This window comes from Dipodomys spectabilis, unplaced genomic scaffold, assembly GCF_019054845.1.
Source record: "Dipodomys spectabilis isolate Male_0828 unplaced genomic scaffold, ASM1905484v1 ptg000051l, whole genome shotgun sequence".
Taxonomy (NCBI): domain Eukaryota; kingdom Metazoa; phylum Chordata; class Mammalia; order Rodentia; family Heteromyidae; genus Dipodomys; species Dipodomys spectabilis.
Genome location: NW_024870728.1, coordinates 10,838,309 through 10,982,487, shown reverse-complemented (window position 1 = coordinate 10,982,487; position 144,179 = coordinate 10,838,309).

The window sequence follows — 144,179 nt, the reverse complement described above, 5'->3', positions numbered from 1 at the left end:
CAAAGTATTAATGGAGGTTCAGGGCAGCTGCACTACAGCAATTTGCTTGGCTTCTGAAAAATCTCCTCTAGATAATCCAGAAAAGACTGCCACTATGGGGACCCCAATTTGTCTGATTACCTTTCTCCAACAGATGCTCGGGTCACATCTTTACACTTTTATATTTGGTGCTCTTGTTTGGTTAATTCTATTAGTGGCTTACTCTAGACATGAAAAGTCATTTGCTATTAAAATCAACTCTTGTGATCTCAAAAGGGAAAACTCCCAAGGCCTCCTTTCCTTCTGAACTTCAAACCAACCAGAATCTGGATATGCGAATCAAAAGCTCTGCTTTGCATTAATTGTCTTCTGTTGACCTGTGTTTCTTTAGGAAGGATCTGGAAAATAATGCCTTTTCATGAAGAAGGAAATGAGGTCGCGGTTAACTGGGAGGTGGAATGAATTTGAAACTGTCTCTTGAGCTGATGGCATGACCAAGTCTAACACCAACCCTGACAATATGCTGGGTGGTTTGTCAGTGACTTCCAGATACCTCAGATGAACTTATCACCTCATCCTCTTCCAGTGCTAGTTTTTGGGGCCTCCAATATGTTTATCTGCAAAGCTACATTTCTAAGCTTCTCTGCAGCTAGGTGGCCAAGTTCCTGTCAGTGACATGCAATTGGAAATTATATTAGCATTCCTAGGACATTTTTTTTCTTTCACTGTATAGGCATCTTTTTTCTCTTTCTGACCCCATTCTACATCTTCCTGCCTGGAGTGACTATGAAATGTCTAGACTAGGAGCAGTTATCTTGTGTCCGTGTAGGGAAAGGCCAGGAGACCTTGTTCTATTGTTCTTAGCTACCAAACTACCATCCAGAACCTTTAACCGCAATGCTTCTTCCATGAGGAAGTACAGTGCTCATTCTGTGTGCACCGCAGTGAAACGAGATTTCTGTTCTGTGGGCTAAACTCAATTCCTGAGTGATAACAGAGGGCTTCCCAAGAGTCCAGTGCACTCTTAATGTCTTGTATCTGGAGCTGGGAGGATGTGAGCCAGGACAGGGACAGGAAGCTCAGAAGAGCAGAGCAGAGCAGAGCCCTGGTGTCCCTTGTGAGTGTCACAATGGGCCTCTTCTCATAGACCTAGGTCCCCCGGTAGCTTAAGGTTTATTGGTGCTCTGGATAACCTGCCAGATGTGTTTCCCGAGGCTTTCTGCTTTGGGGCAGGGGTGGGGGGGATGATCGTACTCTGTTTTGTTCATTTGACATTAGTTTTCCATTGCTTAAGAGAACAAGGAAGCTCTGAGACAACCATGCCCTAGGGCCCTTTAGGAAAGAATTGTTTACTCCTAAGCAAATCAGGGCGAGGAGGACGCACTTTGGGGAACAGAAAAATGTCATTTCGTGTCTAAGAAGTTATCCTGATTAGACACTAACCTATAGAAACCTGACCCAAGGCTGGGGCAGATTTTTTTTTTTTTTTTGGGTCCGGTCGTGGGGCCTGAACTCTGGGCCTGGGCACTGTCCCTCAGCTCTTCAGCTCAAGGCTAGCACTCTACCACTTGAGCCACAGCGCCACTTCCGGCTTTTTTCTTTTTGCTTATGTGGTGCTGAGGAATCGAACCCAGGGCCTCATGCATGCAAGGCAAGCGCTCTACCACTGAGCCACCTTCCCAGCCCAGATTATTTCTTTTCCCTACATAGTTAAAAAAATCATTCCAGAAACATCAATCAATTATTTACCACCACAATCTGAAGATAGTTAAGCTGAGGTTTCGCCAAATAGTTCCGCTGGAGTCAGTCAGAGGTTTGTCATACTATTATATGGAGGGGAGTGCTATGTTTGCTCCTGGATTTGAGGAGTAATTTCTAACCCCTCTCCTGGCCTTTTACTGACACTTAAGAAAGCCGATGCAGACCACACTGGGCAGGGGCAAACTTCTTTACAGAGAGAGCAGGAATTCATCTCCAGACTCACCCTCAGCCTCTCTCTCTGGCCTGGCCCAGAGTCTGATGTTCACAATTGCTTCAGCTGCATGCATATATACATGTAATGGTTCTCTATGATGCTCCTGCTACGTATATTACAACACACTCCCATCCCCAGCTAGGTAGATGGGCCCTGGAGAACAATGCATGCCAACAGGCTGCACACTGTTCAAGGCTTTGTTGGCTTGATGAACCAGAGCTGCATTGCTTTGTCACCAATATGTAGTAGACTTCCCTTTGACCTCAAATGGGCTCATGGAATCTACTGAAAACTTCAGGTCATTGTGATGCTCAGCTACTTCCGTATAACTAGTCACTCATGCTACTCTCATTTGACCCTCATGAGCATCTTGTGATGTAGACTCAGAAAAGGTTGCCACTGCCATTTTAAAGAGAAAGGAATGATTTGGATTGACTCCTAGCTGAATCCAATCTTTGACCTTCTAGTCTAGAGCTTGGATGGAAAAATATTATTTTTCATGACAAGGGTATTAGTTAATGTTTATATGAATCAACTATCAATATTTAAATCTTCAATGTCCATCCATCGATCTGCCACTAACCCATTTACTCATTTAAGAAAGCAGACGTTTGTGGAGCTCCCATGTGATGCTCTGTTAGTTTGTGATGGCGAATACCTTATATGTGTCCTAGAAATTGTGGCACACCTGGGCTTGGGCAGAGGCATGATGTTGGTATGAGTGCCGGTCAGAGAGGCTGAGTATGCTTGTTGCTGTGTGCAGTCTTCTCCCATATCTCCTTAGACCACCCACCAGATTCAACAATACAACTCCGTTAGTCTAATAATTACCCAGTGGTGATGTGACAGTGAACTCCTATGCCAAGAGTCAGGGAGCCTGAGCCACTGAGCTGGCCCCGTGGCTAAGTGGGAGCAGCTTGATGAACTGGCTGCCAGTGCTCCCTGCCCATTTGCCTCTCTCTGAGAGGAAACTTGTGTATATTGGTTTGATTTCCTAGTTCCTTATTTTCTAGCCTTAGCTAAAAATCTTGAAACAATTAAAATTAAGAGGCAGATAGAGACATTCCCTGTTTTACAGATGAAGACATGGGCTGTGACAGTTAAGTGACTTGTGGTTTCTAGTTTTGCCACAATCGCAGCTAGCCTTACAGCTCTATTCTAGACTTTAGATGCTGTGGTATTTAATTCCATGTACCATCTCTAGCTTCCCAGTACTCCATGGAAGGTAATGTGAAGAGGTCTGAAGGAGGAGGAAAAAGTGAGGAATGCTAGAATTTTCCCTTTTCTGTCCCAAGGAATCTCAATCCTCTATAACTCATAAGGCTCCCACTATACTCCCATAGCCCTGGATTTTGCTGGGGAAAGTAGACCATGGGAGACATTGTGTCTTGGGTTGAAGTGGCGTGGCTGCTCTGTTGAGGTGGGGTGGGAGAGGGGCTAGGTGTTTACATATCCACCCATTTTGGTCCCTAGGACTTTGGGCCCCTTGGTTCTTCACTTGCTCTGGACCTACCTCTCTTACTTGGTTCATCATTCTGCCTCTTAACCTTTGTTGAAGATCTTGACATCAGCACTTCAGAGCGATCTGAACTGTGTGGAGAATCCTTGCCCTCTCACGCCAGTACCCCACTGATAGCTTAGCATGATCTCGATTCTCATTTTCCTTTGATAGAAGTGATGTTCCTTTCATATGAACACAAGATTGAGAAACTGAGGAAGGCTATTAATGTTTCTCAGGATTTCATAGCTGGTCAACAAAGCTAACCATTTGTATCAGTATCAGTCTATCTCATGAGGAATAATTGCTGACCCCAGTGAGGGACTTCTTATATTCATCTTCAATCTTCCTAGCACTCTGCAGTTGAATATCCTTCATATATGGGCAACAGAACTGAGGTTCAGAGAAGATAAGTAACTAGCTCTACATAGGTCACATAGCTATTGAGTTATAGTTAAAATGTTCAAGTCTAGGGCTGTCAGCCTCTCAAACTTCTTTTGTTCTCTCTGGTAACACTTGGACTTCCTCCCCAATGATCTCACCAAGTCCTTCTCAAATATCATGTATGGTAAAAGTCTGGCGAAAAGGAAAATACCATCAAGAACGGAGGCAAGAAGAAAAAAAAAATCTCATTTTCAAGGCAGCCTGCGTGTGTATAGTGCATCAAGGGAGATGGTAGGGAATATCACTTTATCCTCAGTCTTGGTGGTTCCTGGGTTGATTGTAAGAATGTGTGTCCCTCACATTTCCCTTTTTGGATCTCCTGTTGGCACTATCTTTTTTTCTAGTCTTTGGATCCCTGAGTTTCTAGTTCATAGCTATTCCTTCCAGCCTGGACTTTCCTGGCTGAGTCCTTCTGACCTGCGTGCAATACCTCCAGGATTTCAGGTGTGTGTTTTAGTGTGGGAAGCCACCAGATGCTAGAGTCACCAGACACTGGAGTAGACCAGTATCTTTTCTGGACTCCAGTCCAGTCCTAGGATATTCAGCCAAACGGTCATCACTGCAAAAGGGTATTAGCTCATGACAACCTTTAGCATCATTTACTGTGGTTTTCTCTTTGCTTTGGAAAAGCATTGCCTATTATTATTTTTTTTTCTGACAACATCTCAAATCTCTCAGATGCTCAGGACTAAAATCTATGAGGGCATAACACATCCAGCTTACCCCAGGCTGAGAGAACTGCTAGACTTTGTGCATCTTCTAATCTGATGATATTTTCAGTCCAAAACACCTTCATTTCTCACCTCTTAATTGATTTCTTGGCTTCCACCCCGACAATTTATCCTTTTCTCAGTAGCTACCCTGATCAGTCTAAATGGTGAGTCTGATCATGTCAGTCTTCTGCTCAATGTCCCCTAGTGGCTTCTCATTGCTCTTCAGAGAAAAGGAAAAGTCTTTTGAGTGGTTTCTGATGATGGAGGACAGGGGCCAGTTCGCTCTTCCTGTAAAAAGCCAGATGCTATTTCTGGCTTTGGGGGATGTCAGCGCCTCTTGTAGCAGGAGAGCAGTTGCAGATGATAAGTACAGGCATGGGCATAGGCTGTGTCTTAGCAAGACATTGACAAAAGCAGGTGGTAGGTTGGATTTGGCCTATGAATAGCAACGTATTGGCCCTTGTAGGAGACTTGGCTTCTGGTACCTTTGGCCCATTTGCCTTCTGTTATTTCTCTTGGCTTCAGCCTCTGTGATCCCTACAAACATACCAGAACTTGGTTTAGACCCTGGCATTGACTGTTTAATCTAGCATATTCTCCCCTATATCATCCACTCATTCTTGTTTTTTGTTTTTTTGCCAGTCCTGGGGCTTGAACTCAGGGACTGGGCACTGTCCTTGAGCTTCTTTTGCTCAAGACTAGCACTCTACCACTTGAGCCACAGTGCCACTTCCAGCTTTTTTGTGTATGTGGCACTGAGGAATTGAACTTAGGGCTTCATGAATGCCAAACACTCTACCACTAAACTACATTACCAGCCCTTTGACTCATTCTTACATTTCCTCCTGAGTCCACCTGACCATCTTGTTAGAAATAGCCATGCCCCTCATTTTCACAGACCTGTGCCTCTTTACTATGTATGTTGGTTCTTGCTTGGTGGCCCTTACTACCTCCTGACAAAGCTATGCATTGAATGAATAAATGATTGCTTTGGTAAATATTTCCAAACACATCCTTCAAGGGAGTACAATTTGTGTAGAGAACAGAACCAAGGACCTGTTACCATTAACTGAAAAGCAAAAGGGGAAACTCGGGTCACAAGAGGAGCTTAAGTAAACAGAAACATGGTAAGTAGAGATAAAGACTACAGGGAAAATTAGACTGAGTAATGCTCACTTCCACATTCATTTCCCATTGTCTGCCGTCTAGCTTCGTTGGCTAAGGTTTCCTGACTTAACTGCAACCTTTGGTTTAGCTGCTGCTGCAGAGCTGGAGTTTAGAACAGACATCCCAGCACCAATAGGGGGCGCCACAGACTGAGGAGAAGGGACTGTGTAAAGAGGTGTGATGGAGACAAGGGCAGCCAGCCTTCTGAGCGGGGTCAGAAGGGAGGCGAAGGCTGCAGCAAGTGATCCTGGGAAGCTGGGTAAGTTGTGGGATGTAACAGGAGCTGAAGGCAACTGCCGGACCGCAAGTGTTTTCTGTGGAGCATTGCCTAAACTACAAGGAACACAGCACAATCCACTTCTAAGTTAGATGCTTAATGAATCAGCCAGGCACACATTATTATGCTGCAGCCGAGCCCTTGTTGTGTCTTAATGCTCAATTATCCAGCGCAGAATCTGGGTTGGGCTTTCTATCATTTTGGACATGTAGCAGGAAGGGACCCAGATCTAATTGCTCTACACAGGAGCAGATTCATTTGTGTCTTGGCACAGTGATGTGCTCCGATTAATATTTGGATTGAAGGGGCCCTACTTAGTATTTCAGGTTCAGAGAACTAGACCTTGAAACAGACTTTAGACCTAATCCTATTCCAAGCTAAACCGAAGCTCACAGAGAGGAAGTCACTTGCCTGAGACCACAAGTGGCACTTGCAGCTAGGAATCAGGCATTTGCCATTATAAGCAGATTCATGGGACACGGCATCAGATTTGGGGCAGTGACAGCCTCTTTCTGTCTGATTGTCGTGAAGCTAATGACCATCCAAGAAACTGGTGTCTTATTTATTTGAACACAAATAGACAACCAGTAATGACACCGACTTTGTATTTTATGGACCTCCCCCCTTCCCCGCACCCCAGGGACTCCCTGACTTCCTTCTCCCAGATTAAAGGGAAGAGGAACAACACCCCAAACTTGCCAAACTCTTGCCAAACTCTGCTGCCTTCTGGCATCCCAGCACCCCAGCATTCTCTGGAATGGAGACAGCCCTGGATGACAGCTGGAGAGCATTAGTGCTTGAAGGTTTTCATTCTGCCTTTTATATTTGATTTACATAGATCTGCATACTGTATGCTCTGGGCATTGTTTTCAGTTTTATTCCATCTTTATAGCTGCCCTTCTCCCAAGGCACTTGGGATTTTGGTTTCCTCAGCTCTGCTGGGCGAGACTAGGGCTTGGCAGGAGTTTGATCTGGAGAAACATCTGGAAGTCCTACTCCAGGGATGGAGGCTTTGGGGAAGAGTGGCTGAAGAGGCCAGCTATGCTTGTCAGAGTTCTAGAGTTCAAGGGCTGCATGGTATAAGTTTGTTAGGATCTTATTTGTTTATTTATTTATGGTAAAGGTGATGAACAAGGAGGTTGCCATTACAGAAGTAAGATAATGAGCACATTTTTAAAAAACCCTGCTACCCACTCCCTCATTTTCTCCCACTTCCCACTCCCTGCTCCCCAACCCACCAAAGTTGTAAAGTTCATTTCCAACATAGTGTCTAGTGAGTATCAGTGTTACATTAGTTCATCCTTTGTCCTGCTGTTTCTGTGATTCTCTTTCCCTTCCATGGATCAGATAAGCTTATATACAAGACAAAGGGTACATAAAACAAAAACAGAAAGAAAAACAATAGAAATAACTGTACACGGGACATAAAAATAAAACACCTCTTGTCTCTCATGTCCAAGGCTGAGCGTATTTGGAAATGTGGAAGGAGTGGCTCACGTGATCAGAATGTGTGTTAAGGGTAAAGTGGCAGTGTCAATATGTCATGGAAGGGATGCTCAACTTTTAGCCACCTCACCTAGTCCCAGATGAGAAATAGTCCTAGATGAACAATGCAAATGGAAACCATAATGAGATTCTACTGCTACTTATTGAGATGGCCAAAAGGATAAAAGACCAAGATAATAAGAGTTGATAAGGACCGGGGTTCATGTACAACTCTCACATACTGGTGGGAGTACAAATTGGCTTGATCACTTTAGAGTGTCCTAGACTGGACCATTCTAAAGGGAAACCTATTCCTCCCCTATGTTCCAGACATTCTACTCTGATATCTTTCACCACAGGGAGGGAGAACATGTCCACTAAAACCCCTGTACAGGATTGTAAGACATCCAAGGGGTTAAGAAGATTGGTTGCAATTTTGTAGTGGACTAGTGTACCATAAAACAAAGATGAGCAAATTTTTACATGGAGCAAGCTTCTCCAGTTATTTGAATGACATGTCCTAAGATGTGGCTTCATTTTTGCTTTATGGACTCTGCTCATCAGTGTCTCTCGATATCACTCCTACTACTTGCTTAATGGCTTTTTTTTTTTTGACATGTCCTAAGCCTGTTATCATTTTGTGATTGGTCCAACTTCAGATTGAACTGATGCTGTCTGAGTTTGCCTGCACCAAAATAGCTCTTCTGGCATCTCCCTTTCCTATACTCCAGCCCCAGTAACCCAGTGCTTCATACTCAGGATAAGATGGGCACCAGAACTCTTCATACCAACTCTTCCATCAGCTGCTCCCTTCTCCACCCCTGCACAAGGTAACCCTTAGAGTCAATGTACACTGTTACTGACTGCATAATAATCCTTGGAGAGTCTCATGAGATAAATTGCCTAGAGCCATCTGTACTCCTTTGAGTTAAGCTAGAGGCTGACTTAAGGCCTAGAAGAAAAAACAAGCCTTCTTGTATCCTTTTCTTAGGCTCATGATGGCAACATTCCACATGGTTTAACCTCCTCCCGTGGTTCCTTCCTATCCTATGGTGACAATAATTGATGATAGCACTTCTTTAATAAACTTGAATGGAAAAGTACTCTACAAAGACACAGACACAAAGTATGTGCTTAAGCTCTTGAAAGAGACCTACCTTGTCCTCTTCACATCTTGTTTAGGCAACATCTTTTCCCAAAGGGCACTGGGAAGTCTGTTGTGTGCCAGCTGCAAAGGGCATGAGAGAGACATGAGTTCCAGATCTGGTTCTCTAAAGGTCGACCTGAAAAGGAAAATTTGTCTGCACCAGATTTACTGTGGAAGTACATCCTGGCCATGGAGAGGATTTGGGAGGACTACATGTACATTTTTGGATAAAAGGCTTCCAGGGATGACTTTACTCTGACAGCTAGGGGTGCAGTGGAATGTAAGTTGCTCTAGGAACCCCAGAGATATGCAAGCATATCTCTGCCTCTGTCCACCACTAGTCGCGGCCATCCTAGGAGAGACAAATTCCCAGGCACTCCTTGCTGACTGTGTGTGGGCACAGTGTTCCAGTGGCTCCAGGGCCTTATAAAGATGAGTCTTGAATATGGGTGTGGGAGACAAAGACACCCCCAGCCCAGGGACACCCAGAAATAGTGAACCAACTGCACTCTGTTATTAAAGGCAATGAAAAAAGGCAAAGACCCAACAGAGTGGTCCTTAATCCTTCTCCTGCTCTAGAGAGAAGGGATAGAGAAGAGTGTATTTGACCTTCTTATGATCAAATGCTAGCCTGATTTCTCACTGTCATCATCCTTAAGAGATGGACAAGGGGGGAGGACTTACTGCCCATAGAAGTCACTATTAAACCAACCAAAGGGGGGAGGGCTTACTGCCCATAGAAGTCACTATTAAACCAACCACAGGGACTTTCTGGGAAAGAGCTGCTTATCCTGAAGTGCTCAGATGATCTACCAGTATTGCCTTCACTTTAGTTTCTACATCCCAGAGCCCTTTTGTGGGCACAACTATATCCTTACACTCTTGGGAGGTTAGCGAGGACTTTGAGTTTCATCCGTCATGTAGCACAGAGGGCCGATGGCTTTTTCTGGTTTCTCTCTTTGTTCTCCAATTAGTTGATGTATTTGTCCAGAACTGACCTTGATTATACATATCCTCAGCTGAGCAAGTAAAGAGATTGTGCTAGTTTCCCATTTTTAAATAGTTCTTTCTTTAAGTAATAGAATGATTTTCCCCCTTCTGTTCAAAAAGATGTAGAGTCTGGACACTGGGGCCACGTGCCCATTCAGCCACCTGCTAACTGTTAAAATTCTTTAACCTTTCTGGGCATTCAGTTTTCTCATTTGTAGAATAAAGAGGTAGGCCTAGATTACAACTCCAGTCCTTGCTTAGAAATTTTGTGCACATGTGCCTTTGGGTTATAGGAATTGTGTTTCTTTGTTCATCAGGAACAAAGAGAAGCACACATTTTGTGCTTCAATGCCTTGGTTTTTAGGTAACATTTTTCTTTAAGAGGAGGGAGCTGACGGGTGGAAGGAGACCTGCATATTTTTTTTCTTTTTTCTTTTCTTTCTTCCTTTTTAAAATATTAAAGCCCCTGTCTTCAGGGAAGAAGAGGTTGTTGGATGTGTTTTGAATGTTTCAAATCAAAGCCTGCCAAGGGATGGAGAGCTACAGGTTTCAATAAGCACCTTCTTTCAGTAATTTTAAGAATTTCACTTATGAGGATAATGAAATCTTCAGAAACCCTAGGAGACATACCAGAAAAAAACTACAGTTCATCAGTGGAATTTTGCTAAATGCAGTCCCCCTACCTCTGCCCCTTTGCCCACCAAGAGCGTCTTCTGTGTACGTTCAGAAGATACTTGCAGTCTGATTGGATCTTTTGGGAGCTTGAGAATCTCAGGAGCTTGGTTCTTCACCCTCCAGCCCCATCTACCAGCGCCCAGGTTCACTTCTGCCCATCCTCCACCCTGACTCTGCAGGCCTAAGCTGCCAGCAAGCACTGGTATAACAATGACGGTGGCAAATGCTTCCACCGGGTATACAGGCATCAATGGCCAATGCTGCTTCCCTTACTTCATTTACACAGAGTGGCTTTAACCTAAATGGAGGAACAATTGCACCCTTCTGGGAGGGGACATGTGTAGACTTCTTTAAGTATAGAATCTGAAGCCTGAGGTTTATATTCCTCAGCTGGCTATTCACTTCCCCAAAGTCTTGTCTGTCAGCCTGACATGCAGAATATGCCCTGCTTCTACTTGGGAGGGAGGTGGCCTGAGCTGACTGCTTCCTTTGAGATGTCTCCAACATGCATTCCGAGCTATTTAAAGATTAAGAAACACATTTTTTTTGGAGAACTTGATTTGATGTAATTTCAGGAAAAGACAAAAACATTGAAAAAAAAAAAGACAATGTAAAAATCCTAAAAGACCCAGTTGAAAGAATGGGTTGATGTTTAATTAAAAGCAGTGGGCATGAACGGATTCAGTACATTTTCCAGGATCAAGTTACCTGGAAAGAAAGGAAAATTGTGGGATGGGTATAATATAAACAAAAAAGGGGAGTTCAAATGAGGACTTTAAGAAATTAAAATCAAAAGAGACTCTTCAAAAAGAGTGTCCATCTTGGGTATTAACCTCCAGCATTGAAATGAAAACAATGTTGAAAAGCTTTTTTCTTTCTTTCTTTCTTTTTTTTTTAAAAAGCAACCCATATTTGGGCAAGCTTCAGAACTCTTGGCCTCCAGGTTTCTGTGGGAAGCTACAGTTTCCTGTCGCTTGCTTGCTGTGTCTAGCATTGATTCTCTGCAAAGTACATTTAGGATTCTTACCAGCTATGCAAAGCCATGTGGACTTGGAAGTCTGGGATATTTTGTACCTCTTCTATGTGAAGCTCCCATGGTTTTGTACACTAAAGCAGTATCTAAGAGACGTATGTTCTTGAACGCTCATGTATCTGCTTTTTTGCTCATAGTGTGATGTGGGGAAAAGGACTATTTCTTGGAGATTCAATTCTCTCATTATAAAACAAGACCCTTCTCAGAGCTGTCCAAGGGGACTCTCTACAGTGATGGAAAATGTTCTGTATCTCTGCCTTTTGGTACGTCTAATGTGACCGGGCCATATATTTTCAAGTTTGTTACATTTCATGTATATATGTCCATATATGGCTAATGGACATACATATTGGACAAAAGCAGTTTTAAATGATGATGGACTCTGTTTTGTGCAGTTATAACAGAATACCTGAGGCTGAATACGTGATGAGTAAAAGAGGTTTATTTGGCTCATATATCTGATGCTTGTAAAGTCCCAGTAGCATGATCCTAGCAGCAGAAGCAGACTCCCCGCCTGCATTCTGTTATAGCAGACATGTGTGCAAAGGGAACATGAGAGTAGAAGAGAATGAGCCAAGGAAAATGAACTGGTTTTGGAACAATACAACTTTATTTAGCCAGTTCAATCTACTAAGCAAGCCCTAACCCATTTCCTTGACATGGACATCCATCTCTTCCAAGGATGTGGCTTTTAATGACTTAATCATCTCCCAATTAAGTCCCACCTCTTAAATTCTATTGCATGGCTCCAGCACATGAATCTTTGGAGGACAAACCACATCCACTCCATAGTAGATAGAATTCTGAAATTCTATGATTCCATTCTCTGTTGCTTAGGCTGACACTGCTAACACTTCAATATACAGCACTCACCACACCCCATCACAGACACAGATGAGTGAGGCAGAGTCCTTGTTTCTCGAGAGCTTACAGCCTGGTGGGGAAGCATCATCATAAACTTACTGTTGCAAGCCATTCAGATTGGGATTCCTGAGGAAATAACAAGTAGAGCTAGCCTTTATCCATTGTCATCACCACCAGGCTCTTCTGTTCACTGCCCAGGGATGCACAGCTAGGCAATTTCTTCCACATAGGTCTGGCCCACTTTTCTTCCTTAACCTCGGATGCTAAAAGTAACCTGGATATTTGCCAGTTGCTGAGTCAAAAATCAGTTATTTTTAGCTTTGGGAGCCTTGAAACCTAGTTAAGATAAATGGCCACATGGAATAGGACCGAGGGACTCAAGAGTCTCTTTGGTGGCGATGTTCTCTGTGCGCTTGAGTGGCAGGCACTGGGTCAAGCTTTGGGGAATGGCCGCACCTGCAGCAGACAGCCTCTGCTGTGGCATTCAAGGGGGAGAGTTGAACAGCACTAAGTACGTGGCGATCATTTCACAAAGCAGTGAGGGAAGGAGATGGCGGTCAGGGATACAAATAAGAATAATTTAAGAAAATAGGATCACCCTACCACATCCACTGGTCTCTGGCTTGTGGTCTGTGAGCAGCTGTTGGTATGGGGATGGTGCACTTGGGGTAAATAAAAAATGAGTCCCAGGCCTGGCTGTGCTGTGAACGTGGAGGAGCACAAGCTTTACTGAGAGTGGTATAGAATTACCTGCGGGAAAGGGCTTCGCTTTCAGTTGAGTACTTGACATTCGTCAGGTTCTGTTATTATTGCCTAGGCTCCAAAAGTCTCCTTTGGGTTTAGGGAACCTTTTCTTTTTTTGGCAAGGGGAGTGGGGTGAAAGGCCATTTGTTGTGTGGTATTAAGTGATATTGATGCTTATGTTGTTATGCAAAGAAAACCACCTTGATTTGTTGAATTTTGAGTTCCTCCTTAATTTATGTTGGCACAATGAGACAAAAGATTTTTCAGGCCTTACATGACCTGAAGTCCAGACATTTCTCACCTCTGATAAATGTAGCTAGTGATTGGCGAGTCAAGAGTTCTGGCTCAGCACCCAGAAAGGAAGGGAGACCTGGAGAGGAACTAAGAACACCTGGAGAAAGATCTTAAGAATGGTGTGGCTCAAGGCCTTTCAAATGTGTTCTCAGGAGCCCCAGACTTCTCTGGAGAGGCTTTTGCTGCTGTAGGCTGCCAGTCCAGCCCCATGGGTCTGGTGTTCATTTAGCCAGAACAACCTGATCTTAACTATTCTCCATATTGGAGTGTATGTGAAGTATTAGTATAATCATATATAGGGATAGGGTTGTGGTACTTTGGTGAGGTCCAGTCCCCACTTTGGTACTTTGTTTCCTCTTAGTACATGTGGGTATGAGCTCTGAGAGTGGTACCAACCCAGGGGGATAGTGAAAGGCTATGTCAGTCATCTGAGCGACTACAGTTCCTACCATGTCGTCTCAGTCCACCAATTTATCTTGGGTCCAAGAACAAAAAAAATTGGGACCAAGCCAGGTGGTGACTCATGCCTTAAATTCTAACTACTCAGGAGGCTGAGATCTGAGGAGTGCTCTTCAAAACCAGCCCAGGCAGGAAAGTCTATGAAGCTCTAATCTCCAAAATATTGAAAGTGGAGTTGTGGTTCCAGTGCTAGGGCACCAGCCTTGAGCAAAAATGTTAAGGGGCAGCACCAAGCCCTGAGTCCAAGTACTAATAGCAGTGCGTGCGAGCGCATGCACACACATACAATGGGACCAACTTGCTATAAATTACTCTTTGCTCTGGATAAAAAATTAGTTGGAGTCATGGAACATTCGTTTGGAAAAGTCCTAAACACATCTCACCCCTATGCCCTAGTTTAACAGTTGAGGAAACCAAAGGCCAGATGGAGAAAAGACTTGCTCAAGGCCCCAGAGTTGGTGGTAGGTCCCTGATGATCAGATTCTCTATCCTTCTGGAGAGGAAGAAGATTCAGAGCCAGGTACTGTTCAGCTCAGTGGCCCTTTATTAGCCTATACTTTCCACTCTGTAGGATATCTCACTTGAGCAGCACCAACAACTGGTAACATCTGAGACAGTGCTAATGCACACTGAACGTATGCTCTAGGCATCATGCTAAGAATACCACAGCACTGCAGTATTGGTGTACAGATCTCTAGTTTGCCCCCACAAAGCCATTGTCTTCTCTGTTCTACCTGCTTAGTGCCCCATGTGTGGAATATATGAAGGGACTCCTTTTTCTTCTGGGTTCTTTTGGTTTTCAACCAATGAGAAAGAAGTATGGAGATCTGAAGGGAGGGGCAAGGTGAAGTCATTGGCTTTGTGCATGGGCTCCATTGCTTTTGGGATGCTACCATTAGGCTGCCTTCCTGAATGTCAAGTCATAGCTCCTTGGTAGAGTCCCAACCATTTTTTTTTCTGGAGGTGGAGACCCACATTTGTCCCGGTGCCTCTTCAGAAATAGGCATGATAGTGGCACCTACTGTTTCCAGCCATGGGGCAATGCACTCTGCCTTGTGGGTTTGCTACAGCCTCTGCATTCTTTGGTAATTAGTCTCTTTGTTAAACCCTCCTGGAGTACCTGAATTCGAGCATGGTGGTTTCTTTCTTCCTGATGATTGTGTGGCCCAGCAACCCATAATGTAAACGTCTTTTTCGCCCCATCTTTCAGATAAGGAAATTGAGACCCAGAATGGTGCTAGTAGCTCATGCTTATAATCCTAGGAGTCTGAGAGCTGAGGATTGTGGTTTGAGGCCAGCCTGGGCAGAAAAGTCCGTGAAACTCTTATCTCTGATTAGTCACCAAAGAATCAGAAGTGGAAGCATGGCTCAAGTAGTAGAGCACTATCTTTGAGCATAAAAAAAAAAAAGCCGAATGGGAGTATGTGACGTTGAGTTCAAGACCCACTTCTAGCCAGAAATAAAAAAGAGTCTAGGTTGTGCTGGAAGTCACATAGTGGGTGAGCCTCGGGGCTTCCAGAAGCTTTGTCCTTGAGCAATCCATTATAATCCTTGTGAAAGCAAGCAAGTTAGACAGATAGACCAGGTCTTGACTTCTGCCACAGAGTTTCTGGCCCCTTGTACAAAGCCTAGTAGAGATCTGGGCATCATTATTGTCCCATCTTGTCTACCAGCCCAATCAAGGCCATTAAGTATCTGACAAGCAGCCTGTAAGAAGAGATGATAGTGTAGTAAGGCCCAGAGAAAATGGACAATAAAATTTGTTTCTGTGGCTAAAAGAGGGGGAAAAAGAGACAAACCCAAGACAAATCCTAATTAATGAAAAGTAGCAGAAAATAGCCTTCTGGATGTGAGGGGCTGCTGGCTTTCCTTGGATGATTTCATTTAGTGGTGATGATTTGTCAATACGATGTGTTACCCAGAACCACACACAGTCTCTCACTCTCTTCTCCTGTCTGGCAATCTCTCCCTCCCTTCACCCCTCCCCCCCAAATTGCACAAGCTCAGGCTGCGAGTGACAGAAGCCAGCCTATAGCTTTGCTGACCTACTTCCGGGCGGGCTCTTCAGCCAGCAGCCCACGCGTCATCCATTTTAACCAGCTTTTCAAGGTCAGGACTTTTCCATGCAGAGGCTGGCTTTTGCTTGACACAAAGCCAGGGACCATCAATTGTCCTGTTTACTAAAACCCCAGTGTTCTCTTTCTTTAGCTGGGGAAAAAAGTATAGGTTGAGCTCCTGTTTAGGACAGATAACAAATGCAGTTACTTTGAGCTTAAATTGGCCACTTGGTCTGTACTTCAGGTGCTTAAAAAGCAGGTTTCCTACTCTTACAAAGTACCTGGGTAAGACCGTGTGTAAACAGAGAAAAATTTAGGTCTTCTAGTGGATGGTCACAATCTCCCCGCTTCTCCCTCCCAAACCCCTTTTTGTGATGCAGGAAATACAATGTCTTATTTTTTTTTCTTTTCTGAAAAGGATCACATGAAGCTAGCTCTTCACAGATAAAAAGCAACTGCTTTGTGTATCTATTACTGTAGCTTTCATCTCCACAGGCTTTGTGAGAAACTTCCAGCCGGAGCCACATTCTTCTCTGGTTTGATAAAGAGAAATTGTATTCAGTGTGAGAGAAAGAGGAAGAAAAATTTTTCTTGATTATTCTCTAAATAAAAAGTCAAAGGAAATGTGATTATTTGTTCCCCCAGTACTCAAAGAAGTTAGTTCTCCTTTCAAAACAAGCCTGAATTTTCTGTGGTGCATAGCACACCCAGGCTGTTTGATCATAAGAGAGGCTTGTTGTGTGTCAGGTTCATTAGAGAATAAAAACACCACAGAGTTTTCTGTCACAGCATCTGCTAATGATTGGCAATCAGGTGCAGTGAAGTAGGGTGACATTTTACAGCCCTGGAGTGGGCCTCAGCTTTTTTTCTTGCTAATTGCATAAATGTTGACAAGTTGCTTACATTGCCCATGCCTCAGTTTCCCAACATGGAGCATGAAGATAATCAGAGTTTCCATTTAAGACGTGGGAGAGCTCAGTAGAAGGCATGTCAGACAGTCATCTCTTATATTAGTCTGTTCAGGTTGCTATAACAAAAACACCATAGCTGGGTCCTTTATAAACAACAGAAATGTGTTACGAGCAGTGCCAGAGGCTGGGAACCCACAGACAATGTGCAGGTAGATTTGATGTCTGATGAGGACCTTCATAGACGGGTGCCCTGTGGTGAATGGAAGGAGTGAATGAGCTCCCTCCTCAGGACACTATTTTCTGACTCCATTACATCTGACCTAATCAAGGCCATACGTGTGTGTGTGTGTGTGTGTGTGTGTGTGTGTGTGTGTACGTGTGTGTGCGTGTGTGCACGTGTGCATGCCAATACTCAGGACCTGAGCACTGTCCCTTAGCTTTTCACTAAAAATTGGTGCTCTAGAACTTGAGTTCAGGATTTTTGGTGGTTAATTGGAGATAAGAGTCTTAGGCACCTCCCTCCCCAGGCTAGAACCTTGAACCTCGGTTCTCAACCTCCTGAATATCTAGGATGATATGAACCACAGGTGCCTGGGAAGGACCTACTTCTTATTTCTATTGCATTGAAGATAACATTCCACATATGAATTCTTCAGGAGATGGGGCACAGACATTCAGTTGGCATCAATGTTTAAACAACAACAATTATTTATCATCAATAAAGTTAGGAAAAGATCCATCTGTAGGTATGTTACGTGGATGAACGCATGTATACACAAATGCATATGTATATGCATGAATGTGTTTTGTGTGTGTGTAAATATATGTGTGTGCCCAAGTATAGAATGGAGTTGCTGTTTTCTAGCAGAGGGAAGCCTAGGGAAATAGAGCAGAGAAAGAGATATGGTGAGTATTACAAAAAGGGCTAAGTTACAAATATCATGAGAAATGATATGTTGATATCAACACAAGAAAGATGAAGAAAACTAGTACCTCTTGGCTGCTCTTGTTGACTGAGCATAGCTATCTGGTATTTTGGTTTTGGTTGGGCTCCTGTTTAGAGGCTCACAGCCTCCTGATATCTGCTGTATAAGGCATCTTTTGATCAGGCTTCAGTGGCCTTCTCTTCTACCATGCCAAGGTCAGTTGTAGCTGGGGAGAGAGTGGGGTTCAGGGATGCACCATGTAGGCTGCCAGTACCTGCTGCCTCATTATTTGAGTCCAGAATACTTTATCACTTTACTCTAAGTGCATTGTGAATATAAGAATTTCTGTGGCATTTTGCCCCTCTTAACTATATTTTTGGAAAATACTCATTTTTTAAACAATCCCAATAATTCACTTAAATTTTCTGATGAATATTGTGACTAGCATAGTAAATACGATTTCATTTTTCCATTATTAATGAAATTATTTTCATTTAATAAGAACCAGAGATAAAGTTGGAAAAGGAAAAAGAGAAACAGAGACAAAAAGTGGAAGGCAGAGAGAGAAGCTGCAGAGCAACATAAAGAAGGATGTACACAAACGCACGGATACAGACAGGAAGGCAGACCAGCGCAGACTCAGAAAGTGAAGGATTTGCTGTGGCACTCACAGAAAGAACAGAGTGAACAGAAACACAGGAGAAGGAACATCACACAGAAGCCACAGATGTGGAGGTAGAGAGAAAGAGAAACAGAGACAGAGAGAAACAGAGAGAGACACAGAGAGAGATAGTGACAGAGACGGAAAATGTTTATACACAGACACATAGACACAGACACAGACACAGACACATAACAAGTTGACCACAGTTGTTCTGGTAGACTAACTGCAAATTTCCTGATATAGCATTCAAATGCTACGGCCCCTGGGGGCTGGGGGAGGGGGTGTGGTCATATAATGTGATTGAACTACAGGATCATACAATGTGATTTGTTCTATAGGATCAAAATGGGAGGATTGAGGTCAAATACATAAAGTCCCTCACACTGTGCTTGATAAATGGAAGCTATTAATTTTAATAGAACCTTCTTTTAGCCCTGACACTGGCAGAAGGAACACCTTTCCTGGCTGAAGGACCATTTTCATCAGATTTCATAGATTTTTGTCTATACTGGAAGGGGCGCCTCCTGATTAAAATCCTTTTGATGAAGAACATATTCCTACTCTTTCCTTTTTTTTTTGTTCCTGAGCCTCATGATAGGCTATAAGATGTAGCTACTGGTCCCTCTGCACTAGGAGGCTGGCAAAAATCTGCAAGGATCAGAAAGATGGGGCTGGTAGGCCAAGAAATTTGGTACAACAGACAGAAACAAAATGTGTAAGACTAGACCAGTATGTACTATGAGACTCATACAAAACAGATATATATATATATATATATATATATATATATATATATATATATATATATATCTGTTTCAAAGATCTCAAAATCCTTATGGTTTCTTAAGTCCCAAGGAAATGGGCTAGAAGACACAGAGAATGTAAACTAGATCTTTGAAATTCCCTTTGGTTATTCTCTAGAAACTTATTTCTGCAGAAGTGCCTTCTGATTGACAAAAGCTCACTTTTATATTCACAATCTCACCCTGTCAAGGTCTAGTTTAAAATCACCCTCAGAGAATATTGTGCTGTAACTTTTAAAAAGCCTAAATCCTCTCGATTTATGCATTTAATTTATTGTTTTTCTCTGTCAGAGCTTTCCTTTGTACCTAACCAAATCCCAATTTTGAGTGCCTATTGCGTACTGCTAAGTTGGAAGGCATTTTTTAATTTAGAGCTTGAAATTCCCACAGTTTACTTTCAAGTCCCTTGTCCTTTAGGAAATTTATATAAAATTCTCCCCCCCCCCTCCCCAACCTCCTGCTTTCTGCTCCCTTTGGAAGCAGTTAATTAATTTCATTTCTCAAAGATGCTTTGTTTCCTTAAGTAGTTCAGTCTGGCTTGTCTTCCTCTGGGCATTACTTTTCACCGGTACTTTATGTAGACTTGTTCAGAAATAGCTCATTGTGGGCCAGTTGTCTCTGTTTGGTAGGACAATTGCTTATGAGGTCAAGGTTTCTCTGTATCACTCATGTGTGCCTGATTTGGGCCATACACTCAGAACAAAAAAGGTCAACCATGTCAAATCCCCACTCTCAGACCGAAGGCCATGGGAGATGTGAAGTGAAGCTGGCAGAGTCCTCACAGGCATTTGGGAGACTTTACACAGAAGGTAAACATGAAATCTTGGTGAGCAAGGGTGAACCACTGCTTTTGGATTAGGGCATTGGGAGACCAGGAGAATGTACTGTCGAGAGAATGTACCTGTCAAGCCAACAGGACTATAAATGGGGGATACAACCAAGAGTCAGTTGCCAGAGAAATAGTAGATTAGGAGGGGATTAGGGTGAGTTGGTTTTAGGATGTGTGCTGTGCACTCTGTTAGGATGTTGACAGCTCAGATTTATGGTCTGGCAGGTATGCAGCATGTGGGACACAACAGGTATACAGTGGCTGGTTTCCATGTGTAGGATCTGGAAGGGTCGATCCACTAACCCTTATCCTTTAGGCCCTCCAAGCAATATGGGGTAGAATAGGATAGCCCCATTTTCCCCAGAGAAGGAGCAGAGACATATTCTGGAGCATATGCTCTCAAGGCCTGATTAGTTTTCTGTCTTCTGCATCATCTTTTCTGTGGGAATGGACCTTGGAAAAGTGTCTGTGATGATCCACTGTTTCTTTTATTGCCATAGGCAATTAAAGGCAGGATGTGGAGGTTATGGGGAGAATGCAGGTGCAGAGAGATGAGAATAGTCAGGATGGGAGTCGTGAAGCGTCGATAGCATAGCAGGGAAAGTCTAAGACGTATATGCCTGAGAGCTCTGGGCTGGGGTAGAAGGTCAAACTGAGACTGGAAGATGGCTGCATCCATAGAAGCAAACCAAAGTTCAATGTAGGGGGAACTTCATCATTTTGGGGTGAGATTTTACTCTCCCATTTTATTATCAGAATTACAACTGTGGTCTTATAAGGGTGGTAGCTCCATTATAAAATGCAAAATAACAGGGGTTATACTGTGGGGGAGGGACATACAAAGCAACAAAGAAATCACCGTATAAATATGTTAGAAACAATCGTAAGAAAGAAAAAAAAACATTTGAATCCTTATCTTGGGGTTCATTCCCCTAACATCAACTTAATCTGACTGTTTCTGCTTGTCTCAGACATATACTAGTTATTGCAAATAAGGGAAACCATGGAACCTGTTTCTTTGGGCTTGGCTTACTTCACTTAATATAATTTTTTCCAAGTCTTTCCATTTCCTAACAAATGGGGCAGTGAGTATCACTGCCGAATTTGTTCATCCTTTGTAAGAATGGGAAATCTTTAGATTTTATTTTATGTTCAGACATTTAGAGTGTTAGCCAAATACAAAAGCCTTCAATACAGGTTTCATGAACATGTTGACTTCTTTGCATAAACCAGGGATCATTATTACATCGAAGAGGTTTGCCCCGTTTTGAAGGGTTCACAGTACAGCTCTTGTAAGAAAAGGGCGCCATGTCTCCTTTTCCCCACACCATCACATTGAGTTTAATCAATGTGCCCTAAAAGAACTCTGGAGAATCAGCAGACTGTATGCCATGATTGTACATGACTACCTCACAACTTGAATTGTTTTTTTCCTAGTGGCAAAAGTAATAAACACACACACAAAATCATCAAAAAAGCAAAATAATAATCTTCAGGGAGTTTAGATCTGAGAGTAAGGGAGTCCTCTAGGCTATCCCCAAGTGTGGTATTTTGGTGAGTGTGGTACTGGATTCAATATGGTTTAGGGGCTCTAGAGACCTTCCCATCTCTGCTCACCCCCTGTGCCCCTTGCTACTTCTGGGCCTTTTTGTGTCAAGCTTCCTTGTGGTACATGGAACAGGAAGTTGGGTAGAGCTGGATTTTTTTATGTCCACATGTCTCAAGCCATATCAATGTGGTGGGGGATAGGTGTGCCCTTCCTTTTGCACAAAGTTAATTTTTATCTATGGCTGGATGGAGATAGGCTTTTTCTGAGCAGAGAAGTCTTCGGAATTCCCTGTTTCATGGTTACCTTGAGGACAAGAAGTGTTACAATTGCATATAAGACATAAAAAACACCTAATTTGATAGTTTTGTAGTAAGAGGGTCATTCTGACACAGGCAGCAGGGGGCATCGATGACAAGGTTCATAGGTGGCAGATTAGGATAGTGAATTTTGCCAGTAGAAAACGGTAGAGGTGACAGTTCTGGGTCTCAGCTGTAGAGGGGTCAGGTGAAGAGAGGTGTGACAGTTGGGGCTTAGCTGCTCTAGTGTTCAGCTGGATCCAGCTCTCATCAACCGTGATGACATGGAGGATAGATGAGCCCATGAAGCTGCATGTGCCTGAAGACACAGAAACATCACGTGGAGCAGAGTTACCAACCTCTGCACCCACTAGTATACAGAAGCACAAAAGAAAATAACATCATTGTTTTAAGACAGTAAATTTATGATGGTATGTTATAGAACAATAAATAACCATGAGAGACATACCCTTCATGGTTGAATTTATTACAGGGGTTTCAAAGTATGTCTCAGGGACAGATGCTTTCATAAATAAAGGTTTATTGAACATAGTTTTGTCTATTTGTCTAAGTGTTACCTAGGGCTGTATTTGCATGGTGAAGCAATTGCAACAGAGACTCTACAGCTTGCAAAATATTTACTGTCTGGTTCTTTGTAGGCAATGTTTGCTGATGCCCAATCCATTATACTAATCTACAAAAAGGTAAAAAATCAAGCTGATCTTAAAATACTGTGTAAAACCAGTGTATAAAACCCACTGGGTATATAAGAAATATTTTGTCTCAGTATGGAAATAGCATTAACAGATCTCTGAGCTGTAACAATGGTGGGCTTCTCCCACAGTGCGTTTTTCCTCTTATCATAGCATATTATACAGTGATTCTGTGGCAGGTTATGTTACATTTAGCAAGAGCCCATTCTCTCTTCTGTGACTTCGCAGGAAAAGTATCCTTTCCCATACTCCTGATGTAGTTGGTTATTAAGTTTGTTTGGGTTTGTGGAAAGTGAGACAGTGTGGCATGAGCCAAAGTTTCAAATGCATTTGTAAGGTTAGTTTTAATTTCTAGAACTCCTGTTGTCTGCATGAGAAAGTCACACTCCAGGTACCTGCAGCTGATGTAGCCTGGTCTCAGAGTGAGTGACCACGCAACAGAACCAAACCTAACTTGTTATCTCCCTGGCAAGCTGCTTCAGATCCAGCAGAGTCCAGTGGAGTACAACAGACCTGCAGGTCCATGAACAATAAATAATTGTCTCTCATTCTCTCTTAGTGACCAACAGTAGCAACCCTGTTGTTAGTAGTCACTGAAATATCTTGGAGTTGTTTTTTTACATAGCACTTTTGTAGCCATAGCTAACAAATACATAGCCCTAGATGATGATATTTTCTACCTACAGGTACTATAGGTCCACACAGATTGCTTGTGAAAATTAGCAAGCCTTGCTCTCTGTCAAGATGTTTTATTTCTCCTCTGTCAGAAAATTACCATATGATTATATTAAGACAAGATACTGGATGGCTAGCATCAACCATAATTCTCAAAAAGATAAAGTTCAAAATTCATGATGCAAATGCCATCCGATCAGAGGTGTCACCCATGTGTTTTGAGGGATGACTCGGTACTATGAAAGAATTCAGAAAGATGAATTCTCCTTTGACTGTGGTAAACCAAAAGGAAGATGAGTATCACTGAAAACATCAGTTAGCTGAGAGATTGGTTTTTTATTTTGAATGGCAGAAAGCATAAACAATTTTATACCCATCTTCACATTTCTTCCCAGACATCTTTGAATCCTTTTTCTTACAGGTGAGAATCTGGTTGCAAAGGTGGACTGGGGCCAAAGTAGTGTTCTCAGGAAGGCAGAAAAAAAGAAAAGGTCACTTAAAATGTTAGATTATTATCTGATTCATTACTGGTGATAGTGAAAAGACTTGCTGCATCTTTTATTGGGGCAGATGCATGAATAAAGCTCCTCTGCTTTGCTCTCAGGTTTTCCTTTCCTTTTTTCCCTTCTGGGATGAGGAAGGGTAAGAGAATCGCACTTAATGAGAGTCCTAACTGAACGGGGTGTGATTAGATTAGTTTTCCCTAGTGATTTATTTAAATTAGTTCAGGCTGAGATATGTAACTTTCCAAATTGCATCTGTTACCTACTTCACATCTGTAACTTTAAAGCTCTGTTGGGCACACATCATGTATGGAAATGAAGACGCTGGGCCATAGAATGAAAAGTGAAATAAAATAAATGCCATTTGGATTCTGAACCCTCAATTTATTGATGACTTGCATTTTAGTCTTAATTTATAAAATTAGAATCCTAGTTATGTTTCAGAGGGTTTTATTAATAAGGATTAAATGAGATCGTGTACCCGAATAATCTAGAAGAATGTGGAACCTAGTAGGCATTTGTGATTGGTATATTTCTACTTCTCTTCACACCAATGGAAAATCTGAAGCAGTGAAATCTTGATTGTCTTTTCATGTTTTTTTTCTCTCATTTGTGATATTGTTTCATCCACATTTTCCTATTGCCAATCTTCCCTATTTCTACCCTCTTGTGTGGTTTATATTTTTGTTCATGTAAAGTTAGAAAAGTAAGTACAGTCATGATATGTGTGTTGATTGCTTACGCGCAGCCAAGCACCTGGCATGACTCTATCTCCAACCAGGCTGAACATCAGCTCCTGGAAAATAAGCACCTGTGAGTTTTATTCATCCAGTGTGTCCAGGACTCAGCCAGTGCCAAGCACATGAGCAAGTTGTAGTACCTACTGGATTCAGATTATATCACCCAGTAGTGAATAAAAGTGTACCCATAACACTGCACTAACTTTTATCTATCCATTTAATAAATATTGATTGCTTGCCTATCCTGTGTGTCTGAATTAAAGTTATGAACAAAATGGTGATATTATTGAGATTTTTAACAGAAAGCAAATGCTTCCTAGTCCTTCTTTAAGCTTTTGAGTAAAGCGAAGTACAAATTGCTCATCAGAGCTGGTGTGGAGCTGCATTAAGCCCCCAAAACTTACTTAAAAATGTTACTGAAAACAACCATTCAAAAAAATAGAAAGGTGTGGGTTTCTGATAAGTAAATGCTGTACTAATTTGGATTTATAAATATAGTGTTAACAATATATAGCTATTTTATGGTTTTTCCAGTACTGGAGTTTGAACTCAGGTCCTTGTACTTGTTAGAAAGACACTCTACCACTTGAACTACATCTCCATTTCTTTTGTTCTGGTTATTTTTGAGATGATCTTGTTTTTGGTCTGCCTAGCCTCGTCTTCCATCCTCTTGTTTATGCTTACTGCACAGCTGTAATGTCAGCTGTAATGTAATGACTATGCTCAGCTTCTTTTCTGTTAAGATAAGGGCTTGCAAACTTTTGCTCATGCTAGTCTTGAACCATGATGCTCCATATCTCAGCTTCCCCAATAGCTAGAATTTTAGAATATTTAGCTTTCTATCTATTTGTATATTGAGGGCCTTGATAAGATTTAAACTGAGGAAACAGGTGTCATATACTTTAGATCGAACCTAAGTTATAAGAAGTTATCACTTTTGGCCTCATCAAAGCTTCCCCTCTCGTGTGATTATTGGAGATACGGCTCACTTGTTCCTTATCTGATTGCTCCAAATAACACATCCCACAGTCGCTGACTATAAGAAAACCTCACAGTCAACTCTAGAGCAATGTAAACAAATTTCCCCTCTTCTAGTATGTTTTCTTTAAACTAACCAGGTAAGCCCAATTAGGATAATAGCCAAAGACCTTAATAAAGATATAGTCCCCTGGGTCTTCTTTTTCTCTCTTGGTCTAAATTTAACCTCTTTACTCCTGTCCAGTTGTGGCTCCTGCACTAGGTGGCTGTCTTGGTTGATAATCTCTCAAGAGCAAATAACCTTAAGACCAAATTAAAAACAAACAAACACAACCAAACAGTAAAAATCACAACAAAAACACAACTGCTGAGAAAAAAAAACCACATTACAAACTTTTCCTAGATTGTAAGTACTTTTGGCTTCTCAAGCACATGGTCTCTACTGTAGTTACTCGGGCTATGGCAGCAGGAACACAGCCATTTATACGAAGTGAAAGGGTGGCGGTGGCTTTGTTCCAATAAGACTTTATTTATAAAAGCAGGTAGTATGTCAGGTTTGGCCTAGGGACTGCAGTTGCTGATCTCTAGTCTGTAGGAGAGGGAAGGCAGTGTATCCTCCAGATCTCCCCAGCATTATCCTTTCTCATCTTGACAGGTCCTCATCTGTAGGAAGGTTAATGAACTATACCCAGACGTGTGTTGGGAAGGTTAAATCAGACAGCACAGAAAGCTCCTAGCCTTCCCATAGTTTTCTTTCTTTGATAGACACTGTCTATTTCAGTTATCTTTCCCCCAACCTTTTTTTTAGATCAGAACAGTTGCATTATGTACACTAGGGCAGTTAGTACTTGCTAGTACTTAACACTTTTTTCATAAAAGAGATACAGCTAACTAGATGAAGTAAATGAATTAGTCCTCCAAGTGGCAAAGCATAAATCAGGCCACAGCATCAGTATTATCAATCATCCTCTCCAGGTGAGGGATTTTGTACCAAAAGGCCCAGCAAAGGACAGTTTTGTTGTTTAGTAGGGAAAGGGCTTGAAATTGGCATACCTGGGCTTTTAGTAACAGACAGATTTGGAGTTTAATTCTGACTCTTGTCCTAATAAGTGATGTGGTGTGGGAAAAATAATTAACTTCTTCAAGTTTTGTTTCCTCATAGAATAAAATGGTGATCACAATACACTCACAGTAACATTTAATACATCCCTGTTTTATTGACATTTGCTACATCACTGTTTAATATATCACCGTGGAATACATGTAATTACAAGCTGGTTGCATGAGGACTCTGTATTTCTTGTCATTGCCCTTTCTTAAAAGCCAAAATTCTATCTTGGGCATCAGTAATGTCAAATCATTACCACCATTATTTTATTACATAGAAACTGAGATATTCATTATAAGTACCATTTGTGTTACTGCCTTAAATCTCTCCTCATGTTATTACCATCACTAGAATCAAGTCATGCAGAATTTTTAAAAATGCATTGCTATTTTGACTTCTAACAATAAACTTGATGTTTTTCAGACTAACTGATGCTGGGGAACTTGTGAGTAGGTTAGCTGTGAGTTTAAACAGCTCTTTAGTTTCTAGGCTGGTGATGTGTGAGATGGGGTTAATAAAAGTTATTTTACAGGAAAAGTGGGAGGATTTAGTACCTCGTCTTGCCTTAATAAATGCTAATAATATTGGTAACCAGATCTCTTTCATTCCCTTCTAGGCAAAATATAGAAACTAGGTTAAATCTGTGTTTGGTGTCTTGAGAAAATCCCTTGTCTTCCAAACCATATTTCTTTGGGGTCATCAGATTGTAGTCCCCAGGTTCATCCATGCTAGGGCAATTTGATGTGTGGTCACTCTAAGTGGCAAAGTAGAGTAGGTAGGGGTTGGTGGTCATTATAACATGTATTTAGGTCAATATTGTGAACTCAAGTGGTTTGTTAGTACAATTCGAATCAGTATAATGTAATACCTGAGACAAGCCAACTTTAAAAGAAAAGAGACTTGTTTATCTCATGGTTGTGGAGGCTGAGAGAACCAGCAGTATGATATAATCTTTTGGCTGCATTATCTCTTGGTGATGGCAATGCGGAAATGTGTCAAGAAGGAAGAGATTACATCTGGAAGCCGGAAACCAGAGAGTGATTCAGGGCTTGGGCTCATTCTCACCAAAACTCAGGGATCACAGGAGAGCTCTCCTAATTCTTTCCAAAGGCAGCTTACCCCAATGATCTAAAGACCTTTCCTTAGGCTCCACTCTCTAAAGGTGTCACCAACTCCCATGTTGCCATACTGAGGACTAATTGTTCAACACGTGAACCTTTGAAGGACATACTCACTGTTGTCCAAACTGTAAGTAGTAGTTATGAAAAACCTGAGTTAATACAGGCAGGATTCTGTGGGACTTCTATATGTCACACTCTGAAAATATCTTTTATTTTCTTGCTTCTGACCAGAAATGGAGTTTCATGAGGAAACATGTCTCTAAATGGCATGTGTCAGCTGTGGAATGTAGGTGTACTGTGAGGGGTGGCTGAGACCTTTTCAAAAAGCCCATAAAGTCCAAACTGTTTTTTACATTAATATCAGAATGTTTGATGGTACAAAAGCTAGTGTGTGTGTTAGGGAGGGGGAGTGGCATGAAACAGTTGGCTTTCCAACACAAATTGAGGTAAATGGTTCTAGTAGTTATGAAATGTTTCAGTCTTATACCCACTTTTAGAAAATATACCATTTTCATTTTTAAAAATTACCCTGGATAGGTACCTGTCCTTAAAAACATTCTGTAGGATCAAGTTCTAAGTAGAGTACATAGAAAGCACACTGAAATATGCTGGTTTTCTCCAGGAAAACACATGTGGAATTGCTTGAGTTGCAATTTTTGGTCCCCTCATCCTTTCTCCCCTCAGACCCAGAACACTTGTACCTGCAAGAATAGTGACAGTCAAACTATGCTTATTCAAACTTGAGCATCTGGTAGATTTTTTTTTTTGATGAATGCAGTTAGTTTGTCATTTCCAAGAAAACAATGGTCATGATTTTTTGCCAATGATGGAATTGAAGCTTTCGAACAATATAGAGATGTAGGAAAACTTGTATCGACTACTGGGAGCTGGATAGCATTCTAATACTTGAAAGTCTTTTCTGATGAAATCACAGTGAAAACACTGGTGACTTTTTGATGTTAAACGATGCAATGTGTCATCAGTTGGAAAAACTGTAACTCAGCAAACCAATATTTTCCAATGGCAAAGGCACTGATCTTGACAATTTTCTTAGGTAGAAAAATCACATTCTAAAGTGTAAGACAGAACAGTAAAGGTAATTTTATAATAAATTCCTCCATACAGTTTTAGATTCCACATTGCAACGAACCTTTAGGAATTTACCACTCATTAAATTTTGGTGTAGTATCAGAGTCAGTCTTCATAATTACTTGAAGACTATTAGAACACTTCTCCATTTGTCTTATACTTTATACAACTGTGTGAGGCTTTCTCATGCTTTAATCCAAACAGTATTTCACAGCAGGATAAAGGCAGAAACAGGTGAGAAGTTAGCTGATTAGATTTAAGAGATCTTTAAAAATATAAAATGGCTGGTCCTAGCTACTCAAGAAGCTTGAGGATCAAGATTCCAGCAAGTCCAGGCAGACAAAACTGCATATGGATGAAACTCTTATCTCCAGTTAACCAGCAAAAGTCAGAAAGTGGAGGTGTGGCTCACTGGTAAGAGTGCCTGTGTAGCAAATGAGAAGCCCTGAGTTCAAACCAAGTAAAATAAGACAAAAAGAGTTCAAGGTTAATCTGGGAGCTTGGCAAGAAGGAAAAGAAGCAAAAGAAAGAAAGAAAGAAGAGAGAGAAAGGAAGAAAGAAAGAGGAGAGAGAAAGGAAGGAAGGAAAGAAAGAGCAAAAGGAAAGTAAAGAAAAAGAGAGGGGGAGAGTTGAGAATATAACTTGATGACATAGTAGTTGTCTAGTATACCTGAGGCCTTGGGTTTTATGTCCAGCACTGTAGGAAAATCTAAAACTTAAGTCCAAAAGCTCAAGACTGTTGGTAAGTTAGAGTGAATTGCTTGGTTCTTCTGGCAAGAAGTGGTGAGGCTGTGGGTAGTCTGTGGAATGCAGGCTTCTATTCATTGTTGTTATGGGAAAAGGCAGGCTTACAATGCCAGATGTTCTAGTTTTTAAAGAAAAACCAAAAGTTCAGGTCTTCATGTGAAATTTCTCAAATTTTCATATTGGGCATACATTCAAAAACTTTTTATCACTCTGTGTGGGCCAAAAGAAACCAACTGGGTTAGGGTGCTACCACAAGATGCCACCTCTGGTCCAGGCTTGTAGGTTGATAAGTACAGAGCATTCTCTGTATTTAGAGGATCAATACGTGTCTAAGATGAAAATATTTGTTATTAAGGGTTTAAGGAATTAGTAAGGATTTCCAAATTCTGTGTAGGTGATAGAAATTCTTTTAAAAAAATCACAAAATAAAACACAAATGGTTGGAAGCATAGCAAGACTATTGTATTCTCATGGTAGATACTGTGTTGAATCCATTGAGAGCCTGGAGGGAAAAGTAAGAGCTTTTCCTTTCTTCTTCTTAATTCCTTTTCCTTTCAGGGACTGTTGTTTTTTTTGTCCCTGCCTCTCACTGTAAGGAAACTGGTTCCAGACAGCATAATAGCTCTTTGTTTTATTCCAGCATAGTTGTATTCTTCTGTTCTCAAAGGTTCCCTCTTTATAAGTTGAACCTCCCCCCCACAATGAAACAATGTGGGATTCCTTAAAAGTTTAGCCGCGTATAGGTCCATTTTATTCCAGAATGGAAAAAAACAACACCTCAAAAGTAGCACAATTGGAAAAAAAATCAAGATTGTTGGAATGAAAATGTTTTTTTGATGTAATGTAACACACTAATTTCAGGAACAAACCAACCCATAGAAAATGGGCTTTTATGTTTCTAAACCAATTGACTTGAGATTTGTAGAGTATGAAAAATCACATACACTTACATGTTTTAGCTTCATTTTTTTTGATTTTCTATTAATTCAAAACAAGCCTCTTCATGATCCAACTTTCAAGTATTACTTTCTTCAGAGCAATTTATGTCATTTTTTTTGTTCTTACATAATCCATCTTTTTATTTGCAGGACGTGAGAGTAAAGTAAAATTTGGGGGTTTGTGGTGCAACAGAAACAGGTAAGGAGGAGCCAGAGCTTCATGATTTGAGTTTTCCTCTCTCATTATACCTGATGGGATAAGAGACTGAGTAAACATTTTTGAGACAAGGTCTTGCTGTGTAGCCTGGTCTGATTCTTCTGCCCCAGACTCCAGAGTAGATATGGAGTAAAATTTGAAGCTTCATAAAATTAACCTTTTTTTTTTGGGGAGGGGGTAACATTAGAATGATTAGGCTGCTTGTGAGAACTAAATGGGATGCTAGCCCAGCAGGTGAGAATGGTAACTACAAGATAAGAAGAGCTAACCTTTATTGAGAGGCTATTATTATGTACAAGGCATTATAGATGTAAATACATTCTATGAGTGAATTCATTAAATACAATGATGTCTCCAGAGAGGTGCTATAATCATCCCCAGAGATTAAGTAATTCACACAAGATTACATAGTTAGAAAACTGAGCAGCCAGGATTTGAACCTTCACAGCAGAGTTTAGTAATTCCTCCCCTCCTCCTTTTCTTTCCCCTCTCTGCTTTAGATACTACCTCCATGAGGCTACTGTGATGCCTACGGGCAATCCCAGAAGGTTGGAAGGTAGAAATACCTATGATTTTACCTGCCAACATTGGCTGGAACAGACAACTACATTCCTACTTGAGCCTTCTTATAATTATCACATCTTACAATTATCACAAAGCTTGTAATAGTCAATTTTTAGGGGACTACGTTAAGACAAAAAAATTACAAATACAAAATTTGTTCAAAGATGAATAGTTATTTAAAATGATAAAGAAAAACATATTTTCAGATTGGATACTGATGTCTCACATCTTTAATCCTAGCTACTCAGGAGGCTGAGATGGGAGGATCATAATTCCAGGCCAGCCTAGCTTTTTCCTTCACCTCCCAATGTGTGAGACCCTATCTCAACAGAAAAACCTGGGCCTGATGGTATGTGCCAGCTGCAACAGAAAGTATAAAACAGGAGGCTCTGGGACTGGGAAGATGGCTCAGTGGTAGAGTGCTTGCCTTGCATGCATGAGGCTCTGGGTTTGATTCCTTCAGCACCACATAAGCAGAAAAAACTAGAAGTGGTGCTGTGACTCAAGTGGTAGAGCGCTAGCCTTGAGCTGAAGAGCTGAGGGACAGCGCCCAGGCCCAGAGTTCAGGCCTCACCACTGACCAAAAAAAAAAAAAAAAGAAGAAGAAAGAAAAAAGAAAAAGAAAACAGGAGGCTCTGCTTCAGGCCAGCTTGGGCCAGAAATGAGAAATTATCTTAAAAAAAAAAAGATATAGAGCAAAAAGGGCTATACACAGGGTTGAAGCGGTAGAGTTCCTGCTTAGCAAGTTAAAGCCCTAAGTTCCACCTTCAGTATTTATGAACAAACAAACAAACAAAGCTAATAAAGGCTAATGCCTTTAATCTAAATTACTTGAGGGGCAGAGATGGGAAGATCATAGTTGTAGGTCAACCCGGAGAAAAATTACTAAGAACATATCTCAAAAGAACAAGTCAAGTGTGGAGATGTGTACAATCTCAGCTATATGGGAAGCAGAAGTAGTAGGATTCCAGTCTAAGAACCATCCTGGAACAAAACCAAGAGACTCCCTGATAAATAACAAAATTAAAAAGAGAAGGGGGGCATGACCCAAGCAGTAAAGTCCTTGCTTAGCAAGCATGAGGCCCTGAGTTAAACTCCAGTGTCACCCCCACAAGAGCTGATAAAAAACACAAACATGCTACAAATTCCAGAGAATATGTCTTCATATGACAATAATTTTCCTAATATCATTTTCCACAGTGAGAATGTAAGACAATTCAGTTGGTTGGAACTTTAAAAAGATAGTTTGGAAACATTCCTTTTGAACTTTATAACTTGTTCTTGGTAATGCCAGTTACGTTCAGGTTCGCTGTCAGATTCGAGAAAACCGCTGGCGGGTTGCATTTGTAATTGAGCTGTTCCAGCTGATGTAGTCTGTTTGTGGTACTGCTGAGGGCTTCCCCCAGAAGATCCAGGAATTCTGATAAATTTATTTCACATGTTTCTCATCTGAAAGGGAAAAAATCAATGGTGCATTTATAATTGTATATGCTACATTATTGCGTATATTTCCGCAATGAGAGAGAAACTTCTGTTCTCTTATTAGGCATTAATAAGAACCAAATCTTCTACTTACAATGTTCATTTTCTGATGATTGGAAGAATTTTCCACAGACTGCCTTCTGGTTCCATACATTTCAAATTATGTTTCTTCTCCAGTACCCACATACTTCCATGCTGGGTACCACAAGATCCATGGGGATTTTCAATGTGACCTCTGGCTTTATCCTAGGCAGGATAGTTGGCAGAGTGAGTGGAAGGGGTGTTGCTAAACCAGCACCATTTATAGCAAGTTCACTGCGCACAGAAAATACTGTCAGCCACCAAAATGGTCCTCTAATTTTACCCTTCTGTGCCCCAGCTCAACCTCTGTCTAGCTCGATCTCTAAGCTGCCCATCTATGGCCAATCCAACAACACCTGCCACCAGGGAGCAGCTCAATAGAGTTAGAGCAGAAGCCTTACTGGTCTTAGCACATTCCATTTAACATGTTGACGTTTTGCACATCTTATACTTATGAAAGCAATTGACCGTATGAACACTGTTAAGAATCCTCAACTGAACTTTGTGACAAACTCAGTGAGTAATTTCAGAGAGATCATGTCACTGATTGGCAGAAAGTAGTTAGAGAAAGATGTATTATCGTGAGATGATTTAGCCTAATGCTAACTAATCACTTAACAGCAGGCCCCCAAACAGGCAGAAGTCAACACAATTCGGTCATGAATCCTGAATTTATGGACTCAGTGTTAGAAGCATTGAATGTCACTATAATCAGCCTTTCAAAGACTGGTTAAATAAAGCCTTTGAAAATCTTGTCCTGTAGCTATGAGACTGGGCACTTGTGGTATGGAATAAAATTTCAAAGCAAATTTTAATATTTCCTTCAGAAAACTGTAACACACATGTACATGCACACATACACACATAGTTCTCTGAATTATTTATGCATGTTTTAACACAATTGCTTCATAAAATTTGTGAATAAAACAAAATTTGTTTTTTGATAGTATTGATGTTGTATTTGTAGTCTTGATGAGCTATTTGCATAATTAAATTAATAGATTAAGTGCTATAACTGCTCTGATGGTTTCGTTTATATGCTTGTATATACATGTATCCATAAACTCTCAATGGTATAACAAACAGGCACATATTTATCACTGCTGTGTGTTCGGGCTGCCTGAACTCAAGCTGAGCTAACCTGGGCCCTAGGCTGTGGCTCTATACGAGCTAATGCTAGGCGTTGTCATTCTCCTGAGTCCAACAAGCATCTTGGGTTATGTTTTTCCTGGAGAGTGGCAGAATCTTGGGAGATCAAGTTCAACTGTGCAGGTGCATTGCAAGCTTCCACTGGCATCATATCTTCCAATATGCCACATAAGTCATGTTGATGAAGCCAAACTGAAGGGCAGAGATGCCATTTCTATTTCCCTGGAGATGATAGGACAGCTTGTGGCCAACCTCTGTGGCAGCATAGCGGGACATGCTCCCTTTCCATTGATAGGAGGAGGAACAGCTAATTGAGTAATACTTAAATCAGTATTAGATTCTGTCATCTGATGTAACTAATTAACACAAGCTTGGTGGCTTAAAACCATAGAAACTTTTCTACCTATGATTCTGGAGGCCAGGAGTCTGAAATCTGTAGCACTGGATTGACGTTGAGATATTTTAGAGCTGTCTTTGCTCCAGAGACTCCAACATTCCATGGCTTATGGCCATCATTCTAATCTTTGCAGCTAGCGTCTGCAGATCACTCTCCATTTCATCTCTGTGTAACCTCTCTGTGTGTCAGTTCTCCCCCTGCCTCCTTCTTGTAAGACACTTCTGATGGATAATCCATCCCAGCCCATAGTACAGTCATCTCTGTAAGGTCTTTGCCATATAACGCAGCAGTTACTGTTTTCAGGGATTAGATCTGATATTCTTAGTGGCCACTATTGAGAATTAAAACAAAATCTTTTCGCTATAAATAGTGGATTGCTTCAATACTGCCTTTGGTCTGGCAGTATTCTTGGTGATGTAGGTTTGAAGGTTGTGGAAATTAGGCCACACACTTACATTCAGGTCTAAAATCTATCCCTTCTAACAGCTCACTTACACAGATTCCCTATCCCATGCTCCAGCTGCCTTCAAGGTCTTGCTCTTCTGAACTTTGACATTGCCTTGCCTTCCTGGTAAGATAAAAGAAAATGGTCGATGGAGATTTATTTATTATAGTCACTTGGGAGCTGAGAGGTATAGAGCAAGAGACAATAAAATCTGTACTTTATTTGTGTTCAGATCAGAATCCTGCTAGGGCATCCTTCCTGTCTGATGGAGATGCTATTTCTTCCCCTTACCCATGGCTTTCTAAGATGAGAACCTAGACCTATAAGGTCTAGGTAAGAAGGCACGGGAATTCCCCCAACGTGATAGGCCTTTATGACTGATTCCATCATGACTTTGTAGGCTTGCTTAGGAAGACAGGAAGCAGTAGCTTAGGGTTTTCCAAGTGCATGACAGCTTAAGGGAGTGTCTCTTACAAGAATGAACTTCTGTTTTTGATTAAATGTAGAAACTTAAGATGGAAAGAATCAGGTCAATGTAATCCAGTAGCTTAATTTTTATAAATGAAGTAACTGAAGTTGTGATTGATTAAGCTTTACCAAAGTCATAGAATTAGCAACAGAGAGGGGGCCAAATGCAGTTTTGTGGGGCTCAGTGGTTTCTTACTGCAGTGGCTGAGTAGACATTATAGTCGTGCATCATTAAGTGTATTTTGCAAGGTGCATTGCTGTTTCATATTTGCACAACACCAATGGCACGCACGTGAATCAGGATGGTTGAGGTCAATCACTTCATGTGGCTTCTTGATGTAATCAAGAGATATATGAGGCTGTTGCTGGTGTAATGTGCTATACTGTTTTACAGTTAGTGTTCTTTATATAATTAGGAGTACACTCTAAAACAATGAGAAAGGTATAGTACAGCAAATATAAAAACAAGTAACATAGTCTATTATCCTTATCAAGTATTATGTGCTGGTCATAATTCTGCATGCTATCTTTTGTATGACAGTAGACTTGCCACAAACACTGTTTCACAAACACCAATGCACTGAGCTATGTTATTATGATGACTCACACATCTTCCCATGATAGGAATCTTTTAACTCCATTGTAGTTCTATTGGGATATTTATTTATTTATGCTTGCAGTGGGGCTTGAACTCAGGGCCTGGATGCTGTTGCTTTGTTCTTTTTTTTTAAATTGTGAAAGTACCATATAGAGGGGTTGCAATTACATGGGCAAGGTAATGAGTACATTTCTTATCAAGCATTGTTGCCTCCTCCTTTGTTTCCCCTTCCTGTCTTCCCCACCCTCCCACCTTCTCCCCTGCCACCGGCCAAAGTTGTAAAGTTTGTTTTTCGACATAACGACTTGTACATCTCATTGTTGCAATGGGTCCACCTGTATCCCTAATATTTAAATGATTTGTTTTTTCCCTTCCCCTCCACAAATTATACCAACATCAAATACAGTGAAAGCAGGGGTTATACCATGGGTCGCTTTGCTCTTTTGCTCAAGGCTGGTGCTCTACCTCTTGAGCCGCAGATCCACCTCTAGCTTTTTGGTGGCTAACTGGCCAGAAGAGTTCCACAGACCTTCCCATCTGGGTTGGCTTAAAATGGCAATCCTTAGATCCCAGCCTCCCAAGTATCTAGGATTATGGGTGTGAGCCATCAGCACCCAGCTCTGGACCCCTGTTTAACATGTGGTCTACTGATGACTGAAATGCCATTATGTTGTGGATACCTGTATTTGCGATACCAGACTTTATGAAGATATTTTTTTTCTCTGCAATCATCTTGTGATCCATGGAGATGATCTTTCTAGTTCATAGTTGTATGCTATGGTCTTGTCTCTCCCATGAGGGAGTTTCCCTTTCATGAATCTGAAATCCGGAGTCTGAAATGGTGAAACATGGAGAATGACAGAGGAGGTACTTGTAAATGTGTGATCATACTTTGTAAAGAAGGCAGCATGCAATGGTAGCTTGGAAGCTTTGTTCTGCTCATTGCTCTGTAACTTTGGGCATGTTATGTACCTACTCTCCCCTTTTGAAGTTCCTTGTCTTAAACATGGTGGAGATAGTGGTATTGCTCTCCTATGCTGTTTTAACGAGTCAATGAGAAGACACCTTGAAACTGTGCAGAAAATCCAATCACACAGCAAAGACCAGGCACGTGGATCTCCCTCTTGCCATTGGCCAGAGGATACCTCTGGGTTCTGGGTTCTGCTTTTTCATCTTCCTTTTGATTCTGAGTAATAACCCTGGTTTCTTGCAATCCATATCCTTTTTGCCCCCCTTTGACTAAAGCAAGCAACACTCAGCTTCAGTTTTTTGAGACAAAGAATAACTTTGAAAAGTTTTAAAATGCCTAAAAGCTCCTACATTTTAGGGAAAGTTTTATGTAATATCATGACTCCCACCCAAAATGTGTATGTAGGTGTATTCTGGTAGCACAAAATGAGAGCACACATTCTGTTTGACAAAAAAATTAAAAATCAATATTTGAGGCAATAAGTACGAAAATGTAATGTGTGCTGATGGCACTTTACATCTGTGAATGGAAGTCGAGCCAGTTAGATCTATATAAAGAAGGAATAGACAAATTGATCCAGATAATGATGTGTAGGGAAATGGATCATCATTAATATATTCAAGAGCTGGTTATCAACGCTTAAATTACCAAAATATTGACTCAAGAAACTTTATCTGCTAATGCTTGTAGAGAAAATTGCTACATCCCACCATATTTATCAGCTCACACAGATCTAAATGTATGTAATATGCAACTATAAATAAAAATCAGCCGTTACATTTAGAGGTGAAAGATCATTTTGATAGTCTATATTCCATTGCATTAGGAGGAAGGAAACCTAATATTATGCACCAAATACACTTTTGTTTAGCAACTTGCTGTCTTTGTGCTTTACATAAATTAGATATATAGCAGCAGGTTCAATTAACTCTACAGAATAAAAATAGCAGTTTCTGAAAGCAACTTCAGAACATTTCTGTGTAACTCTACAAGATGCCTTCATGCCATTCAATGAATGTAATAAATATGCTGGTAAAAATAGCTTTTGCATTGAATTTGGAATAGAAAATAGAATCTGTGGGGATATTAATAAATACTAAATCTCCAAATGAAGCTCCAAGTCCATTAAGAGTTTTAATGCTGCATTTGAAGCTCATAACTCCAGGCAATTCTCTGTCTAACATAGCTTTGGTAAATGTTTATTTTAAGAAATGCTCAGTCATCTGTTTTACAAGCTGATTCTCTTTCCACCTGGAACTTCTCACAAGAAAGTTGTTGGTATCAAAATCAATTCCATTTAAAAAAAAAATTTGCGCTCCTTGTCCACCATAGGGTTGGGGACATGACAAGAATGTTGACCATTTGAAATGGGAGGAATCACAGAGACATCACAGCTTATAGTTTGCTTACAGGTTGTAAGTTGAAGCCTGGAATAATGAAGTGCCAGAATTGACATAGCAATCTGACAGATCCAAGTTCATGGCCAATCATGGTCCAAGGCTCTTTTTACCACTGTCTCTCATCTTATATATAGAGGAATCAGCCCTGGAGAAATTAAGTGACTTACTGAAAAGGTGAAATAGCTACTTACTAGCTGATGCCCAGCAAACCTTATTTTGGTTGTAAGTATATAAGGATTTGATCTGATCTGTGCAAAATGTCCTGTGATATAAGGATCACTTCTCTTCCCAATGAGAAACACATTACTTCCACTTATAACTAATTACACATTAGCTTGAGCATGGAAAAACTACTGGGAAAAGTATGGGTTCAAATGTGTGCAGTGTGTAGATTTTTGCCTATACCAGCTTATAGCTACTAACAAGATCCCAGTAATAGGAAACATGTCTTTCTGTATTAGATCTCAACTGGAATAGATGAAATAGACGAGGCCTACTAACTTAGGCTCTTCTGGACTATCAGGTCATACAAGGGTATAAATGACAAATAGGAACAGGAGGCAGAGGGACCATAATCAAACATTGCCTGTCAAAAATACCACTTTCCCTTTAGACAGTTCTGCATATTCACAATGGAGTTTTGATACCCTGTTACTCATTACTATCTATTACTAAAGTTTCTTTATATCTCAAATTTGCCTTTCCTCTTCTCTCCCCATTCATTCGTTCCACAAATGTTTATTGTACTTTCACTTACTATATTTCAGGAAGTGAGGATACCAAAATGATACTGATACTTGTATGAATGGAATTTATGATTTGGAGGAAAACAGGCAATTAATAAGTAAACGTGTCAAAGATATACAGATGTAAGTTCTAGGTAGGAAAGATGGTATCTATGGATAGTTGGTTCTGTGGGGGCTCTTTCAAGATCCCCACCTCAGCCCTGGCCAAATGACCATTCACAGACATCCCTATTACTAGGAACTGCTCTCCTCCCGCACATAAAGAGAGCTACTCAAGGTTGTAATCTTCCCCCTTCTTCCAATAGCAGTCCAAAGACTGAATGATGCAGAGGTATAAGATACAGGGTCTTTGACTCAATGGTGAACCATTCCAGCTTTCTGTAGGATCAATTGCAAATGAGTTTTTGCTCTCTTAGGAACTTCCTGTATCCTCTACCCCCTCCTCCACCTTCTCCTGCATAAGTAGGGTTACGTTTAATCATAACTATGGTGAAAAAATATCTGGACTTACTAAGGAAGGAGAGGGACTGTGCATCAAAGGAGCTACAATACCTAACAATATCTGTCACCTATCCCAACATATAGGTGGAACATTCAGATGGGGGAGCACTTCTCAATATGAAAAAGTGTGGTACACACTCTAAACACGAGCAAGGAGTCCAGGATACAGTGCTAATATGGTTGTAGAATTGATCATGGGAGCTCCTGAGGCGCGGAGGAGGTAAGGTCCACGTACATGAAATAAAATACATCCCATATAAGGGATAATAATTATCGGTGGTCCATTTTTAAAGCTGAGATAAAAATGACTAGAAGCTTGCTTGAACAGAAGCAACTATAAAGTTTATGGGCCTGGAAGGCTCCCAGGCAAACAGGATGTCAGGAGGTGCCAACTAACAAGGGTGAACAAAGAGAATACCTTTGTCAACAAATAAAAACTTCATCTGGGAAGGGAGATAGAAGGGTACCTCCCAAGACAACAATGATACTTAGGCAACATCTGGGAAGATTGTACATCTCCATAGTACTCAGCCAATGAGCAGGATGTACTTGTGTATCAGGAGGTTAAAAGGCCTTCTATTACTGCCCTGGATATGCCTGACCACCAGATGCCTAATCTTGCAAGACTGCCATTAAAGTCTCCAAGTCCATTCTTTGGGTTTGGGTTGGTGAGTGGGTTGGTAAGGATCAAAAGGCTGAGAAAAGCAGGCATGTTAGAGTTAGATATATTCTCTAAGTTGAAAACCTACCACTTGACTAAATTCCAATGGACAGTCCACAAGGACATTAGATAAGAATGCCACTAGACATTGGCTCCTGTATGCCAAGAAACAAAAATGCAAGGAGCTTTTAAAGAATGGGGCTCCTGGACAGCAAAGATGATGCTTACTCACTCATGGATGAGTGAGTTAAATGATCAGTTAAAGCTTAAAGAACAGCCAACAGGACTGGCCTATAGAAGAAGGGGGTCTGTCTTGTCAACAGATTATAGAAAGAGGTTGAAGTGGAGCCAACAAAGAGAGTGCTTAATTTACACACAACAAAGAAGATTGAGAATGAGCAAGTAAAAGGGTCATGGTCACCACCTCAATAAAAAGGTGTGATCTTGCCAGGTTTCTAGATCTGAAAGAGCTCTCAGACATAGATTATGATAGAATTAGAAGCAGGGCCCCACAAAGGACTCTACTACATAGCAGCAGCTATGCATTGAAGAGAGGAAAATTATAAGCTCTTTTGTGGCTATTTAGACACAGCCTGAATTGATAGTAATATCAGGGACCTGAAGTGCCAGCACAGCCCTGCTTTTAAAGTGAGGAAGAATGAGCCTTTAGCAGGCAGCTTTCCATCTCAGGAGCTGTTTCTCAGGATCTCAACTTACCATACCATAGAAGTGGAAATGTAAACTCAAACCAGTTCTTTGGGACTTCTACATGGAGCTGAGGCCTAGAACTTTGATTGGATGGAATGTTTCTGTCCTCTTGGGAAAAGGGTATAAAATTGTTTTAACCATGTTGCTCAGAGCCATTTGCATCTGCAGCCCAGGCCTCTGTTGGGGGTTTCAGTTCGTGAGCACTCATTATTATATGCCTAAAGGGAAATGCCTTGGTTTTGGGAACATGAGAGGCAAAGGAGGGGGCTGCAGAGAGCACTTGAACATTGCCTTCGTGTAAAGGGAAGTAGTTTGTAATATGGGGCAGTGTGAGAAATCAGAGTGACAGGAAGGGAGACAGAAGAAGGGGGAGGATGCTATCAAAGGTAATATAGGCTGTCTTTATTTTTAGGTTTTTCTTTTACATTCACATTGCTGAACATTTGTTGGAAAAATTGTATCTGGAGGCAAGAGAAGACTTCCCATGTCTTAGAAAGCACACACTCTTTTCCTTTTGAGCTCTAAACTGTGGTTTCTCTGCCTTCTGCTAGCTCTGATGGGAGAGCCACTCTGATTAACTCACCAGACTTTCTTGATTGTGGTTGGGTTGGATAAACAAAGCTACTGGGGTTGGTGAACATGGAGCAGTTCAGGGCAACCTTGTGTAGCTCACTGGTGAGCTCTTGGTAGGGAAAGGTGGCTCGTGTGTGAAGAGCCCATAGTGTTGGCTTCATTTCTTGGTGGGCCATGGGTGGCCAGGTGCCTGTGGCTAAGGGCTGGAACTGCAGCTGGATACTTTCATGTGATTCATTCTATACCTCTTGGGTGGTATGCTGCCCCTAAGGCCAGGAGAACCGATCTGACTTGTGCCAGAAAAATGGGTTCCCTGCTCAGGTCTGTAGATGGCTTGCCAGGCTAAAAATGTGTTCTGCAGCAGGTCCTGCCAGCTGCAGTTTGTGGGTTAGGGGTGGGGTGGAGGAGGTCTGCTGGATAGGCAGGGGGTTGTCATTTTTAGACCATGACTAATAAGAAATCTGGATTTTCTCAATTGTAAAAGCTCTTCCCACTCTTTCCTTTCCCTCTCCACAAGGTAATTGCTGAAGTCTAGAGTTCTGGAGTTATTTTATGTTCCTTTTTGATGGCCTAAAGTGAATTAGAAGCTGGAAAACATTGTACATGGGAAACACTATATGTGTATTGTGTATTACATCTTAAGCTGAATGTTATATGAGAACAAATGGTTTCAGGGAATTTGGGCACACAAAAGAGGTTGACAATCATCTTGCGCTCAACATTTGGCCCAAATTAGCAATTTTCAAATATTCATGTTTGTATTTGAATACAAAGATTTCTTATTTCAAACCAATTGCTGCTGATCAGTAGCATAACTTCAAATTTGTTACAGCCTACAGGAATGAAGAGATGGGGAGAGCCAGAGTGAAGTGGAAACTTTGAACTTAAGAGCTGGATGACCTATGATTTTTTTTTCAATTCTTTCATTTGCTAGTGGACAACTTTTAATTTCTCTTCCCTTCAGTTTATTCATTGATGCAATGAAAGTAATGATTTTTTATCTCACCAGGATATAGAGAGGAAAATAATAAATTTCTATACAAATGTTCATAAGTGGAAGTGTGTGTGTGTGTGTGTGTGTGTGTGTAGGATGGTGGGGTTGTCACAACTTAAGAAGATTGAAATAATATCCTAGTACAAGTCAAGCCCCACTCCTGATTTTAAGATAAACTTGTAAGAAAAATTTGGGACCAAAAAAGGGTCACATACGAGTCACAGGCAGGATTATATATAGCTATAGGAAACAGTTATTATTGAATCCAGTTCTCTATTGGATACTATTCAGGAGCCCTACATCCCAACAAATTAACATTCTTTCCTCTATATTTTATAATTTTTACGTAGTTGTTCACCATTAGCCTTCCAGCATTTAATAAGAAATACTTCTGTTACATTGTCTGCTCCCCTTGGAAATCACTGTACTTTCTAGCTTTATCTTGTAGGACCTTTTCAGACTGTGGAAATTTAAACTATGTCAAGTCTGCTTAAAAAAAAAGACTCTTAACCAGTTCTACAACAGACCAGTGACCCCAAATAGTCCACCAAAGGCATGCATCAAATCTGCAGTATAATTGCAATGTTAGGACTTTGATTCAAAGTAAGCAGTTAATCTGCACATGATCCCATAACATAATGACAAGAGCTTGAAAGTCAATGGTGTAAAAAGGATGAGGAAAGGAGAGAATCATGTAACTGCCTTAAAACTGTTTTCTACAACCTTTGCCAAACTTTTCTACTTGCTGAGGGAACTTATATCTGTTGGGATATTTTTGGCTGTCATAGAACATTCCCTTTGCAATCTAGGCTTAATAAGATTTGTTACCTCACCTAAGAAAAGCCTAGATAGAGCTCAGGCAGGATCCAAGTTCAGTTCACCAGGGACTAATCTTCATGTCTCATTTTTAGTTCTACTGTCTGATTTCGTCCCCGTGTTGCTAGTGAGCAGACTTCAGGGTCTCTATGTACCAGAACAGGAAGTAGAAGTTCTCCCGAAGAAGAAGAGGGCCCGCCTCTTCTAGCATCTTCTTAGAAGTAACAAAACTTTGAACACTTGAATAAATTTTCTTTTAAGTCTCACTGGCTACAGTTGGGTCACTTTCCCTCTTCAATACTTGGTAAAGGAGAATAGATTACCATGGACAGATTAGGATGCCTTAGTGTTTACCCTTGGAGCTTTGGTAGGTTACCTTTTTCTGAGTTATGTAGATACATTTTCTTTCTTCCCTTCCTTCCTTCCTTCCTTCCTTCCTTCCTTCCTTCCTTCCTTCCTTCCTTCCTTCCTTCCTTCCTTCCTTCCTTCCTTCCTTCCTTCCTTCCTTCCTTCCTTCCTTCCTTCTCCTTTTTTGTTTGAGACTGGGACTTAATCTCAGTATCTATGCCTTTGTTCATTGACTGGCACTCTACCACCTGAGCCATGCCTCCAACCCCCATATTTGGACTTGATAGGGTAGAAATTGGTTGTGAGGGTATCACAATGTGTCCCATGCATCCATGTCTTACTGTGCAACTCAAAAAAGTTGAAAATGGAAAATACTATTGAGAAAAATACTGTCCTATACCAGATGCTTTAAATAAGAGCTCAGATGGAGAAGACAACAAAATGGGTGAGGATGGATTAGAAATGAAAGCAAGATGAGGTTGGAAATGTGTTCTTCCCACTCTTTTTTTCCTGCTAGTACTTGGATTTGAACTCAGAACCTTGAGCTTGCAGGCTTGGCTGGTACTCTCATTTGAGCCACTCATTCACCCGGACTTTTTGCTGGTTATTTTGGAGATGGCACACCACAAGGACTTTTTCTGCCCAGGTTGGCTTCAAACCATGATCCTCTGGATCTCAGCCTCTTAAGTAAGACATGAGCTACTAGTACCTGGCTCCATTCCTTTTGAAGAGAAACACTGAAAAATATCCTTCATATAGAAAAATCCCCACAAAGGTTTGAAGACTTCTGACATAACATTCTTTTTTCCTTTCACTTAAATTATTCAGAAGGAGAGCTCTTGAGGGAACATTTCTGAAAGTTATGAGAAATAATTTCAGAATATAGCTGTAAAAGAGGAAAATCACGATTTCCTAGACTGAAGCAAGCACAGCTGGCAGTTGGGAAAAGCAATATAGGTTTTTTATTCTAAGATGACTTAAAATCCAGCTTAATCCCAAGGAGGCTTTGATTCTGAAGTAATTATAATTCTGTGTGATTTGGAAAGAATTCTAAACAAATCCTAAGAATAAAGCTAAGTTAGGTAACACAAGCTGCCACTGATGATAGATATTATTTATTCTTTTTATACGTACTTAAATATGCTTTATACAAAAGCATGCTCTGTAAAAAAAATCATTGACTTTATCGATTGCTCTTGTTCAAGTTAAGAATCCATGTTATGCTCCTATAGTGTTTGGTAGAAGAATTTCAGATGTAATGACAGACAGGAGGCGGAGTACCCATCGGTGTGATGCTTCCATTGCAGAAATATGAACAGGAAGTGAAGCAGGCATCAAAGATTGGGGTGACACAGAATGTCTTCCCCATCCTTATAAGTATTCCCAGCCCTTGATTTGGGCCTAGAATAACTCTGTAACACAGGTGGTTACTTCTCTCCTTTCCTGGATCCTACCTTGGTGACTCAGATATAACTGTGGGTTGACAAACTTTTCAGATGGCAGATTCTAGGGTCCCTAAATGACTTTGTGTCCAAATCATTTCAGGTGAGTCTCAGATTTTAATTCAGAGGGATTAGCTGCAGATAAACTCTAGCAGTCCCATAGCTAAGTCTCAGTGAAAATTTCAGAGGTCTGTGCTTAGGTACTAAGGTAATAAATGTGTTTATGTACTAAGGAAATTATGCTCTATGTGAATGCTATAGACTGTGGAGTGAGGAGTGCACAGAGTTTAGAACCTAGGGCACCAGCCTGGGGTCGTTGGCTGAGCTCAGTGCTGCCAGACGTTAATAAGGGAGTGAAAGAAGTTTGAATATGGCAACCTAATGGGAGCCTGGATGAACTTAAGTCCTACTTTTGACGACTTTCAGTACCATGCTGTGGGTGTTTGCCTCAGTAGCTCTTCTGATGGCCATGCCAATGGAAGCTGTATATATATTCACTGTCTTGTAGATTAGTTCATTTCCTGGTTCTGGAAAGGTGAGCAAAGAACTCAATTTAATGTGAGATTTTTGTAAGGTGAAGAAATCTCACAACCTGGCTCCGAAATAAAATCATTACCCCCACTAAATGAGGATGCTTTTGCTTTCAACAACAACAATAACAGCAATCACATTATTTACTAATTTTCTTCTATTTTGTAAAGGTTTTCTACATGCTTTCTTAGATCTTTTCACTAGCCTTGGGCTTGAACTCAGGGCCTGGGCTTGAGGCCAGTGCTCTGCCACTTGAGCCACAGCTCTGCCACCAGCTTTTTTTGGTGATTAATTGGAGATAAAAGTCTCTATAGACTTTCTACTCAGACTGTCTTTGAACCACGATCCTCAGATCTCAGCTTCATGAGTAGTTAGAATTACAGACATGAGCCATAGGTGCCTAGCATCTTTGATCTTTTGTAATTGTCACAAAAAATCCTAGAATGAATTATGATTCTCATAATGAAGTTGAGGCTCAGAGAAATGACTATGAAGAAGCGAACAGAGATCTTGATTCTCTAAAGCCCCAATCTATACAGAGTACCACACCATCCCTTGTGAGCCATGATGTTAAGCAATCATTTCATTCATTGCAGCCTTCCTCCAAGGTGATTTAAAGATGAGTGGATTATGGTTATGCAAATTGGTCTTACATAATTTAAGGATTCCCACATAACTCCACAAATAGCTCATAATTTGATTTCTTTTCATGGAATACAGTAATGATTCTACCATTGTAAGACATCAGCATTTTTGTATAAGAAATAATTTTTTTGTCTTTGAACCTATTGGCTGAGAGTTAGTCAATTCAACATACCCTAAATTCTATTTTAAAAGTAGTGATTAGAGTCGACCCTGCATAGAACAAAAGGAAGTAAATTTAAAGCTAAGATTGATGGGTACCATATGGCCTAGAAAAAGGGGGAAAAGTAGCTTTCAGCAGGAAAAGACTAAGCTGAGTATCATCCAAAGTTGTTACAAACCAAACTTCAGACTTGACCACTGCTCTAAGGCATATTCCTCTCCTCCTCTCATCCAGTAATTAATTAGAGTCTGGGCTAAGAGAATGAATGAGGGGGAAATATCAATGGTATAGAACAGATGAAAGTTGAGTGGAGCCCGCATTGAGGTTTAAGTGAAAATTTGGCTCCAAGTTTCTTCACTTTATTTGTGTTTTGTTTCAGACTTCACCATACTGGAGTTAAAAAATATGTATGTGTGTGGTGTTAATGTGTTCCACAGCATGATTGATTTAACAGATTCTCAGTGAGGCAGACCGGAGGACTGGTCTCACAATGACAGGACATCAAGCTTGGAGAATGTGTTTTACTTTGAGTAACCAGTGAGTAAGTCAACAACTTCCATGGGCTTGTTTCCACCCTTCCTTGGATTCGCTGATGAGCTGTGTGTGATGCCTGGCGGTGGCACCATTACGAGCGAGGGTGGCTGGGGAAACGGCAGCACCATTACCCATAGTATTCCAACTTGAAGTATTGGAAATATAAATAAAAGATTGTCATGGCTTTCTTGGTTTTGGAAGAAAAAAGCTTTTCAACAGCAATGTTATTCCGTTCAGCTCCTGCTTTCTTTGCCAGCAGTTCACTGAGGAGAATGAGACTTGAAAGGGGGTGGGATGGAAAGGAAAAGCTAGTGGAGCCAGGCCTCATTAGTCAGTAACTGGATTCATGTGGGGTCAATATAGCGCTGTCCTCCACATCATGTCTCCACTGGATGAGGAGTCTCTGAGCCACCCCGCCCCCAACCCACTGACCCTCATGCATACCCAGAAGACTGATGTGAAAAGCCAAATTTCAGTGCACAGAAAAAGACTTTTCTCTCTTTTGGGGGCAAAGATCAGAGGGTCATCCCCTTTCACTCAGAGGGATGGACTGTTTGAGTCTCCACTCAGGAGTGAGGCAGTCAACACCCTGAAGCTAAATCTCTTGAACTCCCTGATACATTTCATTTTAAAATTGTTAATATAAAGGTGCTATACAGAGGAATTACAGTTACATAAGTCAGGTCATGAGTACATTTCTTTTGGGACAATGTCACCCCTTCCCTCGCTCTCTCCCAGATTTTGCCTCATGTCTTCACCCCAAAGTTGTATGTCGTGTCTAGTGAGTACCACTGCTGCATTTGTTCACCCTCTGTCCCTCCATTTCTGTGCCCCCTCTTTGTCTCCCAAAGACAGATAAACAAACCAGACAAAAAGAAAAAAAAGACAAAAACAGCAATGAAGAAAAAAAGCCTGTTGTTTCTCCATTTCCTGGAGTTCATTTTGATCAAGATTGTTTTATATGATCAGATGCACTTAGGTGTTGTGCTCTCATACAGGCAGAAGAAGTTAGAAGGATCACTTCCCAAATCTTCCCAGCTTCCCTTGGCTTCTGCTCACAGCTGGTCTAGCAAGTCCTGGCCAGGGCATTGGGAGATGGACTATGCCGGTATCTAGAGTGAGATTGGATGCTGCAGAAGGGTTGAGAGCCCTGGGTATTACTAGCTGGCAGGAACCTGAGCTCATGGTTTTTGCTGTTGGCAGAACTGTGCTCACTAGTAAATCTTGGCATGGGAAAGCTGGAAAGGACATGAGTTTTAAATAATCCTTTCCATTTTTATTGCTGAGAAAGAAAGCTCTGAAAGGATGAGTGACCCATCTAAGATCACAGAGTCACTAGGTGCAGAATCAGAGTGTAAGTAATCTCTGGTTTCCTGGCCTCAGTTTCTCAGCTCCATCCATCATACCACTCATTCTGGGACTCCCTTGGGGTTCTTCCTGGAGAGCTTGCTGAGATAAGTCTCTTGACTAGTTTGGCAAATCCTAGTCATGCTGCAGTAGGGACTTGGTTGTAGGGCCTTCGAAAGCCCTTAGGAACAGCTGCTTTAGAAGGACCCCTGCTTTGAGCAAGACAAGCTTGTTTAGCACCTTGCGGGAAGCAAAAGAGAATGGAGCCAATTACGTGTCCGGAATACAGGAACCTCCTTTTCTACACTGTATTCTCTGCTCTCCCATGGTGTATGAGTTGCTTGTTAAATTAATGTTTGCCTGTCTGCGGTGCCAGAGGGATAGACATTATAGGCCAATTAGAGATAAAAATCAAACCAACCAGAGTTGTCCTTTTAAAAATTAAAAGTCCTTTTTATGTGCTGCAGAGGTGTCAGCATTATCATAAAGACTAATTAGGACATTTTACAACATCCTGGTAACGGGAGGAAACAATATTGTTGGTAACTTTAAAGATTGTTAAGCATCTTTGGCACTCGGGGTCAGATATTTAAGACTCTTTCTGTTCTCACCTGCTGTTGCTGCAGGAAGTGTTTTATTGTCTCATAAGAAGAAGTGAGCATTTTGAAGGCATAAATGCCCAGCTGTAATGGACGGGTCCTTCATTTTGCAAAGCCCTAAAATGGGGTCTCCAGGAAGAGTTGACTGAGCCTCTCCATGAAATGTGTAACGTGATGTCTATCAGATTGCACTCCTGGCTAATAGGAGAAAAGACAGCTCCTTTAAGGCAGGCATTCCTAGGAGGGTTCATCCTAGAACTGGCAGCAGGATAGGACAATGGGCAGTGCATATGCCTTTTAAATAATGCTGCCCTTCAAGCTTGGAAGGGCGACACACACTTGAAATCTCAGCCCTTGAGCAACAAAGGGAGGAGGATTGTGAGTTCAAGGCTAGCCTAGTCTACAAAGTGAGACCTTGTCTCAGAGACAATTCTGCTGTTCTCTTGCATTCTAGAAGACACTTTGGAAAGTACCTCAGGAAGGAAGGATGGGGTGGGAGCGTCCGTGGAATGTTGTTGTTGTTTCAATTTTTCCTAGAAATTGCTGTGAACTGGAGTAGGTCTTTGAAATTTGACAGATGACAAAAGGCTGATGTGGCTTGGTTGCTTGGATTGCATGTCACTGTCATTTCAAGTATTGTCTTGGAATTCAGGTGTCCTTTAACAAACAGGGAAATCAAGATTAGACAAAGAAGGGTAAATGTGTCGCAGGGGTATCTGGAACTCTGAAGGTCTATGCTGGGAGATTTCCAGAGAGCTAAGGAAATCTTGAGCAGTTCCCAATCCAAGGCTGTGCATTTAAAGTGTTATTTATTTGTGAGACTGTTAGAAAGCCTTTCACATTTTCAGCAATTTTAATTGAGACTAAAACTACATAATTAGGCTTCACTTAGTTATCAGTGAGAACAGTAGCTATTTACTTTATGGTCTTAATGATAGAACAAGTGTAAAGAAAACACAAGGCAGAGGTAATACTTAATTCTCAGCTTCGTGCTCTGGGATTTTGCTATGTGAACTATTGGCTTTAATAAAAATTTTTAATAGCAAACTTTCAAAATATGGCCCTGAAACATTACCATGTCCTGTCTACTTATCAGCCCCACTCCAATTTTCAAAATATGATATCTCATTCTGCAAGGTTGTTTTAAAACATTGTGCATATAGTGTGCAGTTTCATTAAACAGAATCAGAAACAAAAGAATCAAGATTTACCATGAGTAAATTGTTTTGTGTATTTTTTTAACTTTTCCCCTTTAACAAATACATTTAAGTTTTATATAATCGTAACTATAGTATTCATGCAATTTTACATCCTGCCCTTTTAACCTAATATACTATAATGTTTATCCATATTATTTTATGGTATTTGTAAATACAACATTCAGTTGCTTCATGACTAAGTGACTATGTTATACTTTCTGTTATTCCAGGTGACAAATATGCAGTCTGTGAAAAAACGTGCTTCACTTCTTGCTGGCCTCTGTGTGTGTGTGTGTGTGTGTGTGTGTGTGTGTGTGTGTCTTCTCACAAATGAAAACCTTTCTCTAATGGATAGATCACAAGAAGTACTGGAGACTAACTTTCATTCCTTTGATTGCTACTCAGATTCTTTGTTTCTCATGACAACTAGTTGTAATTCCTCCGTTATGCAAATATATTCCTCAATTTACCTCCTCCTTTCAGTTACTTTATCTCGTTAGCTACAGGTTTACAGTTTTAATGCTGTTAAATCCTTGTAGCTTTTCTTTTTGGCTTTTTCTAAGCTTCTAAGCTTAGAAATTTCTCTTCACTCCAGAGGTTTGATAAACATTCCATTCAATTTCCTTTTAGTGTCTTCCTATGACTTAATTCTTTTGTAGTTTACTCCTCAGTGTATCTGGCATAAAATCCTATAGGAATGTCTGTTCTTTAGGTATGGTTTAAGGATGTACCACAAAGGTTCATGTGTTAGAAGCTAATAGTAAGTGTAACAATGATTAATAAGTAGGACCTTTAAAAAGTGGGACCTGTGGGGATAGAGGTACACATCTGAAATCTCAGTTACTTCTATCCTCCTGTTTATAGGTAGAGGAACACATTTGAGGCCAGACCAGGGAAATATGAGAGACCTCATCTGAAAATAACTAAAAACAAAAACAGCTGGACTTGTGGCTCAAATAGCAAGAGCAAGGTTCTGAGTTCAAACTTTTATTCCCCACCTCAAAAGAAAAAAAGAGGTGGTGCCTAATGGGAGGTTGTTAGATTATTGTGAAAACTGCTTTTGGAAGTGATTAAGCTAATTTTCATGGGACCCCAGTTAGCTTTCAAAAGGGAGCTGTTCTAGAAGAGCAGGATTGACCTCCTCCTTGGTTTTCATGACTCCCTGTTTCTCCGTGTGGTCTCTCATGCATGAATGCACTTCTACATGGTGCTGTCCCCCACGGTGTGATGCAACAAGGCATGCTCTCACCAGCACTAGCACCAGCACCAGCATCATGCTGCTATGATGCTTCTAGAGTTGGGAGCTAAGCAAACCTCTTTTGTTTATAAAGTATCTAGCCTCAGGTATAGACTAATGTAGAATTACCTATAGAACACACACACACACATTCTCTCTCTCTCTCTCTTTTTCTCTCTCTCTCCTCTCTCAATGTTGGGCTTTTATCACTAGTCTACTTTTTTGTTGGTCGTGGAGCCTGAACTCTGGGCCTGGGCATTGTCCCTCAGCTCTTCAGCTCAAGGCTAGTGCTCTACCACTTGAGCCATAGCACCACTTCCAGCTTTTTTCTGCTTATGTGGTGCTGAGGAATCGAACCCAGGGTTTCATGCATGCAAGGCAAGCACTCTACCACGAAGCCACCTTTCCAGCCCCTCACTAGTCATTTTTACATCATAGATGTATAGCTAAAATTGCAGCCTTAATTCAAAAAAGTTTCACAGTTGTAGCAGATGTGCACCCCTAGTTGAGAAGCGCCTTAAGCAGGGTCTACCAACTACAGAACACATGGGAAACATGATCCTGCTGCCTATTTGGGTATAGCTTTTGAGCTTAGTGTGTGAGAAACACACTTACTTGTCCAAGCTCCAAGGATGGACTTGCAGAGAAGAAGTGCAGCAAAAGTGAGGCTTGGAGGGTGATCTTGCAAGAATGGGTGTCTGATGGGCAGGCATACAGTGGGCAACTGCAACAAATAATTTATCCATAGTGTACAAGATCCCCTCTGAGTTCTTCATTGGCTGAGTACTGTGAGATTTAAATCCTCTCCTGGATGTCTAGCTTATATTATTGTCTATTGGGTAATTCAACTACATTCGCCTCCTAAGACCGGTTGAATTTCAGGACCAGGCTTTTGTCTGACTCTATTTCCCTTTGTTCTTTTGTGGTTGGGAAGACTTTTCTGGGTATGTTGGAAAGACTTTTCTAGCACATACATAATTTCTACCCATTTTAGTGTGGCCCATCCTTTCTCTTACTGATCAGCCTCTTTCCAATCAGACCTATCTGTCTTTGTTTCCAATGCATGAATTTGTCCTAGCTGCATGTCACTATGCAAACAAGCTACTGATAATGTTCCATTTAAATTTAAATGTGTTATCTTGAAAATAGGTGCCACTGACTGTATTTCTAACAGAATGTATTTATTTATTTATTTATTTATTTATTTATGACATTCCTGGTGTTTGAACTGAGGGCCTTGGGACTGTCTCTGAGATTTATTTTTTTTAACTCAAGGCTAGTGTTCTACCACGTGAGCTATATCTCCACTTGGGCCTTTTGGTGGCTAATTGGAGATAAGACTCTCATGAACTTTCTTGCCTGATCTGGCTTTAAACTGTCATCCTCAGAACTCAGTCTACTGAGTAGCTAGGATTATAGATGTGAGCCACCAGTGACTGTAGCTTCATTTATTTTTTTAATTTATGACTTAATTAATTAATTGTGGTATTGGGAATTGAACTTAGGGCCTCACACAAAATGCTCTACCATTTTAGCTACATCCCTGGTCTGCTTTTCTTATGTTTTTCACTGGTTGACAATTATATAAAATTCAAATTTCAGTGTAAAATAATAAAGTTTTATGGGAAAACACACCTGGGCTTATGTGTTTAAGCTGTAGCTACGGCTGTGTTTGCACTGAAGTGGCAGAGTTGAACAATTGCAACAGATTGTATAGGCTACAGAGTCGAAACAATTTAGTATCTGGAACTTTAAGGAAAAGTTTGTGACCCTTGTCTAAAGTACTGAATTGGGAATCTGAATCATCGGTGCAGTGGGCTTGCAGAAGAGCAGCCCAGAATATTTTGTGGCTTTCACTTCTGCAGGTTTTTGGGACAAGAATCAGTGCTGAAGATATTATAAATTGTAGGTCTTACGTTTTTGCAGTAATGTGAACTTGACAGACTGAAATCCTGCAGCAAAACAGCCAGAAAACACACCATAAAGTAGAAATAAACCACTGTTTAATGCACGGCTGAACTGGAAAGAAAGGAAAAACCATTTTCAGAGGTGTCAGACAAAATGGAAGGATGCACCCACAGCCAAGAGTGCACTGCAGCTGGCCTAAGGGGATCCAATCTCAGGGAACATTTGGGGGAACCAGAGACAAAGCCCATGGGGCCAAGGCAGATTTGATTGTAATCCCTCTTCACCCCAACAACCCCACATAACATCAAGACCTCTGGAGAACACCATCCCTACTGAAAGTATGACTGACTTAGGAAATACACAAAGGGAAAGTACAAGGGAATTTAGTATCTTAATCTTGGCTTCCAAATAAGGAAAACAAAATCTTCCCTCAGAATACCCATAACATGATTGTACCTCCTACAGATTTGGTGCCTGGATTCATGCAAGGTGAAAGATGTGAAGACCACAGGAAATTAAAGTAGTTCCGAGTTGCAACTGGAAGGAGCAAATATCTACCCTTTCGAGAGGAATAAACCACCCAACAGGTGTCATATACAACTTGATCACAGGAAGTTCCTATGAATGTGAGCTCTCTCTCTCTCTCTCTCTCTCTCTCACACACACACACACACACACACACACACACACACACACACACACACACACACACACACACACTGTGTGTGCAGAGACAGACATATGAGGAACCACAAGTAAGCATCAGAGCAAACAACCAATAGCAGAAGCACTTCTACAAGGCTCCACAGGAAGAATCTATTAGTGCAGAACCCCAAAGAGCCATCATCTATAAGTTTAAAGAAACAAAAGAGCATATCAAAAGTATGAGGGAAAAAACAAGAGACCATGCCAGATGATGAACAGATTTTGAAAAGAATGAAATGAGTCTACTAGAAAAAAAGTATATCATATGTAAAAATAGTACAAAGTTTAATGTATTCTTTGACATTTTGGGGGGAAAAATACTTGATTACCCTCTATGGGTGGTATATCTGGAGAAAAAATACTTTTGGAATGATCTAGAGTGCTCTGAAAGATATTTGGAGGAGTTTGAAACTTTTTCTGGATGCCCGAGGAAATACTGACCTCTTTTGAGAAGTGGTGAAGGTGGACACAGCAGTATTTGGGGTCTACTACCATTCCTTGGAGCACAGTATGTGTCTTCTTAAGAGGGTCAGGAACTCTGTAAATGCAGCTAAGTTTCAGGACTTAAAGTAGGGCAGGGTACTACAATTGACCACTTCAATTCTATTATCAGTGGGACGGAACAGCATATTAAAATATTATTATGCTGGAATAGCTACCAAGAGGCAGGAGAATGAAGATCAGAAGCCCCAAAGAGAAATATAATGGACTTAGAAAAAAATTACAGGCAAGTAGGGATTGTGACAGTGTTAGTAGCCTGGCAAATGAATAGATAGAAATGAAGGTGGGGAGAAAGAGTTAAGAGTGAGTACAGAAAAGGCTAAGTAGTTGCTGATTTGAGCTTCAGGACACATAATCCAAATTTTATTCTATCTGAAAACTGGTGTCTTCCCAAGATTTTTCTGTTGAAACTTAATGCCCAATGTGACAATATTTATATCAGGACCTTTAGAAAGTGATCAACCCTCAGGAATAGGATTAGTGCTCTTATATGAGAGATGTTGGAGGAGGTTTGTTGCTGCTACTAGATAAGGAGAGGGCAAGAAGACACCATCTTTGAAGAAGGCAGCAAAATTGCTGCTATCTTGAGTTGGATTTGCCAACTTCCTGAACTGTAATAAAATTCTATTGTTTATCAATTACCTAGTTTAAGGCATTTTGTGATAGCACTGAGTGGATTAAGACATTGTTCCAGGGAGTTCTCAGCAGACTAATATTATCTGAGTCCGAGGATATATAAAGGTAAGAGAAAGAGACAGAGAATTTTCTTTCAGACTCAAGTCTGAGATTTGATTTTAAGATCATTCCTAAAATCCTTTCTTAGCATTATTTCCCCAATATCTTATTTGTCTAATTCACACATTTGCCTTTTAAAAAATAATTTACTGCTCTAATTAATGTTGCTACTCCTCTGACATTTCAGCTCCTCTGCTCCCAAACATTATACCCCCATCTTCTGAAGCCTAATTTTATAGGAAAATTTGCCCAGAAAGCTCCAAGGAGATGTTCTGATTCCACTTAGAACCTATATTTTCTGTCTGATCTTTATAGGTTAATCTCGTTGTAAGACAGCATGCAATTAATGAGACTTATTATGTTAATGAACATGCAAGTTATTATTTAATAATTGTTAGTGATAAAAACAGTTATGGGTTAATAGTTACACTTTCTATTAAAGTAACAAGCTGAAGGATGAATTTATGTCTACAGTTTAATTAAAAATAAATTTAAACAGAATTGTGAGCAAATGAGTAATATACAGGAATCGAAGAACATGGCTGATGCACAGGAAAGGTAACAGCTGTCAATCTCTTACTACATATGTGATGCAAGAGAGATTCTGGTATGCAGAAGCTGGGCAGAGTAGTCCCAGATATGTTCTGAGCAAAGCAAAGCTACTAGAAAGACATCCCAATTTGAAAAGACACTGATTTATGAAATATTGGGACTGTCTGATGGAATTTAGTGCTAAGATTAAGAAAGGGTGAACACAGAACACAAGACATAGGTCATATGATCTGTGAAAATCACTACTTATATTCTGCAACGCATTCACCAAATAACGTAATTTCTTTTCTATCAAAAAAGCTTTAAAGCCGGGCACCAGTGGCTCACACCTGTAATCCTAGCTACTCAGAAGGCTGAGATCTGAGGATCATGGTTCAAAGCCAGCCCAGGCAGAAAAGTTCATTAGACGCTGATCTCCAATAAACTACTAGAAAACTAGAAGTGGTGCTGTGGCTCAAGAGGTAGAGCGCTCGACTTGAGCTGAAAAGCGCAGGGACTGCACCCAGGCCCAAAGTTCCAGCCCCATGACTGACAAAAAAAAAAAAAAGAGCTTTAAATAAAGATATGAATATACCAATACTATTTATCTTACTGTTATGAGAATTGAACTTCATGGGCCTTTGTGTTTCTATATGTATGTATGTTCCTGTGAGTCCATACTTGCTTATATACAGATGCATATAGAGGGAAACTGCCTATAATCAGCACATTGACAGTTAGGATCCTTTGTGAATTACTTGTCTTGAAAGTTTCTGAAAACAACGCATTGAAGAACTATTTGTTGTTAATGGCAAAGCAGGCTATGAGGGCACATGTGGGTTTGGGGAAGGAGTGTCATGATCAATAAACCATGTCTGGCTTTTGCATTTATTATTATTATTTTAAAATCTATTTTTTAAACTAATCTGTTTTGCATTGATTAATGTCTGTTTCTTTTTTTCACTTGGACTCAGTGGCTATTGAATTGAGAGGGAACTTAGAGCTGCTGCTGTCTTAGCTGCTCATTTTATAGGTGTAGAAACTGAGGTCCAGAAAGGGAGCATTATTACCAAAACTAATAGAGTAGATAGGTAGTGGATATAGAAATCTAGCCTGGCACTTTTTCTATCCTGTCCTTTCTGAGAGTAATCTCATGCTGTGTCATAAACAATAATATCATTTTATACTTGTAAAAGTTTTACAAATGAGACAGAGTCAAGTATTTTGTGTGTATTATAAAAGATGGGAATACCAAGATTCTCTTTGCCTAGTCATGTGCTAAGTGAATGTTGGAAATGCTCCCAGAAACCAGTTTGGTCAGCCCCGGCTTACAGTTTTTGCATTACATAGGAAAATATGGGTTGAGGCAGAGGTGACTTATTTCAAGAACTCCAAAGCTATTTTATGTATACCTTGTAAATACTTTTTTGTTTTTCAAATGCCATCCCATTTGAAGAATTTCCTCTCAGTGTATTTGGCTCTGACCCTACACAGTCTATGAGGAAGTGAGCAGAACCAAGCATTTAGGATGTGAACCACTCAACTGTTTTAAAATCATTTTGAACACCAACCAGAGGGCACAAATCTCAGCCCAGTAATTCAAGCAGTGCTACTTAGGAAAGCAAAAGCTCTACAGCTCATATAGATAGTATAGAAATAATGCAAAAAAAAAAAAAAGAGTGTAAGGATTAAGAAGAATGAGAATGGTGAATGATCTAGGAGACAGAAGTAAAAGGACCCAAAGGTGGAGATGAGTGTTATGTTCCCTCCCCCGCCATTTTCTTCAGATTTCATGAAGTGTGGGGGGTGACCAATATCAGAGGCTCAATGTGGACCTGGCGAGGTTTGCTTTTTCCACTTCTTTATTGATTTATGCCTTTGCTCCATTTGGTCTGGCCCAGAATCCTAGTGAGTCTTCCATTCAAGTCCTTACAGATCCTAGTAGACATGAGAAAGACCAATAAAAACAGCTAACAGTTATCAAGATGAGCTTATCATGACAGAGCAAATATTTATTGGGTCTGCTGAATGCCAGGAAGTGCTAGGAATCTTCTAGGTGTATGAACTCATTGATTTCTGACAACACTCTGAAGGAATTTCCTTGGATAGATGAGAAGAAAGAAATGAAATGTCTTCCTCAATGCCACACCCTCAGTGCCACCCCATGAGTAAGTAGCAGAGTTAGGGTTCAAACCAGAGTTCTGGGGATTGATCAGTGATTGGTCACTGAATAAATATTAAATGAGACCAGCCAGGATTAATTCATAGGCCTCTGTGCCATCTTATTTTCTGGGTATGCTGCTCGGTTCTCTGCTTAAGGTCTAGACAGTGCGCTCACAGGGGTAGGAAGTACCAGCTCAACCACAGAGAGCTGACTGTGAGGAGAGGCATTCAACACCGAGTGTGTCAGTTTCCTGTGAGGTTAAGAAAATCACTGGCTGGAAACCAGCTACACCACAGCTCATCAATGAGTGGTTCCTCCATATGAATTAGGACTTGCCAGTCTAGGGGAAATGTGCTTGGGAGGGTGAGTGCAGCCTTTCCAAGCCCTTCTTTACCTCTCGGTTCTGGGGATGTAAGGCAGAGACTCAAGGTGGTGAGATAGAATACTTCTTAACAGGTATTGAGAATCAGGCCAATGTTTAGTGCAGAAGGAAAAAGCAATTGGGACCAAGAGAACTTCTCTAACTTCATAGACTTGTAACAGAAATGTAAGCATTCCAGCAACTCTAATCCTTTTCAACAACTTTCTCCTGGTGGGGAGAAAAGATTTGCCCAATGAAGTGAGCTCCAAGGAGAGCTTGGAGTTGTCATAATCAGGATATGGTTCTGCCATGGGATCAGATATTCTCATCTGATCAGTAGTTATGGAAGGATCACAGCCACCTACAGATCTACAGGCAAGCTTTTTGTGGCAAGAAAAGAAGCACAGCCCTCCAAATGTTGTAGCTTTTGATCAGAGAGGCAGCGGATAGTCTGTTCAGCCTTCCAGGATTGTCTCCTGAGTCCCTGGCTTGAGTAAGGTTCAGTAGAATGAAAGATGCTTCTGTGTAGCTGCTGTGAGGATGTCTAGAAACCATGCGTTCAATTAGAACAGAAAAGTAGTATTTTAAACTAGAAGAAGCCATCCATCTTTAGAATTGGAACCATCAACCTTTGCTTTGTTCTTTCAGGATGATTTGGCATTGTATAGATTATAGTCTGTGATGATGTTAGCTTATTATTTCTCTCTACCTAATTGCTTATCACTCTTAGGAGACAACCCAGGAGGAAATACCCTTTTTCTCAGTGAAAACCCAACCACCAACAAACAAACATCCTAAACATTTAAAGAATCTAAACATATCTCTTAGGAAAAAAAAGAAAAGAATCACAAGTTGTGGGAATATTTAAGAACACATTCCCGCCCCCCCCCCAAATTTATAGGCAGAAGCTGTAAATTTAGGTTAATTTAGGGCATTGCTATTAGCTGATCAAATTAAAAACATTTAATAAGTTCACATTTCCCTTTGAGAAAAGCTGTACATAAGATCTCCATCAACTACCCCAACAGACTTCCCTCTAGGGTCCTGTTTATGAGCAATTGCCTGCAAATGAGGAGCTGTTTGTTGTCAATGCCTTGTGGGCTACCAGAATGACTCTTGCCTATAATCCTAGCTCCCTGAGAGACTGAGACCTGGAGGATAGAGGTTCAAAGCCAACCTGGGCAGAAAAGTTCTCCAAACAAGCAAAAAGAGCTGAACAAGAGATGTGGCTGAAGTGCTAGCATGTCATCCATGAGCAAGAAAATCTTAGTGAGAGCCTTAGTCCCTGAGTTCAAGGCCTGGTACTAACATTAAAAAAAAAGGAACATAGACCATGTGTATGAGGACCAGTAGTCATTACTAACCTCTGGGACCCTAAACCTAAATGTGGGTGTCTGTTTTAATGAAGTTGTCTCCTCTCCAATGAAGGTTCACACCATCATTAAGGAGGGCCAGAAGTGACAGATCCAGAATCCACAGTAAAAGAGTGATGGAATCTAATGGAATGCTTCAGGTTCTTCTTTGGAGAGTGTCAGCACAGCTTTGTCTTTGCTGACAAGGGTAAAGCCTTGATGGAGGCTGAACTTGGTTTTAGAGCGCAGAGGACCTGAAGTCCCCAGGACTTCTCCAAACAGAAGTTTACAGGGTGTTGGTGTCATGGTGACACAAACCTGAGTAACATGGGCAAACATGGGCAGGAATTCTGGCTGTCTCTTGACTCTTGCAAAGGGGAAAGCGGAAGCAGAATGTCTGCCCTTGGTCCTGGCCCAAGAATTCTCTGTGTAACCTCTTCTCTATTGTTGGCTAGAGTATAGAAACCTCAGATTGTGTGTATATCTGACCTCACCATTAAAAACATTTTTTGAGGCAGGGTCTCACTATGTTATATGACTCTTGAACTTGTACAAACTCCTATCTCAGTCTCCCACATGCTGAGATTACAGGTGTGAACTACCACACCTGGCTTTCACCTTTGTAATGGTCCAAATAATTTCTCCATTTTTATTATTTATTGCAAGTACTGGTAAAAAGGCGAGGGCTTCAACCGAATGTAGAAACTTAGACTACAAAATTTTCTGAACTGTGTTGGCTGCCAGTGGCTGATGCCTGGGATCCTAGCTTTTCAGGAGGCTGAGATTTGAGGATCCTGGTTTAAAGCCAGCCTGAGTAGGAAATTCTATGAGACTCTTATCTCCAATTAACTAACAAAAACCAGAAGTGGAGCTGTGGCTGAATTGGTAGAGTGCTAGCCTTTAGTAAAAAAAATCTCAGGGACAGTGCCCAGACCCTAAGTTCAAGGCCCAGGACCAGCAAATGCATGCGTGCATGCATGCACATACACAAACATACACACACATACATACACACACATACACACCCCTAACATTTGAGTTCAACTAAGGTTATATAATGACTACACTGTAAATGAACCACATTTGAAAGACTCTAATAAGTTAATTTGAGTCAGAAATAAGGTAGTCCTTTTTAACTTTTTATTTTGACATACGTTCAGACTTAACATTCAAAGGTGCAAGAATAGCACAAAAATCTTTTTCTGTACCCTCTGTCTAATTCTCTAAATGCTAACATTTTACCAGTTTTGTTCTGTGTGTCTTTGTCTCTGTCTCTCTCTTTCTACTTGACTGTTTAAGACAAAAGTTGCAGACATTGAGCTGGGAAGGTGGCTCAGTGGTAGAGCACTTGCCTTGCATGCATGAGGCCCTGGGTTTGATTCCTCAGCACCACATAAGCAGAAAAAGCCAGAAGTGGCGCTGTGGCTCAAGTGGTAGAGCGCTAGCCTTGAGCTGAAGAGCTGAGGGACAGCGCCCAGGCCCAGAGTTCAGGCCCCACAACTGGACCCCCCCAAAAAAAAAAAAAAAGTTGCAGACATAATGGTTTTTGACTTGTACATTCTTCAGGGAATATTTTCTAAGATATAAGGACCTTTTATTATACAATCCTAGTATAAAGATCAAAATCAGAAAATTAATATTAATACAATGTAATTATTTGACCTATAAATCACATTCAGATTGTGTTGCTTGTCCAAACAAGAAAATAAAATCCTGGGTCATATGTGGCCTCTGAGTGTTTATCCCACTTTATACCAACTCTGCTTCCTAATCTTTATTCAATGCAGTTATTGGTTTAAAAGCATAGAATAGGTTAAAGGAGAAGATGAAAATATTATCTCGACTACCTGTTTTCCTTTCATCTTTGCAATTAGGATTTCATTGGGAATCCAAGTTGTGTACCTGGTCACTCACTTAAGGGTTCCATTTCCCAGATTCCCTTTAGCTGTGACCATTTGGCTTAAATCTCGGGCAATGTGGTGAGAGTGGGTGCAGTTTCAGAAAATATCTGTACATTTTTCCTTGTGATTTTAGTGTTTTACATGAGAAAAAAATCTGTCTTGAATGAGTCACTATCTCCTTCTGTCTTTTTTTTTGGTGGGGGGAGGGATGTTGTTAGGAGGGAGGAGTCCTGGAACTTGAACTCAGGACCTGGGTGCTGTCCCTGAGATTTTTTTTGTTCTAGGCTAACACTCTACCACTTGAGCCACAGCTCTACCTCTGCCATGTTTTGGTAGTCAATTGGAAATAAGAGTCTCGTGGACTTTCTTGCCTGGGCTGGCTTTGAACTAAAATCCTCATGCCAGTGATGTGTGCCATCGGCACCCACCCAGCTTAGGTCTCTGTCTTATAGTGGCCTGTCCTAGTAACCTGACTAACATAATCATTGAGCTCATGGTTGGAGAATTTTCTTAAATATCTGGAAATATGTCTGCCAAAGCAGGAAAAAGAGCACAGCATTTTACACTGTAGCAGAGTAACAATGAGGTGTACTGCATGAAATTTTATATTGGAAATTTTATTAAGACTAGATTTGTGCCCTCTGTGCTTGTTTTTAAAAAAAATCAATACATTTTCTCATTTGCATTAGTGTCAAAGGATATTCTTTGTGAAAGTATGAAGCCGTCTTTGTTATGCAAATCTAGTCTTGGAGGAATTTTTGACTTAAAAGACCTGCCCTGCAATTTCTGTATGTTGACCTCAGGTGGCAGTAGAGCTTTTTTATGATTGGAGAGGGCCTTGCCTGACATATTATTTCTGGTGACCTTAGCATAAATCCCTAAGGGAAAGGTTGGCCAAAAAGATGGTCTATTTACTTTAAAGACTACGATGCAAAATGAAGAAAGTAAAATTTCACAGAAAGTACACACAGAACTCTCATGTGTCCTGCATGTATCTCGTAGACTGTGACCTTGGTATTAAACTTTAATAAAGGTAAACTTTTTTAATAAAAGACTTGATTATCTTCTCCTTTTTTTCCTTCCCTCCCTCCCTCTCCTTTGCTTTCCCTCTTTCTCCTCCTTCTCTCCCCCTTTCTCTCTCTCTTTCTCTCTGTCTCCTATTTTTCTCTGTCCCTACTCCTTCACCCCTTTGGCTCTCTTTTACTGCTTAAATTTTTATTATTCCTAAAAACTCAGGTTGAGAGAAAAATGATATGATGCGGTGATAGCTTTTTAAGCTCATTAAAATTTCTGTTCATCATTGGTTCATGTACTTGTGGTATTTTGTCACTAAAACTTCTTTCCCAATTTCCTCTTCCTGTAAATTAACACCATTTGAACATACTACTAGCCTTGATCCGCACACAGTACTATGTCATTTAGCACTCATCTTTTAAAGGAGACAGAAAATGGAAATGAAGTGAGCAAGATCTACATCGGCGTTTCTTACTTGAATGTAGATAAAGTTATCCCATGTGATTTGTTCTTTGCCGTTCAAGAGATAATAAGAAGGGAATTTTCTACATTGCCAAGGAAGAAGGAAAGCAGCAGGGACTCTCTTGGTTATAAAACAGATGGTAAGCCTGGTGTAATAATGTATGGCTTCTTTCCTGTGGCTATGTCACTGGATGTGGGAAATAGATTAGAAGATGAATCTATAGCTCTTTGATCCACCCAGGGGCAACTATCTGCCTAGAAAGCTGCTTCTTATTACTGCTAGAACAAGTATAAAAGATTCTTGTCCAGCTCTGTCCACACCTCCGTGTGGTCTTTTGTGAACTTTTCCTTCTTGCTATATGGAATTCTATAAAACTATATGTGCACACATTATACATGTATCAATGTAATCTATAGCTTTATTCACAGTGTCAAGAAAAGATGGAAAAGATACAACCCCAAATAGAACAACTTACTTATTTGTGAAATGGTTCTTGAACCCTTACTACATGTCTGATGTTGGATGAAGTATCAAAAATTCTTCTAGAAGAATTCCCATCTCTGTAGTACATATTTTGCGGTCAGAGAGTAGTCTAATGACTGAGTTGAAATATGAAGCTGCCAATTTTCCTTTACGTCTCATTTTTTTAAAGATATGAATCACTGAACGTGGTAACAAATGCTTCATTTTTATTAGAGTTTCTCTTTAATAATTGTGAAAATGAAGGGAGTATTTTTAAAGTATGAAACCGAGACTCAACTATGTTGTGACTCAGATCAAGGCTGGGGATGTAGCTCAGTGGTAGAAAGTCTCTAGTATGTGCTAGGCCCCAGGTTTGATCTCTTGCACCAAAGGAAGAAAATTAAACAGGCAGCCTATGACCTTATTTGGCTGTGCGGGGAACTCAGTAGTAGTAAGGTGCTACTTGTAGCATGTGCAAGGCCCTGGGTTCAATTCCCAGAAATTCAGGGAAGGGAGGTGGGGTGAAACCAATATAGCTCAGATTACAAAATGGCTAACATTCTAAAAATAGCAAATCTACTTATAACAGGAAACAGCTTTTCAGTGCCATGTTTTACCTTAGGGTAGGTCAAATTTCCTCACTTTTTTTAGTGTTTTTTTTTTCGCCCATAAAGTAATATATTATACCTGACAACAATGTTAGGAAGTATTGCTTCTATCTTCATTTTATGCATGAGAAAACTTGGGCAGAGTAGATTTACAGCTGATCCTAAAGTCATAGGTTGGTGAGCGCCAACCAAGACCTAATCATACACAGCTGGGCTCTAGGATCTGTCCTTCCTGCTTCTCTGTCCACGGAAGGTCTTAACTGGGAGGGGATATGGAGGTAGCAGTGGCAAACACACAGCCCTCCATTTTGAAATTTCACTTCAGTTCAACTAACATGAATTGAGAAGTCAACGCAACCAGCAGCAAGTTGGGTACCGGGCACTCAGCATCTTCACAGTTAAACACGGAGTAGGGGAGGGATGTATCTAAAAAGCTATCATGAAAAACAGGAAGCAGCCAGTGCTGTGAGAAACTGAGACCATTTTCCATCAGCACAAAAGAGGAAGAGAAAAGGAATTTGACATGATTTTAGTGACTGGAAAAAAATCTCACCAGGACATAATTGTTAGTGTTTTCTTTTTCTTTTTGGCTCTGAACTTTTATTGTCTATCCATTTGAGATATGCACTTCTTAATTTTATTCTTGTTGGATAAACCATTTTTTCCCACTCTTCCATTATTTTGGAGTAAGGCACGGGTTGTTATTTCTGTTCCCAAACTAATAGGCAGCTTTATGCAATTGTTGTCATTCGGCTCAGAGTTTCAGGGCACTGAACTTAGTGTTGGTTAAGTTCAAACTGGTTTATCCCATTTACCCATTATACTCGAGATCTTTGAGAATGTGCATTTCAGCTGTCCCTAATCTTAGCCGAGGGCTAGGAACTCACATAACAGGTACTGTATTAGCCCGTTACTATTTTCATTTGCTATAGAAAAGTGCCTGATACTTGGTAATAGATAAAGAAAAAAGGTTTTATTTAGCTGACAAGTCTGGAAGTCTAGGAACCAGGCTCCTGCATCTTCATGACTGGCCAGAGCCTCATAACATGACAACAAGGTAAAAGACATCATGACAGAGATGCGTGGGGCAGGGCGATATTATGGAGGAGATGATAAGAATCTACAGAGATGCAGGTGCCAGACTTGCTCTTTTTATAACTACATTCATCATTCCTCAGGGCAATATCCCCTCCAGGTAATAATTACCTTCCACGAGGCTCCACTTTTAAAGGTTCCACTACCTGTCAATATCACCACACTGATGACTAGGCTTCTAGCACATGAATCTTTGAGAATGTATTTAAGCTATATCTAAACTGCAGCTAGTAAGCACTAATAGATAAATGTTTACAGAATTAATGAATGAAATGTGAACAACTATGTCCATGAATGATGATTTCCCCTTCCCCCACACCTATTTATCGTACTTCCTAGTCTAATAAACTTTGTGTTTGTGTGTGTGTGTGTGTGTGTGTGTGTGTGTGTGTGTGTGTGTATGTGTGTATATTCGTGTGTGCTGGGCACTGTCATCTTAAGAGACCTTTTTGTTCAAGGCTGGTGCTTTACTACTTGCACCACAGCTCCACTTCTGTTTTCTTTGCTAGTTAATTAGAGATAATAGTCTTGCAATTTATCTGCCCAGGCTGGCTTCAAACCTTGATCCCTATATCTCACCTCCTGAGTAGTTATTATTATAGGCATGAACCACCATGGCCTGGTCGGTCTAATACACTGTTGACATTCTTTTGATGAGGACACAGAAGCTGTTCATTAAGTAAATTAACCATTATCTTGGGACCACGAGTGTCAATATAGACACAGGCTGTTAATTTGTCAGTCACTGATGCATTGATGAGCCAAAGGACCAGGGATCCTGCCTGGATTTAAACAGCAGGAGATTGAAACATGGCTGCAAGGAACTGGGCCAGCTTGGAGCTCCCACAATTCACCGGAAGTGCCTCAAATGGGACTTCCTTCCTCTATTAAAAAAATGGCTACTCTTGGCATCAAACATTGAAAATATCTGAAGTGACAAGACCTATGGGTTCCCTTTTGACTGTTTTATTTCCATGTTAAAATAAATTGTACTCTCTCTTTTATGTGTAATTTGGCCTAATGTTGTCTTAGAAATAAAGAGAGTGATAAAGGAAGAGAGAGAAAATCTTTGAGCATTTGTCATACTGTGGGGGAAAAAAATCTGACAGTGGTTTCAATTAATAGATGAGACCCCAGACAATTTCTCAGCCAGACCTTGCCCCAGTGCTCTGTCTAATTGAGTAGAGGAAGGCAGTCTTAGCAGGGACCTTGGACGGCTGCCCAATGAAGCCACTGCAGTTTCAGTGGAGCCAAAAGCTAAAAAATCTCTGCCACACTCTGGGATTTTTTTTTTTTTCTTTTCCCGTGTTACGTTTGCAGACTACTGAAGCACAGCAGCCCAAGGATGATGGCATTAGTGAGATGTGGTGAATAAAAGCACTGGGATGGAACCTGGCGCCAGAAGCTTTAGCAGGCCCTGCTGCAGAGCTGCCTCCATGGCTTGGAGGGGCTTCTTCCCGGCTTTGGGTTTCTTCCTGGCTTTGGGCCTCTATATCTGCGCATGTGCAAGCCAGAGGCCTAGTCTCTCAGTTCTCACATTTCCCAAATCTATTTGGTCACAGATAAAAAGAGAAGGCAAGCCCGGCGCTGGTGTCTCAAGTTGGTAATCTTAGCTACTCAGGAAGCTGACCTCTGAGGATTGCAGTTTGAAGCCAACTCGGGCAGAAGGGACCATGTGACTCATATCTCCAATAAATTATTCAAAAAAAGCCAGAAGTGGTGCTGTGGCTCAAGTGGTAGAGCACTAGCCTTGAGCACAAAGAAGCTCAGGGACAGAGCACAGGCATTGAGATCAAGCCCCAGGACTGGCAAACAACAACAACAAGAACAACAAACCAAAAACAAAAACCTTCAAGAGGATAGATCTGGAAAAATCCTTACTTATTTGGCAGGGGCAAACATAACTGATATCCTTGAAATGTATTTTTTTTCCGGTGGTAGGGCTTGAACTCAGGGAGCTGGCCCTGAGTTCTTTTGCACACCCCAGCACTCCACCACTTTAAACCACAGTGGCACTTACGTTTTTGAGTGGTTAATTGGAAATAAGAGTCTCAGGGGGACCCTTTCTACCCAGGTTGGCTGTGAACTGCGATCCTCAGATCTCAACCTCTTGCATAGCTAGGATTACAGGTTCCCTGCTTCAAAATTGATTTTTTAAAAATATTTTGTTTTCTTATTATCCTTAGTTGTCCAAAGGGGTATCGATTCAAAATATCCTTTTATGAGTATGTTACATCTTGATCAGTGTCAGGAATGGACTTTATACAATTATCTTTGGTAAATATAAAAGCAAGGGAAGCTGGTGAGGAGGATGAAAACAAAGATGTCTTTGGAAATGCATTTGTGAAACCTTCCTCCTTCTCCCAGCCCTCCATGGCCCACATGACTGCTAAAGGTATCCACTCCAAGTACAAGCCCATCAGTATAATTATTCTCTTGAGTGGAATGACACAGGTCTTTTTCTCAGATGCATCTCTAGCATGGTGCCAGCATCAGGACTTGCTCCCTTAGGAGTGAGTGGATGCCCACTGAACTTTGCAATGATACATTTAACCTATGCTTTTTTTATTTCTATTTTTGGTGCCAGTATTGAGGCCAGTATTAGGCCGTGGGCAATGTCCCTTAGTTTTTTTCACTCAAGGCTGTTGTTCTACCACTTGAGCATTACGTTTGACTTTCTGAAGATTAATTGGAGATAGGAGTCTCATAGACTTTTCTGCCCTGGGCTATTTCAAACTGTGATCCTCAGATCTCAGCCTCCTGAATAGCTGAATGGCACAAACCACTGGTGCCAAGCCTTAATACTTTTATATACCAATGTGTTCTTTTCCCCAAATTAAACTTACGTTCATTTCTCCCTAGCCTGTCATGTCTTTTGGTTTTGTTTCTAGTTAACTATTTTCAGCAAATGAGCTTTGTGTGAATATTCAACAATTCATGAATTCATGGGCTGTAGAAGAAAGTGATGAGTACTATGAACATGGGAGTAGCTCAATAGAGTGGTTCTGGTTCAAAGTGTCTCATGAGCCATTAAGATGTTGGCTAGGCCTTGGTTGAAGATTCCTCCAAGTACTGGCAGCCTTAGTTCTTTTCAGGCCCCTGACTCTTGGTTGGAGACCTATCAGCTTCTCGCTCTATAGGCCTCTCCACGGGGCAACTTATAACAAGAAAACTCATCATTCACACATCAGTACTTCTGTCATATGCACACAGATCAAGCCCTGGGGCTATGTGGGAGGGACAGCACCAAGGAATGAATGCCAGGAGGTGGAGGCCATTGTGAGTGTTTTCATAGAGAAGTAGAAAGAAGTGATGCTTCTGTCTCAAGTGGAGAATGGCACTTAAAATAATTTCCCAACTTGATGGTATCTAATATGGATGTGATGTACTAGAATTATTTTCTCTATGCATTTTGTTGTGGGGATCTGGTATTGGGTTTTAACTCAGAGCTTTACTCTTGCTAGGCAGGTGCTCTATTAGTTGAACTATGTCGAGAGCCCTTCTTGCTGTGATTCGTTCTGAGAGAGGGATTTGCTTTTTGCCCAGACTGGCCTAGACTACAATCCTCCATGCTTCCTGCTGTAGTTGAGAGGATAGATATACATAACCTTGCCCAGTTATTGTTTGCATTGGAATCTCAAAAATTTTGTACCCACGCTGGCTTTGAACTCTGCTTCCCAAGAAGCTAGCATTATAGGTGTGAATCGCTGATACCTGGCTCTCTCTATGTTTTGTCATGGCCTTAAGTTTCATGTCCTCCTCAAATTCCTATATTGAAGCCCAGTCCCTAGCTGTGATAGTTTAATGAGATGGGGTCTTTATGAATTGGGTCATGATTAAATCACAAAGACAGAGCCTATGGGAAAGAGATTAGTGCCTTTATAAAAGAGCCCGAGGCTCTTGCTCACCTTGTTGGCTGTGTGAGAATACAAGGAGATGCCAGCTGTGAGGAACAAGTTCTCTCCAGATAGCACATCTGCCAGTGCCCACCTCTGGGCTTCCCAGCCTCTAGGAGTGTAAGAGATAAACAACTTACGTTGTTTACTCAACCTAAGATATTTTGTTAGAAAAGCCCTAATGGACTAAGACAAAGATTTCTTCATTGATGCTTTTTAAAATTTTAACTTAAACATTTGTTTTTACAACTTTACATACATCATTTTTATCTAGTGTGGCTTCTGGCTATTTGGAAGAATGATAAGTACCCAATACAATTAGGAGTTTAAAATGAGATCTTGGCCTGAAGCCATCACATTTTCTAGACTCCAAGTGGCAAATGAGAATCAAAGTTTTTAATTTTTTGCTTTATAAGCATGGCATTATTTTCAGCACACGGAAGGTGGGTGCCAGGAGGGTAGAGAAGTGCCAGAGGCATGCTGACAATGATGGGTCTTTTTTTTTTTTTTTAGTTACCTGTTCTATGGTAACTTCCACTGCTTATAAATTCTACTGACTTGTCGTTCACAGACATGATTTTCTAATTAGTTAGAAGTCATCAAGGAATGACTGTCAAGGCTATTGCTCTTCAGACTTAGATAAACTGAAATGAGAAATATTTCCAAGAGGTTACATTTTGGGGTCAAGGGTGAGGATAGGTTTGCCTTGAAGTGCATCAGTACACTAACACGTGTGTTCTCCCAATCAATCGTTCAACAGCTGGGTAGTGGCTTTCTAGGTAAAGTTTGTAGAGTCTGAGGAGCCAACATGTGGTCAAGAAGGGTGGTGGTGGTGAAGGTTGTTCCTGAGCCAGTAAGACTTCAGCGCATCTTGTCTGCCCTTTCTGTAAGCAGAACACTCTATCATTTCTTGGTGACAGTTGTTCATCCTGAGCTCTGCATAACTGCAATTTCATTTTGAGAAAGTATTTCGTCGCTTCAAAAAGAAGAATAAGTTTGGGAGACAGTGCAATTGGAACATCTCAGGGGAATATCCCCAAGACAGAACTTTTTTCTTTTCTTTTCTTTTTTGGCAATCAATAGACCACGCAGAGAAACCAAATTAATGGTTCCATCTCAGTTTTCCTTTGGAGAAACCATTTTTGTTTTCCTAATGATGTTGTTTTTGTTCACAATGCTGCTAACAGACGAAATTGCTATCAAAAGCCTCAGGATATTCTCCCTTTCAACAGAGAATTAGCCATCCTGAAATCACCATGGAACTTACTTGGTTATAGAGTTGGATTATTTTTGTTTGTGTTGTGGGGGGTGAACTGCCTTGGGCATTCTAAGATGCTCAGCCCCCATGCATTTAATCATAGAAAGTACCTTGTTTGCCTACCTGACACTTCATATAAGCTCACATTTCCCCTTCCACCTGACTCTAGGGCTACACAACAACAAAACATCAGCAGTAGTAAAAGGAAGGTTTCATTTGAAAAGACTATCCCTAATCTATGGCAGCTGTGACAGGGCTTTGACTGTTCCCAAATGAAGAGGCCACGTGCTGACCTTCTGAGCAGTCACTTTAGGGGCATGGAGGGTCCAGGGGCATCTGTTTGTCATTTCCTGTCACAGCAGTGCCATTTGCAGAAGTGGCCAGGAAGCATACAAGGGTGGTATAGGCGTCCTTTCTCAGATAACTCCTTTGATAGTTTCTTCTGGAGAAGTATTAGTGGTGCTGTGCAGGGGCACTAAGAATGCAGTCATAAAGTTTAATGCATAGTCTACTAAATTAAGAAAATTAAGGGAAGGGAGGTTGGGATCGATGGGAGAGAATGATGAGAGGGATGACATTGGTCAAGATGCACTGGATTCATATACTACTTTTCACAAGTACTTTAAGGATAAAAAGAAAAAAAAGAAAAAGAAGGAAGACTCCACTGAATATGGTGATTCATCTTTTAATCCCAGTACCCCAGAGGCTGAGGCAGGAGGGCTGCAAGTTCAAAGCCAGTCTAGACTTATCTTGTCTCAAAAGAAAGGAATAAAGAGCATGCGATTCTATTGGCCAGGCTGTCCTTTGAGGAGAAGTCTGTGTGTTTTCTCAATGAAGACAAAAGGCAAGAGCATACATTTTAGTAGAAAAATGTGGTTTAGGAGGCCTACTGCCAGATGTAGCATTTCAGACCTGTAATTGCAGCTACTCAAGAGGCAGAAATGAAGAAAATGGAGGTCTGAGGCCAGCTCAGCCCAAAAGTTAGTGAGACCACCTCAACAACAAAAGAAAAGCGGTACATGAGGCAAGTGCCAGGCATCCTAGCTATGTGGGAGGTGTAAGAGAAGACTGTGATCTACATTGATCAGGGAAAAACCATGAGACCCTATCTGGAAAATAACTGAAGCAAAAACAACAAGCAAAGAACAAAAACCTAAACATGTGGCATAAGTGATAGAGTGCCTACTTAGCAGACATGAGGCCCCGAGTTCAAGCAGAGATAGAGGAGAAAGAGAGAGGGAGAGAAGGAAAAGACAGAGAAGAGGGAGGAAAGTGAGAGAGGAGAGAGAGAGACCGACAGACAGACAGAGACAAAACAACTTATTGGAGATACCCCCCCCCACACACTTGTTATAATATGAGAAATAAATGGGCTAAGAACAGAATTTATGTGAGATAGTTCTGATTGGCAGTTTATAAACATTTAGAGGAGTTAGCTGGTTTTATTTTAAACTACTTTTTCATACCATCTAGAAGTCTTAAAGGGATGAGGTTGATAATAAGACTTGTCTGATAGGAAACAGACTGAGATAACTGAAGCCAATAACCAGATCTCAGCACAAATAGATGGTGGATAATGTTAGAAAAGTAACACGCATTATTTTAATTAATAGCAGGCACATCCCTTGTGTAGCCAAAGAAAAGGAGAAAACTAGGGTAAACAAGGAGCTAATGGCATCCTGGGTTAATTGACTAGATAATTCTTTCTGTTCTCCCATTGGTTCCCTGTGGGTGTTATCATAAATGAGATGGATTACACACCAGAAGTTGATTTTCTCCTGGATCTGGACACCCAAAGTCAAAATGTGGGTGAGGCTGAGCTTTGGCCTAAGCTGTCTGCACATTGTATCTTGTCTTAGTGGTCTGTGTCTACAGCACACTGGAATTGTGTGGGGAGATGGTGGATACTAGGGCTAGGGTGATGAACTGAAGCATCTGTCCTCCCAGCAGCATCGCCTTCTCCTTGTTTAGACTAAACTCTCCAAATAATACACACAGCCACCTTTCCCTTGTGGGAGGGAAGGTGTGAATGGAGAGGCTTGAGTGGGGATGAAGGGCTTAGTCACAGACTGCATACACGTGAAGGGATTGATGATGATGGATTTCTTGTTTCAGAGAGTGGCAGAGTTACTGACAGATGTGCGGAAGTCAGGAAGGTGACCCATGCTGGCAGGGCAGCTGGTGAATTTGTTTGGAAAGCATGGCTCTTGACCGGGTGGAAGTGTGGAAAGCGCCTCCTTCACCCATACACTCTAGCTTCCTAGTTTTACATCTTGGCATTTCTGTCACATCACGTGTGTAGGGGAAGGGAGGGAGAGAGGGAGGGAGAGGTGGGTGGTGGGTCAGTTTCATATGTCTAGATGTCAGTAGTTGAAAAATTAATGCCCCGTGGAGCCTCTGTTTTTGATATGTCTACAAAGCAACTTCTATCAACTATTTGTAAATGATGTGTGTAGCTTCGAATGATTTATTATTTTCAAAGTTAGCAAAATATACAGCGCCTTATGCTTATTCAATAATTAGCGTCTAATAAACTCCACCAAAGAACTTCTGTAATTATTCAAGGACCAAATGTTTGACTTCTCAAATATCTGTTTTTCTCAGTCATTGACTGCTGTTCAACCATTTAACTGGTTAATATGGACACCGAGATAAATAAATGGAGACCTTTTAACCTGTAGTCTTTGACTGACAGTCCGGACTAAACCATCGGTCTCCTACCAAAGGAAAACACAAAGGCAGTCCTTAACAAAGTTAGACAAAGACATGTTTTGAAGGTCAGGTAATTTATTTATTTTTTGAGGGAGAGAACAAGTAAGACATTACATTTTATTACTTACATACTTATTTTCAATCTCAGGAAGAAATATCCATTTAGATTTGGAATACTGAAAAACTTTTTTAGAATGACAAAGTATCCGAAATTACAGAAGAGGCCTAGATGGTACAAGGCTTTTCTAAATGAAAATTGTTTTGTTCTACCTCTCAGATCTTTGTGTTCTGTCATAAAAATGCTTTTTACTACAATGACTTTGTACAATGTCAATATTGCTGATCAGATATGAACACCTGAAAAACTCTAGTTTTGTTTTTTCATTCTCTGATATGATTTAGCCTTGAAATGGAAACACTGTCATATAAAAATTCATGGTTTGCACCTTCCAGGAAAATGGAATACTGAAATATCCTGTAGTTGAAACTACAGTCAAACACACAGACATAAGTCCATGCACACACACATACACAGGCACACACATACACAAGCATGTGTATGCACACATGCACACTACCTGGTATCAGAAAAAAAATGTTTAGCAAGAAGGTTGAAAAGTAGAAGAATTAAACTGTAGAAAGCTCTTGGAGGCAAGTTGCTTTCACAGTAAAACTCTTCCTTGTCATTTTTTTAGCTCAATATTGAATTGTTCCAGTTTCCTCCTGAGGGTGTCTATTAATTTAATAGATACTTGGTTGGAAATATTTCTTCCCCAATCATGCAGATTTTATTTCTATCTGTCTCATTATTCCCCTTTTCCAAAGTGAGTCATTAGGAGTATAAGGTGGGATCACAGTCTTGGCTTTGTTGAAGTCAGCTATCGGTGGATATTAAAAGGAGATCTGTTTCCAGGTGTATAAGAGAGAGCTGGGTTAAATTAGGAGGGTGTATCTGATTTCCAAGTTTACTCCCCTGGCATTACCTCAAAAGAGACTATCACTCACAAGACTCCAATTAGGGGGCAGGCCCTCTGGGCAATTGCTCAGAAATGTTAAGACATCTCTGGAAAAATTGGAAAGTGTGTGCTAGTTAATTCAGGTTATTACAGGTAACCAGAGAAGTAGACAGTACCCCACCCCACCCCCAAATGGAACATCAAAAATAAAACCACCCAACCCCCTTTCTAATATGCTCTCTAACTCACTAAACAAATACTGGGCCTAAAGAATGTCAGTGAGAAGTGACTCCAGATTGCTGGGCTTCCTGGTGGGTCCACACACCTGTAGAGACTACTTTGTGCCCAGAGCCACAAAATCTGGTCATTTACTTCTGTGAACACTGGCCTTGGCAGGCCATGGAGGCTCAAGTGTGTCCTGAGTAGGAGATATGACAGGGAAATAACTTTCAGTTATGACCAAAATGAACTCCTGGCCCTAACCCTTGCCTCTCATCAATTTGGGTCCATTTTATTGTTGATGGTGGTGGTGGTCATGGGGCTTGAACTCAAGGCCTGATTCCTGTCCCTGAGCTCTGTTTGCTCAAGGCTACCTCTCTATCACTTTGAGCCATAGTGCCACTTCCGGTTTTCTTGGAGTTAATTGCAAAGAAGAGTCTTATGGACTTCCCTGCTTGGGCTGGCTTTGAATGTTGATCTTTTGATCTCAGCCTCATGAGTAGCTAGGATTACAAGAGTGAGCCATCAACACTGGTCCATTTTATCTGAAATTAATTACTAATAACAATGACTAACATTATTATGTTCCTCAAATCATTTCCTGCTTCTGCCCAAATAACTGTCTTACCAGCTTACCATACCACCTCCCATTCTTCCCAGCTCCAGCTTGACCTGGTCCATTTTTTCCACCCTCCATTTGTCCTGTTCCACCTTCCAGAGATCCCTACCTTTGGGTAGAATGAGCTCCACTGTGGAATGGAGCTGGGCTGGCAGATTTTTGCAGGGTTATATTTCACTAGAACTGTATCTAGACTTTGATAAAGGGCTTCTGGAGTAGAAATACTCCTTTTTAAATTTTGTCTACCTACTTGTGGAACTCTGGAATTTTATACAGACAATGAAAAAAAATATTGCCCGTATCAAAGAAGCTTAGAAAGAAATAGTTCCAAATTAGTCACAGTAAGAAAGGAAAGATGACTTCTGTGTGATTAGAGCATGCTTGGTAAGTCACAGGTAAGTTGAACCAGGAAATCTGGTAAGACTCCCATTCTCTGAGGAAAGTGAGCATCTTTGCTTCAGGACCTCTGCCTTCCTTGGGTTCTAGTCACATTTCAAGCCAAGCATCATACCCAAACCACCCAGGAATTTAAAGATATAAATGGTCAGAACTTCTTGAAGACACTGCTTGAGAATAAGCTTAAGAGGCTAGCTCCTATCTGTAGAATTAAACATTCCAAGACAACTTTTGCTCCAAAGGGAGAACAAATTTATTGGTGTATTTCAACATGGATAATGGGCCCAGAAAGGCAAGAGAATTAACCATTATTGAGCTGTTATGACTCAGGAGTTATGTGTATGAATTGTACATGCACATCTAGATCCATGCACACACATTCAAGTTAGTTAATCTTTTTTTCAGAGATAACGCTGCTATAATAAACTCCTCAGTCTCAGCGGTTTAACACAATGGATTATTATTATTTTCTTTTACAAAACAGTTCAGTCTGTTTTAGGACTAGGCTCTCAAGGATGGGTTGAGTGAGTGATTATGTTCCATACAAGGGATTCACTGATGCAGACTGACTCTTATCTTCTATAACACGTGTTTTCCAAGTTAATGCCGGAAGGGAGGGAGGGAAGAGTGACAAGAGCACAGAGGAGTTGAGTGTCAGAGGTTTTTTTTATGGATCTGACTTGGCAGATTATTACATATTATTATTTTGTACTCATTTCATTGATGACACTTGGGAACCATGGAGGAGACTTGTGACCTTAAACATGGCTTGCAATGTTGACTCACTGAATATTCACAGCAAGAAAGAGGGCGTCTGATGGCTAGTTAATGCTCTTTGACACAGGCATTAGATGGCACAAATTCTCATTCTCAGTTCACAGTCAGGGAAACTTGTTTCAAGATAACTATGGAAGTAAGAGGAAGGCTTTTGAGCCACGAGGCATTCTAGCATTTCTAGGAATTCCTGATTGAAACCCTGCCATTTATTGACAACTCTTCTGCCTTTCACTTTACAGTGATAGGAAGGTGTAGCTTTTGTTATTCCACAGGTGCCAGCCCCGGAAGTTGAGGCTCAGAGTTATTCTGTAACATGTCCAACAAGGAAAGAGTTAGACTGGGATAAAAAAACAACCACTCATTTCTTTCAGACAACCTCTATAATGCTTCCCACAACTGCCTCCCCCGGGAATCAGCCCTAGATGCGTAATGACAACTGGATGGAGGTTGAGGGAGGATTGAGCCAACTGGGCTAGCTATAAACTTTCCTTGAGTACATTTTGTCCTTTATTAAGCGCAACTTTCCTACTCCTTCTGTTTTAAAATCAATCCTCCCATCTATTCATGCCACTTGCCTGGAAGTCTTAGTGACAGAGTAAGCCTCTGGCTCGCATAATACATACGGTATTACTCTCTCCCACAGATATTGTTCTGCCAAAAAATAGGCAGAATGGGTATTGTTATCATAAACAAATGTTTATTGAGTATCTTATGACAGAGTTGCTCATGATGCTCAGAAATAGGAAAGTATGGCATTCTGGCCTTCCCAGGGTTATGGATGGGCTGGGGAGATGGAAAATGTATGTATAAAAGGATAAAGAACAACACAGTGAAGTTTTCTGAGAGCCTAAGGACCATTGCCAATAATAAGCTCAAGAGGGAAGCTGGGAGATAGTTTCTGAGCAGTTGCTAATGTGCTGGCCGCAGTCCTGGTTGATAGCCTATGTTATCCCATTTATCCTCCCAGAATTCACTGGTGGGAGCCATTGCTGAGGGCTGGGATAGCCACAGAGTCTTGAAGGAGGAGGTAAGACTCAAGCTGGGTTGAATTATATTGGTGCTATTTCTCAACAGTAATGAAAGCTGGCTGAGCTGAAACCTGGAGCATAATTTCTCACTGGCTGGCTGCTGCAGATAGCAATGGCTTCGGTGCCCTTCAGAATGGAATTTTTCTCAGCCTGTGAAGATGTATGAGGTACACCTTCCAGGTAAGCATCCTACCATTTGCCTTCCACCCATTGCTTTAATTAAACACATTTTGCCTCTCTTGGTTAGTCCTTCCAAGCCCTCACACGTTCTGGAACATCACGGTAGCAAACTAAATGACAGTTCACTGAGTGGAAATTATGCAGAGAGGGAAAGGAGATCTTTGAGTCCTTTTTCACGTTGGTGATGAGGCCAGAAATAAGGAGAGGGCTGGGTCAGATTGAAGCATGGAGGGAAAGGATTCTGGGAGAGATTTCTTCTTTCTGAGTCCCTTTCCTGACACCATTACTGTAGCACTCTCTCTTTCTAGCTGGATTTATGGTCGGAGGCTCCCAGATTGACATTCTTCCTCTAGGAGTTAGGAAATACTTGGAAACAAAATAACTAGTATTTATTGAAGGCTTATCATAAAGTTAAGCCCTCCCTATGGACTATTTTATTTATTCTTTAAAATAATGCATGTGTCTTTTACTAATGAGTCCTGCAAAGGTTAAACAAGTTGGTTAAGCATGTACTGTTAGTATAAAGAAAGACTGGGTCCAGGTGCTGGCGGCTAACATCTGTTATCCTACCTACTGAGATCTGAGGACTGAGATTTGTAGCATGCCTGGGCAGGAAAGCCCATGAGACTCTTACCTCCAAGTAACCACAAAAACTGGAAGTGGAGCTGTAGTTCAAGTGGTAGAGCACCAGTCTTGACCAAAATAGCTAAGGCCCTGAGTCAAACCCCAGTACTGGCAGGCACACACACACACACACACACACACACACACACACACACACACACACACACTATCACATATCCAAACAAATACACAAAAGATTGGAGTCTTTTAAAAACATTTTTGTTAAATATTTTATTGATCTATAATTCATACACCTCACAATTCACTTATTTAAAACGTGAAGTTCAATGGACTTTAGTATATTCATGTATACAGTGATCACAATTTTAGAACATTTTCATTTCTCAGGAAAACTTTCAATCCTAGCTCCTGTTTGGAAGTAAAGAAAGTGAGTATCTCATCTTGAGGCCAGTCTGGGGAAAAAGTTTCTGAGACTCCTCAACTCAAACATGAAAGAGCTGGATGTGGTGGCAAGCACCTATCATTCCAGCTATGCTGGAAACATAAATAGGAGGATCACAGTTCCAGCTGGCTTGGGTAGAAATGTGAAAACCCACTAGAAACAAAACTACAAAACAAACAATCAATGGAGGCATAGCTCAAGTGGTAAAGCACCTGCCTCACAAGCACTGTGCCCTGAGTTCAAGTACTAGTTCCATCAAAACAAAACAAAACAAAGCAGCTCTGTACCTAGAAAACCCATACATCTACTTCCTGTCTGTGGAGATTTGCCTATTTCCTGGGGATGAAGTATACAATAGGCATCTTCTGTGACTGGCTTCTTTTGCTTCTTGTAATGTTACTAAGAATCACTGGCATCAGTGCTTTATTCCTTTCAATGGCTAGGTGTTGCATTTTATAGCTATACCACATTTAATTAATCCATTCATCAGCTGATAGACATCTCTTTGTCACTTTTTCACCAGTATGAGTACTCCTGCCATGAGTATTTATGTCGCTTTAGTATATGGACATAGGTTTTTTATTTCTCTTGGCAAGGTACTTAGGAGTAGAATTGCTGTCCTAGGGTGACTCAGTGTTCCCAAGTATCTATACCATTATACATTTTAACCAGTACGGAGTCCTCAGGGTTAACCTTTAATGAGATAATTTATCATTGGCTACTTATTTGCATACACACATGAAAAATCCATAGTAAAACTCCAATAAAACCAATGAGTAACTGGAAGGTCTTCTTGAGAGACACCTGAAAGCTTACCTTCAGGTTCAGAGACCTTTTGATTTGAAGATATCAACTGAGCTAAGTGCTGAGGAGCTAAATGAGAGCTGCCATATTTGAATGCCTTTTTGTTCCCCTAGGCATTAGAAGGATTTTCTGCCTGTTTCAAGGGTTAAGTGGTTTCTATTCTAGCCATCTATGTGCAGGTACGGCAATAGCCTGGGATTGACTGTTATTCTGAAAAGCCATTGACATTTGCTGAAAGACAGCATACAAAAGAAGACATGCATAATATCTATGCATATGTCATGCTGATCTCTTGAAATGTTAGGTATTCTGCACATCAAGTTTACTGCCACTTGATTGTAAGTGACATCAACCTCAAGGCCAGTCTTTAAAAATGAAATAGGGAAGGAGAAACATTGAAAGTAATTCTTTCCCCACACCCATTGCCAGAGGTTTCTGAAAGGGGCCTCAAAGGTGATTTTCAACAAGGTGCACTTGACTGAGCCTAGAGGATTTCTGTCTGGGATGGAAGAGCGTTTGCTGTAGGCTTATTCTGAAGGCACTGGGCGGATATGAAAAGAACGTAAGCTTTGGTCTCTGCCCTCTGGGAAAGTCTATCCTGTGTTGTTAAAGAATAACTCAGTGCTAACCCATGACCATATGTGCTACAAGGGTCAAGAGATACAGAAGTGGAGTATGTTGGAATGTGGCCAAGTAAGCTTACACAAGAAGTGGAACCAGCCTTCAAGGAAATCAAACCTAGGACTGAGTGAAGCTGGAGGAAATAGCATTGCAATTCCAGACAGGGACAGTGGCACTGATGTCGTGAGAGCCAGTATGTATTTTAAGGTCCAGAAACTAAGGGGCCTTGCTATAGATGATAGGCAGAGGTGTATATGAAGATTAGACTGAGGAAAAATTGGAAAGAAGGATACCGTCATGGAAAGAGTTTGGGATCTGGTGTCTGCCCATCTGCATTGAGACTGCTTTTAGTTCTAGTGTGAATGTGTTTTGGAAAGAACAACTTGGGCTTCTCTTTCTTCTTCTGCAGGCTATGGAGGTTGAGTGAATCCTTGTTCCCAAGTCAGGTTCCCATTACAAATCCCCTCGAGTGTTTTTTTAAACTCCTTGGGTCCTGTTCCAATGCCTGAAGGTTATATGTTTATAGATATGAGATAAGGTCCAGAAGACATGGTTCTTTTTGCTACACACTGGAATGATCTAGAGAGGTTTTTCAAATTAATGGTGACTTGAGTTCCAATCTCAGAGCTTCTGATTCTGTGGGTCATGGTGTGGCCTAGGTTTTGGGAGTTTTCATGGCTTCCCAAGGAGTCTTAATGGTCATCCTGGTTGAGAACCACTAATCCTTGGTGGATTTGGTACCTCAGGTTGATTATGAAGTACTGAAGGGCCAGTTAGAGACTCCAGTGGAATTCAAAGGTTGTGAGTTTAATTGTAGCTTTGCAGGACTTTGATTCAGTGAATAAGTAGGTTGGGATAAGATGGTGGAGGGTTTTCATGCTGGTCTAAAAGTTTTATATTTTGATTTATAGACAGCAGGAGACAAGTAAGATGTTTGAGCTGAGAAACATGTCACCTGGGTACATGTCATTACTTTAAACCATGATCACCACCACCAGGGAAAGAAAGGAAAAGTGAAAACTATCTCTTTATTCTTACTGTCATCTGGAAGTAGTGTCCACTGCCAATTCTGCTGTGTGACAGAACAAACATAAACCATCAAGAGGGACAGGTTGCCAGAGCGGAAAACATGGCTTGAAGTCACAGAGCAGTATTGCATTGCCCTTTCCTAGTGTAGGCATCTGCAGTTCAGGGCCCTGAGAGGCGACAGGTAGGGTGGACTTTAAATTATATGCTAAATCACATCTCAGTGAATCTCAGATGACCCGAAGCATCGGGTTCTACCTGGTCTCTAACATTTGCAAATCTCCCTTTTGATGAAGAGCCAGGAGGCTCCAGACTTAGCATACCCCAGTAGGTACTGCATTCCAGGCCTCACATTGAACAATAAGCTACTTTACCTCATCTATAACCAAAGGGTCCCTAAGTTCCACAGGCTAATACAGGAAAAGTTGAGACCGTCTGTTTCCCACAACTGGCCTTCTGCTTATAATATCGCTTCAGAGTTGGTTCTTCAGTAAATTTGAGCAAAACGTAAGTCAATTTAAAGGGAATTATTAACAAAATCCCAGATGGCAAGTGGGGGGGGGGCAGAAAGGAAATAAAATTGTGGAAGCATACAGATAAACAGCCCTCAGGAAATACTGGCAACTCTTTTTCGGTGTCCTCATCTGTATTTAGCAGCCCCAGTCTGGGTTATTGGAGTCCTCAAACTTTTCTGTCTCTCGTCGGTAACAGCTTGGGGTCTCCACTGGATGATCTTTTAAAACTCTTTCCAGGTCTGAAATTCTGTGCTTTTCCACAATAACATTTCTGAAGCCCACCCCCTTCCCAAGAGCTTGATCCTATCTGGTCACTTGGCCGTGGCCATGCCACCACCCTGGTTTGCATTGGCGGTTGAGAGCTTGTGGGCAGCTCCTGGCTCACCTGGCACCATTCCCGAGGGACCACCGGTCCCACATTTGCATGCCAAGAACATTTTAAAGAATGTGAGCCCTAGAGGCTAAAACATCAAAATCTTTCAAGGGGGAAGAAAAAAAAAAACTCAAACCAAACCAAAACAAAACTCATGAAGGCCAAAACAAACCAAGTAGCTTTGTAGTTAACTAAATTATCCCCACTTTCATTGTTTTTTTTTTTTTTTTTTATTTGAAGGTAGAGGGAGGTGTAGTTTCTTTTCCTTTCCTATAAATATTTTGTTAAGGAATAGATGATATGTCCTATTTGAAGTATATTGGTTGCTGCTGTATGTGCTTCATAGAACCAACATGGAAAAATACCTTCAGAATTATCACTCCACTGCCCCAAACTAGACAAACAAATAAACAAACAATACCCCAAATGTCAAGCAAGCAAGCAAACAAATGAAAGGAACCCTGTACCAGTAGTTCATGCCTGTGATCCTAGTTACTCAGGAGACTGAGATCTGAGGCTCACAATTTGAAGCCAGACTAGGTAGGAAAGCTCATGAAACTCTTATCTCCAATTAACCAGCAAAAAGCTAGAAATGGAGCTATGGCTCAAGTGGTGGAGCACTAACCTTGAAGAATAACGTTAAGGGACAACATCTAGGACCTGAGCTCAAGCCCAAATACTGGCACAAAAAAGAAAAGAAAGAAAAAGAAACCCTATTCCATGGGTCATTTTGGAATAAATATTACTGCTTTAATATCTGTGGTTCTTAGATATTAGTGTGTAGGAATCACCTGAAGAACTTGGTAAAAACACAGATTTCCCTCTGTAACCTGAGCTCAACAAATGGATTGAGCAGGTATGGGATAGAGGCCAGGTGCATAGCTCTCTAGCAAGCTTTCTGGTTTGAATGCCAATGGTCTGCTGACTATCTACCCAGAATTCCTGTGTTAAAGAAGGTGTGTGATGCAGGTTCTGCTGGGGCCACTCTTCCTGACAGGGCATGAACTTACACCCCTTCATCCCCACAGTTTCATTCAGGTGATAAATGATTATCAAGAGCAGCCATGATGCGGCTTATATCTCAACAACCGGATAATGGCATCATTAAAGGGCGGCGGTGATGGCTGGAGACATAGCTCAGTGGTAGAGTGCTTGTTTAACATGCAGACACCCTCCGTTTAATCTCCAGCATGACAGGAATAAAGGTATGAGTTCAGAAAGCTTAAAAACCTGACTGTAAGTCTTAATTTTCTGGCATTGTGAAGTTGGGCTGGTTGCTAATTGTCTAGTGTCAATTTCCTCATCACTCAATTGGGGACCACAACAAGGTTAACCAAGTTCATCCACATAACGTCCCCTGGGTTGAGATAAGCAGTTGGTGAAGGTTAGTGGTCATTAGCGTGGTAGGTGTTAGGGCCAAACAAAAGGAAAGAAAGCGGAGATAGGAGGTGTTATTCAAGCAAACCTTGGAAAATAAAAATAACAAGTGTTGGTGAGAATGTCAAGGTATTGGACTGCTTTCAGGAATGTAAAGAGGTGTCACTGGTATGGAAAAACAGGAAAATAAAAAAAGTAGATGCTGGATCTCATGGGTGGTGGATGGCAGGGAGACAGATCTCTTCCCCTGTCCCATGCCAGCTTCTGTTCCCCAGTGCCATGCGTGGCCGTGTATGTCAGATGTTATAAGGAATTGTATCCAAAGCTTGGAACCTGTGCTGGGCCTCACATCAGAGATGAGTCAGTGTTGAGCTTCTGGATGGACTTGTTGCCACCATGGGCCTTCCAGCTGCGCTTCATCCTCAGGTCTACCTTGACCATGCCCTGCTCTTCTCCACACATCATTCCCTGGGTAGCCTCCAAGCCCTGGGGCGTTGGCCGCTGCCTCCTGGAAATGGTTTTTATGGGAAATGATTCAATACACAAGGGGCTGTTGGATCCAGAAGGCTAGCCAGGCCTTTGTGAGCACTTTGCTCCGGGCTCTGACATATCCGCACTTGCTTTTTATGAGGAACTACTATAAAGTTGTGTGCAAATAACACATGAGGTATGTGTCCTCTTTTCATAAGATAGAGAGGGGCAACGTTCCTCTCCAGAGGTTACTCTGTATCGTACTCATGGTGTGAACTGTGTCCTCTTCAGCTCTTAGAATGTTTTGTTCCAGTAGAAAACTTCACTTAGGGGTTAAACTTACGAAAACAAGAAAGGACTTCCCTTCACTGAAGACAGAAAAATGAAGATAGCCAGACTAGCAGTTGTCAGAGTACCAGGGAAGAAGAAGGTGGCTGTACATTTTCCTAGTCCTCCCAATCCTTAAGTCCTCCCTCTCACCCCCACCTGCCCTGACCCATCCCCCATTTGTCCAATCCCTTCCTTTCAGGAGAAGATGAGAAAGAAGGAAACAAACACAAGCACAGCGTAAACAATTGTCTTTAAAAAAAAATATACTCCTGGGCTGGGAAGGTAGCTCAGTGATAGAGCATTTGCCTTGCATGCTCGAGGCCTTGGGTTTGATTCCTCAGCACCACATAAGAAAAAAGCCGGTAGTGGCACTATGGCTCAAGTGGTAGAGCACTAGCCTTGAGCTGAAGAGCTGAGGGACAGCACCCAGGCCCAGAGTTCAGGCCCCATGACCGGACCCCCTCCAAAATATATATATACTCCTCTGGTGGGGTGCTGGTGGCTCACATCTGAAATACTAGCTACTCAGGAGGCTGAGACCTACACATCATGGTTTGAAGCCAGCTAGGGCAGGAAAGTTTGTGAGAGTCTTATCTTCAATTAACCACCAAAAAGCCAGAAGTAGAGTTGTGGCTCAAGTGATCGTGAGCTAGCCTTGAGCAATATAGTGCAGAAAGAGTGCCCAGGTCCTGAGTGCAAGCCCCAGGACTGACACACAGATATTTGTATGTGTCTGTGTTTGTGTGTATCTCCTTATATATTATATATTTATATTTTTATCATTTATAATATTTATATTATATTTATATCATATACTATATAGAAATATAGAAACATATATCTTCTGGATTAAAAAAAATCACTGAATGTGATTTTTTCCTAAAGTTACCTTTCTGTTTTTGAATGACTTTATTTAAAAGTTTCCTAAATTTAAAGAAATAACCAGTTTGATCTCCAAAATGAGCTGTTAATTTAAACTCTAGTAAGCATAAGATTTGTTGAGGCTATACATTATTAAAAATGCATAGACTGGGGCTGGGAAGGTGGCTCAATGGTAGAGTGCTTGCCCGCGTGCATGAGGCCCTGGGTGCGATTTCTCAGCACCACGTAAGCAGAAAAAGCCAGAAGTGGTGCTGTGACTCAAATAGTAGAGTGCTAGCTTTGAGCTGAAGAGCTGAGAGACAGTGTCCAGGCCCAGAGTTCAGGCCCCAGGACAAACAAAAAATAGACTAAGCCAGGTGCCAGTGGCTTACACCTGTAATCCTAGCTACTCAAGAGGCTGAGATCTGAAGATCATGGTTCAACGCCAGCCAGGCAGGAGCGTCCATGAGACTCTTATCTCCAATTATCCACCAGAAAACCAGAACTGGCACTGTGGCCCAATGTGGTAAAGTGCTAGTCTTGAACAAAAGAGTGCAGGAACAGCACCAAGCTCTGAGTTCAAGCCCTACAACTTCCCTCCCCTCCTCAAATGCATAGACAAGCCCTATCTTCTCAGAGAGGTTCCTATCTTCTAAAACAGAGAGCCACCCCTTCTCCCTTTGATGCTTTGTCCTCTGGCTACCAGGACACTCTGCTCCCTGTAACTCCAGCCTTTCAGCCCAACTGACAAGGCAATAGGAATCCAATCCCAGGCTTCCCTCAGCATTGCCAAACAACCCTCCTACTTCTGATGAAGGGGAAAGCTGACGAGCGCTGACCCCAGCCAATAACAACAATGTTGTAACATGTTCTAGATTTGCTTCTTAGGCCCTTGGCTTGCTTTCCTCACCTGTCTTTAATTTTTACCCTTACCGCAAGCTGATACAGATACGTATCAAAGACTTATCAGATGAGTGTGCCCAATAGAACTGAAATGTTCAGGGCATCCAATTTAGCAAATTTTAAATAGCTACCTTCAACTAAGTTCAAAGAATATCATTGTTCCTATGTTCCTTCTCTTAAAAAAAAAGAAAAAGAAAGAAAGAAAAAAAGCTCCATCATTTAACTGAGTCAAGTCAGCTACTCAGAAGAGACTGTGACTAGGTTTTTTTTTTTCAACGATGGAAAATGCTAGAAAATTGAAAGTTAACAGAACATTTTCAAGCAGTAATTTAAGTTTTCACAAAGGCTTAGGGTTGGACCTTATTCTGATGTCATTGAAATATCCCTGGTTTAAATATAAGTACTTTAATAAGTAGTTAGGGAAAGAAAAACTTTCTTTCCCAGGCAAGCAGCAATAGAAAGCTTTGTCGGATTCCTTTGATTACAATAGTCCTTTGTTAACAGATTGTAACTTTGCCCCGGGACTGGTGATAAACTCTTAAAAGGTGAGAAGACTTGTCCTTCTCAGCAAGGGAAGCTGTTTCACCTCCAAGATGGATTGAAAAGAAAATAAATGTCTGGCATTTCAACTTTATTCTTATTTGACTTTCTGTGTCTCTTTGCCTGAGAAGTCCAACCAAAAAAAAAACAAAAAAAATCCAAAACAAAAAAAACAACCTTTCCTGTGGAAATCATGTAAAGTCCAGCAGTGCTGAATTTCCACCTCAGTGGAAAAGATATTCACCCTTGTTGCTTGGAAACCCTGTGCAAGGGAGAAAATATTATTATCTTTAGGTATGTCAGTGCCTGCTCGAAGCAAAAATTAGATAATTGTGGGATTCACGTGATTAAGTGGAATATCAAAAGAAAATAATTTCTACTTTGGAAGATCTAAATGACTTACCCTTACTTTGCAGTGAAACAAGTAGCCAAATCAGTTATTTAGGTGGAAGAGAGTAACTGATAATGTTTGGGGCTCACCCAGGGGTCAGTCCATAAGAAAGTAAAACTCAAATAGAAAGCTGGCACCGGTGGCTCAAGCCTGTGATATTACCAATTCAGGAGGCAGAGATCCAGAGGGTCCAAGCAGAAAAGTCTGTCCCTGAGACGCCATCTCCAAAATAACCATTAAAAAGCTGGGCTGCAGGCATGGCTCAAATGGCAGAGTGCCAGTTCAAGCCAGTGTGAAGGCCCTGATTTCAAATTCCATGCCACTAGAAAGAGCAAAAACACAATGTAAAATTGCCCTATGTTAATATTTCAGTCAATATTTCAGCTAGTGAGATTCTAGAGACCAAAACTGTAAAGGAAACTGAAAGACAATTCTGTTTCCTCCGTCTTACAGCTCACGAAGTTAAAGCTCAGCATCACATAACCAGTGCAACAGTGTTAGAATCCGGAGTGCTTTCTACACTGTGGACTTTCTGTCCCTGGTGATTGCCTTGTTATTTGACGAGGAGAGACATAACTAGATTGAGGTACGTCAGAAATCATCTTGATCTTTTGAATGGTATTCTCTCTTCTCTGGGTACCCTGTTATCTGTATTCTCCTCAAATTCATTATCATAATTCACAAGGGAAAAGAGCACATGAAGACAGAGTAGAAAGTGAAGGATTAAGAAGGATTTGGACCAAAAAGCTAGAGAAGGGCTCCAATGGGATGGATTTCATTTATCTAAAACAGGAAAAGCAAAGCCCAGCCAGCCACTCTTCCTCTGTCCCTCACCCAGCCAGCTCTGCTTGCTAAGCATTTCTTCCATGCTTCATCTCCATTTTCCCCTGCAGTGGATCAGTATTTTCATTTCTGTTATGCCTGAAAAGGTTCCAAAAATACAGAGAGAAAGTCTGGTTATATGGTATTTAGAATTGGCCCCAGAACAGAAACTACTCTGACAAGGAGCTTGTTTTCTTTGTGTTTGCCAGAACCCAGCCTCGTTGTGGAGACTTGGAATTCAAAATAAGCACTTGCATATTTGTGCTTTGTTCCAGCCAATCTCAAACATTTTGAGTCTTTCTTATTGGTTGGTCCAATGTAAATGATAAACCTTTAATCATAAAGTTAGACACCAGGACTTTTAATCAGGCAAATAGGAAGGAGCTGAATCCTGGCAGGCTTGCTGTTTTACCAGGAGCAAATTTCTTAATCACTCCTGGCTCCATTTTTTTCCTCACCTGCCATGGGAATAATAATAATAAGGTATACCTCCAGATGTTAATGAGGAGTAAATAAGATAATGATAATGATGGGATTGCCATCAGAACCAGAGCTCAGTAAGTGGTAATTGGCATCATCATGGAGTTGTAGCTGTGTGCATGGGCTGGCCAGGTATCTGTGGTAACAAAATGTTAATTGGAATTAGGGGCTTTCATTGAGTAATCTAGAAGCTGCCCTTCATTTTGCTGAGGGCATACCTGTAAGTGTTGATTTAATGTCTTTTAGTTACTTTTTTTTTGAAGGATCTAGGCAGAAGTAGAGTGCAGGGAATGTGTGGGCTTGTCGCTGCTGGCTGTACTGGTGTCAGGAATCATATGCAAATCTGAGAGGTAGGAGAGTATGAAAGCCTGGATGGACAGAGGGAGGCTGGTCACTCATTCACACAGAGAATCTAAGATCCATTCTGGGTAAAGCAAGAAGGTGGAGGCTTTTCATGGAAACTGGACCCTCATCCCCTTCCAAAGAGACCATTCTAAATGTGAAGCTACCTCTGACACTGTATACTGTACCATGATAAGGTTCATGTGATTTTTTTTAAATTGAGAATTCCTGACTTGAATACAATATACATGCAGAAAGTGACTTCCCAGTGGTGGAGTTCTGGGAATCCCCAAATCTCACTTTACCATGCCTATAATACCTAGGATTATTTTGGCTTTAAATTCAGATGCTACTCCTAGACTATGGCACATTACCCAATCTTCTTCAGCTCCATTGCGAATGTATCAGTGGGGTCCATGGGAAGGCTGGTGGAAGAGGTGTGTAAGGGGTGCGGGGGCACTTCAATAGACACGGAAGCTATTGCCATTAACCCTGGTAGTCAGCAGGAGATGGGCACTGTTAGGAGGCTTTGCATATTGAGTTCCAAGAATTTCTAGGATTTTCTTATTTTGCAAGAAAGCTAGAGCCAGGCAGGTCTTCCGGTGGCTTTTCAGAAAAGTGAGAGAGAGGACCTAAATATAGGTTGTGTCACATATGCACGTTTGGGTTTGCAAGTCTCCACAATATGGGATGAATTTCTTGAATGTCTTAATCCTCAGTTTCCTTGTGTATAAAACAGGGACAAAAGCAGCATCCATGCCAACTTGGCAGTGTGTGGTGAGGCTCAGATCATGTATGCACAAGGGCTTTGTAAAGTGAAATGCATTCATGATTTTTAAGCTTATTTTTGTTTAAACATTTTTAAATCATCTTTAAGTAGTTGTACAAAAGGTTTTCAGTTCCACAGGCCAGTTGACAAAACATCTTGATCAATGTCATCCTTTTCATCATCTCTCAGCTCTCCCAACCCCACCTATCCCCTAATTTCCCTAGTTCCATTTTCACATATATACATTGACTATTATGACTGTATTCTCCCACTCTTTCTCTCTTCATTTGCCTACCCTCTCTTCTTGACCTTACTCCCTCAACCCCAACACCTCCACTTACAACTTCTTGGTATTCACTTTTTTAGGCTTCAAGTTCGTTGTTCAAAGGAGTTCCATCATGTGAATTCTTCCATGCATATAACATGCATTCATACTTTCTCTTAATAAAGAAGACAATGGAGTAAAACACATCTTACTTCCTTCTGTTCTCCTTTTCACTGCTTCTCCATTATTCTCCTTATCAGAACTTAAGGTATTGTGTTCTGTGTTGCAGTATAATAAAACCAGTTGAAGTGCTGTGATACTTAGAGAACTTATCAATATGAGAGGAAAAAAATGTTTGATTTTTAAACAAGAGGTAGGTAAATGGTTAAGTTGAATTTGAGATTTGCAGTCAGAAGGCTTTATTTATTCTTAATAATAGTAAAGCAAAAACAAAAAAGACTTGAACAACCTAGTTATTGGATAAGTTATAGAACAGATTTTGGGTTAGGGTAGGGGGCTGGTGACGGAGATTTGGCAATTGAAAAATCATCCAGATAAGATTACAGTCTGGAAAATGCCTATAGAATCTGTTCAGTTCCACAGGAGAAATTTCCATATCAGAATGGGCCACTTGACCATATGCATTAGAGCTCTGTGTGACCCTGGTTTTAACTTTTATTAGGTTATTCCACCTGGTTTCTGGTCACAATTAGAAAGTATTATACATGAGGAATCTGCAATCTGAGCTTTTAGTTCACAGAGAATTTTGATTTTTCCACTTATCTTTATTGAGCTGCTTATAAAAAGAGTGAAGCTCTTTAACCAAACATAGCCTCCACGTCCATCTGGAGAAACGATGATGGGTAAGTGATTAAGTTGTTAAAATGAAGAAAATGTAAGATTTGTTAGTGGGCAGAGCAAAGACATCGGCTGGTGTTTGGCTATTTGGCTCTTAGTCTGGATTGCTTAATGAGTGATGGATCTTTGTGTGTGTGTGTGTGTGTGTGTGTGTGTGTGTGTGTGTGTGTGTGTGTGTATTGCTACACGTGTGTTTGTGCACATGCCCACACCATATCTACACAAGGTAAAATTCCCCCTCTTTTTCTCCTTTTCACTGTTTCTCTTCCCTGTCTCTGTGTCTCTGTGTCTGCCTCTGTCTATTTTTCTCCCTCCTTCCTCCCTTCCCTCTCTTTCATTTACTTGCTGCTCTCCCCTGCTAGCCCTACACTTTTCTTCCCTTTCCCCTTCTCTTTAACCTTTCTCTTCAAAGACTGCTTCAGGGCTTTCCTTTCCTGCATACCAAGGGTAATTGATCATTAACAGCTTAGAGAGGTATTAGTAGGGATAAGAGAAGCATTGCTTTTTCAAGTTTTTGCTTCAAAGAGACTCTCCAGTTTAAAAAGGCTGGAAATGTTGACCAGGATATTGGGGTAGTGCTTGCAAGAATCACTTCAGTCAAGGACTCTAGGAGGTTTTGCCTAGAGAAGGCTTGCAGAAAAAGGAAGGCGATTTCTTAAAAAGTCAGTACTAGAGATGAAGGAGGTCACCTTGGTATGAGCTCACTGTGGTGAGTAGAAGGAAGGGTACAGGATGTGAACTTGATGGAGAGAGATTTCTTCTCAGCTCCAGAGAGGTGAGGGCCTGGCATGCCCCTGAAGGGCATTATTATACTTGGTGAGCTGCAGGGAAGGACAGCAAAAGATACCCTAACTCTAAATATTGGTTGGCAGGGGGTGGTGGTGGTGGAAGGTCAGCTCCAGAGTTAAAATCAACTTGTGTTTCCTATAGAATATGTATTTTTTCAGCAGGGCATTCATTGGTGGTTGTGCTTGTAATCCTAATCATTTAGGAGGCTGAAATCTGAGGCAGCTTGGTCAGGAAAGTTCATGAGACTCTTATCTCCAAGTAAGCAGCAAAAAGCTGGAAGTGGAGCTGTGGCTCGAGTGGTAGAGCACCAGCTTTAAGGGACAGTGTACAGCCTTGAGTTCAAGCTCCAGTACTGGCATGAGAGAAAAAGAGAGACAGAGAGAGATAGAGAGAGATAGAGAGAAACAGAGACAGAGACACAGAGAGAATAGAGAGAGGTGAGAGAGACAGAAAGATAGACTATGCCGCTTACATTTTGTTCTTTGTGTTATAAAAGCAATATCAGGCTTTTAAGAAAGTTGTCAGCTGTGCCCCTTCTCCTGCCAAATGCTATTTTTGCGTCTTCCTTAGTGCTTCTTTGTTCTATATTTTTCAAGTGGGGGTCGGGTAGTTTTGAATTTGCTAATTTAGACTTTCACCAGTTCCTGGAGACTAAATAAATTCTTGCCTGGCAGCTTTCAAGTCCAAGGTCGTTCAGATGACAGGAGGTACAGTGGAATATGGCTTCCTTCTCATTTTCAACAAACATCTCCTATTAGCATTCATTTGAGATGTTAAGTGTGTGGGTAGTAAATACCAAGGTTTATCCCCTCATTTAGATAGCATTAACTCAACATATTTCCTTCTGTTTTGTTTTGTTTTTGATCATGATTCATAAATCGCCAGCCTATAAAAATCAAAGGCTGAGAATATTTGGTTACCTGTGGCAATGGTGGACTTTCTATCAGTGACATTTGCTTTCCTGCTCTGAGTTCTTTGTAAAGATTGGAGCCTTTCTCCTTTCCCCTTTGACCTGAACTTCCTGTCCCAGCATAAACATCTCCTGTCTTTTATTCCAACAGATGCCTGGAGAAGAGCAGTTCAGCATTACCAGACACTTGGGATTGTTTGTATTTATTTGGTTTCCTCTACAAAGTGGTCTGGCGGAATGTAATCAATGTTGTCCCTCTGCTTTGTAGAATAAGCTTTGTGTAATGATGTGCAGATGCCAGTTGTGATGTGTTTGGGCACCAGGTAGTTTGATCCTTATCTCATTTGCACAGATGACTCCGTGGCCTTAGGTGCTTTGTCTCTAAGAAGCCAGCTGACAGAAAACCAGCCACAGCTCAGCAAGGAAGCACTGGCGTACTATGAAAATGCTGAAGGAAGCATTCACTTGGCTATCGGTTCCAAGTCAGAACTGAGCTCATCACTGTGGCCTTTATTTCCCTCCTTCTCTCCCTCCCTCCTTCCTTCTTTCCCTTCTAGTTTTCAGTATTCTTTTACTTCAAATGGCTTTAGATGTCTAACACTGGAAATAAATAAATGGAATCATTTTGTCACAATTATCTTTGAAATTCTAGAAATGGCTAATTTAGTTCCTGGTAAAACCTACTTACCATAACAGTTATAATTTCGACTCTATTTAAGTGTATGGTTCTGTGGCATTAAGCACATTCGCATTGATCTGGCATCCTCTCCACCCATTCCCCAGAACTTGATCATCATCTCTAAGAAAAACTCTGTGTGTTCATGCAACACAGATACCTCGTTTCTCCTCCCTGTAGATCCTAGTTACCACTCCTCCTCCTTCTTTCTCCATGAACTTGTCTGTTCTATATATCTTATATTTCTAAGGATGATGATTTCTAAGGATGATGCTTCCTATAATCCCCCTTCTCTCCTTAGTGATGTCTACTACCAATGCTAAAGTGTATCTTTCCAATTCCTTTTCTGTATGACATGCTTATAGAAAACTATCCTTAAAAAAGACAGAGAATGATCAATTAGCACATAAGTGTTCTAATCATTCTGTAATTTACTTATTTTGTATATTATGTCTCAGAAGTCATTTAGCTTTGCTTTTATTTTTTTTTTTTTTTTACTGGCTTCATAGTACTTCATAGTATGGATATGCCAAGCTTTATTTAAATCACTCTCTAGTGGATGGTCATTTGTGTCTAGTTTTGTTCTGACATCCTTCCTTGTACATGTGGACAAGTACTTTGTCAGTAGGATTCCTGGAAGTGGAATCACCTGGTCAAAAAGCCTAGATACTTAACATTTTGGCTGATGTTGCCAAATTGCTTTTTTTAAAAGGCATTATCACTAAGTTGCACATTCCTTAAGTGAATGATAATATTGCACTTCCTGGCATCTACTCCAGTAGGTGATATTATTAGTCTTTTAAACTTCTGCCAGTCTAATAAGAAAATTTTCATACTGCCTGATTATGTCTCTACTATTAGGAGAATCTGAGGTAGAAAAAGGAAAGAGGAGCAGATCTTCAATAGAGAGGACACAAACAGTTTTCTGTGTGTCTGTTCTACTGGTTCTCCTCCTTTCCCCCACCCCGTACCCCACTTTCTCTGGATGACTGTAGTAGCCTTTGAGGCTGGCTCTCTCTCCTTATTCCAACCCCATCTTGAATCTGGTTTCTACAGCAGCAAGAATAATGGTGTGAAGCTGAAAAATCAAATCTTATATCTGCATGTTGCCAACTCTAATCTTTGCTCTGCAAGGAACCTTTGAGACAGCATTCAAGGTTTGTTTGCACATGAACTGGATCCTGTCCTCCATCTGCATTCTTTTCTTAGTCCCATTCATTTCCCATCATTCTGGGACAAGATCAGCTTCGGCATTCAGGTTTCCCCCATATCAATCCTAGTGTGAACCTCTCTTTTGCTCTGCTGTGTATCTTCAAGTTAATAGGAATGCCATTTCCTATTAATGGTGGTGAATACCACCATTACGTCTCTTTTCCTCTGATGTTTGTGCCATGGTTGTCACTGATTGTCCTCATTGTTTGCCTCGTCCTCTACAGCATACATTCAATGAAGGTAGAAAACAACTATATTATGATGACCATTGTCCATGTGGTAGACACTCAATAAATACATATTGAAAAGGAAAGCCAAGCAGTTCCCAGTTTAGAGTTACTTATTACTCTTACTTTAGAAATGAGATATGGTGGCATGCTCCGTAATCACAGCACTTCTGAGGATAAAGCCAGCAGACAGACAGTTTGAGGCTGGTGTGGACTGCCTAGCTAGACTATGTCTTAAAAAAACCAATTTAGAAAAATAAAGAAGGAAAAGAAATAGGCTAACTAAGGTCTAGAGAGTTTAAAGCCTTCTGCTTAGTAATGTTGAGGATGCAACATTCTCTCCTTAGCAGGCTAAACAGGCTGGTGCTTGTTTGCTGGACTCATTTTTACATCACCCCCATTTTACAGACAGGAACATCAAAGTGAGATCTCTTACTGAGAATGCAATGAGGAAAAAGCCATCTGCCTAATCTCTAGTTAGGATTCTCTTCTCTGACAACTTTATCAGAAAGTTCCACCTCGAATTTGCTTGTCTTGGTCTGTGTCCTTTAAGGACTCCTAGGTGACTGGCTCACAGCTTTCAAATAAACCAAATGAGCTTAGGAATTAAAGACTTAATGATCTTGTTAGGGTCTTGTGTATTTGAAAAGAGAGTTCCTTGTGGGGTGGGGGGGAGACATCTTAACCAAGAAAGCAAACTCTCTCCCAGGTGGAGTGTGTAGCAGGCAGAGGTGTGTGGGGGTCGGGGGTTGGCTTTGCTGTGTGAGTTCACCTTCCTGATATCCCATTTGAGAGGTATCAGTCCCCAGCTCTCCTAAGTGAAGACATGGGGCCTTGCATAATTCTAAATTTGTACCACTCCCTAAGCTAAAATAATGTCTCCTGCAGGGGAGATTGTCTGAATTACTTCATAGGGATGGATGAAAGGCCACAAGGACTTTTGCTTTCTCTCTCTGGGCTTCAGAAGGCAGTTAGGAATTGCATTCAGAGTCTCAAAATAGAGACCCAAAGCTACTTTAATTCATTTAATTTACTTATTTTTATCTCAGACTTTCTACCAAGAGAGTCAGCCAGAACCTTTCTAGCCAGCTTGGAGGCAGGGAGGGAGGGTGAGGGGGGAAGGAATAATAACAAGCAAGGCTCTCTGAGGTCAGCTGGCTGGAGTGTGAGTCTGAGCTTTGCTGTGTATCAACTGTGTTTAAAACTCTCTGGTTTAAAAGTCTACCTTCTGTAAAATGAGACAATGACTTTTATTCTGTTTAATGACAGAGTATTTACGCAACATCTGTAAAACTCCTATCAGGAAGCCTGGTGGATCTCAGGTAGACATCATAGAATAGCTACAATTTTCAAACTTAAAAGAATTTACTCTGCCCATATTCAATTTATTAGTTTTTGTAAGACTATTAGAAGCATTGTGTGTTTATCATATAAAGTGTTCTACTTCTCCTTAACACATTTTATATCAAATGTTATTTTAAAACATGTGGTTTATCTCAGCCAGTCACATTGATTCTGAAGAATGATTCTTAGACTGAGTATTTGTGTAGCTATCTTTCAGTTTTCTTTATATTTAAAAGTTTTTAACTGTATTATATGTTCTCCCTTTGGCTACCATAAAAGTATAAAGAGTTTTGTTGATAGCCATTTTCCCGTAACCATAATCTGAGAGCCGATATAGTGATGTAGAATGATTTTCATTTCTAATGTTAAGATTTTCAGGTAGTAGATGTACAATGATAGATGTACAAAGTAAAAGGAAATAGGAAGCATGGTATAATGAGACAAATATGCAGAGGGGCTGGTTTTACACATGTCTGTCTTACTTATTCTTGTGTTCTTTGGACTTAGGGGAGGAGGTGCTGAATAAATGCTTATTACATGGATACATAAATAGGATTCTTTTTTATTGTATCTCCAAATCACTTTGATCTGTGTGGTTATAGTAAATCTCAAGCGCTTGGCTAATCTTTTCTACAAACTATGATGAAGTGCCTACTATGTGCTAAGTATTAAGGTTGGGGATAAACTGCTGAGAAAAAAAACACAACTTATGTAATTCTTCCCTACTGTCTTGGAGCCTATTTCTTATGTGGATATCCCCTAGACAGAAGTAACCCCACAAGCGCTCTTAAAGAGACTGATGTAGTTCAAGAAGGGTCACAAAACAGAATAGCTAGAGCAGGAGAGTAAGGGCTGGTTAATGGCACACAAAAGGTCTGGAGAAGTGGACAGAGGTCAGGCCAATCAAGGCTGTTGCACATATACCTTGCATCTTTCCATTCAGACCTTGAAGCCCCAGTACCCAATATGGCTCGATGTGGAGATGGGGCCTTTGAGGAGAAAACTGAGATAAAATGAGATCATAAAGATAGAGTCCTGGTGTCCTTATAAGAAGAAAGAGAGATGGAGAGGGGGAAGGAGAGGAAAAGGAAGAAGGTGAGAAAAGAAGAGGGAGAGGGGAAGGAAGGGAAAGAGGGAGGAGAAAGAGAGAAGAGAGGAGAAGAGAGGTGAGGAGGGGAGAGGAGAGCAGAGGAGAGGAAAGCAGAACAAAGCAGAACAGAGGAGAGATATCAGGGATGCACATGCACAGGAGGAAAAGCCATGTAGGACACAGTGAGAAGTCCGCTGTCCATAAGCAAAGGAGAGAGCCCCACTAGACACTGCAATAACTCTGCCAGCTCCTTGATCATGGACTTCCAGCCTTCAGGACTGTGAGAAAGTAAGTTTCTATTGTTTAAGCCACAGTCTGTGGCTTTTTCTTATGACAGCTGGAGCGAGAGAACACCATGGAAGACTTTATAAGTGAGGTTAGCATGTTCAGGTTCACGTTTTGGAAAGATTATTCTGGTGGAAGTGTGGAGAACAAACTCTGGGTGGCTAAGAATAGACGTGCATCGCTTGGCAGGGGGAGAGGGTAAAAAACTCAATTTAGTCTAAGCCTTGTTCTATTGTATTGTTTAGAGTTGGGTTGGAGAAGCATGATCATGATATGGGCATACAGCTCCAGTTTTCTCAGCAACAGTGAGTGTTACTGTGGATGGGAATCTCTGGATTTCTCTAAGAATCAAACTATCAGAAAACAAACATTCTACAGGAGGATGGCAAACATTGCAGGCATGTGATTGCAAAGATCTCTCGGACAGTATCTTTGCTGGGAGATACCCTCCTTGTCCACCTCTTCTCACTCCTTCCAAATGATCTGTGTTTTGTTACATCCCAGCCTAACATTTCTGAGACACTTAAAAAAAAATCTTGGTTGCAATACATCCCTAAGTATTTACAAAACTATTGTAAGCACAAAGGCAAAACAAACAGGAAATGGATGGGAAAGTTTAAGTGGTCACTCATTTTTATTTATTTTGAAGTTTATTGATTCTGCAGCTGGGCAGTTTGGGCTGGGCTCCGCTGGGTGGCTCTGCTGGTCTGGACATTGGGAAGGCTCGCGGGGTCTGGGGTGAAAGCCGTGGGTCTGCAGTCAGCAGCTGGTCAGCTGATTACCAGCTGCTGGCCTCAGTTCTGCTCCATGTGCTCTCTCGCCTGTTCAGCAGGGCAGACTGGACAAGAGGGCAGCTCTAACGAGCAAGCACTTTTCAAGCGGCTGCTGACTGCAGACTTCCTAATTCCGCCAAATCAAATCCCAAGGTCAGCCTGAATTAAGGGGTGAAAAAAAGTAGACCCTACCTCTTGATGGGAGCTGCTGCAAGGTCACAGTGTAAAGGACACGGAGCCGGGGAGGAGACTCATTTGTGCTCAGCTTTACGACCATTCTCTCTCCCCAGCTCCTGCCATCCGTTCTAAGCTGTTGACAAATACTGCCATGTCCTCATGCTGTCCTTATTCAATTTACAGAACTCTGCTTCAACTTAACAGCAAGACTCCAAACCTATTCTGGTGTCATCATAAGGAATCATATCTGTGAAATCAAACCTCAATGTGTTACTTACTTTGGGCAGAATAGTGCCCTTTTAATGTTAAATTCCTGAGTAACTCGGAACTGGGCCTTATTTAGAAGGAAGGTCATTAAGATGTAATTAGTGAGGATGGGGTGGGCCTCTAATCTAATCTAATCCATGATCTTTGTGTGTGTGTGTGTGTGTATGTGAAAATACTGTACAGAAGGGTTACAATTACATTGGCAAGGTAATGAGTACATTTCTTATCAAGCATTGTTGCCTCCTCCTTTGTTTCCTTTCCCATCCCTTCCAATCTCCCTCCCTCCTCCCCCACCACAGTTGTAAAGTTCGTATTTCCACATAACGTCTTGTTGCAATGGGTCAACCTGTATCACTATTTAAACGATTTGTTTTTTCCCTTCCTCTCCACAAAGTATACCAACATCAAATACAGTGAAAACAGGGGTTATATCGTCGGGGAGGGACATACAAAGCAACAAAGAAATCATCTTATAAATATGTTAGAAACAATTGCAAGAAAGAAAAAACATTTGAATCCTTATCTTGGGGTTCATTTTGCCTAACATCAACTTACCTGACCGTTTCTGCTTGTCTCAGACATATACTAGTTATTGCAAATAAGGAAAACCATGGAACCTATGTTTCTTTGGGCCTGGCTTACTTCACTTAATATAATTTTTTCCAAGTCTTTCCATTTCCTAACAAATGGGGCAATGCCATTCTTTCTGATGGAGACATAGAATTCCATTGTGTATATATACCACATTTTCTCGATCCACTCATCTACTGAGGGGCATCTGGGTTGGTTCCATATCTTAGCTACGGTAAATAATGCTGCAATAAACATAGTAACAACAGATGCTGGAGGGGATGTGGACAGAAGGGAACCTTACTTCATTGTTGGTGGGAGTGTAAACTTGTTCAACCACTTTGGAAAGTAGTATGGAGGTTCCTCAAAAGACTCCACATAGAGCTCCCCTATGACTCTGAAGTAAACAGAGTAAGCTTATTTGAAAGTGAAAGGAAAGCCTTGAAAGAAAGAGGGAGAGGTACAAAGAGGAATTTAATCTAGTCTGTGTCTCCTTCAGGAAAGAGGCCCAAACAGATCTCCATGGAGTCCTCTTGGAGGTTGGTTTCCCATCAACAGTCTCCTTCCAAAATTCCTCTCTTTGCTTTGTGTTGATTGGTTGATGCTTTATGCCTGAATCCCCCCTGGCTCTTTTCATTGGTCAGGCAGACACCGAGGGCATTATGGGAAAAAAGAGGTGGGGAGGGGAAAGGGTTGCTGAGGCACTGTGGAAACAAGAAACACCCTAATGGGACACAGGTACTCTGCCAAATGTTATGTTGCTACTTATGATCTCCTATCTACCTAGCAGTTCCCTTTACTCTCTCTCGTTCCCCACCGTTTTGGATAGAAACCCTCCCTATCACAAGGGAACAGGGAGGGATGACTGCTTGGGGCTGCTTCCTGTGGAGAGAGGGCGGAGTGGGGTCCGCCATTCTGGGATCCTCAGTCTGGAATCCTCCAGCAAGGGTCTTTGAGGTAGAAAGGACGTAGCTTGTGTGCTATGTCAATGGACCACAGTAAAATTTCAGTGTATATAGAGGCTTCTTTTTTTTTTTTTTAGTGGTCATTTGTAGCTTGATAGACTTCAATCTAGAAGAAACAAACTTAAGAAGCATTTTGAGAATACAGGGGTCAAATAATAATGGAATTACTACCTTAGATAAGGAGTCCCAGGAAAAGTAGCAGTCAAAACAACCAGGGCTGGCTTAGTTGAGAGACTTTGTAGATTAATCTGTGGCTGTGAGTTTGGACATGTCCTAATCTGTTAACTCAAACCAGCAGTCTTCCTTTCGCATGGTACAAGACCTCCTCCTGTCCTTGATCATATCTGAAGTTCTTCTGTTTTGTAAAATCATAGCTGCTAGGGATCTGTCTCTGTCCAAACAAGGGTTTGGACTGTGTTATCTAAATCATTGGCTATCCCTGGTGACAGATTTTTGCAGGCTAGAACAGAAGAAATCATTTCTTTTCTGACTCTATGCCCGATGTAATTTTAAGATCTACCAGCAGGGGTATAAATTGGAGAGCCTTCTTATTTCCAAGATGCTGGGCATGTCTGTACGTGGGCATCTGGGCTTATTTTTGGAGCTATGGAACTAGCGGGTGACAGAAAGGTAAGGGTGCAAGATCCCATCCAGTTGGCTATTCTTATAAGAGATGGCCATGTGAGAATAGACATAAATTGGCCATGTGATGACAAAGGCAGAGGTTGGACCTGTGCAGCAAGCAGCAGGCCCAGGAATACTGATGAGCCCTGGCAGACAGGGGAAGCAAAACGTGTTCCCTTCAGATCTCTGAGGGAGCATGGAGCAGATGATGCCTTAATTTCAAACTTGTAGCATCCATCACTGTGAGACAATACACTTCTATTCTTTAAGCCACTCTATGGTCATTTGTTATGGCAGCCTAGAAAAATAAAAGGAATACAGTTTTTTAAACATAAGAGTTGGAGGTTTAGTTCAGTGCTTCACATGTACAAGCACAGAAAGGGAGGGAGAGGAGAAGTGAGGAGAGGGGAGGGAAGGGGAGGGGAAGTGAGGGAGAGGTAGGGAGGAAAGGCAGGGAAATGGCCACCATACATTCTTTTAAAGGTAAAGAGGGATTGGATAATAGATAACCATGTGACACTAAAATAAATACCTGGTAATTAACAAGTTTGTAAAATTATCTTGTATCTTACAACTGCCACATCACTACACTTCGGAAAATATTTGATTTAACACGCTTTATTCAACTATAAGTCATTTGAATTTCCTAGGAAGGTCAGACTCCAATTGATGTTTTTTCCTACAATATATTCCCCTGGTTTTGAGAAAACATGAGAATGAAAAGCTTTAGAATTCATTTGCAATTCTCTAAGCCTGACTAAAAATGTTTCTTAACACCAAATCTGACTTTTTTTTTTTTTTAAAGATCACAACTTTGTCTGTGACCTTGGGGTATTAGAAAATCAGGAGCAGATTTTCTAGACTAGATAAAATGAGCCATTTGGCTTCCAAATAAGATGTGTGGATCAAATCAAATTTCCTTCACCGAGACAGTTCAAATTAACTTGTAACTACTTCAGTAGAATTAAATTCTAGTTAATTTTTTTTGGCATGGAAATAGTAAAAAGAAGGTAATGAAATCTAACATATTTGAATCTTGAAACTACTAGCTAATCAAAAGGCTTTATCTGTCATGATTATTTTGAGCAACTGATCATTTCCATCAATCAGCTAAGCAACCCTGATAAGCCAATCACTTTTTAATCGATGTTGAGCCTCTGAAAAGTTGCCATAGATACCAAGTTCTACAGCCATCACAACAGAAAGCAAGGTTAGAATTGGAAGTGACAGGTGTATTCATCACGTAGTTAACAAGCCTTTGAAGGGAAAGAGAGAGTTTGTCAGAGTCCTTAGGCTGGGTATAAAAGATTGCAAAGAACACTCAAACAATTCCCAAAGAACACTTCAAAAGCAGGGAGAAGGATCCGTTTTTCATTAGAAATGCAGGAAAATGTTTGTCTGAAATTCAAGTGGGAAGTCACAAGTTTCTTGAAGTCTTTTTCGGCTGTCACTTACTAGGGGGTCACCAACAAGTTGTCTTCGGGGTTTCCTTTTCCTCCTTTTCTTTCTGCAACAGCAATAATGAAGATGGTTTAGTTTAGGGACAACAGTGATTAGAATAGGCATTCCTGATTGCACTGTATATACATGCACCAAGTTGAGTATAGGTTGCATATGCTTATGTATATATGTATATATTTACATACACACATATATTTACCCATTGTTAATGCTTTCATAATAATAATAAGTAGAACCAAGAAACACATCTTGGGTGTCACTGCACAAACATAAGGCAGTAGAAAGGACTAGTCAAGATGTTGGACACTCTACACTTTAGTGAGAAGTTGGGGGAAAATAAAAAGGAAAAGGATTCACTTCAGGTAAAAGTAAAATGAAGGTATATGGAAAGTATTGCAGAGGCCTTACCATTCTTGAAGAAGCTGAGGTAAGCCTGGCTTCTCTCTGTGATAGCACAGGGCAGCAGCTGGACAGGGGGTGACCTCTTCAGGCCCTGGAAAATGGCCCCAGAGCTGGAGTAATGGAGAACAGATGTACTGACACTGGCCCTGTCCTTTCCTCTGTGTGGAAGTACTTTCCTCCGGACTGTGCAGACCGTGAGGAAAGTCTGTCTAAAAGTTTCATCTTGTTCTCAAGTTCCTTGAGTCTACAGTGATTTGTGTCTGAATTGCACAGCCAGATGTGCGTGATGGGGACCCATGTTCATGTCTGCTTATGCAACCTGTGTAATTGTCAGCTGCCTGTAACTGTCTGCCTCCTTATAGAGGTCCCAGGAATCCCTGAGCACCATTTTGGTTTCATGTTCCTAAATTGCCCTCTTGAGTCTGGGAACCATAGAAGCAAATGGATTGAAACAGATTGAAAAGTAAGGGAAAGTCCACATGAACAAGTTCCCCAAGGGCATTCATTGAACCCCATGTGGAACTTTGGGTGAGATGGAGCTAAATCAGGAAAAGACTATTGGTCTTACAAGAAGGATGAGGGTCCCTCATCTGTTGAATTGTAATATGATGGCATTTTGGTCAATATTAGTCACATGTGTAATAACATTGGTCCCCTAAGATTATAATGGCATTGAAAAATTCCCATTGCTTAGTGGCAGTGTAGCGATTACAGTGTCACACAGAGTGTGTTACTCATGAGTTTGTGGGGGTGCTGGTATAAGCATACCTGCTGTGCTGTCAGTCATAGACAAGGGCTGCACATACAGTTATATGCAGCACATAATACTTTATAATCAATGGCTATGTTGCAGGCTTATGTTTCATCATTATGTCAGAATGTAGTCCTCTACTCTCAAAGCCAATGCATCCTGTAAGAATGAGCGTTGTGTTAGTCTGGCAGCAGCCTCTTGTCTGCCAGCACCTCTGGATGGCACCAAGAGGCCACCATGGTGCCAGAGAGTGATTAGGAATCCTCTTAGCAGAAGGGGCCAAGGACGCTCTGATGATACACTTGCTCTTTTTTCCAATCCAAGCTGAAGATGCGTGTGGTCTGACAGCATATGCATGAGACAGAGTTCCTGAGGACCCAAGTGCTCTTCCTTAGCCAGAAGGATGTCACACCCTTTCCTGGGAGAGTCTGGTTATCCCTGATAGGGAAGGTACTGTGCTAAGCACCAGGAGCACTGTCCGGAGAGTACCATCCATCGCCCTCACAGGGCTTACCTTCTAAGCATTTTATTCGTTGAGGTGCACCTTAGGATGTCTTATTTCCTTAATATCCTCTCAAAAGTTTCTTAGCAATGACAGAAAAGAGATCCCCCTTCTCTGTGTTCTCCATGGGGAAATTCATGTCCTACACTGCCTTCTCTCTTTCTGGCCATTGGTCATGGTTTTCAGACTGCCAAAAGCTATTCAAAAGAACTTTATGTCATTTCTTTGTACTAGAGCAATCACAAAGGCATACATGAATACATTTCTATTTGCTAAAAACCGAAATTTAAAAATCGAGCTGAGATTCACATTATGATGTGCTGATCATATTTTTGGAAAAGCTATGTTTGATGTTTTGTTGACCCAGAGGAGGTAACCTGATCAATGTCAGCAGTGTCCAGTCAAAAGACAGCCTGTGTGACAGATAGGGATGTTTGGAAGGTTGGATGCTTTCCCATGGACGTAGGGTTCCTATGAAGCCAAGTCTCTATCATTAACCAGAAATCACTGGCTAAGGTTTCCTTGATACATTATGATGTAAGTTGGCCACTTGAACTGTTTATAACCTAACTAACAGTACCCAAAGGCGTTGTCCCAGCCTCTTTCCCTCAAGCTATCATTCTGACTCAGAATCTCTTTTTCTCTTGAGTTACCCAATAAGATCTTGGGTCGTTTCCCTCTGTTCCATGTACATCACCTGCATTATGACCACCTAGGATGAGACATCTCATCACAACTCCCCTCTATAACATAGAATTGGTCCCTTGCTCCCAAACAGGGCTTCGAGGGTCTTGTGGAGGACCCTTTGGAGGACTTCCCTTCTGCAGCTCCCTCCCTGATGCTTCCTTTCAACCTCTGTCCCATCAGTTCTGTAGCTTCTCTGAAGGAAAGACCTTCCTTTCCCTAGCTGCCTGAGAATCGCTTCTTTTTCAGGATCTACCTTTCCACCCCTGGGAGTCACTTGTCTTTTCCACAGTGCGTCAGCACAAGTATTGTCATCTTTTACTTTTGGTGTGTGTGCTGGTCCTGGGACTTGAACTCAGGATTTATGTGCTGTCCTCTTAGCTTTGTTGCTCAAGCCTTCCACACTATCATTTGAGCCATAGCTCCAAATCCAGATTTACTCGTGGCTCATTGGAAATATGCGCCTCACAGTCCTTCCTGCCTAGGCTGGCACTGAGCTGCAATTCTCAGATCTCAGCCTCCTCCAGTAACTAGGGTTACAGGCATGAGCTATCAGTACCCAGCTGCCCTGTAATCATTGGTTTACATGTTTCTCTCTCCATCTAGAGGCCAACTTCTTTGGCATAAGGAACTGTCTTCTTCATTTGTAAAGCTAGGTCCACAGCAAGAGTGGCCAACAAATATTTATGTAGATGAGTGTACTCATAGGTATGATGCTGGGCTTGGAAGTCAGTCTAAGAATAGGGACCTACATGTTCATCTCAGGGGTCAAGACCTGAGACAGCCTCTGGCTTGAGAAGTGTGGGCTGTGGGTTGGTCTCTTAAGTGGTTAATAGTGTGTGTGTGTGTGTGTGTGTGTGTGTGTGTGTGCATGTATTATTTTTTATGGGCTGTGCCCTAGGGTGTTTGTAGAGGAATTAAGGGAAATAAGCCTGGAAAGTCAGGTTAAGGTTTCAAATGCCAGACTAAGGCATTTAAACGACTTTCTTTGTCATGGGGAATGCCAAGTGTTATTTGAACTTGGAAATGACCTAATCCTGAAGGTACTCACTTGGGATTGACACGATCCAAAAGGCACTTTGGAACACTAATTGGCCCACTGTGGCTGGGCCAGTATGGAAGAGAGCTCAGGAAGGGAGACTAGTAAGGTGTATGCAAGAGGACTGACAGCAAGTATCAGAAGGACAAAGGCAAGGCCCTGCAAAGCTGGTCCTGATTACCAGGCAGCGTCTAACACTGACTCTATTAAAACTGGACATGCCTGGAAATACTTCATCAGTGCTCAGGACTTTGGGCAGCTTTAGGGTTCTTTTGGGATGAGTCCATGGATTTTGGCTCTTTCTAAAGGAGTCAGGAGTGAAAGGATTGAGCTAAGGCTCATAGCACACAACACTGTACCACCCTGAGGGAGGGTGGCTGTCCCTTCTTTTTGAAATGGATATCTGTTTTAATTATTGAGGCTAACAAGAAATTCATGATCAGCAAGGTTTTCTCACCCAAAGCCATCATATTGGGCATAAGAACAAAAGCTCTCATGAGGCTTGATGGATAGTCTTCAGCTGTCCTATTGCATACAGTGCTACCTTCTCATGAGACCCTGATGGATCATCCTTCCCAGAGGCTCTTGGATCTCTTCCTTGGCAACTACAAATGTTTGACGATACTCACCTCAAATCTATACCCACAGGCTGAGCAGGGGAAGACCCAGATGCCTGATATTAGGAACTCGGAGGAGCCTTTGAATTGCTACAAATATCCAGGACCTAATTGTTGATGGATAAATGGCATCAAGAATGAAAAAGCAAAAGCAACATATTGGGTCGCCATTTCCACAGAGGTATGAAGGACGGTATCAGACACACTCATGCCCTCAACCATCCTCTTGGTCTTTGTACTGCTCTGACACCACCTTCATGCAGGTGTGTTCTGATGGTGTCTTGCCCAGATACACTGTGTATTCTGGTTTGCTTCTCTAATAGAAATGCATGAGACAGGCATGCTAGTATTGCCTGGAAGTGTGTGTGAGTTACTATATGGTTGGAGAGATTCTTACCAAGAGAGACAGGAGTCAGAGGATGAATATTGTCTTCCCCTGTCCCTCAGGACAGTTCTGTCAGATTTTCTGCAAAGAGTGTCTTGTTTCTGCAAGGGGACCCAACTTAAGGTTCTATCCTTCTATTTACCTTCCTTTCTTCCTAGCTATTTTTCAATCCCTTTTTGTTGTTCCCTGAGATCTCTTTTTAAAGTCAAACCACTGGGGTGTGAGCTCATGGCTCAGGTTTTCTTTGCCGGCATTGGGGAACCAGCAGTCTGTTTCTGCAAGTGATTAGTTAGAAGTGGGAGACAAAGACAGCACAGCACTGAGTCTAACAATACTTCTGTGCCATGTCATGGGTGTGGCCATGATCACAACGTATCTTCATGATGTGTATAGAAGAACCTGAGCAAGACTACGTGCTTTCCATTCCTTACGGACAGAGCAGTTCAATTGAGTTGGGATATCACTCCTGCTGTAGCCCTGGCTGGAGATCAATCATATCACATGGTTGACTTATGACCTCAGTCAGTGATGAAGGTGTGAGTTGGAGAGACATTGGCTTTGATTTGTAGGTCAGAGGGCTGTTCATTTTTGATGTTTGCTTTTATTATGCAGTTGACATATTACACTTAATTATGAATACATCTTCATATGAAGAAACTATTTGGCTTTATTGGACACACACACACACACACATATATATATATTTAATTTTCATATTTCTTCTTCTCTTCTCCTTTTTGGCTCCTCATCCATTCTTCTCATCCTTCTCTTTTCGCTTCTCTCCTATTTCTCATCCTTCCTATGCTTAGGACCTCAGGGCCCTGAGCATTTCTAATCCTCTGAGTCAGTGCCTGACCCGATTCCATGGATTTGTGATGCCAGCCAGATACATCCTCCCTCTCTCTATCTCCTACTACTCACTCACATGTACTTTATTCTCTGTCACTCCCTCCTGTCTTCTCTGTCCTGAGAACCTCAGGACACCTCCAGTCTCCAGTGGAAGAGGAAAAAACAGATATAAAATTCTGTAGGCCCTCGACTACATACAACATACCTATTTGTTTCCTACTTTCCCACCTGTGATCCTGGCTTACAGGATGCCAACTGTTTAGGAGGAAAATTTCCAAACATTTCCAACTAGAGTGTAAAAAGGAATATGAATCCTAGATAGAGTTAAAAGATAATCTTTGAGGCCTAGTCTCAGAGAAGACTTTTTTTTGGCTGGTCTGGGAGCTAGGCTTAGGGCCTGGGCACTGTCCTTGTACATCCTTGTGCGTAACACTAGTGCTCTAACACTTGAACCACAGCACCACTTCCAGCTTTTTCTGAGTAGTTTATGGAAATAAGAGTCTTAAGGCCTTTCCTGCCTGGGCTAGCTTTGAACCACGATCCCTATGCCTCTTTGTGCTCAAAGCTAGCGCTCTACCACTTGAGCCACAGCACCACTTCCAGCTTTTTCTGAGTAGTATATTGGAGATAAGAGTCTCATGGATTTTCCTGCCTGGGCTGGCTTTGAACCATGATCCTCAGATCTCAGCCCCTTGAGTAGCTACTATTACAGGTATGAGTCATATGTATATCTATACTAGACTGTCATTTTTATCAGCTCCTCCTTTTCCCCAAATCTCTATCTGGAGGATCAGTACTTAGGAGTGATGATCCTTATAAGCTCATGGAAAGATTCTACTTCTGGCCTCTCATTCTATTTTCTGAATCACAGGTCCATTCTGGTACTTTAGGGTGAGGGCTCATTCAGACAATGAGGGTGGGGCTCTATTAGCTGTGATCCTATTTCTTAGGTGACATTCCTATGCTTGTGGCTGCTCCATTTTCCCTGGGTCAGGTTGTTGAATGGATGGAGAAGTCCACTGGGGGGTAGGGCAAGCGTAAAGAACTTAAATATCAAGCTCTCATTGTTGCTTCCAGCAATGCTTTTAAGATGGTGTTAAAACTAAAGGGTTTCCCCACCCACAACTAAACTTGCTCTGACATAGGTAGACATGGAATACTGATTTATAAGAGGTCAGACATTCTGTTCACTATAGGAGAAAGCATCACTAAGGAGGTGAGCATAGATTTCTGATGATTAGGATGAAGAGAAGGGCCAATGGATGGACTATTTTTAGGACTTCAACAGAAGTTAACATGGGCTGTGGAAGAAGACAGGGCTTGTCATCATTTGTGATCTGGCATGCAAAGCTTCCACTACCCAAGGCCTCCTCACTAACTACCTAAGGGTTATGCTTCTGGCACCAGGATTTCCTTCTATGCAGTCTCCTGTTTTCCTTACTTACAGTATTGTGCAATGTTTACTGAACAAGGGGCTCTAGAGGGTGTAGCTCTTTTCTTGGTTCATATAGGAGTAAAGAAAGCAGCAACAAAAGCCAGCCCAGTGATTATTCTGTGAATCTCTGGTCATACCTGGGTCCAGCTTCCTGACTGGTTGCCTGTGGCAACGGGCCATTGTTGAGTGGATTGGAGGAAGATCAAGGGTAGAGAAAATGAATTTTATGAGAAGAGTTCCCATCATTCTGGACCCAAAATGACAGGTTAGCACACTCAGTCTGAAGGCTCTGGTCTCCAGACCATCAGCCTGGACATCGGTGTTACCTGGGGTCAGGTTCAAACTGCAGTTTTGGATTTCATCTGCAGAAGCAGAAAATCTTCTGGTGGCACCTAGCAACTATGTTCAAATAAATCCTTCAGGTGATTTATGATAGAATTTGCAGGCCATTGGATTTGACTAAGTAGATCAAGAATTCTCAAAGTTGACTGCCCAGCTGAGTTCTCTGGGGGAGCTTTTAGGAGGGATAACACTTAGGTGATACACCAGAACAAATGAAATATGAACAAGATGCATTTGATTCACAAACTGATAGATCAAATTGAAATGACTCTGTTTAACTACTTAGAGACTAAAAGGGGCGAGAAAGAGAGAGAGAGAGACAGAGACAGAGACAGAGAGAAAGAGAGACAGAGACACACAGACACACAGAGACAGAGACACACAGAGAGAAAGAGACACAGAAAGACGCCATTAGGTGTGAGAGCCAGGCCTCAATGCATTTTTAATTCAGGCTTCGTGCTCTTGCCTAGTTTTTAAAATTAATTTTCATTCATAGTAGTTTTTATTTTATTTATTTTATTGTTCTCTCGAGGCAGGTGAACGAGAGGGTTGCTATTCACCAGTCGGTCAGTATCACCCCTTTCATCATTTGCCCCTATTCCTCCCAACCCCAGCTTTCCCTTGTCTTAAGTTTGGAGAATATGCATTGAATATTATGGCTGCATCTTCCCTCCCCTCCACCACCTTCTTTTCTTTTGCTTAGCTTTTTAACTCATAGCTCATGCTCTACCATTTTAGAGAATCTGCTACTTCTGACATTTTGCTGGTTAATTGGAAAGAAGTCTCACAGACTTTTCTACTCAGGCTGACTTTGAGTCATAATCTGCATATTTCATCCTCTTGGGTAGCTGGATTATAGGCATGAGCCCCCAGCACCCTACCTCAATTCATTCTTAAAGCTCCTTGTGTGATCTCAATGTACTTTCAAATCTGAAAATCGCTGGGCTAAGTCCTAGGAGAACATTAATGAGTTGAACACATTTACACCTGACCCCATCATTTCCTCTTCCCCTTCCTCTTCCATTTTTCCAAATTTAGGTAGCTCACTGCTTGTGGTGGGGAGGATAGGGTAGAGGGGGCAGGGGGGGAAGGGAAGGGATAGGAAGGGGAAACAAAGGAGGAGGCAACAGTGCTTGATAAGAAATGTACTCATTATCTTGCCCATGTAATTGTAACCCCTTTGTACTGTATTTTCACAACAAAAGAAAAGAACTTTTAAAATGTTATCACTGTTGAATAAGCATGTATTTCTTATAAATATCTGGGTTTGTGTGTGTGTGTGTGTGTGCATGTATGCATGTGCTGTGGTGGTTCCAGGGCTTGCAGTCAGGGCCTGGGTGCTGTACCTGAATGTCTTTGCTCACCTCTATCACTTGAGTCACACCTTCACTCCTGTTTCTTTGGTAATTAATTGGAGTTAAGAGTCTCACGGGCTTTCTTGCCTGGGCTGGCTTTGAACCTCAATCCTCAGATCTTAGCCTCGTGAATAGCTAGGATTATAGGCATGAACCACTAGGGCCCAGTTTAAATAATTGTTTTTATTTTATTTTTAAAATATATTTTATTGTTACTATGGAGGTGATGTGCAGAGGGGTTACATTTACACAAGTCAGGTATTGAGTACATTTCTTTTTGAACCATGTCAGCCCTTCCCTATGCATATGTTAGTCACTTGTCATATTTCCTCTTCTGAAGCCCTTGTACCTGGAGAAGTTGTAGACCGGTTTGCACAGTTGCACCTGGCTCTGGAAAGGCCCTTAGCATCTGGATTAGGGTCTCCATTGGTAAACCAAGCAGGTCCCTAAGTCCTCTCCAAGGAAGCTTTTCTGAAAGTACTTTTAGCCTTTGCTTGAGATAGTTGGGGAGTTTCTGTATAAAATAGGTTCTACCCCAAAGAAATCATATATATACATATATGTATATATACATATATAGTGAATATATACATATATAGTCATATATATGTATATATACATATATAGTGAATATATACATATATAGTCATATATATGTATATATACATATGTAGTGAATATATACATATATAGTCATATATATGTATATATACATATATAGTGATATATATACATATGTATATATACATATATAGTAATATATACAGATATGATATATATGTATATATATGTATACGTATATATATACAGAAATCACTATATACATATATGTATACAAATATGTATATATAGTGATTTCTGCATATATATAGTGATATGTGTGTGTATATATATGTGTGTGTGTATATATATATATATATATATATATGGTTCTCTTTTGAATTGGCTCTCCATCCTGTAACTAGGACTAGAGAACAAGAAACAGGAAGAAGTTTTCAATGTTTTGGTCTATAAATTGGAAAATGACTAGGTTGTGGAGGAGATGATCTAAGGGGCTTGATCTTCTCTTGGGCAGCTTTCAAAATCACAGCCTGTCAGCTCAGGAAAGGGGCCACAAGCATCCTTTCCAAAGCCCTCATTTTAGAGTGCTGGCAACCAAGGCCCAGGGAGGGTTAATATTAAGTCCAAATCACACAGCAAATTAGTGGCAGAATCAATACCAGAAACCAAATCTTTTAATGCCCACTGGGTGTCCAAACTTGTAACATGCTGCCTCTGATATTTTACATTTTTTTTTGTGCTAACACAAGCTTTATTCCATTCTCCCCTTGCCTCAGGGTTTGTATTAAGGAAATGTCTGTTTTATTTTTAAGTGGCTGATAGCCTTCATCAATTAGGTAATCGAGATGGTTCTGAAGATGCATTAAGTCATTTTATATATGCTGGAAAATGAGTCTGTAAAAGTATAATGCAGTGTAATGAGATGTCAAGAGTCATGGAATGAGAGGATGGTGTATAATCGTAGAGACTGCAACAGGCTTTGGAATGTTCCAGGATCTTTTGGAACACTTTCATTGTTTATGTTTTATTGCTTGTGTAATACTTGACATATAAAACCCAAATAGCCACATTTTTCCGTGTGGGTGCATGACTAAGAACACGGAGGATTTTAAACATTTGCCACACCTTTTAATGAGGAAAAAAAAAGAAAGAGAAAAAAAATGTCCAAAAATTCCTTTATTTACTTGTTCACATGTTTTATATTTTCTGGATTTCTTAGTGGCAGCTGTAAAAAGAGCTTTTCGTGTGATCATTTCATTCAGTAATTTGTCTAAACCGAGGCCTTTTCCCTTTTTCCTAATGCCTACCCAGCTGTCACTGTTGCCTGCTAAAGTGATTTTTCTCTATTATGTTGTCACTTTACACTCCCAGAGGGTCCAATCCTGCAGGCCTTACATACGTGGAACACACATTAAAGTCACTGGAAGCTTTAAGATGTAAGAATGTGGGTTTGGGGGCCCAGTGAAAGGGGTCTGACTATTTTGAAACCTCAGGCTCCACAGGGCAGACTGGCTTTCTGACTACAGTGCTAGGATTCTGCCTAATCTCTTGTCTCCTAAACATCCTTGGGCACAGATATACTCATTGGCTGGAAGACTTTGGGGACAACTTTACATCCATCTGAAAGGTGATTTCCTAAGGTTTCACATTCCAAAGCATATTACCCCTTCCCTGATGCTATCATTCAAAGTTAGCAGTAAATAGCGGGTGATGAGGGAAGATAAGAACTCACTTGTTAGATTTAGTGTTTTCGTTCATGATTTCTAAGGACAATGGTTGCTCAGATGGAAAATTCACCCAGTGAATATTAAGGAAAATGAATCGTACTTGGAAAATTCTCTGGTTGGTCAGTGTGGAGATGACCTACATTTTCCAGTTTGAGGTCTTTTTAAGCCAGGGCTGGTGGCTTACACCTGTAATCCTAGCTATTCAGGAGGCTAACATCGAAGGATCACAGTTCAAAGCCAATCCTGGGCAGGAAAGTCCATGAGACTCTTATCTCCAATTAGTCACCAGAAAAGTGGAAGTAGTGCTGTGGCTCAAGCGGTAGAGTGCTTGACTTGAGCTGAAGGGCTCAGGGACAGCGCCCAGGCCCAGAGTTCAAGCCTCATGACCAACAACAAAAAAAGCCAGAAGTAGTGCTGTGGCTCAAGAAGGTAGAGTGTTAGCCTTGAGCAAAAAGAAACTCAGGGACAGTGCCCAGGCCTAGGGTATGAGCCCCGTGACTGGCAAAACAATTTAATTTTATTATTTTTTTTGATGCCTTAGTCTGTTGGTCCATCTATGGTTTCAGGGTGTGGGTCAACTGATCTTCTGTGAACCAAGTAAGGACTAGGTGCTTTTTTTGTTCATCACATATTCTCTTTTATCTATTTGTCTGAATGTTACCTCTTTTAAAGAAGCAAAAATACTTTCTCTACAGGGAAGTCCACCAGGAATACCCCAGACCTCCCTCCTTCACACGAAGGCCTGGAGTATCAGCGACCCTGTGTCACTGATGTGAGTTATTATAGGGATGATGGGTGTTGAGATGAAAGGGCTTTTCTCTGAGCAATTAGATAGCTGACTTTCTTCTCTATTCAGCCGAAGTCTAAGGCTAGAAGAGTTGCTTCCTGATGACTTCCTGAGATTATGTGCATGCATGCAGGGTCAGTGAAGTGCCTTCTTTCCAAATCTTCACAGTTCTTTACATAGCTCAAGTACCAGGGTCCCCCAGGAGGTGCCAGGGAGTGTCTGGGGAGGCAGCAGAACTCAGCAGGACCTTAATGAGACAATTATCTGAACAGACCAAGGTCTTGGCCTGGCACAGACTTGTTCCTGCCCTGGGGATACCATTGGGCCTCCCTATTGTCGCCACTTGGGAAAGGCTGGTGCACTATGAGAACAGATGTGCTCCCAGAGACCTACCAACTTGGGGACATTAATTCGAAGGCAGACCTCATTGGTACTCAGGGTCCTTTTGAGAGAGCTGCAGGAGAGATCTGAATGGAGACAAGGGAAGACGGATGGATGAGAGTCGCTGCAGCACCACCCCCAGCCCTGCACCTAGGCTGCCTGTGTAGGGTGCCCTGCCGTGAGGCTGGGCTGCCATTTGTGCACTCCTGTAGGCTTCCTACCACTTTTGAAGCTTTGCACCTTCCCAGAGGGTACATTCCTCTGTTGGTTTAAATATTTATCCATGTTTCTGGAGCTATTGACCCTGAACTTCCTGCTCTTGAGGGCTCTATATCCATCTAGGGTTCATTTACAGGCTGGTTTATGATAGCCATTTTCTGCTACACTCTCCAGTGTCACTCTGGAACACCAGTGCTTCTGTTATAGGAGAGTTTCTGACTTCTTTTTAATATCCTTTATTCTAATGTATTTGAAAAATGTGGATGAAGGAGCATTAGTCTTAAAGTCAGAAAGACCAAGAGTAATAGTTGTGACAAGCTTTGTGTCTTGATGTAAATCACTCCCGTGGTTAATCTTAGGTTCCTTCAGAGTTATGTGAGAGTCGACTACAACATATTTGTTATATATATATATATGGACGTATATAATATTGAGGTATATAATCATGTCTATGTTAAATGTACATACACTGCATATAGGTATATTAAAATCTTGTCTATATACATGTTAAAAACTCTACAGCTCTGAACTACCTAGTTACTTGGGATTCTTGTTTTTGAGCTAATGTAGTTAGAGCTGCTGCTACATGGTCCCAATGATGTTTGAATTTTATTTATTTGTTTATTTTGTGTGTGCTGGCACTGGGTCTTAAACTCAGGGCCTTGTAATCTTCCATAGCATTTTCATTCAAGACTGGTGATCTCCCATTTGAGCCATACCTCTACTTCCAGCCTTTTGCTGGTTAACTGGAAATAAGAATCTCATGGACTTTTCTGCCAAGACTGGCTTTGAAATAATGATCATCAGATGTTAGTATCCTGAGTAGCTACCGGCACCCCACTGACATTTGAATTTTAAGCAAGAAGTATGCTGATATGATAGCTCAGTTAAAAAAAAATAGACTATCCCTTCTCCTTTTGGAAAAAAAAAATGACCAAAGTAAATCATCTAATGTGCCTTTTTGATTTTAGCTAGAATTTACCATTTTGGTATAGGAGTTAAGAGAAAGATTAAGTCAGTCGGCTGCAAAGGGACTGGTAGCCTTCATTTTTTCTCTTTCTCTTTCTCCCTTTCTTGCACATACATGCACCCTTTTCTTTTGTGACTGAGGAATGATAATAATAAATTCTCTTCCCCTGCTTATTTCAAGACAGAGAGATTTTAAGTGTGTTTTATGACTTCAGCTTGTCCTGGGCCAATCCTCTCCACTGGTTATGATGAATGAACCCTTGATGCCCATTAGCATAAGTGAATGTTATTGTGTCAGCTGATGGGGTCCTAATCAGGGCTGATTCTCCCTTTGGCACTGCATTTTGGAGGGTGTAGCCAGGTGCTTTCCCAGATGTGCAAGGAGGAGAGCTTTCTCCCTTCCCCCCACCTTCAGCTGCAGACTGGTTCATGCCTGACTGGGAACCACTCAAGTGTTCCCTGAGCTGTGCACCCTGCTGCATCTAATAAAATATCTTCCCCCCCCCCCTCACAGTTCTGCTCTAAGGAAACAGACACAAGTGTAAGCTAGGAGAGCCTTATGCAGAGGCCATGTGCAGAAAGAGGCTGGTGATTGTGTCCTGGCATCTCTGTCAAGAGAGACAGCAGATCCTGTAGCCTGGGTTTATCTTCATTAACAAAACTCCCTCCCAAACACAGTGGGCTCATCTTCTTCTGTTTTTCCCTACAGAAGGGGTCCTTGTGCTGTGTAGGTTAACTCTTTAATCCTCAACAGAGGGTGGGCTGGTAAAGGAGTGTGCTTGGAGGCATGCCTGTGAGTTTGGATGGAAAGAAGGAGGAGGAGAAACAAAGACTCCAGATGCTAACCACTGGGAAAGCAGCCTTCAGGATTCAAAGGACCCAGGCTTCAATTTTGGCAATAACTTCATGTTTCTGTGGCTCAGAGTCCTGATCTGCAGGAAGGAAAGTGGTGCTTGGCCTACTTCCATTCCGGAGGTAGCTCTCCTTTGTAGACAGGTGCACCATGGTTTATGTAATGCACCCCGAAGTAGCTACGTGTGTTGTAGTAATATTCATGGTGTGGGCTACAGATCCTCTGAGGACAAACCTGTGACCAGAATTAACCAAGAGGCTTCTTTAGATGGTCATCTTAGAGACTCTCAAGCATGGACACCCCACCCAAGGTTAGCCACCCAGACATCTAGCCCTGGAAATTTGTATCTGATGAAGAGGTGTATGTGGACAGACTGCAGCGAGAACTCTGCCACCCCCCTGGAACTGCACAGATTGTCTTCAAGCCCTTCTTCTGGGTTCCCAGAATCTTCTGGCTCCTCATCTTGCTGAGATCTAGGGTTCCCTCTCTCTTTAGTTCTGCAAGCTTCTCAATGTTCTTTTGATAAATCTTTTTATGTCTTAAGGGAGTACCAAATCCTAAGTTCTAGAACTCCTAAACTTTCTCAGTTAGATTCAGCTTGGCACCCCCTTGCGACTGTGCCTGATGAGAGAAGTTCCCCATATCATTCTGGGCTTGGTTTGTCCTTGGGCTTAATAGGGGTCATACTTGCCATAAGACCCAGTAGGGCTCTGTGGGAGAGTCTCTCTTGTCAGGGTGTCACCCCTTCTGGGTGGAGGGAAAATAGTCAAGAAATATATAGGGTACCATCTCAGAGCCTCTGGACTGGCAGTGAGAGGCAGAAATTGAGGTTGTGGTTTTGTGAGTCAGTTCACCTGGCTTCATACCCTGTCTCTGCTGCTTATGAGTTAGGTCACCTTTGAGGCCATTCTGTGCCTGTTTTTTCCCCCTCTGGTAAGTGGGACTAAATGAGTGAAGACAAATATTATGCTCAAACTGGTCCTTGGCCTGTTAGATGCTCAGTAAGGGTTAGCTAATATGATGATCCTGATGCAGAACATACATATACCCAAGATAGTAAATCTATAGAAGAAAATCTAAAGTGTGCTTACAGGGAGGCAAAAGCATTTTTAAAGATTGAAGAAGGAAAAGCGTGAACTGCTCTGTACTGGTGCCTATAGAGACAATACTAATGGCAGAGTTCTCTGCAGGAGGAAATATTTCTTCCTAATATTGACTTCAAACTAGACTGTTCCATCTAACAGAGGAGAGGTTTCTAGGCAAGCTTTCCCCTAGATGTACAGCCAGCAACTGCAAGGGAGCTAATAGGAATAAGTGCAGAAATTGCATCCTGAATTATTTTTAAATACGCTTGATGTTAAGCAAATTTTAGCTTTGCAGCGAAACTGAGCATGAAGCAGGGATTTCTCGTATATTCTTGAACCTAGGCCTCCGCAGAGACCACCTGCCTCACTACTATCAACATCCACATGAGAGTGGTACACCCAGTGTGTGTGTGTGTGTGTGTGTGTGTGTGTGTGTGTGTGTGTGTGTGTGTGTGTGTGTGCATGTATGCATGAGTACTGGGTCTTAAACTCAAGACCTTATAATCTCACTTGGTTTTTTCCACCTAAGCCTGGTGCTCTACCACTTGATCCATACATCTACTTTCAGCCTTTTGGTTGTTTATTGGTGATTAGTCTCATGGACTTTCTTGCTTTGAGCTAGCTTCAAACTGTGATTCTCATATCTCAGCTTTCTGAGTAGCTAGGGTTACAGGCAAGAGCCATGGGGAGCTGGTTGGAATGACATATCTGTAAACAACGGATGAACGTACAAATGACACATCATCGTCACCCCCAAGTCCATGTCTTACTTCGAGAGTCACTCCAGGTATACATTTTTAGGGGCTTGAACAAATTTACAATAGGTCTGTAGCATTACCATACCATACAAAGTAGTTTCACTGCCCTAGCTTAGGGAGATTTTTTGCTCACCTGGGGCCTGTGGAATAGCTTTGAGCACACAGCTTGTGAGCTTCCGTTTATGAGAGAAATTGGCAGACTCTGAGGGCCTCAGGACATGTTGGAGGGTATGGGAATTGATGACAAACAGCGTGTGTGTGTGCCATAGCATCTATGTAAAACATGCTTGCTTGCCCAGAGATGAAAAACTACTCACCTTGGCAAAACAGGCATGATATTCATTTGGAGGCTGGCTTCTAAGAAAGATAAATCCCTCTGTCACTGCACAAAGAGATAAGAACGCCCGCATGACAGTTTTTTCATTGATAAAAGATTCTGTCTGTATTTTAAAAGAATTTGCTTTCTTCCCCTGTACTGATACCCCCATGAGTTAAGGCAGAGATACACTATCTTTCATGTTGTTGTCAGAAAGTGTTATTAAGACAGTGCAGTGACTCAATTGCTTCATTTAGTGAGCTGACTAAAGTGGGATTCAGCCGACACACAGCTATGCTTCTTTCCCCAAAGGAACATCAGCTTCCTGTGTTATGAAGCAAGAAGACCTGGAAGCATTTGTGGCTGGGAGGGAAACTGAGTTAAGCTCAGAGTAGGTTAACTGTATGTGAAAAGCTACCTCAAAATGAATCTCCCCTGATAGAAGTTTTGAAAACTTGCTACTGAGTAGAACGTTTCTGCAAATCTCACTGGAGAGACAGGAGAGTACAACAATGAATAGAAGATAAGCAGTCATCTAATTAAGCCACACGAGGAGATTTTACAACAAGGTTGAAAAAAGAGAAGTGTAGTCACTATTTGTTAACATCCTACTTCCAGAATATGGGGCCCAGGATGAACAGCCTAGACCCGGAGCTGTGGTTCAAGATCCACAGCTGCTTCACTCAAGAGCCAGCTTTGTAGCCAGGTACCCATAGCTCACTCCTGTAATCCTAGCTACTCAGAAGGCTTAGATCTGAAGATAGTGGTTCAAAGCCAACCTGGGCAGGAAATTTTGTGAGACCCTTATCTCCAATTAACCACCAGAAAAACAGAAGTGGACTTAATAGCAGTTCCTATCCCATGAGTGGTTGTGAAGATTTAATCATGCACAGTACCCAGCATGCTCATGGTAAATGGTAGCTCATATTTACTTACTTCCAATTATTGCTCTAAGGACTTTGTGTCAGCTGACTTCCATCACTGTAACAACCTAATGGTATGGGTACTTTAATAGCTAGATCCTGGTGGCTCACTTCTCTCTCAGACTAAGTATCTAGGCTCAAAGTCAGCCGAGGCAGACAAACCCGAGAGACTCTTATCTCTAAAGGAAAAGGAAAAAGCCAGAAGTGTAGCTATGGCTTAAGAAGAAAAGCATCATCCCCCGAATGAAAAAGCTAAGCAAGAATATGAGGCCCTGAGTTCAAACCCAGTCATCACACACACACACACACACACACACACACACACACACACACACACACACACACACACAGTACACAGCACACAGCACACAGCACACAGCACACAACACACACACATATTATGGGAATGAAATGAACATGATATGGACTAACAATTTTGAAGTGCACAATTGAGTTGTATTTAGCACACAGATATTACTGTGCTATGCAACCAAAACATGTTTTGCTTCCCCTCAAAGAAACATAAGAATGACTTTTGATCTAGTTTTTAGGTGAAGAAACTCAGACAGGACAGGTTTACAGATACCACACCTGGACTCCAGGGGCTGTGGTCTTTGCTGCCGCTCTAACTGCATATACTCATGAGTACAATCCCTGATTAGGTAAAACACCAAACCATCCAATTATCAGGTGGCTGAAGTCAGATTTCTCTGTTCCCATAACTTGTATTTTTTCTATGGAGATGAAACTTACATTGAGTTTATCAACCCAATTCTGACAAAGTTGCCCATGGGTATCTTGGGTCAAATCCAGATTGTGATCATCCCATATATTCCCATCCTGAGGGTGAGATTTGGAGCCTTTCTAAACAAACCCACAAGGTGTAGGGTAAGTCACACTGAAATGGCCAGCTTGGCTCAATATCTGAATGGCTCTATTGATCCATCTGGAGTGGAAAATAAGCACTACCCACTTGATGGTAAACTGGTCACTTGGCAGAACAAAGTATCTCTGGTCCAAAATGCATAACTCTTCTGCTGTGTGGCCACCAATTATTTGGTTTTTGCGAGAGCCATCCTGTCTCAGGCTTTCTGACTCTAAGCATGTCTGTGGCTGCAGGCATTGGGCATGTAGAGAGATTTACAACTCTTGGCCTTGGAAACAGAAGTGAATACTTCCCTCAAAGAATGGAGTGTTGAACCCTACGGACTCCATGTGGACGGAGCTGATTGCTTTGCCGTGTGTTCACTGTGTTCCAATCTTCACAAGTTCAGAATTCTTCACATGAGTTGAAGCTTAAGTCCAAGGCAGATTCAAGACACCACCAATGCTGTAGGTGAGGATCCAGTCCAGTGGAAGACAGAGATGCATTTGTTATTGAACAGCTCCAAGTGATATAAATGGGGAAGAGACTTCTTCTGCCTCTAAAGGTAAAATGCCAAGGATTGGAGGGGGACATGCAAGTTACAGTGCCAGGCAAGTGAGGGGCAGCGGATGGTCCTGAGCTGTGGGTAGAAGCTTTGTCTCTTGTTGCTTTGGGTCTTATATTTGGACTAAGTGTACCACGCATGACAATGAAAAGGCCGTATGGGGTCCTCAGGACAGACACTCAAAGCACTAAGAATAAGCATGATGTATGTTCCGCAGGGAGGCACCACTTTCCATCCATCACCAGTAACACATGTGCTGTAAATAAATGTTTTTGATTTTTCTAGCAGTCAGGGATTTGCAACAGCCACTTGTAGAAGAGAAAGGAGTAGAGATTCTGGATTCTGTCAGATTTTGGTTGAGTCCAGTGATGCTATTTAATTAGCTGTGTCATGAGAGCATTGTCTTTCTGGGTTTCAGTTTCTCTAGATGAATCATGATATTATGTATCATGATTTTTATTTTTGGTGCCAGTACTGGGGCTTGAATTCAGAGTCTTGTGCTCTCATTGGTTCTTTTGCTCAAGACTAATGCTCTTCCACTTGAGCCACACCTCCACTTCCAGATTTTTGCTGGCTAATTGGAGATAGGTTCTCTCAGCTTTGTCTGTCTAGATCGGCTTTGAACTAGAATTTTCAGATATCAGGCTACTGAGTAGCTGGAATTACAGGTGTAAGTCATTAGCACCCAGCTATCGTATTTTTTTAAACTAATACATAGAATGCTTATCACATGCATTGCATTCAGTAGGCACTGAACATAGGTCAGCATGGCATGCTAGTGTGGGAGAGGAGAGACCACCTGACCATAAACTCAGCAAATTAATTAGGCCACATACTGAGCTTTTAAAATCTTGGCCTTTACAGAATCCTACCCTAACCAGCTGAACGGGGCATGTATTTCTTTACAGTACTCCGTTTTTACAAACATTTGAATCAACATTAGTGTTTTATTCTGGTGGCAATTAGCAATTCCTCAGCCACTTTATAAATCCAGCTTGCATGTGCCGCTTGGAGACAGGGCTGCCATTACAAGGCTTCATTCTGGCAGGTAACTGTTGTAGTCGCCCAGTGGAGCTGCAATCTAGTAATGGAAAAGTGTTTCATTTTAACTATGAAATTTAACACAAAGAATACAGCTGCTCAACTGCGCAGTGACAGTGTATGTTAATTTGATTTATATACGTGCAATGTACCGTGCCTAATGTTAAATGCTGCAGGACTCCAGCAAGCCTGATACTAGCATCATAAATGAGAGATGACCATACTTTTTCAGAGGAAATATAACAGTGCCTGTCAGACTGGGTAAGAGAAACAAAAAGGAGTACTCTCCTGTATGGGTAGGTGGGCTGGGCTTTCCCAGACAAAGGAGGCAGGCCTCAGGATTCTTACTGCATGGGATTTTTGTTGGCAGTTCTAGGATACTGCTTTGTGAATCTGAGCACTGGTGGCTCATGACTGTAATCCTAGATACTCAGGAGCCTAAAACCTGAACACCTCAGTTCAAAGACAGCCCAGGCAGGAATGTCTGTGAGACCTTTATCTTCAATTAAACATAACACCAAAAATAGCAAAAAAAACTAAAGTGAAGCTGTGGTTCAAGTGGTAGTGTTAGCCTAGAGCAAAAAAGTTCAGGGCCAGCACCCAATCCTAAGTTCAAGCCCCAGGACAGCAGGACAGGTACACACACACACACACACACACACACACACACACACACACACACACACGTGCGCACATGTACGTACACACAGACTCTGTGGGTCTGTATGGTGGGGACTGATTTAGGGGTTCCCTTTTGGCTCATGGATTCCTTCCATGGAGATCAAGCTTCAGCTTCCTGTGAAGGCAAAAAGGAGAAAAATGCCCTATTCACTGTTTAATAGGAGTCTCCAAGAGCAGAGCGTTACCTAAGCTGAAACTCATGTCCAGTGCATGTTGGGGAAAAACCCCACATGACTGCACAAGTGCAGGTTATGTGATGTGTGTGCAAGAAATAGAGACATGTGTGCTCTGGGTGTATATGTGGTTTGTGTGGCAATGTTAGGGGCAGGGTGGGATCTGGAAGTCATACTCACTTTGGGCCAACCCTGTGAAGGGAGTTATATTGACCTTGGCAATTGAGCACACAGACAATTTACCTTGTCTTCACTTTTCTACATTCTAGTAATAATAGTTTATAACCAGATAGAAAATATTTAAAAATAACTCATAGTCTTAAACAACCTACCCTCTTATTAGAAGAGCTGCTATTTCAAGATATATTTTTTTCTAGTGTTTATCTGAATGGATGGCAGTGGATGGCATATCTTATGACATATCTTAACATTGCTACTCACTCTCTCATCCTTAATGATTGTATAATATTCCATCCAGTGTTGTGTCATGACTTAGGTACGTATTGTTCTAATTAAGTGGCTTTTAATATAATAAATGGTACCATTCTGAATATTCAATCAGGCTTGGACCTTATTACCTTCCTTAACTCTGAGATAACAACAAGCAATAGTGGCTCTAGAGATGTCCCTGTAGAACAACATGTCTTGTCATGTCTGGTATCTCTGCCTCCTGGGTAAAGGGCCTTGCATTAGAGCTGGAGTGGTCAGAGCCATGGGGGCTGAAGTATACAGGACCAGGATGGCAGTCAGTTGCTAACTCCACCAGCCTATTGTTTAACCCTGCTTCTCCAGGATGCTGCTATAGCTCAGAGGCATCTTCTACTTCACGTCTTGTCCCTGTCTTCAATCTCTCTGATATCCTTGACTCTGGACTGGCATCTGATCACCTGTTCCTCCCTCTGTTACTTCTCCCATCTTTATTCTAAAACTGTTGGTATCTAAAATCATCTGATTGTGTGGGGATTACATTTTCTCTCCCACATAAATCACTTGTCATTGATCGGCATATGTTGATGGCTCATGGCTTCCATCTTGCTGTATTTCCAGTGAAGCATCTTGAAGAGGAGAAGCTGGAATGATTATTGGTCAGGAGGCCAATGGTTAGGTAAGCAAACTAGAAAATAAGAAAAAAAAATGATCAGCTGGACCTTACCAGCATTTCTGCTCTGCCTTGTGTCACTTTGGACCTATGACAATCTTTACAATATAAAGTCAGATTCTTTTACCTTTGTCACCCACATTTTGTGCAGTATCACTTTCTGCCTCCTCTAAACTAGACCAATAAAGGAGAGGACACTGTGAAATTCCATCCCCAGATTAACCAAGCTGAGAGGGTGGAGTGATCCAGTCTAGCCAGGTTAGCCTCTGAGGGAGGGAGGGAGAGCTAGGAGGTCAAGGGCTATGTTTACACTCTGTTCATTACAGACACACAATGCACAAAAGCACACTTCTACAACAACATATGCATGTGGTGCTTTTCTATGTAAAACAGAGATAAAAAAGTGAAACCAAAGGCTCTTGACTCCTTTGCAAACTCCTAGTAGGCTTTCTATAGAACTCCTGCCTGCTGCCCCCATGATAGAATTATTTTCCTCCAGGAAATTGCTAATGACTTCACCAACAGAAAGGAGCATCGTGTGCAAGCGGTCTGTACCACCACATGTGTGAGCGTACGTGTGTATATGCATGCGTGTGCATGTGTGTTTTGGATATAGGCCAACTCCTCCCTTTCTGGTTTATTCTGGACCCTTTCCCTTTAATGATGGTCCTTTAACCTGTGCCAAAGACACCCAGGGGGCAGGAGAGCTCAGAAGGAGGGCTTGGTGAGAGAAGGATGGAAACTAAGCTCCCTGGGAGATAAAACTCATGCAGCACACAGGGGGGGTTTTGTTCCATTAATTTTTATTGGGAGAGGCACGTCCCCCACTGCTTGTGCCTGCCTTGCCCTCAGGCACAAAGCCAACTGTGTGTTCTCATGCTAGCATCTCTTTGCTAATAACTGGAGAGAGAAGAGGTAAGGCTGAGATAGCGCTATATAGTATGGAAGCCACAGCCCAGGCCTTCAGCTTGGTAAGCTCCTAGAAGGCTTAGGAGTGAGAAGAGAGAGGAACCAGAGGGGGTGAACTGCTAGTACCTTAACAGCAAGAGCACAGCCCGTGTTAGCATCGGGGGACAGGTGGGATTGTGAGTGGACTAGCATCCCAAAGGTGAATTTGGTGTTGGTGCCTCTTGTTTTAAACAGTAGCTTTCAGTAGTCGCTCTTTTAAATCAGAGGAAGCCATGGGCTAAGAAATGTCCAATACATGGACACTTCATCATGCTCTGAGGGTGGTGGTGGGGTTGAGGGGATAGAGAGCAATCTGTAGGTGTTTGGATACAGACCACTGTCCCCTCCATCCCTTATAAACTGGTCTCCTCTAAGGCCGCAGCTGGAAAATTTAGTCCAGATCTCTGGAGGCCCCATGGGCCCTCTCCTCCTTTGGTAGCCTAACTTCTCTGCTTTCTCCTCCTGTGGTCTGCCAGATCTCCCAGTGCCTTAAACATCGGCTGGCACTTAGAGCTCCATTTACCTACCCACTGATCCCAATGTAATCCCATCTACCACCCTTCTTCTCTGAGATCACCCAGCTCCAGTCACTGGGATTCCATTCTTCTGTATGTTTGGGTGAATCAGCTCTTCATACTGGCTGTTTCTTGTGTCTGCAGTGGTGTTCCTCAGGGAGCTCAGGGCTAAGGCCCTGCCCAAGTCATTCATTTAGAGTATAAGCTGATGCCACATGCTGGTGGCTCATGCCTACAATTCTAGCTACTCTGGAGGCTGAGATCTGAGGGTCTCAGCTGGTTTGAAGCCAGCCTGGGCACACATTTTTATGTGACAGTCTTACCTCCAGCTAACTAGCAAAAAATGAGTAGTGGAGGTGTGGCTCAAGTGGTAGTGTAGCACCCTTGATTAAGAAGCTAAGGGACAGTGTGCAAGCCCTGAGTTTAAACCCAGTACTGGCACAAAAATCAAAACAAATGAACAAACAACAACAAACACAACTAAGCTCTTTTTCAAAAGTTGTTTTGAGACGAAGTCTCACTATGTCACCTAGGCTGCCTTGGAACTTTGTGATTTTTCCTGATTTTCCTGCCTCACACTTCCAAGCACTGGGATTATAGACGTATCCAAACACCTCCAGCAAAGTTAAACCTTTTGCAGGCAGGCAGCCTGACTAGTTCAGTTAAACTATGTAACCTAAAGAGGCACCGAGGTTTTAAACCGATACCTATTAACATTTATTGGAATTGATGGACAATCTTTCATAAAGAAATAGCTTGGAAATATGTCATATTTTTTGGACATCAAGCACAGAGGACTTCAGCCAAGAGCTAGCATTAATTAAGAGAAGGCTGGTATTTCAGAATTTCCTCCAATTCCAGGAGTGGCATTCCTGGACTGTTCACTGGGATGCCGTGATAACATCAGCGCTCCCAGATTGCAGTGAGGATCAATTCCTGCCATTGCACTCTGTTCTATAGGTGTTCATATCCTTGAGTGGCAGTAATGCTTTTCAAAAGATCAAAAAGATGGCATTGCTCCCATTTAGCAGATGTGGTAAATGGCTTCAGAAGGCTCACATAATGAGCTGGAGGTCATGTAGCAGGTAAAGGATACAGATGAATCTCAGGTACCTCAATTCCTAGTGCATCCTTTCTTCTCTTTTGCAAGGATATCCTTCCATGCAGAAGCCATCCTTGAAATTCACATAGAGGAATGGCTGGGAGGAGGCCCGGAGGCTGGACACATGAAGCTATTCAGGTTCATCTTGGCTAGAGCAAGGGCATGAGCTGGATCTTTCCGTATTGAGATGTAGAGTTTCAGAATGAGCAGATCACAGCTGTCTGTAGTGGGGCTCTTTATTTTTAATTGCCTAAATGGCATGGATTCATGCAGAGAGCATTGGCTGAAGTTCCCAGGGTAGAGGATAGGAATACTGCCTTCCACCAGCTGGGTTCATCCAGCCCTTTTGTGGGGCACATTCCTTTACAGTTGTGATTCTTAATTTTGGGGGAGGGGGGAGGTGGGATTTGAAGATCATTTGGGAATGTTACTTGGCCATTCTAACTGGGGAAGAGGATGATACTGGTATATGTGAGTAGAGATCAGGATGCTTCTGTTTAACATCCATTCTACAATGCATAGCGCAATCCTACAACAAAGAGTGACCCAGCCCAAACTACTGGTGGTGTTGAGGCTCACACCTGTAATCGTAACTACTCAGGAGACTGAGATGGTTTGAAGCCATCCCAGGTAGGAAAGTCCTTGAGACTCTTATCCTCAATAACCACCCAAAAAACCAAAAAGTGGAGATGCAGAGGTGCAGCTCAAGTGGTAGAACTCTATCCTTGAGCAAAAGAAGCTCAGGGATAGCACCTAGGCCCGGAGTTCAAGCCCCAGGACTTGCAAAACAATAAAACAAAGCAAGACAATAACAACAACAAAAACCCCTTGCTACTGTATGTGATGGAAGTGACCGTTCAGCATCTCCATTTTCACCTTGTTTTTCTGAGTCTCTTGGCCCTCCCTCTCTGCTGTAGGAGTAGAGAAAGGGCTCAAAGTCTCTCTTTAGAATGATTCCTTCTTGGGAATTAATTGGCAAGGGAACAAGGAGTTACAACCTCCCACGGCCATCAGCTCGCCACCTGCTGCAGCATCAATCAAGTCCCTGCCCACGCCAAGCCCGCAGGTGGAGAGCTGCGATGCTGTGCTGCTGGGGTGGGTCTTCAGTCTTCAGATGCCCTCCCTGAACCAGCGATGAGCCAGGGAACAACAGAGTGGGAGGCCCAGCGATCCCTCCCTCGTGTCAGCTTCCCACAAGCCCAGGGCATTGTATAACCCAAATGAACTCCTGGGTCTAATCTCTGGCTCTGAGAGTTCTCTGGTACTGCAAGAATGCCAGGGGATATTTGTTCTAACTCATCCAATTGGTATTGAAATACCTTCCAAGTGAAGGATAACCCTGTCAACCGCTACTCTGAAAATTAGCATATGCCTGCCGGTGTTTGCTTCCTTTACCAATGAAGTCAAGTCATAAGCTTTCCATTTCTCACAGTGTCATAATGAATCATTAACACACACACACACACATACACACACACACACACACACACACACACACACACACTGCCCATTTACTTCATATATAATTTTGGATTATTATTAGAAAAAACCCCCACAAAACCTTTGAGGATCACTTATTTCTCTGCTATTGGTATTCCTTAGTAGAAGAAGAAACAGATATTTTTTTTATGTATATCTGTGGGCCCTGTCCTGAGGCTTGAACTCAGGGCCTGGGTGCTGTCCCTAAGCTTTTTGGCTCCAGGCTAGTGCTCTACCATTTGAGCCACAACTCCACTTCCAGCTTTTTGGTAGTTAATTTGGGATGAGTCTCACAGGCTTTCCTGCCTGGGCTGGCTTTGAACCATGGTCCTCAGATCTCAGCCTCCTGAGTGGGTAGAATACAGGTGTGAGCCAGTTGTGCCTGGCAAAACAGAGATTCTTAAACGATTTAAATTCTTTCCTATGCTCCAGAGTTAGTATTAGAGCAGGACTAGAACCATAGTCTAGCACACTCCTGGCCAGTGTCCATTCTGTTAGTCAAATCTGAAATAAACTACCAGTTACTAGGTTGGATGTTTCCCTTGTCTAAATGAAACTCGTTTTTATATAATGCCCAGGGCAGAGTTCTGAGACAGAGATTATTAGTTCACATTACAGAGACCACCTTGTTTGTTGGAGAGTATCATGCCTTTGTCTTCAAGAGTTCTATATGATCTGGATTTTCTTTAGCTACCATGTATCTGTTTTGTCTTTTGTTTTGTTTTGACACCACAACAAGATGATCTTCCTCTGAAATTCCTTAAATTCTGGGCTTCTTGAGGTTATGCATTCTCCCTGGGTGTCCTCAGCCATATTTCCTTGATGACATGTGCCTCCTCTGTATTCAGCCCAGGGTGTATATGTGAAGCATGTTGGATGGTGAGAAAGACGGGAAGAGGGTAAGATGCTGACGCGAGGCTTTGTGGGTTATGTCTCATTGGGTGAGTCTGATCTTCCTTCTCTGATCCTTAGTTCTGCCCAGCTCTGAATTCCCTCAGGAGCTAGCCTAGTGCCCAGCAACTTAATACATCATTAGTAAATGAATAAACGAACAGGGTGATTTCCTAGCAGCTGCACAGATGTGAAATGCTTTCAACACTAGTGGTCTGTGGATTGGCCTAGATTTCTTATTCATTTTCCACACAGTGAAGTGGTTCTGAGCCTTGGCTGCACAGCAGAATCATCTCGAGATGTCTTTAACAGTCAATGATGCCAAGCCTTTCTGCCAGGCCTCCTAGCTCAGGGTACTGGGATGTAGTTCTGGGCATTTATGAGTGTAGGAAGCTCTGCTGGTGGCTTTGTTGTCTGCCTGGCTGATGACCCAGCACTCAAGTCATCTACTGGTTGATTGGCTTTTCCGAGAGAACATGTCCTTAGTCAGGAGGAAGAACACCCTCGTGGTTATTATTCCAGTCCCACATCAATGACAGGTGTCTACTTTATGACTGAGCCTACTCATCATTACTCTTACTACTTAAGCAAGTGTCCGTATGTATCAGATTGTCACACATTTTGCTGATCCATTCATTTAGGAATATCCTGGATACCTGCCACAGTCATGATTAAAAGGAAAAGAGTAATTCAGTTAGTTGGTTTTGGCAGAGGTATCACGATAATGAACAAAACAGACAAATATCCTTTCCTGCACAGAAGTTATAATCCTTGGAGGTGGGGGGGGCAGTCAATAAACAGGATAATTAGTTAAGCTACATGGTATTTCTCCAGGGCAGGGTGTGGGGAGGGCTGTATTAGCTATCTATTGCTATGTAACAAATTCAATAGAGGCTTAAAACAATAACAGCGTATTTTCTCCATGCTTTTGTGGATTGGAAGTCTGGGATTACCTTGGCTGGGTGTTTCCGGTTCAGGATCTTTCATGAACATAGTGTGTCAAAATGTTGACTAGGGCTGTAGTAAACTGGCAGCTTAAGTTGATGGATACTGAAGGATTCTTTTGCATGATGTTTGTTCGGAGGCCTCAGTTTCTCTTCATGGGGAGCTCTGTAGAGACTTGTGTGGGTGTCCTCTGATGTAACAGCTGGCTTCTAAGTGTGAGTGAGAATAAGAAGCAAGCCACACACCTTCCTAGGACCAGCTATTTCTGCCACATGCTGTTTGTTAAAAGCAAGTCACCAAGAGAGGCCTGTACTCATGAAGGCAGGAGTTAGGTCCCACCACTGGAAGGGAGACGTATCAAGAGTTTGTTGATACAGTTCAGAACCACGTATAACGAAATGAGAAGAGCAGAGGAATGATATGTATAGAATGGGAGTCATTGTGGCTGGGATAACTAGTAGTGACATCCCTGAGAGGAAGAGACTTGAGTGAATATGGAGAAAGCCATTGGGTAGGAGCAAAGTGTTCAGAACCCAAAATAGCAGGAAATCAAGCCAGGAAGTAATGAGGATCTGTGGTGCAGAAGGGGAAGGACTCTTGGACAATTGAAAGGACTTTTGACGTCAAATGAAAGGGGGAATTAGTGGACATTGCTAAGGTGATGATCTTCTTTGTGGAATTTAAGACATAGGGAAGCAAAGATAAAAACAGGGAGTCTACAAAACTAAGAAGAGTGAGGAAGCGGGGTGGGTAGGGGAGAGATGGGTAAGAATGTTGAAAGGGCTGACACAGATCAAGATGTATTGATAGGTTGTGTTCATACACTGCATTGTTAAATGGCAACTCCTTTGTACAACTACTTAAAGATAATTTAAAAAAAGAAAGGGGACAACCCCTCCCCCCGAAAAAACCGGGAGTCCAGTCCAGAGTTGTTCCAACAACAGAGGGAGAAGATTATGGTTTGGCTTTGGGCGTGTGTGAAGGTGAGTAACAGAAGACATGGTGAGTGTTGGCTGCATTCCAGATGCACGTAGGTGGTACTTCAAGATTTTCTGATAAGATTTTCTGAGAACAAAATAAGGAAAAAATTATTACTGTAAAGGTTTTGGCTCCCACCATTGAAACAATGAAGCTGGCCTCTGTTACCAGGCTAAGGGATTATTATGTGTCTCAACAAGTTTTATGTACAAAACAGCTTACAGCTTCTTCAGTAAAGATGGACCTTTCTCCTTGAATGCTTTTAACCCAGCATAAAGATTTAAATCAAATAATTGTTCATGGATCCCTGGGATCCATGGATTCCAAGTCATATAAAAATGTTTAGGGAACAAGGTAGGCTTTGTTATTTTTATTAAGCATTATTGTTGACAATCTAAAAGAGTGAGAAAGGTGATGATTGACCATGTCTACAAATGATTAACGTCTATGACACTATTGAACATAACTAAGGAGACACCTTGAATGAATACTCCTGGGTAGAGACACAAAAGAAAACGAACTCTGTGAAAGACTGTTCTGTATTCAAAGAAAACCAGAAAATTCCTGCTCCTTCAGCTGAACGTTTCCATTTAGATACTTGAAAATTCGCTTAGTCACTCCTCCAACAAATATTTATTGATGGCTCCATGTGTTCTAGGTGCTGTTCAAGATACTGATTTAAGGCAGAAGTATTAGGTGGAACCACACGAAATTGCTGGTATTTGATCTTGCTGGTATTTGTGGTCTACCAAAATGGTTATTTCGTATTTGTTTTTCAAGAGACTGTCTTACAATACTACTTGCTCCAATAATCAGCATTTTGGTACGTGTATTTACCTTGACGGTCAGTCACTTAAAGTCTATTCTTCTTATACTCTTTTAATATTGTTGTCCTTATTTAACAGCTTGTCCTTATTCCTGTCTTTTAATACCTGCCACACCCACCTGTTGTAATTTAAACTTCCTTCCTGGTTTTCGTGTCCTCTGTATAAGTAGAACACAGCTGTTTCCTGTCTCCTGTGAGTACAGGGTCCTTTTATGTACTTGAACCTATCAGTAAGGCCATATTATGAGATATTACTAGGCCTGAAGATGTGTTTTACAATGAAGTATATCACTTTTCAGTTGCTTCTGCTATCAGTTTAGCTTATAAAAGACCAGTCTGAGCAAGTCACAGACTGATTCTGGGTCCCAGCTGCATGGATCTTGCAAGGATAGGCTGTCCTGTGCACATTTATGAAAACCTTCAGTGATTAGTTTCTCAGCCTTGAGAACAGGTTTAGTCAAGCCAGATTATGATGATCATCATTTGATAATGCACTTCCATTTCTTATTCCAAAGCTAGATGTCTGTGAACCAAACCAGACCTGTCTCTCGTCGTTCACAGGCAATTTCGTTTAAGATTGCAGTAAGAAGTCGTGTGTTTCTTCCTCCCCTTGGATCCACCTGCATGTTTTATTCCAATATAACATATGCTCAGCTCTGCACATCTCAGAAACTTAACATCTTATTGCCCTGCTGGGAAGTGACTCTCTTCCTATTATATAGCTTCCCCCATGCTCTACAACTTCATTTTGTGTGATCATTTTCTAGAAAACAACATTCTCAGAAGCTTTCCTGAGTTAAGTAACACAATTATATTGGGATGGCTGCAGGACGTGTCCAGACTGGAACGCGATGATTGTACTATGGGAAACAAGGCTGCCATTATTTTTGCCTGTCTTACTTAATTAGTATTATATCCACTGCACCACTTGGGTCTGATCCATACCCAGTTTATTGGGGAGTAACACCATGAGGTAGAAAGCATGTCGGTAGATATTGAGAGAAGGATTTATATGTGTGTGGTACGTTGCAGCTAGATGAACCCAACACCTGCATTCGCAGAGACTCATCAGATTGCCTTGAAATCCATCATACTGATCCCCAATGCCTCCCCCCCCCCCCGCCTTCTTTATCACATTTGGCTTCCAGTGCTGTGGCTCTCTTATGGCGTCTATTGTTTGATTGCATCCGTTGCTCTCAAATATCCAGGTCCGTGAGCCCAGTTCCTACTTCAGATGGAATTGGTGCAAAGGGACGGTGAGTGGGGACAGCCGAGCCTTGCCAGGCGTGGAGTAATGACTCCGTCGCAATTCCATTTCCCTTTAATGAGGATCCTGATGCGGCTCTCGTTCCTCGGCAAGCGTCAAGCTGCATCCGGTGTGATGGCTGTACTTGATAGATAATTTATGCAAACAGAACACAAACAAGAAGTCATTAAGCCACCCAATGAGAGTCCTTGACTTTTGCAAAACCAAACAGTTATTCTCATCCTGATGAGTTTAATTTTACTTTTGGTTGAGTACTGATGAATATATTATATTTAAAATAAATATAATATTATCAATATTCATGCTCAGACTGAATGTCATTTCATAGTTCATGTTTTCTTTTCCCCCAAAGAGTGATCACAAAGTGTTCATATTTAAACCTTTAATCCTGTATTTCATTTGAATAGGCCTTGTTTTATATATATATATATATATATATATATATATATATGAATATATATACATAGATAGATAGATAGATGTGAATTTGAGTGACACAAACTACAAACTCCTGGACAACATAAAGGAAATTGATACTGAATATGATTTGGCTTACCTAGTGATTACAATCTACTTATAAGGAAATTAAAATATTTGAAATAAGGCTTTAGCATGCAAAATGCCTTTGTTGCATCTCAAGGGCCACGTAGGCGTGCAATATTTGGATGTCACTTTACATAATATGTTGTGCTCTCGGTGCTTTCCAGATGCCTGGCAGTTTATTTTAGTAATTTTAATTTTATTAGAACAGCATCCTATGACTCGGTTGCTGTACAGAGCCTCTGGAAGCGCTCACGTGAAAATCATTAAAGCCTAAATGGTTCTGGCAGGTAATCTCACCGTCTTTTCATCTTCCATCCTGGGAAGGTGTCCCTTGTTGATTGTTTAAAGGAAAAGAAACATTGTTATACCAGGCACAAACAGCAATGCTGAATGGGGAGCCTTTTTCTATGGAGGGGAAGACCGGGCTTTTGTCAATCTGTGGTGTGGAGGTTTCCCTGTGAGGGAAACCTGGAAAGAAAAAATTGCTCCCCAATATCAGGTGTAACATAGCACCAACTTCAGTCAACCCCAGAGGGGCCATAGTGCTCCCCTCGCCCCCACCTGTGATGGGCAAGCCTCCCAGACCCACAGCTGGAACAGCTGTATCTACTACACTTCCTCTGTTGCTTCAGAGAAACATGGGAAAGGGGGAGCTGGCAGCTCAGGGCAGCCCCCCCAGCTTCGGAGTCATGGGGAGTTCAATGTAAGGCAGTGGAGGGGAGTTCTGGGAAGGAATGCATAGAAGGGGAAGCAAGCTTTCTAGATTAACAGCCTAGACATCTTCCTTAGGGAATGGGAGAAAGACAAGAACACCTGAAGATACACTGACTGGTGGGTGATCTGCTACACCCTTGGCCAGCTACCGATGGCATGAATCACAAAAAGTGGATGCTAACGTCTCTTGGAATGAACGATAGTAGCCACACCCTGTATTTCTGGTTCCTACCAAGGAATTTTCTTGTTCAGACATCTTATTCCCAATGTACCTTAGTGACTCTACCCAAAATAACAATCCTCAAGTTCTATGTCTAGATTTGCTAAACCTATTGAATTTAAGCATTTAACACAAGTGTTCAAGAGGCTCTGATATAGATAGCCAGTAGCATGTTCTGAGAGTTATTATCTTCTAAGATCCATTGACTCTGAAATCACAGATCTTACAGTGTCATAACTCTCCAAGCTATTGATTTAAAGACTCTGTCCTTCTGTATCTCTGAGGAGTGTTCTTTCCTAGGCCTGTCTCTTTCTCTGCTAATTTGCCCTTACTCTTCATGTCTTAAACCTTCATATAAAAAATTTGAGTGAGTGATCTGGACAGAAGATTGTTTTTAGTTTGACTGTACAACAAAATGTCCTCATATCTTCTGTATACCAATCTGCCCCCTTGGCCTTGAAACTATAGACAAGATTTTCAGACAGAAAGAAAAGACCTTTTCCTGCTTCATTTGAGAGAGTATGAACATATATTACTAGGAGAAAAGCAAGAAGAAATTGGGCCTACCCAGCTACTAAGGAGGTGGAGGCCTAGAAGATTAGTCTGAGGCCAGCCTAGACCAAAAAGTTAACAAGACCAGATACAACCCACAAGCCAAGTATAGTGGCTCCTGCCTGTCATCTGAGCTACCTGGGAGGCATGAGAAGGAGGATCTCTGTTTGACTCATACCACTGGGTAAAAATGTGAGACTTTATCCAAAAAGTCACTCAAATGAAAAAGGACTTGGGAGCATGGTTCAAGTGGTAGGACCTTCCTAGCAAACACAAGGCCCTGAGTTCAAAGCCCCAGTACAACCAAAAAAGAAAGGGGACGGGGATTTGAAAAAAATTGGTCCTATTCAAATATATATATATGTAGCCTCATGGCCTGAAATCCTACCCTATGTCTATCTACTTATCTTGTGATACATGATTCTGTCTGTGACTGTCATTGCTTACAACTATGCAGATATATTTCTAAGGCTTTGTTCGTTGAGTCTGGTCTAAGGGAGTCCTTACAAAAGACTGGAAGTAGGGAACAGGGAGAAGCAGATATTTCTCATATTCTCTTCTGTAGTTCTAGCTCCCTCCCACCTCTCCATTTATAGTTCCCATCCTCACCAGGTAGTTTTTGAAATGGCTTTGGGAGAGATCCATCACCTTCTCTTCAAATCCTTTCAGCCTAAGGATGATAGCAAGTTTCTACTGCTACCAATCCTTGGATTGCTTCATCTGTTTGTGTCTTAGTCCTTCAGTTACCTATGTAATGAATTCCCTAATTAAATTTGTTCTGTTTAAAATATTCATAGATGATCTTGCCTGACTGGCAGACAGGGGCCATTTTCTTTCGCAGGGCTTGGTGGGATTGAGGGAAGGCAATGTGGCCAAGTAACAGGGGAGCTGGGCTCAGAAGGTTTGGGTTCAAGTATTGACCACAGGCAAATTACTCAATCTCTCCAGATGCTGTCACTTTGGTGGTGAAAGCCCAAAGTGTGCAACTCAAAACTTCTCTCTTGTGCCTGCAATCATGCCCCACAAAGGGGACTAGGGTTTAGACTTTAATAGGCTTATTGAGAGCAATAGAAATATCATGTATGATCTGCCTCATGTTATGACTTATTTTAATTACTCATTATAAATGCTCCCTATATATAAATACTCATTATATATACTCATTATAAATATAAGTAGTCTTTTATGCTGAGCCCAGGCACAACTTCACCGATGCTTTTCAACATAATGATCCTGGCAAAGGATTAAGTTTGGCAAGCAAGTTGAAACCTATTTTCCACCCATGATTCCAAGTTTTTTTTTAGAGTCAGAGAAACCAAGAGGCTAAGCATGCACATTGGATGTGTGAGAAAATGCATTTTTACTTAAAAAATTCTGTTGACATGTCATCATACTCTCTGAACACACACATGCATGTATTACACATGTAGACTTACACCTACACATATGCACAGGTCTACTTTTAGATATTGTATATATATATATATATATTATATATATATATATAATATATATATATATATTATACCAGTGTATCAATCTATGTAGATGACTATCACTATCTATCTATCTATCTATCTATCTATCTATCTATCTATCTATCTATCTATCTGTCTATCTCCATGCACACGTTCATTATACTTAAGATTATAGAATTTGGAGAGGAGTTCAACTGGCAGTTCAATTAAATCTAATACTTTCATTTATGGATGAGAAAAAAAACAAAGCCTACTTTCTGAAAACAAGGATGCAGATATACATTCTTTAGAAAAGTTCAAGAAAAATGATTATAATTGAAGGATTTTTAAAGTTAGGTTTTGTTTTAAGGTTTTAGGAGTCTTTCTTTTTCTTCCTTCTTCCCTTTTTTGTTTCTCTTCTTTTCCTTTATTTTCTTTTCATTCTCCCAACATATCTTGTTGGAAAATGGCCCATCACCACTAAGTACACTACGGTTTTTAAACCTCTATTTTGGCGATGAACATTCCTACCCATTTTCCCTTTTGGAATTTGGGGAGTGGAAAAATTAGTCTGCCAATTGTCAGGGAAGATAGAGGCAGCGAAAACCCCACAAATAGCCTCTCAATCATCTTAGAATTTGCCATCTCTTATGTCTGGGGAAAGCTCTGAAGTTTTCCCTCCTTCACAGTTCTGCAGAGGGGCAAGAAAAGAAAAGGTGGCAAATGTGAAGCTTCTGGGATTTATGTTAGCAGCTCATGTTTTTGGCAGAGGTGATGTGATTGCAGAATGTATGAAACCCCTGTTTCAACGTTCCATAATCCATCTACCTGCTGAGTTTTTAATCATGAGTGCTGTAACGGTGATGACCATAGATTTTGTGCTCATGTAAAAATGAGTGTTTGAAATGAAGAGCAGAGCAGTGGATTTGTTTGGTTACATTTTGCAGGGACAGTCTATTGCCAATGTGTGTGCTCCAGATGTCTGAGCGCATTAAGGCAGAGATTTTCGGAAACCTGAGGTGGAGACTTTTTTCCCTGTAGTTTTTGTCCAGCTCATTATTTGTATGCCATATGTTCTTTCAAATTCGCCCCTCTGCTATATCAATTAAAGCCTTTCCTTTTCCCTTTTTGGTTGTTGTCAGTTGTTAAAATTTGATTGTCTCTCTCTCTCTTGAAGCATTTTCATTTAAATGTTTATTGTTGGAAAGGCAGAACTCCCGAGCCAGGTCCACAGGAGGGCTGCGGAAGGAGAAACAGGACATCAATCTTACCAGCTTCATTGTCTGGTCTGGTTTTATGAGAAGAAAGTGCATGGTGGTGGGAGAGAGAAACTGCTAGGAGGTAAACGTGTCCTTTGAAATGCCACTCTTGGCTTTGTGACAAAGTAGAAAGGAAAAGCCAGTGATGGTGGATTTATTCAAGCACTATATGTATGATGGAAAAGAAGCCACGGCTGCTTTTTTGGCAGGTGGCTGAAATACCCCCTTCTCACACAGAGGCTAATTTTCACCAAGGGCACACCCTTCCACAGGAGCTCTCAGGACCCTCGTTATGCATCTGCTCAGCTACACAGACTGTTTGATTGCTAGTGGCTTCACAGCAGAGAGAACCAGCCAGACTCCTGGTAAAGCCAGAGACTCAGGGACCTCTGCAGCATCTCAGTGGCCAAGCAGCTTGATTCACCATTAACTCTGAATCGTGAATATTTCCCCCTAATTCTAAGTATCTCCCTGCTTGGGACTGGAGGCTTATGTTTGCAATCCTAGCTACTCAGGAGGCTGAGATCTGAGGACTGAAGTTCAAAGCCAGCCAGGGCAGGAAAGTCCATGAGATTCTCATCTCCAATTAAACACCAGAAAACTGAAAGGTGGAGCTGTGGCCCAAACTGGTAGAGGGTTAGCCTTGAACACAAAAACTCAGGGATGGCTCTCAGGCCCTGAGTTCAAGCCCCATAACTGGAAAAGAAAAATATGCCTCCTGAATTTGTGTAGCTGGTGTTCAAATATATTGTTTTGTTCGTTTTATTATTTACTTTTATATTTACTATTTTAGTTATTTATTGTTGGCTCTTTACCAGCTATGTGAATTGAACAACTTATATCATTTTTTCAAATGTTGTTGGCTACATCTAATTAGTTCATTTAAGACATACTTGGCATGCATGTGGTATGTGTGTGGAAATGTAGCCAGCATTGGCGTGTGCAGAATGGTACCAGACAGACATGGGCCTTGTCCTTATTGACCACGGGCAAGGAGAGAGGGGGTGCTTGTCTCCAAGATGGCCGTCATCAATTCCCTCCCTGGTTGTATTTTATGCAAAGATTTTGGACTGGCTCTACTGGATCTGAGTTCCCAAGAAACCACAGAATATCGGAATCAGCTGAGCCTTCTTCACATGTGGTTCTGGCAGGTTTTATCACTGTGGGCTTGGAGTGTCTTGGCTCCATCCAAGGCATGAGTTTTCATATGGAGACATGCCTCATTCTTCAAGCCACCCTTACAGAACCCTTTTGGCCTCATCCTTAGCCTTGAACTTGACTGATTCTCAACTCTGTCTTTTCCAATGACTTTCATAAACCATGCTAAGCCAGTTGACACTGCGCTTCCTTTAAGTCAGCTTTCCTTGGGTTCCGAGGCTCCCTCCTGTTTTGTGCATCCATGAATCCACTGCAGCTTCCCAAAGCAAGGCTTCTGTTTTTGCTCATGGTCACTGGTTAGGTGCAACTATTTACTTTGCCTGCCAAAATAACTAAGTAGCTACTCTGTTAAACTCATGATATCTGAGGTGTTAACAGTTGATAAGAGTTCACCTTCTAGATGATAGTTACATTTTAATAGAACTTGTTACTTTTACCACAAGGGAATCTCTCTCTCTCTCTGCCTCTCCCCCCCCCCCCCACACATACAAACTTCTCACACACATGCACTCACAAACATTTTAAGACAGTACAGTTACAATGCATGGATGGAATTTTTGAGGGCCTTTTCTAGAGAACATAAATAATTACAACACTTCTTTATACCTGTGATAGAGCTAAGTTGTGTGGGGACATTTATATACTGAACACTTGTTTTCTGTCTTTGGTTGATTCCAATAAGCACCCCAGTATTCCAGGTAAGTTGTGCAACAAGATGCAGAGTGGATCTGTATGACACCTTGAAGGTGGATAGTTTTTCTGATCTGTCACGTCTTTGGATGCTTGTTGTCAAACAAATGGCTATTTTGGTTTTGGTCAATGCCAGAGATGTTTTCCCACATTATTCAAGTCTTCTTCCACAGGTCCTCCGGAGCAATCCCATTTTGCACACAAAGAAAAGATGATATAATATAAAAGCAATGATCTTGTTCTAGGTCACAGGGCAGTGATATGGAATTTAAACCTTTAAATACTGCATGATCACCTGAAGGGAGCTTAGAATTCTTCCTTCGAATTCCTTCCCTCTGGTTTCCAGATACAAACCTGAAGCTCAGAGTGGGTTTCTGATTTCCCCAAGGTCACACAGCCCTAATACAACAGAAGACAAAGAATGTGGTGCTCTCCTGCCTAACCACGCCACCAAGCCTGCCTCTTGTTCTCTTCTCCTTTCTCTCGGTCTCCATATCTGTCCCTCTTATTTGGTCTCTGTTTTTTCATGAATTTGATTTCTCTTAAGTTTTTGCACTTGCACTCTTTTTTTTCTTTAACTTCTCTTGGTTGTAAAACCTAGTGAGAAAGCATGGGTTTCAAACTTCTGGATCTGCCTCCAGTCTTCCATGTTCAGACTCTGAGCAATGCCGCCATTCTTCCGGTTGACTGCATGACGTACTCCCTTTGCCATGGGCACGTCCCCTCCCGACCGCATGGCCCCCAGATGTGCCCAGGGGCTTCTTGCTTACATGTCTGGCTCATGCCTTGCCCTCCTTTTGGAAGTACCTTTCTGCGACTCCCTGCTTGTTTAAAGCCATCCCATCCTGAGTGTAGATTCCCTTTAGTTGCATGAAGCAGTTTGGATCATTTCTCCCTGTGACATCTGTTGAGTTCGGATGGCTCTCATCCTTCTCTGTATTGTGGTTTGGTAATTATTCATGCACTGGCCTGTTGATATTTTCCGTGTAGCATTGAACTGTTATTTATCTCTTGTGTATGCTTTCACTCTTTGTGCATTTGTGTCTTTTCTCTTCCACTTTGGCTCCCCCCGCCCCCCCCCCCAAAGCACAGAGTATGTCTTCAACACTCTTTTAGATTGCCCTCCTCTCTTTAGTGCCTTGCTTGCCTGTCATAGCTACCCTATAAATATTTCTGCAATATGAAGATTTTGCCTTCTTCAGGTGAAGGCCACATTTCTTTCACAACAATAATCGCTGAGGTTTTACGTCAGACAGTAACTATGTGAGACTTTCTTTAAAAAAAAAACAAAAAGTCTCACCTACTGGGGAAGCAGTAGGGGTACATTTGGACATATCGTTGCCCTTTGAGGAATCTTCCGATGACAAGCACTGATTCTGAGGGTCACCATGTGCCAGGCTCTGGATTAAGCCATCTAGTATATTATTTTATTTAATCCTAACCATGGTCTTGTGGAGAAAATAATTAAGGTTCCAATTTTACAGATTAGAAAACTGGGGTGGAGGGGGCTGGGAATGTGGCTCAATGGTAGAGCGCTTGCCTTGCATGCCTGAGGCCCTGGGTTCAATTCCTCAGTACCACATAAGCAAAAAGAAAGAAGCTGGAAGTGGCACTGTGGCTCAAGTGGTAGAGCACTAGCCTAGAGCTGAACAGCTGAGGGACAGCGTCCAGGCCCAGAGTTCAGGCCCCACGACTGGAACCGCCCCCCCCCCCAAAAAAAAGAAAACTGGGGTGGAGAGAAATTATATAATTTTTCTGAGACCACTAGTTATGAATGTGGTAGGTTGACAGAGTGATCTGACAAAGTATGACATTTAGTCAATAACTAAAACACATGCTGACTACATATGTAAAAAAAACCAATTCATATTGTGGTATCCTGTTACTATTTGCAGACCTCTTCGAGACACAGAATTTTATGTAATTGATTCAACACCTTTATGAAGAATTACAACCTTCTAATTTTCTCCTTAGCCTTTCAGGGGTTGATCTCAGGGCCTAATGCTTGCTTGCTCAGCTGGCACTCTACCACTTGAACCATGCTACCACCTTGGCTTTTTAGTGGTTATTTTCAAAGATGAAAGTCTTGCAGATTTTTCTGCCCAGGCTGGCTTTGAGCCACAGTTCTCCAGATCATAGATTCTTGACTGGCTAGAATTGCAGGTCCCTGGCTCTTTATTCCTATCATTTATATTTTGAATGTCCTTCTTCTGTAATAGTAGGCATTTTATACTACAATAGCTCCTCTTCTCTCTTGTAAAAACCAATGTTTATAGCTGGCTTTACCTGGCATATGACGATAGGCATTTGTGTTCATTGGGAATGCATTTAATTGTTAGTGGAAAAAAAAAAAATCCATGACTAACAGCAGGTTAAACTAATAGATAATTATATTTCTTAATAAAGCAGGAATTTGGAGGCAGCTGCTAATACTGGGTTAGTGGGTAAACAACACGTGACCAGGCCTTTCTGCAATTCTCTTAGCCTCTTCCTCATATTCCACACCTAACATTGGCAAAGTAGCTGCTACAGCTCCTGGGAGCTTAATCCTTTAAGGCAGGAGTTAGAGGTGGCCCCACCTTCTCATGTCCTACAGACCATCATCTGGCTCTTTGGACCAACGAAAGAGGCAGGGAAAGCAAATGTTCACCTTGCAACCTCACATCCCTGAAGAGCAGTGTCACACGAGCAAGAGAGAAAAGAGGAAGAAATATCAGGAGGAAGGAATATGGAAGGAGGAAGTAACTGTGTTATGACACTTAATGAATCTTAACTCAAGAAATAAGCGAATCAAGTTAGTGTCTTTATTTTCAAGTTATGCATGTAATACTTAATGTATTTTCTACCACTAAGCCACATTCCCAGCCCTACTTAATGTATTTTCATTGTGAAAAAAATCTGGAGTGTTAAGGAACACTAGATGAAGAAAATAAAATTATCTCCTGAATTACCTCAGTCATAAGCCCTTTTCTGTTATAATCTCAGCTCCATCAGTATGGTGAGGAAGTACACTTTCACTTGTATATCTAAACATGTATGCTACACACATGTGTTCATGTTTATGTATCCATAAACATAGAGCAATTTATAGATCATTTTCCCAACTGGAATTTGCCTTTATATCTGAGAGCACAGCTCTTCAGTTTTGGTTCTGTTGGTCTTTTTTTCATTTTCAGTGGACAGTGTGTTTTGGAAATTTTTCCTTGTCAGCACCCAGAGATCTCCTTCATTCTCTACCCAACTTCAGAGTAATCCCTAATTGGATATTCCTCAATGGCTCACTTAGTCACTTCTTCCCTGACTTTGAATAGCTAATTTGTCTTTCTTGGATTAATGGCATCACTTTCAAATGAATGAAGTTCAGGGTCACTGAAAGAGGATCGCTGTTTTCATACTTCACAAGATTACAGCAGCCTGGCCAGGCATCAGAATTCACCTGCACTTACCCATTTCCCACAGCTGCCCATAGCTGAGGAAGGCTGTGATTGAAGCCACATTCTGAAATCCCACAAGGAAGCCCAAATCAGTTGAAGCAATTCCTCTGGCAAAAACTAAATCGTACGTCAGAAGACTGCTCACGAAATATCTGTTAGAGACCTAGACATAGTTTTATCAAATAAACTAACAGTGCAGAGCAACAACAGAACACTGAGAGACTGAAATTTTGCTTCCCCCAATGATGCATTACCAGCACCCGTGATTACTTAGAAGCAAATGATTTTGATTTTGTTCTGCAGTCTGTTTGCTAGAGAAAGTGGATGGCAAAGACCAGTCCTTTGGTCCTTATATTCTTCTAAAGATCACAGTGGACATTATTATGCTGCATTAGGTTGGTTCCAAAGAACCTTCAAAGTGTTTTTTCACCTTATCTCAGAGGGTGGAGGCTCCTATTGGAAAGTGCATCACATACATTAACATGAGGTAAAAGACAACATGATTACATAATGCTGCATTGAAGGCTGCAGCAGATCAAATAAAAGCTCAGTGTATGTGGGTTTCCTGGGGCTTGGCAGGAAAGGTTCACCTGCTGTTGTAACTGTGTGGTGGCTGTTCTTCTGTGCCTTTCTTAAAATGAATGTGGACGCTATGTTGCATTGTGAGAAATAATGTCTGATTTCCTTTAGGTACAGAGTAAAACTTAGAGATTCAAAGCATAACTTTGTCAGCTGTTTCAGATATTAACCAAGGTTGACTCAAGGTGAATGTTGCCAGGCAGTAGAAGATTTTTCCCTTGACCTTAGCTGGTACATAGAAACCAGAAGGAGAAAATTCTGTTGCAAGGGAAAAAAAATCATTCCCCTTCTGTTTCTTTCAAAGACAAAGATTATTTACATTGACTAAAATGTTAATTTTCTCAGAAATCAAAGCCACTGGCAGACTGTTAAGTAAAATTCATGCGTCTGATTAATATTGGATGCCCTTTTGTTCTGGTAGGATCTTATTCTTTCAAAAAAACATATGGAACCAATTCATGCTTGTATTACACGTTATCTATGTGTTCATATAGATGTTTGACTTTGTGTTCGGTGAAATGTCATAATTTTCTCTTGTAACAGATTTGGAAGAGAAAATACTGCTTGGAACAGAACATTACAAATGGGAAAGGAAATGAAAGCTTGTATTGCTGAATCAAGGATCAGGAAAGTGACCTGTCTATGGGGGAAGCTATGTCTGTATCAGATAGGAAACGTTCAATAAAAGCTGGAAGGCAAAGAGAAAAAGATTAGAAATGGGATTGCACTCTTGATGTCAGGATATTCTCAAGGCTGTGCTGCAAATTAAGAGTTCTGCTGATGTTTGTTTGGGCAAAGGGATAGATTTTAAGAGAACAGATACAGATCTTCAATATTCTGATTTCAGTTTCTTAGGCAGGTGGGAATCTTGGATTAGATGGTAGTTCTATTTTAATTTTTTTAGGAAAAATCCTTTTTTTTCCCCAAATAGCTGAATTAATTTATAGTATTACCAATAATATATATGTTTTGCTTTCTTCACATTCTCACTAACACATTTCCCCAGTTTTTATAATTCCAATCTAACAGGTATGAGGTGATATCTCATTGCAGATTCAATCCACATTTCTCTTATGGTTAGACATGTTTAGCATTATTTTTCTTATATCTTCTGGCCATTCCTGTGTCATCTTTCGAGAAATGTCTATTCAAGTCTTTGATCATTTTAAAATATGGTCATTTATTTTTATTATTATTGAGTAGTTTGCATTCCTTCTGTATATTGAATATTAGCCCCCAATTAATGTATAATCTACAGATGTTTTATTCCACTCCCTGAGCTATCTCTTCACTTTTTCATGTGCTTCCTTTGCTGTAAGGAACTGTGTTAGTTTGCTAAATTCCATTTGTCTGTATTTTTGTTGAATGTACTTTTGGGTTTGTAACTGACCTATTTCATGGACATATCTTACATTTTCTTTCAGTAGTTTTGTAGTTTCAAGTCTGATGTTTAAGTTGTTAGTTCATTTAAAATTGATTATTTTATAAGAAGTGATATGAGCATCCACTTGAATTCTTTTGTCTCTAAGTTTTTCTGATAGGACACTTTTTTCTGGTCAGTTGTGGAGCTTGAACTCTGGGCCTGGGCACTGTCCCTCAGCTCAAGGCTCAAGGCTAGCGCTCTACCACTTGAGCCACAGTACCACTTCCAGCTGTTCCTGTTTATGTGGTGCTGAGGACTCAAACACAGGGTCGCCATGCATGTGAGGTGAGCACTCTACCATTGAACCACCTTCCCAACCCTCTGATAGCAGACTTTTAATAACTGATCCATTCTCTTTTTTATTATTGGTCTTTTTAGATTTCCAAATTTCTTTGTGGTTGATTGTACATTTTATGTTTCTAGAATTTTATTCATTCCTTCTAGGTTGTCTAATTTGTTGGCATGTCATTATGCAGAACAGTCTCTGAGGATCTTTTGTATTTATGTGTTATCAGTTGTCATGTCTCTCATTTCTGATTTTGTCTTTTGCTTAGTATAGCGAGAGTTTGTCAGTTTTGTTCAGCTTTTCAAGAAAAACAAGCTCTTAGTCTTATTGATCTTTTCTATTATTTTTGTAGTCCATATT